Genomic DNA, 121896 nt, shown 5'->3' on the forward strand with positions numbered 1-121896 from the left:
CCTAAAACAGTAATCACACAATATAAAAGCAGTAAAAACATTTTTAAAAATAAAAATCAATACAAACAATAATTAGCACTTAGCAAAGAGGGGAGAGAAGAATAAAACTTACTACTTAAAATAAAATGTTAAAGCTTATCCTACATCTTAGCTTATTTATACTTATCTATAGGGAATAGCGAGGGAGAGAAAAACTCAGAAATGGTTGGGGAAGGGGAGGGAATGCATTTTAAAATAAATTTTAAAAAGAAAAACTGGGAGTTTTGCTACAGTGTTAGACAGCTTGTCTGCTTCCAAGGCTGTGTCCTCTTTAGTCTTAGTTGGGGAGTGGCAGGGAAGGAAAAATACCTGGCAGTGGTAGCCAGCATCTGTCAGTGGAGTTGTTTATTTTGTGCAATACAGGCCCTTTGCTTTCAAACTGTATACTTAGTGCCAGATGCAAAGCCCTTAAAAGGTACATTTGTTGTCTCCCTAACTAGAACTGGTGAAACAACCCAACAGTTGAGGGCTTGTCTACCTGGGGAAATAGACTGGCATAGGAGTTGCTGAATAAACATTCTGGAATAATTACTCTGCTTTCAAAGTGGTGTAGAATATGTCACTTTTAGCCTGGGATAAAGTAGTCTAGAATAGAGTTCACATGGGTAGTTAGTCTGAGGTGTTCATTCTGTTGCAGTTGTGCTAGTTAATGTTCCCCAACTATGCAAGCTACACTCATTTTGGAGAGCTGGCAAGGAATGTCACAAGTCAATCAAATCAGCAGGATTTGGTTCATTGTTTCAGAGAAGTGGCTGTCTTTTCATGGTATGGATGTAGTGTCTTGCAAAATAGGTCACTGAGCCACAGGGATCCACATGGATGGTAGGTACTGTCACTAATAATGCACCCACGTTTCCATATGCCTCCAACTTCTCAATAAATTATTTGGATCTACACTGTCAGGCCTCTTCTGCAGCAACACAGGGTAGTAAGCAATAGGGCTGTGCAAATTCAGTGGGCAAATCTCCAAATCTGAATTGAATCAGAGGACTCTTTAATTTCTTCGAATTGAATCGGAACCCTCCGAAGCGATTCGGAGAGATTCAGAAAGATTCGGAGATTTGGACATAGACACAGCTTTAAATGTTTTTTCTACATACCTCTAGGTAGCAGGTGGCTCATGAATGCTGCAATGCTGGGGCACATGGAGCATCCCACAGAAGTGCAGGGGGCTCCCCAGCGTGCTCGGTAGCAGCCCCGGAAGTAGACCAGAAGCACTTCCAGTCCAATTCTGGGTCTGCCGGGGAGCACATAGGGGGACCCTCCTGTGCCTCCCCAGCTCAGTGACTGGTGCCTCCTGGGTCTGGGAGGAGCACCCGGGGTCCCCCCATGGCTGATCGTCGAGCTGAGGTGGCAGGGGTGCCCCCAACATGCTCTCTGGCAGACCCGGAAGTGGACCAGAAGTACTTCTAGTCCACTTCTGAGTTCACCGCCAAGCATGTGGAGGGACCCCCACACTCCTGTGGGACACTCCATGCGCCCTAGCACTGCAGCATTCACAAGCCACACCTGGTGCCTCAAGGTATATAGAAAAAACATTTAAAGCTGTGTCTATGTCCGAATCACTGTTTCTCTGAATCAGCATCGAATCTTCAGATTCAGATTCGGCCAAATCTAATCAGGGACAGCTATCCAAATCAACTAATCGAATCACTGTCCCCAATTCAGGCCAAATCCAAATCCAAATTGAATAGAGCCTGCTTCGCACACCCCTAGTAAGCAACCCAATTGGCCCTTTTTTTCAGCCATGCCCAAAGTATAGTCATTCAATATCCTCCCCACAATCAAATTGACAGGTAGGGGGCAGAGAGGGCAAAGGACTAGATACTCCAGTCTTGTAACTGAATGGGCATACATGGGTATGAGTGAACCATTCAATAGAAAGGAGGGCAGAAATGTACTTTGTTGGAGGAGCCAGGGAGATGGAGGAGAGAATCATTATAATTAGCTCTCTGGTCAGCCCCTTACGCCAGAAAATGAAATTACAATCTAGCCCTTAAGGTCTTTAGTCAGTGTGTGGGTTTCCTTCTGTGCACCCCCTGCAGCACCAACTACAACCCTGTAATACATGCCAACTTCAGCTTTATCTTCATCTGTTAAAGCAGCTTGAATCACCAGCTCAGGCCCTCCAGATTTATGGTTAAAATTAAGGTTTTGGCAAGTCTCCGGTAGCGAGTCACCCATTACTGTGAAACAATATAATGTAATTAATGTTTTTATGTTTAAGGAAGAGAAGGCACATATGTTCTTCAGCTGCTGATGAACAGATTTATAGGTAACACATCTGAGTCAGTGCCCATGTTTATATGTTACCCTGACAGATCACTAATCATTTTCTATAAGGATGTGCACGACTGCACTGCTTCCCTAGATTTGCAAGCAGGAGAGCACTGCAATACCATAGTGTGATGATAGATTTCAGGTGACACAAGGGGAGGAAGCAAAACATCAGTAAATGTTTCAGCATATCTGTCTCTTCATAAGCAGATGTTCTTACTTACCACGTTCCATTAAGCCACAGTATACTGTGCATTTTCTTAAAGGGAAACCCACTAGCTCAGAGTGGGCATTTTCAAAAGTATGATTTCCCAGTAGAGTAGATTCCCCTGCATCTCTGTACTTGACCTAGGACTTTGAACTCCTTATTGAATTTGATATAAGCTTTTTGTCTGATTAAGGCATTTGGGGTCTGTACTTCTTGTACTTACTTTCTATGCCTCTTAAGAATGGGCATACTATGTATGTCTCAAGGAAACTATAGGTGGTGCAACATACTTAGAATGCTACATGCAGTGGTATGTGTGAATGGAATGCTGCTTTGCAGAAGCTTCATTCTCATCCCTGGTTGACGAATATGAACCCAGAGTACTGACTGGCTTCCCTGCCATTTTCTAATTTGACATTGTGCTAACAGGGATCAGCATCTGGCTCAGAACATGTCACCTTTCTCAAGTGGCTCAGATTGAGCAGAAACTCAAACAATTACATCACTAAAAGTACAATGTGATATAAAAGTACTGGGTAGGTTTGTGAGCAACTGCCTTTGTGGCAGGCCAGTAGGGGGTGCTTCTGCATTGAGGCACCCACCTCACTGCACCCAACCACCTCCCAGGCTCCGAGTGCCTCCCTGGGGGTGCCTCACATCCGGCCGACCTCCTTCCTGGAGTACACCCGCAAGCCTGAAGGTAATGCCACCACCACCCAGGGTCTGGACTGATCTTGGCCCTGTGCCCCCTGGGAAACACAGGCATAATAATCCTTAAGGGTAATTGACCCATTGCAAGAACTTGGGGTGCTTCCCTCAGTCTGAAGCACAACTAGTGGTCTCCCTTAGTCAGCTAAACCAAGGGGACCCCAAGACATAATCTAGGCCCTCTCCCAATAAGTCTCCCATGCTAAGTACAAAGGAGAACTTTATTGGTTACAAGGAATATGTTTGGAATAGGGTACAGGGTAAAGCAATATCAGAGAAATCCCTTAGAGCAAACAGTGGCATGGTAGCCTTTGATTACGCATCTGCGTTACTGAAAGCTATATATCTAGTTAGATCTCAAGTAGCTTACTCACAAGTATCATCCAGAGGCAGGTGGAGATTTCCTTTGCAGGCAGGCAGTTCATTGACAATGAGTTTCAAGAGAGAGAGTGAGTTTCAGATGATCCAACTTCTCTGAGAGTTCTCATCATGGCTGCTGCTCTGCCTCCTGGGCAGTCCTTAACTTATATAGCCCTTATGACCTCATTTACCTGATCCAATGAAGGCCAGCAACTGTTGGCTGCCTGCCAACCAACTTAAAATGCATCACTGGTTGCTGGGTAGACTGACAGGGTCTCTAGCCCCCTCACAGTCATGATGATATTGCTTAGAACAATAAGGATTTTAAGCCCCCACCCAGGTATGTGGGGCGAGTCACGTAGGCAGAAGGAGCAGGTTTCCCCCTCCCTCAAGAATGTATCCTGCTCAGGTTACAACTCAGGGTTACCTGAAGCCGATGGGGCCAGGGGTGCCTGCTCTCTGCAGTGACCATGGTAGCCAAATTGTAGATTGGTCACCCACCTGATAGCAGAGGTTGGGGAGAGACAAAGATAGTATTCTGCCACAGTCTTCACACCTGCTCTTGCTTTTAGAAGCTTGTATTTAGTGACTGGCTTATTAGAAATAAACTGGGTATTTGTTAAAGTGCTCACAAACTAAAAATCTAAATAATCTTTTTTCTTTAAATGCAATCAGTCTCTCTAAGAAAACTAACCTTCTCACTAAGACAGAGAATCCAGAATTTCTTCTCTGATTCCTATGGAGGTCAGTATTTCACCTTGGTGTGCGTTTGTGAACATGCGAAAAACATACATGAGGAGGCACTTAGGCACGAAGTCCTTCAAATGGCCATAGCTAGGAATATACTTATGTACTTGGCTGAATCAAGGCCATGACAGCAAAGTTGGATCCTCATTCAAAGTCCAGTATGGTCAGTCAGTTGACCATGAGCTTTTCTACACAGGTGCACTCAATAAAAATTAATCCAAATGAACTAAAAGGGTTCAGTAAATCTCTATGTAACAAGAGCTAAAGGTATTTAATCTAAATCAGTGTCTACACAGGGATTTCATGATATTTAGCTAATTAAAGGTGCACTTTTCATTCATTTGAATTGACTTTCCTGCATGTCTGTGTGGGTAAGACCTAAAATAATCTTTGCATCAGACACTAAATTGGAGTTGCTGCTAAACCCCCGTGCACTGCTTTGACTACTGTGTCCAGTTTCCATCTGGAGCAAGTTTTAATAGTGTCATAAATCCCTGACAATAGAATGATAAAGCAGTGAAGAATTGTGGTAAAAACCCTTCCACCGTTGTCATGTATAAAGACAATCATCTTATTGTATTCTACGAGGAACATTAGACTGCATGTTAATTGCTCTAAATTATTAATATAAAATGTCATTACGTCAATCAGCCCTGGGGAGAATGCAACATTTACTTGCTTCAAAGAAGGCATTAGGTATTTTTCACTTATTTTCTGTGTTTACCTGCACAGAATTTGAACCAATTTGTAGAGCCTAGAAGTTCTGAAACCAGGTTGCAAAATGTAGTATCCCAGCGTCCAGAGGGGTGCCTGAGCCCTTGACTTTAACTTTTTTTGTGGTTGGCTGGTTTAATTAATTTAGGAAAGCACTAATCTGTATGTGGAGGAAGATGTTCATTATAGGAAGGCTAAGAAGTTAGGCTGAATGAGGTTGGACTTTGCAGTCTTGGGTCACATCCAGACAAGCACGCACGTGCCTGTTGTGGCATCTCAAAGCAGTCTGAGATGCCACAATAGGTACACAGGGAGTGGAAAAATGTTCCCTGTGCTGCATATTTGCAGCACAGGCTCTAAATTTGATACCTGGAAATCCAGGTATCCAAAAAAACCTGCAGGAAAAAAACCGACACAGAGCGTGCTCCCAAAGCATGCCCTGAAGCAACTAGAGGATGGATCCTCCAGAGAGATGCTCTGGCACCCTGCACTGCTTCAGTGTGCTGGGGCAAATATGAGTGGGTCAAGGCTGCAGCGGTGAACCACACCCAGGCTATGTCCCAAGTAAGTAGGGACATGGGGATAGGGGACACTGGGGATGTGATGGGACTGTGAGTGGAGGGACTGTGGGGATGGGGGGGTGTGGGTGTGGGTGTGGGGGGGAACTGTGGGTACAAGGGGACTGCTCAGGAGGGGTGGGTCCCCTGCCTGCCCCCCCCCCCGGCTCAACCTACAGCTCCCCCACTTGGTGCACACCCTGCTCCCCCCCGGGGCAGCAGCAGCAGCCATTGGGGCAGTCAGGGCCCATTAGTGACTGGCAGAGCCCCCCGGCAGTGCAGCATGGCCCCGGCTGCCTGGGGCTGGATTGGCACTTCACACAGGGACCACGCACCCTCGGGCCTGGCCGGGTCCTGCCTGCATGGTGCGCAGGGTACATGGCGACAAGACCCAGGCAGGCCCAAGGGTGTGCAGCCCCTGTGTGCGATGCCAATACAATTCTGTGTGTGTGTGCGTGTGTGTGCGCGCACGCACGCACGCACATGCATGCGTGCATGTGTGAGACAGAGAGAGAGATGGGGGTCAGGGGTGGGGGAGTGCTTCTGGTAAGAGAGGCCCCCCAAAGCCAGGCTCAGTACCCCTGCCCCCCTCTCTAAAGCAGCTTGTGCAGGGGGAGGCTGGCCTGGGAGGGAAGGGGCTTGCCCAGCCCAGTCCCTGAGCCCTAGTTGAGGGCTTCCCAGGAACAGCAGGGGGATCGCTGGGGCCTGGGCACAGGCGCAGGGAACAGAACTGCAAAGGCTGGCACTGCTCAGAGCCACAAAGCAGCAGGTGAGACAGATGCAGCTGGACTTATGTCCTGGTGCTGGGACAGGCTGTGGCCAAGACGGAGCTAGTGCGGGGCAGGCAGGGGGTGTGGGTCATGAGTGAGGGGAAGTCAGAGGAGCAGTGAGTTGAGAGTGAGGGCAAGGACAGGGCACTGGCACATCAGTACTGCTCAGTGACCAACATCCTGGTAAGCGAAGTGGGCAGGCGCAGCTCTGATTTTTCTATGACAGAAAACCAAAAGCAAATGCCAAAGTGTATAGATACTTAGAATTCATTTTATTATGATGATAGAGGTAATGATAGGCTTCCAAATTGCTTTAAAATTGTAAATATATCAATAACACATTGCCCAACTGATCTTTCTAAAATGAAATACCACTATATATAATTGAAGAACACCACAGATTTGGGGTATTTTAATGAGAGAATTTGGGTTTCTTATGAGAGAATTTGCACTTTTTACACAGGGAACACCAAGATCTCCGCTGGTGAGGCAAGTGGTGAGACCCAGACAGAGGAGCCTGCCCAGGGCCAGCACCAGGAACCCAACTTGAGGGCAGATGAGATGGCTTACCTGACCATTTGGGGCCAGAAGGACATGCTTCAACAGTTCAAAGTGGACCACTGCAAGTAGCACATCCTCTGGGTGACAGCTGCCCAGATAGCAGAGGGGAAGCACCAGAAGACATGACAGCAATGCCACCCAAAGGCTAACTGTGCAGCCACAGCCCACTGGCAGCTGGCCCAGAGATGTAGGCAGCTCTGCTGCAGTGCCTGTACCACAGCCAAGGGAGGTGCGTGGCCATGGGGCTGCAGATCCAGGGGGCAAATGCTGTCACAGTTGTGCAGCAGGTCACAGCCAGGCAGCAGCCCCCACTGCTAGATTGCTGCAGTGGGTAAAGGGTTCAGGGGCCACTTTAGGTTAGGGCTGCTTCAGCAGTCCAGCTGGGACAGGGAGCTGTTGTCCCCAGATACCAACTGGCTGGGCCTCAGAAGCTCCCAGGCACGTGCTGAGGCACAAGTCTCCGGTACAAATTTGTGCTGCTGCTATTTCAGCTGCTGCAAGTGCACGTGCCTGCATGTGTTAAGCACTTCACTGTGAAAAATGTTTGTATTTTTTCTAACCAAACTCCAGTATGCTGGAGCACTTAGATACAGGGTCTTTGGTACCTACTTTTGGTCCACTTAACTGTCAAACCCGCCACCACTCAGTTATTTCCTTTGAAAAATATAGTGCAGTATAGGAGGAACCAAATACATACCTGCATCTGTTATCAGCTGTTTGCCTAAGTGCATCTGTGAAGTAAAAGGGAATCATGAGGGGTGGCATGGGTTCAGATGAATAGCAAATCAAACCAAGAAGAAATGACTGCTTGAAATGTTGACCAAATGGACTTCCATGTTTCCAAAAGGCTATGAGTGAGGCACACTGGAAATGAGACCAAGTGATGCTCTGTTTGAGACTAAATGAAGTTTTTTGTTGAGTAAAGAAAATCTAGCTTTGTATACAATACTATTTATTTCCTACATAAAACTCTTCCCATGGGTCCTACAAGGCATGCCCCAGAGTAGTGCAACACATAATTATCAATATTAGAAGACAACATAAGATGTAGTTAGCGGTGAACATTGTACAGATATTAACTTTAAATTTTAATAATTTTAAATGCATTCCCCAGAAAATTGAGATGAGACAGCCCCTGCAGCAAACTGCACACACAGTAACACAGGAGAGTTTTGCTGCTAGAGTTGGAATAACATTTCAAATAAATAGTTTATTTGCCAACAGTTTTGGTTAAAAAAAAAAGAAAAGATGAAAAAAAAATGTTGGTGGTAGGAGGCAGTTATAATAAAAAGTTCCAACTCTGGTTTTGAGACCAATTTTGCTATTTTTTAAAGGGCAGAAGAAATTGAAAATGAAATGTTTTGCTCAACCCCGAAATATTTTTTCTAGTTTTTCAGTTGAGCCACTGAACTGGAAAATCAGTGTCTCCAGCTCAAGGACCTATTTATTTCTCATTTCCCTTTGCCAGCATGAGAAGAGCCTGTTGGATGCCTTTGTGAGAAGGACATTGCACTAGCAACATGAAAGGATGGTAGGCTGCATCCTTAGCTGGTCTAGGTCAGTATAGCTCTATGGGAGCAGTGGAATTGTAGGAACTTAGGTCATCTGAAGATCTCATCTTGGGTGTCATGTGCTGTGCTGAAACATTTGAAGGCAGATTCAACTTGCCCAGCCTGTGAGTGTGAATCCCTGTATGCTAGCCTGGGGGCAGAGGCTGCCTGGTCCTCAGGCCCATGTGTGCTGGAGAAGGCACTAACAAGAGATCTCAGGAGATCTGGGAGCATCTCCTGGCTGCCTGACAGCAAGCCAAATTAGTGAGGGGGCAAGCAGCCCACTCTCATGCTCAGGAGATCTGAAATTGAGCAAGGAAGAGGCATCCCCCTGTCCCTAGCAGCCCTTCCCACCCTTTGAGCTGCTACAATGAGGAAGGCAGCAAAGCCCCCTTGCAACCTCTCCAGTTGCCAAATAGTGTTTTGGAGGCATCCAGCCTTATTCTCCACATTGTCGGGGGGAGGGGAAGGGAAAGGGGGGCACTCTTCCCCTTCATAGGCAGCTCTACCAAGTGGTCAGAGGAGATTCACAGAGGCCCAGTGTCTCTTCTGTCTGTGGGCCTGCTCACAGCAGGTCAGCAGCCCCTGCCCCACACATATACAGTACAAGATCAGTCTGAAATCTGAAGTAAGATGGGCTGTCCAGTCCTACTGCTTTTGCCAGGGGACACAAAACAATGTGACAAAGCCACTACCTGGCATAACTAGCACAGAGTCAACAACATCTAGTCTTTACAGGCAGGGGAAACCACCAGGACTGAGTCATCTAATGAAGTAAACAGAGGAATCATTTGCAGTTGGATTTGAAATTAGCAACAGGCCAGCACAGGAGGAAGAAGGGAGTATATGTTGTGTATCTACCTTACATAATGTACTGAGATTGTAGAACTGTTCCTGAAGAACCTCAGTTCGCAGAACTGACAGACCAAAGATCACGCACATACTTAAAGTGAAGCATTAAGCAGGGTCCTGTCTGTTGACTGGCATGTCTGTTAAACCTTCTAAAGTAACACAATCAACTACTGTCAGGACATTCAGATTCATATTTGTGTCAACATTTGTGCTGTCCGGTGTCAGCTGAGATATCCTCTTCTGTGCTTGTCTCTTGAAATGATTAGTAGGCCTTAGGAAAGTAAATGCTGTTTTTGTGAACAGCTGGCTCTGATATTGTAAAAATGAATCCTCTGCATCCTTCTGAAATCTGGTGACATTCAGTGTTTTAATAAAAAATATTTGTCATTTTATGCAAAAAGAAAAATGACTTCTACTAAAGTGTTATATTTTTCAAGGGGAATTTCACCTTGGCTCTAGTAGACCCACAAGAAAACAATCAGAAGACCATTTACAAAATTCAGGCAACACTGCCTCTGGGCTTGTTCTCTAACTTGCACCTAGTCTTTTGTATGTTGTTGCATTTAGCTGTAGTCTTTAATAAGGGACATTGTGAAACTGAATCCCTGTTGAAGGAGGCCTGGAGGCATGCAAATATATATACAAAACTGAAGAACTAGATTTTTTTGAGACAAACTGAAAATCTAGCACAAAATATTCAACTTGGTCTGTGTGGCATACGGCTGTCTTACTGAACCTCCATTATCTATAAAAGAAGCAGGCTAAAAAGACACCCAGAGACAGATAGGACCTGATCCCAATAAGGTTCCTTTATACAGTGAGAATGGTGTTAAAGCCTCCTTTGACCCTGGAGCTGGAGGTTAAATCTGAATCAAGCCTGTAGAGGTGAGTGCTTCTCTGAACAAGATACTGAATCACATGTCAGTCATACACTTCATTATAATTGTTGTAGGAGAGCATTTTATTGAATGCTAAGACTTCCTACTTCAGTGAAAATAATACAGCCTTACCATTAAAGTTTAATAAATGTATTAAACAGATTTCTTTAAAATATACATGAAAGAATAAAATATGACTTAATCTAAACCCTCTTGCATTAAAAAAAAAGTGAAAAGCACGCTCACTTTGGAGGACTGATGCAGTGCTGTGTACTTTGTTCTGTACATTAAGGCTTACTAAAATCTGTTATGGTTGGACCTTTTATTTTTAAAGGAAAAGCAGATAATACATGAGAACAAATAGTAAATGGTTCATATTTTTTAAACACAGAAATCAATTTCCCCCTGAAGCATTTTCCACATGTAAGAAGAACTTTCCTTGAGTCTACAAATTACCCTTAAAAATCCAAAAGTGAAAAAGGAAAGTGTGCTGTGATGGCTTAACTTTATTATCCTGGCTGAGACTAGAAATGTTGCCTCAGCCCTTTCTACTTAAAAACATAAAGAAAAAATCTTGTTCCCAGCTTTCCACAGGTTACTTAAATACTGATTCCCAGTCATACAAGGCATCTAGCCTGTGCAAGAATGAACCAGTCACAATTACACTTTGGTCTTATATTAGCACCTAGATCTTCCAGCCAAAATCAGGGCCATGGTCTGCTAGGTACTCTAGCAAGAGAGCAAGAGCAAGAGTGAGTGTGCATCTCAAAGCATTTGCAGTCTGAATAGATAAGGTGCACAAAGGACAGAGGGAAAGCAGAGGCACCCAGAGGCTTTCAAGGAAAGGTATGTGCTCTGATGGATGTTAATTAGACCACATCAGAGCAGACTCGATTTTACTGGAGCGTTCTAATTAGAATGCTCTAGCATGCTGCAGTGTCACATGTTTCTGAGAGCCACTCTAATTAACTTGCTGCTGCATCTCCTGTATCAGTGTCCCCACACTTAAAAATGGCGGTGGAGGTACTTGAGCTAAAGCTCGTTTGATGACTTTAGTTCAGGCGCCCCCCAGCACCATTTTTAAGCACAAGGATGCTGATACACGAGACACAAGAATCTGCTGGAGCATGGCAATTACCACTCTCCAGGGCTAGGGACAGACATTACACAAACTGGTTTAAGTGATCAGAAACTGATTTAAACCTGTAACAGAACAGATGTTCAGGGCACGTAAACCAGTTTGAGAATGGTTGAAACCAGTTTGCGATAAACCTGGTTGAATGAAGTATCCAACTGAACTGATTTGGGTCAAACCGGTTTATGCAATGTCTGTCCCAGACTCCTTCCTGGTTTAAGTTAAACCAGACTCCCCCAGCATCCCGGCATGTCCTCTGGGCTGGGCAGGGCTCTCTGCTCCAGCCACAGGGCTGACCCCACCCCTCTGTTCTCTAGCCCAAGCAGGGACTGGCCCTAGTGGACACAACAGCCGGCATGGCCCCATTAAGGCAAAGTGGGTGGTGGGGGAGTATTAATTCTTCCCTTCTTCCCCCACTGCAACGAGGGTCAGTCTGTCTGCTGGGGAGTAGAGGGGAAGGGGCTACTGTGGTGGCCCCTGGAACTGGCAGACCCTGGCTGCAGGGAAGAGATGCATGGAGGAATTAACCCTTCTCCCTGCCCCCTTCACCTTAATGAGGCCATGCTGTTTTGGTTGTCCTGCAGAGTGGGGAGGAGGGCTCTGTTCTATGTTGGGGGGGTGGGAACTCTTCCCCCTCTTCCTCCTCCTTCCCGGGTGGGGAGGGGGACTCTGTGTGGTACTGGATGGGGACTCTTCCTCCTCCTCCCCTTCCCCCCCACTGCCACGGGGCTTGGAGCAGGGACTCCATGTGATGATGCCCAGCACCAGAGCATCGGGGGCAGAGGGGAAGGCTCTGTTCCATGCTTGGGGGAACTCTTCCCTCTTCTCCTTCTCCTCCCTGCAGAGGGGCAGCAGGAGCATGGTGCTCAGCTGGGCAGAGTGTGGGTGTGAGGGTAGGGGGTGTAGGGACCCACACACACTCCCCCCATGGCATGCAGCCCCCAGGGATACAAGTGGCCGGGCAGGCTGCACTGAACTGTGCTCCTTGTCCCCAGCACAGCACTGATTGTCTCTATCACAGGGGCTCCACACAGCACACCTGCAGCTCCACGCTCAGTGGGGAAGCTCCATGCTGGACTCCATGGGGGGGGGGGCAGGGCTCCCTCCACTACCAACAGAGTGCAGGGACCTGCACAGCAGGGAGGCAGCAAGCTCCAGTGCAGGGCTTCCCTCACTGTGAGTGCTGAAGCTGCAGACATGGGGAGCGGAGCCCTGGCAATAGAGCAGGCTCCGCTCACACACACACCCACACCCTGCCCAGCTGAGCTCTGCACTCCTGCTGCCCCTCTGGGGGCAGGAGGAGAGGAAAGAGTTCCCCCCAGCATGGAACAGAGCCTCCTCCTGTCCTGGGTGGAGGAAGAATGGGGGGTGAAGAGTCCCCCTCTGGAGCTGGGCAACACCCCGTAGAGTCCCCCCACCCCACCCCACAGTGATGGGGGAGAAGCAGGGAGAAAAGTCCCCCACTGGGGCCAGGCAGCCTCACAGAGTGCCCCCTCCCCACCCCATAGTAGTGTGGAGGAGGGCAGGGGGAGGAGAAGGAGGAAGAGTCTCCCCTAGCACTGAACAGGGTCCCCCTCCTGACTGTGGTGGAGGGGAGAGAGAGGAGGGGAAAGAGTTCCCCTCTGGGGCTGGGCAGCCCTGTGTGCCCAGATTGCTCCCAGCTGTCAGGGTGCCATTGGGGTAGGCCTGCTGGGGCTGGCACCCCTCCTCCTCAGTTCAGCTTCTCTCTAGAAGGGAGGGCTGCTCTAGTGCTCCCAGGCTTCTGGCTTGAGCCACTGTAGGCATGTGCCTGCATTTCCTGAATAGAAAGGGAATGTCTATCCATTTGGAAACTGATTCACTCTCTGTAGGTTAGACTAACCTGGAAAGATTGAATCAATTGAGGCTCAGGCTTTTTGAATGTCTATCCCTAGTCCAGCAGACTCAGTTAATTGAGTCTGCTCTGACGTGCTGGAATTCCAGCATGCTGGAGGAACTCCTACTCTCATGTATAGGCACCCTAAGTCTTCTGAGCCCATTGATAGCACAGTGCTCTCAACCATGATGCCTTTCCTGAGCAGAGCCTGGGGGATGGTATAAACATGACTCTAGGTGTCTACCAGAGTCTAGAGGGATTTTCAAAAGCCACATGGCCCCTAACTGCCATAAGCACATTTGAAAATCTCACTACTTCCCATTTGGACCTTCAGGCATTTGAACACCTTGAAAAAGCCAGCCCTAGATCTCCTGATGACACGAGAATAGCCAGGTGGTCACAGTGAAGTAAATGACCAAGTCAAACAGAAGGAATCATTTTTATGATGATCTTCCATGCATCTTTTGACTTCTGGATCTTTTGTTACTATCTTCATTACTGTTGCTCATTGGCGATGCATAGGGGATGCAAGCGGGTGCACGTCCACCCCCTGAGCATGGTGGTGCACCCCCTGTGAAAAGTGTTGGCGGCACCTGTCGGCAGTCGCCACTCACCACCCACCGCCAGCAGCATCTGCGGGCGGTCCGCAATCAGCACTGGCCACTGCCAACACTGTCGGCAGTGTCTGCGGGTGGTCGTTGACCACTGGTTGGCTCTCATTATCAAGGGCCTAGGAGTCCAGAAACTTGAATTGTTTCCTGCCTCTGGCTTGTTATGTAGCCTTAGCCATACCACTGAAACTTCTTTGTAATTAATTTATAACATTGTTAAAACATGAATAATGTTTAGAATCTCAGGGTTTGAAAGGACCTTAGGTGTCACCCAATCCAATGCACTGCACAAATGCAGTATACACTGTCTCGTGAACCATTCCAGATAAATGCCTATCCAGCCTATTCCAGAAATCCTCCAAAATTATGATTCCATGATTTCCCTCAGCAAGCTTATCCTACCAATGTTGATCTTTTTGAGAAGTACAAATTAAAAGTGCCATATGGAAATGCTTCATGCAGCTTATAAGGCTCTGTAATCTACTTACTGACTTAAATGGCACAATTCAATGCATGTGTTATTCTTGTGGGAGTAAGGTTTACAGGCCTTATTCTTGTGAATGTTCAATAAATAAAATATATTAACTAGAGGATACTCAGTTAAATGATCAGCAGTGAAATAGTTAACACCGATGACATTTACATCAGGTTTGTTAGGTTTCTAAGTAAACCTTATAATAAGATACTGGTTGTCATTGACATTCATAGATTCATAGATTCATAGATGTTAGGGTCGGAAGGGACCTCAATAGATCAGCGAGTCCGACCCCCTGCATAAGCAGGAAAGAGTGCTGGGTCTCGATGACCCCAGCTAGATGCCTATCTAACCTCCTCTTGAAGACCCCCAGGCTAGGGGAGAGCACCACCTCCCTTGGGAGCCCGTTCCAGACCTTGGCCACTCGAACTGTGAAGAAGTTCTTCCTAATGTCCAATCTAAATCTGCTCTCTGCTAGCTTGTGGCCATTGTTTCTTGTAAACCCCAGGGGCGCCTTGGTGAATAAATACTCACCAATTCCCTTCTGTGCCCCCGTGATGAACTTGTAGGCAGCCACAAGGTCGCCTCTCAACCTTCTCTTGCAGAGGCTGAAAAGGTCCAGTTTCTCTAGTCTCTCCTCGTAGGGCTTGGTCTGCAGGCCCTTGACCATACGAGTTGCCCTTCTCTGGACCCTCTCCAGGTTATCCGCATCCTTTTTGAAGTGTGGCGCCCAGAATTGCACGCAGTACTCCAACTGCGGTCTGACCAGCGCCCGATAGAGGGGAAGTATCACCTCCTTGGACCTATTCGTCATGCATCTGCTGATGCACGATAAAGTGCCATTGGCTTTTCTGATGGCTTCATCACACTGCCGGCTCATGTTCATCTTGGAGTCCACTAGGACTCCAAGATCCCTTTCCACCTCTGTGCCACCCAGCAGGTCATTCCCTAGGCTGTAGGTGTGCTGGACATTTTTCCTCCCTAGGTGCAGCCCTTTGCATTTCTCCTTGTTGAACTGCATCCTGTTGTTTTCTGCCCACTTGTCCAACCTATCCAGGTCTGCCTGCAGCTGTTCCCTGCCCTCCGGCGTGTCCACTTCTCCCCAAAGCTTTGTGTCATCTGCAAACTTGGACAGAGTACATTTGACTCCCTCGTCCAAGTCGCTGATGAAGACATTAAAGAGTATTGGTCCAAGGACCGGGCCTGCGGGACCCCACTGCCCACACCCTTCCAGGTCGAGACCGACCCATCTACCACGACTCTTTGGGTGCGACCCTCTAGCCAATTCGCCACCCATTTCTCAGAGATCTACATATTTATACTCAGTGCAGATCTGTTAGCAGCACATGGTCACAGCTGGAATGTTTTAAAATCTTAAGAGATCTAGGAAGGTTTTTTTTTTTGTTTCAGATGGGTTTTTTTTAAGGAACCTGTAGATAAGCCCTAAATCCAAGTTCTGTCCTGTAATTTCTGGGCACCTGCTTCCATAAGCTGTTGGCTACAATTTTCTAAAGCACCTTAGGTGGCTTAGGTTCCTAAGTCTTATTTTAATATGGGATTTAGATACGTAGGAGTCTGAATCTCATTGGAAGTCTGTCAGGCTTTTTTTTTTTAATTTTGCCCTTAGCCCCAAGGAGCTTAAATTTATAATGAGAACATTGGTGGTGATGTTGGAATTTATGGCAGTGAGAAGATTATAGTTAAAGGAAGGATGAAGACAATAGGACTTAGGATGACATGGATGCCTGAGTAAAAACTAGAGGAATTTAGCAACAGCATTCAAATGCTCCCTTACTATTACTGACTTAAAAGAGCAGAGATGACCTGGCTGTTGGTGTGGATGCTCAGTCTGCAAACAGTTGAGTATGTGTGCTCTGGCTTGCTGCTATACTTCAGCTGGAAAAGGTGCTTTCTGACTTAACAATGGCATTGTTGGCTAAAAATGGGTATGCTGTTTGTATCTAGAAGAAATCTGGTATTTAGTGATTATAATGGCAGCATATTCAGACTCTTTCATCTGTTTCTAGCTGAAATAACACTTTCCCAGTTGCAACAATTGGGGCAAACCTCCTTGCCACAACCAAATTAAGTAGTGCCCATGTCACAAACAAGTAATAACCATTTAAAACAGTTTTTTCTGCACTAGGTTAACTAAGGGTTAACAATAATGATAGTAACCGCTTTTTTTCTGCGCATGTCAAAAAGAAATTTATTGCTGCGCCACTAACAGAGATAAAAACTTTTGCCTTCTTTGCTTTATATAAATCATTATAATTGGTCAAAGAAAACAGGGAGTAACCCTATGATAACACCCTAGCGAAGACCGCTAGATAATTGGCGATTCTAATTAGATTTATGACGTGGTGAAAAACAATTGGCTATCATACAAACAAAACCCGCTTACATTTTTCGCAAAGTCGAAGACAACTCTGCCCACACCTTGGAGTAAATCTGACAATTTGATCAGTTGTCAGCGTCTTCCCGCCGCGACCTCCCTGGCGTACCCTTGCCCCGCATGCCCGATAAGCCGACCGCCGGCCCGTATATATATATCTGCAGAATAACTGAACGACGATCTCTAAGCTGTAACTAACTAAGTATCTCTGACCTCCGTCTTACACCACCTTAACGTGAGTAAACAATCTTGCTTTGCAACCGATAAGCGTCTGCCTAACTAATTCCACTCCACGCATCACAAGTACCCGCCTGACGGCCTTCTAAGGCCCCGGACCCATATCTGCCCGGGTGGGAGTCAGGGAGAGCTGCTGGCCAGCTGCCCTGGGTCCCGACACTCCTCAGCAGAAAATTTAGTAGCTCTAGCACAGGGGTGTCCAACCTTTTTGAATGTGGGGCCAGATCACAAACTTTTTATCACCCAGTGGGCCAGTGAGCCATATTCAAAGACCTCACAGGAAGTGGTATCACATCAGGAAGGGATGTCACATGACCTTTGACATCAATAAAGTTGCAGGAAGTGACAATGAAATGGGTCTGGAAATGTGGTTTAAAATCCAAAATAAAACAATATAAAAGCAACAATGAAATAATACTGTGTCCGCCTGGCCTCGAACATTTTGTTCCATGCCTCTTTGGTTTGGGTGCCTACCGGAATCCACCCTGCCATTGCAGGTGATCTCTTGAGGAGGTATTTACCCACAATGCAGTCCACCTCTTTCTCGCCTGCCACGGTTTTGAATCTTCTTCAGTGGGGGGGGCTCAGTACTGCGTGATCTCCCTCGCTGGCCACGCATTCCTCCGGCAGTCTTCTGCGAGGCTCTACCTCCCTTCTACCTCACCCTATACCCAGCCTGGCGGGTCACTGTTGGTCCTGCGGCCAATCTTGTGCACTACTGGTGTCTTTCAATCCATAAGCGCACCGCTCCTGTCTCGGTTCTCCTCACTCCCCTCTACCTCAACCCCTCCAGACCCGGAGAAACAGAAAATACTCTACAGAAAAAAGAAAAACACAAGGAACTCACCACCAACACCGTGCGCTCTGAGTGTGCCCAAGGTACAACTCCGTGCTCCTATCTGGCCACTAGGGCCCCTTCCTGTTCACCCAGCCTCCGGCTTGGCCCCTTCAGTCCAGAATATCGTTGCTCTCTCTCTGGGCCTTCACAATGGCATGGTCCTCTCTCTGGGCCTTCACACCGGCATCGCCCTCTCTCTGGGTCTTCACAGTGGTGTGGCCCTCTCTCTGAGGCTCCTCAAAAATGCTACCCCCTTCCCCGGGGCTTCTCAGTAATACTGCCCTCTCTCTGGGGCTTCTCAATAATGCTGCCCTCTCTCTGGGCCTTTCAACATGGTCCCTGCCCTCAGGGTGTATCCTTGGGTCCCCCGGGTCCCTCCACAGTCGCACATGTTTGAATGGTGTAGGGAGGGCCAGTGCCTCCCTCTTCCCTGCGGAGTGTCCTAGGCTCAGGATTTCTCCAGCCTTGGTCTTCCGTCCCCGCCTTTTCCCGCACTGGGGCTTCTGCCCTGAGTGTGGGTTTACCTTCACCACCATTGGCGGCTTCTCCCTCGCTGCATGAGGCATCGGATCCACCTCTGCTGGTGATCACTGTCTCTCGCTCTGCCCCGAGCTTCTGGCTGACCCCTCTGGCTGGGAATCCTCTCGGCGTCTCCTCCCCTGCCTCTTTGTGGGCCGTCCTTTTTATCCCTGCCGGCCGGTAATCACTGCTGACATCACCGGCCAGTCGCAGCCATATGAAAGCACGGCTAATGGCTCGCACAGGTTCTTTCTGGTGTTCCTGCTTTCCCGCTGGTGTTGCTGCAAGTAAGTGTTCTTTTTTTTACTTTTGCTTTTTCTGTACTTCCCTTGTTTTCTGATCCCAGGGTTCCCCTCTTAGACTTTAGGGTCCCCCCCATTTGTCTCTCCCTGTGACAAATACCAAACACTTGACTAAAATAAACAGTTTTGCTTCTACTCACTTCCCCATGAATGAAAGAAGCATAATGCAGGCTTGCCCTGGGACACCTGGACGTACAGCACCAGGTAGAGGAAGCTATGGAGGAGCAGCTTGCTGTTGGCCTCCAGCAGCAGCAGTGAGGAGTAGGAGGAGGAGGAGAAGAAGCAGTGCCTCAGGACGCTACCCAGCTCCATCGGGGAAGAGGAGCCCAGTCTTCACACACAGCCATGCGCACGCAGCCCGCCTCCCTCCTCACCCCTGGCTCCCATGAAGGAGGAAGGAGGAGGATGAGGAGGAGAAGGAAGGTGCAAGTGTGACCTTGTGCTTCCTCCTCACGAGTGCACTCATGCGTATGGCACCCCTGCACGGGCTCCTCAGCATCCCGCCCGGGGACACAGCCCTACTGATAGCCAGGCAGCCATGTTTCATGTTTGCGTGCTCATCCCCACACTGCACTGCACTACACCGCACCACACCACGCTGCCCCGCCCCTTCCCCACCAATGCAGTGTGGACCACCCCCAGCGCAGGGCTTAAAGGAGCCAGCCCGGAGCCAGCAAAAAAAAAAAAAAAAAGGGGGCTTCCTCTATCGGGGAGGGAAGAGGAGGAGGCGGAGGAAGTGGAGGTGGCTCAACAAGCCTGGGCTGGCACCGTGCGCTCACACGAGGACCTGCGAGCCAGGCACAGGGCAGCGCCCAGGCAGCCCCTGGCTGCAACTTCTCTTCCCACTGCCAGGAAGATGAACCACGCAGGTCAGCGTGGAGTGGGGCAGGCACGGGGGCGCTGGGATGATGCCTCCTTCTCCGCAGCCGCAGCCCCGAGGGGCAGAGCCAGGTGCAAGCTGCGATTTAGCACAGGGGAAGTTGACCAGGGAGGGTCTGGGGGGATTTCATCCCTGCTCCCCTCACCCCATGTGTGCCTAGCTGGGCTCTGCTTGCTGCCCATGATGCTGGCCAGTGCAAGCTCTGCCCAGAACCACCCCGCGCCACACAGATGACCCGTGCTTTCGCTACTGGCTATTCCTCTTCCCACATGCACCACGTCGGCAACGTCAAGCTGACGCGGTGCATGTGGGAACCTTGTCCCTTCCCCAGGTCTTCAGCAGCCATTAGGAAGCTGCTGAGGGGCTGGGAGAGGGACAAGGGGTGGGAACAAAAGTAAACAGCATTTACTTTCGTTTCCCCTTCGCAGCACCACGGGTCACAGAAAATGGCTTGGCAGGCCGCATGGCAGCCCACAGGCCGTATGTTGGAGAAGCCTGCTCTAGCAAATCCAGAGACAAGAGAATAGGGCAGAACTACTGCTACCATTCTGGGTGATGTTGCATAAGCCCTCTAAGACATGAATTTCAGAGTATCCAGGGCTCCTGCTGAAATCAGGATCCCACAGGGGCTCAACACATCTGAATTGTCTTCAGATTTCATCCTGACCACTTTCTGGAGTCAATGAGATGTCTTCCATTGACTTCAGGGAAAGCTAGATGAGGCCATAACAGGATAGTGCCTTATCACAAGGATTTTGTGAGAAATAATTATTGTTTGGAACATGCTTTGAGAGCCCTGAAGGAGTAATGCTACAAGGGTTAAAATCCTTATCAGTTGCAGAAAACATTCAGACTACTGAGCTCTGCCCCTTGGCAGGCAAAAAATCTTTTCATATCCCTTCTATCGTTCCTTGGACATGGGATGTGTTAAAATGTGGTGTGCAGGGACATTTCTTATTCATTAACAACCTTATTGCATGATGAAAGGAAAGACAAACTCCGTAACCATTCTGCTGATGTTAAGAATTTCATACACATGATAAATTATACGTGAATGTTGTTGCCATGCATCCATTTCAGAATTCAGCCCCTCAGGGACTCAATCATCCCATTCTCCTGTAGCTAGGAATATCAATGCACCAAAACAATGAAGTAAATCTACCTGTATTTTATCAGTGGATATTATGAAGATAACATAAAAGGAAAGTGAAGGAATGTGGACATAGTGCTTTTCCTGATCGGGAAAAAGGTTATTGACCCGGTCATCTAATGTAATAAAACATCATCTAGTTAGAAGATATCGCAAAGCCCTGAGCAATATGAAACTTGGGAATGAGATACAGCACAGTATGTGCAACCCTCATAAAGATTTCTGTGTGGGTAGTTTTTGTTAAGAAGAAAGGAAGAGGCTGCATGCCCATCTGTGAAATCTATGGGCCCAGGGCTCAGAGCCTTTTATCAAAGCTCCCTCTTGCGTTGGCAGGTGGAATACTCTGTGCCACTGTAAAGGAAGTGCGCTGTGAGGATGCCATCTCATTCAGCCACATTGTAACTTGCTGGAAGAACTAATTTAAATTAAATAAGACAGCTAGTACATATTAATTAAATATCAATTGATTCTTAAAAGCGTACTTATTGACAGTTCTCAAGTTGGGAAAGTATAAATCTGGCTGTCATGTAATTAATTCAGAATGAAACAGGCAACAAATGCATATTACCTTTTTTTCCTTAGTATATTAACTTGTAAGAAATGTTTACATATCCAATTAACATTTAGTAAGATAACATTATAGTGTATTAATTACCTATCTACTAATTAAAACTGTACCTAAATTAATACAGACATTGTGTAATGTAGTGGTACTACTGCCAAGATGGGGAGGAGAAATCAACACTGAGCAAATTTCAGCAGAGCTTTGAGGGACAAGCCCCGTACGCAAAGTTTAAGGGAACACCAGATTAATTATGCCTCAGCTGGTAAGTCTGCCTGAGATCCAGCAGTCAGCTGTAGTGACAAATGCGTGACAAGACTTTTTTTATCCTTTTATATATGACTAATGAATGACCACAACCATGTCCAGCCTGTTTATCTCTTCCAGTATTGCTGGTGTCAGTACATTAGAAGCCTTTGAAATTAGTTCGGATGATTTCTTTTGTGTTTGCAGCTAAGGGAAGTGAACTGATAAAAATTGGGGGGGTTGAGAGCCGTTGTTATTAAATTTAACACAATGATCTTTTAAATACAGGTATGTCACAAACATCCGACCCACCCATGAATACAAGAGAACTTCACTACTGGCTCTGTTAATGACTGTGCTCAGTGTGCAGTGATAGGAAAATGGGTGCCTGTCCTTGTTTTCCAAAGGAGAGAAACTGTTCTTGCCCATTAAGATGAGACATTAAAGAATACTTGTGTTCCCCTCCGTTTCATTGGTTTTAGGATTTAAACACCTGCCTTAGCAATTAAGGAGAGTTATATACCACGGCAGGGAATGTAAGAGTAGCAAGGCTGGTGTTTAAGGCTATATACTTTGCTTTTTATCTATTCCCTTTTCCAGTAATTGCAACTAATTTGAAATTCCAGCACTTCATAGGCACTAAAATGGGCAACAAAACTATTTTAAAAGATTGTAAATCGTTCAGGCCTTGCCCTCTTCTTAGACCAGACATGTCTTAAAAGAAAAGGAAAACCAGAAGAAGTCTCTCAAAGGCCAGCCTTCTCTCTGCTTGCACAAAATGGAGTACGTTTGTCGTTTATGTGCCTCCACTTTAGAAGATGTGTGCATTCAGGCAACATGTTTATAACACCCACTGATTTAATCGTTTCCGCTGTTGTGTCTGCTGCTTTTATATATAGACACACATATGAATCTTTTAAATTTAATTACTCTACCAACTCAAAACACTGGAACTGTTTAAAGTACTTTAAGACACAGTTGATCTCTTTAATATTATTGTCAACTCATTCACACTCAAACATTACGATACTCATTTTTCATCATCTGCAATCATAATATGTATGTAACTTAATCTATTTTATAGGATTTTTAAGATTCATGCAATAAAAAAATAAAACAAAAATAAATCCAGCAAGCGAAATAGAAAACACAGCCAGATTAAAAAAAGAAATCTGGCGCAAGGAAAAACAACAAGCAGTCAAGTAAAGCATGCAGAATAGGACAAGAGAGGTGAGGAAAGGGACAAAAAAGATGTGGGGAACAGGCTAGAAAGTAGAAGTCGTGTGCAAAATATACGGGAAAGAGCTAGCAGAGAACAAAAGGTGGTTCTGCTGTGTCCAAAAGAAATAAGAGACAGGGAGAAAATGCGCTGAAAATATAAATATCATATTACCAATGTGGGAGTGACTTGGCTAACACCTATGTTAAATCTCTGAGCCTGTCCACTGCAAATGTGATGCTTTTAGCAAAGGCAAAATGAGCAGGGTTTGCACCCTGGGCAAACCCTGTTAATTAATGGAGGGGAGGGTGCCCCGAGACCAGGAGAGAGGGCTGCAGGAGACATACCTATTCCAGGGACTCAAAAATGGTCTATAGCTGCTGCCACTGCAGTGTGGTCTGCACAGTCCGGCTGTTGCTGCTACAGCAGCAGTGAAATATCCAAGCATCCAGCTGCTTCTGCAGGTGATAGGGATGCCATTCTGGTGCCTCAACTTAGTTGGCGGCCGGAGTTAGTGCCCAGCTCACTGTCTCTCTCCCCGCCCCCCCAGCATAAGTTACACTACTGGTTTTCAGAAGCCTGAGTAGTATTCGACTGAACTGAGTGAGTGCCTGCCATGTGCAATATGGGCTAACAGTTGATATAGGCTCCAGCTGGGTCCTACAGTGATGGGGGCTCCTTCCATCTACTCAGTGTCTGGGCAGACCAGTGCAGCCATGGTTATTTCTTTCTTAACCCCCACAACATCAGCAGAAAATTCCAAACTCTTTTCCTGGCTCCTGTGTTCCTGGCTGCACAGCTCTGAACCTGGAGGGGAAACAGCTTCTCACAGGGCTTTGCTGGCTCTCCCGCATCCTGATGTTCTCCAGGCAAATTTTGACAGTCTCCCATGGTTTGGGTTGAGTCTCCCTTCCATCTCCGGGCCTGGGGTCCATTCCTTCTCTCCTGCACTGAGCTTTCCCTCCCTCAGCTTTTATGACTCAGTAGCAGCTAATTTTTGCAATGCGGGCTCTAGTCACAATTTAAATTATGCCAATAAGAAGCATGCATTGTGCGCTGCACACCCTCCTGTCTGACAGGGCTTGCAAACACTCTGTAAAGTTTTTCTGCCCCATAACAGCATCTCTACAGTCTTATGTTATGTAGTGTCACAATACTCAAATACCTTAATCAGCTGTTCTAATTCTGACTAGCCACTTGCCCATCAAGAATGACCCAGGGTGGGGGGGGGGGGGGGGGGGGGCAGCCAGGGACAGAGGACTGCATCTGGCCCTGCCCCCACACTTTCAGGGCCAGGCCTACTCTGCCTCCTCCATGGAGTGGGGGGCGCTCCCCTTTTCCCCCACTCCACCGTGTACCTCATGGGGTGTACAGATATTGGTACCTCATGGGGTGATATCAATAAATGAGGCTACCAAAGACAAAGTCATAGTGCTGGTGGTTAATACGGCTACTAAAGATGGGTGTGTGAAACCAGGGCAGCAAATTTCAGAGATCATTGGAGCCAATGTGGTATTGCCCCCTTTGAATTCCAACAATACTTATGACTTAGATCTCATTTGGTGACTCTCCCACACCACCAGAGTGGGGAAAACAGCTACAAATGAAGCTGAGCCAGCGGCCTAAAGTATTCTCAACCCATGAGTGGGATGTGTGGCTCGCCACTGGAGTAGAGCACCAGATACAGATAAAGGACGATAGACCGTTTAGGGAGCAGTCTAGGCATATAGCCCTTACAGAAGTGAAGGATGTTAGGAAACACCTTTAGGACTTGGTACAATAAGGAATTATTAAGGAATCCCAAAATCCCTATGTGTCACCCATCTTAGTCATGAGAAAGAAAAATGGGAAAGCACAGATGTGTATTGATTACTGGACTTTGAACAATAAGACCACTGCAGATCAATACATGGTACCCTGGTGTGAGAGGGGCAAACTTTCACACCTGGTGCAAGCACCGACCCGCTTCCTGTCTACGGGCTAGCCACCCACCTCACCCACCTGCCACACCTTGGTGTAATAGTATTGAGATGTTAATTAGGTGGGAGGCTTCCCATTTTGAACCCTGATACTTAGGGGTATATCTACAGCTCCGTTCCATCCCTACACTGTGGCCCAAGCCGTGCAAGTGGCATCCCAGGCAGCTAGACGCAGCCATACCCTTCACCCATTAGCTGTGGTCCCCTCTCTGGGACCTTTGGCTCCCCCTTAGGCCCTGGCCCCGTCTCAGCTCTGCTCTGCTCAGACTCTCTGCTCTGGGATCCTTCGTAGTGGGCCATCTTGGCCCTTTGACCCTGCTTTGGGTCCTGGCCCCAGCATGGGCCAGTTGAGGGTCCCTCAGACCAAATCTAAGCTGCTTGCCTGCTCACAGGGTTGGGGGTCCCCCATTTCCAGCTCAGGTGTTTCTCAAAGTGTGCCTGGCCCCTCAGGATCACTCACCCCAGCAGGCCCAGGTGCTTCCAGAAGCTTACCTGGACTTCCCTGCATTATATAACTCCCCCAAAGGTGGGGAGTGAGGTTAAAGCACCCCAACCCACCTTCCACTGGGGAGGTGATCACTCCTGGCATTTACATAGGGACTCGTGCCACCAGCAGCCCCACCATGCCTTCCTTCCCCAGCAGGGTGCAGTTTTAGGTCATAACCAAGACCAATGAGGCCTCCAAGCCATCCCCATAGCCTCACCCTTACCTCCAAGGTATTCCTAGCAGAGCTCAGCAGAGAGGTGTTTCTCCTCTGCTGGCTGATCACAAAGTGCCCTCAGTTCAGGGAGCTGGGCCTTAAAATAGCTGTCCTCATCAGGCACCTGCCCCTCCCTGGCCCAGTCCTTAAAGTGGCAGGCACTACCACTGCCCTGCCACACCTGGGTTCAGGATGCTCTAGACAGCCTGGTAGGCAGCAGATGGTTTTTGGTGTTAGACCTTCATAGTGGTTATTATCAGATATTGTTGAAGTAGGAGCACAAGGAGAAGACAGCCTTCATATGTCCCCTTGTGTTGTTTCACTTTGAGAGAATGCCACAAGGGATCTCTGGAGTTCCCACCACTTTTCAGCTTTTGATGGAAAGCGTGGTTGGTGACATGAATATGACACAAGTTTTAGTTTATCTAGATGACATTATCGTATTTGGGAAAACACTGGAAGAACATGAGGAATGACTAATGAAAGTCCTGGGTTGTCTGGAGGCTGCTGGACTCAAGTTGGTGCTCGACAAGTGTCATTTTTCCCAGATGACTGTGAAGTACATGGGGCATATTGTGTCAGCCAACAGTGTCAGCATGGACCCTGACAAATTAAGGCAGTCCTATTCTGCTATTACCTAGTACAGTACCTGAAACAAGATTAGCACAGTAAGTTGAGTATTATACATGACAGGAAGAGTGTGTGATTAAAAGGGAAATGAAGGAACACCTGAAAACAAAATGGAGAGGCACCATGGAAGGATTAAAGCAGAGAAATGCTGGATTTCCAGACCTACAACATGGCCACGACCTAACCACTACTGGGATCTAAAGTGATGCCTTGCTTTTACACGGTACTATAGATGCTTTGTGCAGGACTGTTCAGTAATTGTGAAACCCTTAACTGAATTGACTCAAGGATATCAGCTGGGAAAACACAAATGAGGGAAAAGCAATATAGGGCCCAGAAATGCAAAGAGGCCCTTTCAAGATGTGGTCTGAAACTCGGTAGAGCATTTTGGACACAGATGGACACAGGACTGTAAGAAGGTTTTTAAAAATATAAACTGATATATAACACCGAGATGTTCTCAATGCAAAAGGGGAAAAGGTCCCTGTGGGCTCTGTCCAATATTCTAGCAGGCTAGAACAGGCAATTTGCAGCCTGTGGAATCATTTGATCTGGACCACAGATTGGGAGATTCAGCTAAAGGCTACTCTTCCTATGCTGCCACAGAGACAAGCAGCAGTGGTGGCTGGGGGCTAGCGCTCACCTCTGACTCAGGGTGGATCATTCCAGCCCACAGCAGGAAAAGGTTGTCTATCCCAGCTTGGAAACCATCACTGAACCTCTATACTAAAGTGAGTAGTACCGTGAAAACAGGTTCCTGCATTTGCCCAAACTATTGAATAGAGCATTAAAAAGAACTCAGTCGGTGCTACTGGCAGCATGGCATGAGCTATGTGGGTCACAAGTGTTCACTGTTTGTGATTTTATGCTTTTCTGATAACAACAAGGAAAAATAGAGCAATGGCTCCCTATCAGTGAACCACTAAATCCTAGTAATTACTGCAGCCTTGTAAGTGCTCCATCCATTACATTAGAGCCAATCAACTTGATGATACGGAGAATGCACATCAGTTGCAGTCCCAGTTCAGTGAAGGTTGTGACTGCCATTTTGTCAAGCTAAAAATAGTAGCTGTCACTCCTATGACTGAGTGACCTTTGTTCTCCACTAGGACTTCACATGATTTTTAGTTTTCCATATCTGGCTTCACAGTTCCAGTCTGTAACAAGAGACTAACATCCTGGAAAAGGAGTGGAGGAAATAGTTTAGCTGCATTCCTTGTGCTTCACACAAAATCCCTGCAATGTCCTCTATGTTAATATTAATCTATGCCAACTCATTTACAAAACCGAGTCTTTTGTCTGTGCCCCCCCCCCCCCAATTGACCCTCACCAGCTGGGGAATGGGGGTGCCAAGTGAAGTGCTAGCTGGTGCCCTCCAAACATTGGCTCCGGCCGGCACTGAGAAGCACCAGCAGCACTGAGAGAAGTGCTGGTGGCACCTCTGTTTTTGCTGCCAGCTCTGCAACCAGCCACTGGGGGACCACCCCCCCTAGTTGGAGATTGGCCACTGGTGCCCCCCCAGACTCTGGAGGCACCAGTCACCCATGTTAGCAGTATATGACATTTTGAGCAGTTGAATTATGACCTAAGCTGATCAATGCCAGAATCTTCAGCAGGTACCAATTTCATGCATATAGTTTTTTAAGGGGCTGATTGTAAGCCAACTGAAATCAATTAAATTTATCCCATCTATTAGTCTGTATAATGTCTAAATTCTATCAGTCTGATGGTGTCTTAAACATCTGTTTGGGATGTATCAGTGGAATCCCGGGTATCAGGGCTCCTGAGTTCTACTCTTAGCTCAGAAACGCACACTGGCTAGAGCAGTGGTTGGCAACAAGACAGTTAAAGGATTACATTTTGAATATTCATTCAATTTCCTATGTGCTTATCATTGTAATAACACATAGACTAATGATGGTTGAACCACAGAAGCAGAGAGTTAAGGGCTGGTCCAGACATTTATATTAATGTTTTTCAAGCTATAATTTAACCTCTTAGGTCCATAAAATCTGGATAGAAATATTAAGGTTTCTTGTGACAGTAATTGTGTTTCTTGCTTCTCTATGACCCAGAATTAGCATGCTTGTTCCCAGTTCTAGTAGGAAATGCAAATATATAGGAAATTGAAAGGGAGTGGGAAGCACAAAGATCATAACCAAATATTTTAGGACTTCTCAGAAAATTTGATTTGAGTCTGGTTTCACATTCAAAGGTCCTGACAGTGGAAGGCAAGCCCTGATTTTTCTATAAACCAGCTCTTTCATGTTTCCCAAAGACTTTCTTTGGATGATCTTTCTCGTCACTACCTAATCAATTCCAATTGCTCATTCCCTATTGGATAAAAATTCAACCCACCAAGAATGTAGGCCACTGCTGGAGAAGTTGCTGCATGCTTCATACTGGTGGTTGTTATGTTAGGACCAGCAAAACCCTGTGTAGTCCCATTTCTCCAAAACCCAACCCTTTTTTTACCTTCCAGACCAGGCTGTAGAAGGTCCTCTTCTGTGGCTCTCCAGTTGTGAAGAAGTTCTACTGTATAAGAGTTCTGGCTACTTCTCTGGGATAGTGCTGTTGCCTGCTTGTGGACCCCCAGCAACATGGGTCAGTGTCCAAGCCATTGCCCTGCCCTTCCCTGCCCCCTCTGGGGACGCTACCACCCAGAGACAGCACAGAGGGGACTTACCCAATCGTGGAAGCTGCATTTCTCTCTGACCCTTCTGCAGTGTTGAGAAAGGAGCATTGTATTTCCTCCACAATCACAGGCCTCATATGCTTTTGGTGATGAATTATTTTTGAGCTTATTTAAATCATTTAGAGGAGATGCTTGACATATAGTGGAATGGGCTTTTACTGGTAAAGCAGTGTACATTGGTAGGCTGATGCACAGGAAGGCTTTGGTGCCATTGACTTGCTTTGCCATGAGCAAATTTTTCAGTCTCTTCTCTGTTTTTAGTTTCCCCATCTGCCCAATGGGGATAGCAACAATTTCCTTAAAGGTGAACTGCAAGGGTGAAATATTTCGTATTTGTAATATGGTTTCAGGACAGTAGGTCTTTGCACTTTTTAGCATGGCATGTGGTTTCTAATGTGATGAGTATATTTGCTATTACAGTGTGTGTGTGTGTGTGTGTGTGTGTGTGTGTGTTTGCCTAGAAAACATAATAAATGTTTGGTCTCTTACACCTCTACAAGCAGGACTACTCCTATTTGGAGGCATGATAGCTATAGTCCCACAGGAGACAATAGTTATTTGCTATTTATTGTTACAGACGGCTGCATTACCAGAGGGATTTAAGGACATTTAGCACAACACATGCACTCTATCACTGAGTGAACATGCCCTTTTGCAAATACATCTTTCCCTCTCAGTGCCGCCTGCAGCAGTGGAACTCTCAGGCATTCCCTTTATCTGAAATTGCTGACACCTGTTATATGGGAACAAATAATTCTAGAGTTCCTGTCATTTTCTTCTCAGGCTGCCATCTCACCTCCTGGTTTCCTAAGGGCCCTGTCACCCTTAATCACAGTTTTCTGTGATGGAAACCAGAGGTGGAGAACCAGACAGGTTCCAGATTTACCACAGCCAAATTGTCTTAACCTTATTCCTTAAGGAAGAGGAGGGAGGGCGGGGGAGCAAGGTGAGGGTGGAAAACACAGATGTACTAAAATAGACAACTACACCTAAAGCAAACAGGCATGAGTAAATCTGCTGTCATGACTTCTCTTTTGTGAACTCTTCTTCTCCGTGGAGGTCAGCTATTCTGCCACTCCAGGCAAGGAAGGGGGGTGTTTGAATGTCTGAGCTGAAATGCCATTTGTAGAGCATTTGTCTTTCTAGGATTGAGATGGAGCTTTCCATTGAAATATTTGCAAACTTGAGAGATGGGGGTGATGTCCTAGTTTCAGTCTCACTCATTTCACACAGTCCAGGATCTATCCAAGGTTTTAAGAAAACCCAAAGCCAGATTTTCAAGTGTTCAGCAGGAACAAAACCTGGAGCCAGATTTTTCAAAACATCCCCTCTCCCATTTAGGGTGAGTTTGTTCCAATCAGCTAAAGCACCAGGCAGTGTCATAGAGAAATGCTGCACTCAACCCACACATGACCCCCTAAACTGGTAGCAATGCAGCTGCTTTATTGTGGCGCTGAGCTTACGCCAGTAAGGTTTCCCTCTTGACAGCACTAAATTGGCTACACAGCTTCCAGTTCAGGAGATTGCATGGCATGTTTCACTATGGCACTGCCTGATGCTGAAACCAAGCAATATAAACATGCCAATAGGCACTTAATTAGGGACAGATTTTCAGGGAAATACAAAAAAAAACCATTATCCATTGTGACAGTATAGCTCAGATTTTCTAAAGATCTCAAGTTTGAGCTCTTTAAAAATGTAGGTTGGAGTGTGAGTCGTAAGCCTCTTGAATAATCTGGTCTCTAACAATAACATTTGCATATATAATACACTTACTATCTAAAGGTTTTGTGTCATTTTACAACAGTCCCAACACCCTTAAAAGAAGCAGCTAAGACCTAGGGAAATTAAAGCCAGTGTTTTTCTTGATTTTGTCACAGACTTTCTGGAAATAGAAAAGAATTCTTCCAATCTTCCCTTCTTTTGAATGCTAGTGTACAGGATTTATATAGGCAATTTTAGATTTACTTTAATAGTATCACAATCCACCAGTTTTGTTTTAATGAATCTGACACTGAAAGCAAGACTCAGGTGAAAAGTACCATGGTTTGCCTGATTACTACCCAAAGTGTATTTGCTTAAACTTTAGGCTTCCATCATCCTTGCCCAAGCTTTGGGTTTGTAATGGAAATCTGGTACCTTTCTGATAACAAGTTCCCCTGTTGCAAAACTGTGCTACTAGGGTGAAACAATAGGGCTGTGCGAAGCTTTGGGTGCTGATTTGATTCAGAGGAGATTCAGCCTGATTTGGTGGCTGAATCTCTGAATCTGAATGGAATCAGGAGACCAATAAAAAGGTCTGAATTGATTCAAAGCTCTCCAAATCAATTCGGAAAAGATTTGGAGCACTTTGGAGACATTCAGAGATTCAGACAGTTCCCGCTTACCACTTCAGGAAACTGGACCTGGACTCTGTGCCAATAAGTAGTGGGTGGGGGGGGGGGCTGGAGGAGGGGGGAGGGGACTATGGGGGGACCCCCACCAGGCCCCATCCCCTGCTTCTTCTCCCAGCCCCCCTGAGCACCCCCCAACACCCACCCGCTCTCTCAGCCCCTCAATGGTTGCTCTACCCGGCCCTAGCATCCCAGCTCTTAAAAAAAAAAGCCCCACACTCACCGGCTGCTGTACCGGCCACTGGGGCTTCTGGGGGCTCATGGCAGAGCCCCCGCCCATGCAGTGTGGGCCAGTGGGAGACAGCAAGGATTACCCCTCACCCCCCCCCCCCGGCAACAACCAGTGAATGTGGAGTTTTTTTTAAGTGTCAGAATGCTGGGGCCAGGCAGGGCAGCCATTGACTGGGCTGGGAGAGTGGGTCAGGTATGGGGCCTGTTTGATTCAGAGATTTGGACAATTCAGCAGTGGCTGAATCTCCAAATCAGATTCAGCCGAATCGCATCAGGACAAAGATTCAAATCACCGAATTGAATCACTGTCTCCCAAATCAGCCAAATCCTAATCCAAAGCGAATACTAGCCGCTTCGCACAGGCCTATGAAACAGCAATGTTTCTATTTTTAACTATTCACAACATCTTTAGCTTTCCATTGTTACTGTTACTTAGCTGCATTTGTAACTAAAGGTGTGTCTTCCAATGGTGTATTCCTAGTTTCACAAAAGCTACAGGAAACTGCACAGGTCACCCTAATGCAGGATCTCAGGGTAACTGAAACTACATCATGCTGGTTTAAAGCTTCATCCAAAGCTCACTTAAGTCAATGGAAAGACTCACAGTACCCATAGTGGATTTTGGAACTGACTCTAAGATTAGGTGGCATAAGGAAAAACGGATTTGGAGAAAAGTTTGGCCTCCCTATACCAATATTGTCTCTTCATACCGATTTTTATAACAGTTAACATGAGTGGTTTACAATATTAAAAGTTCCCAAATATGCTGCATTTTGCCTCCCATCTCCTAGTGCATAGGTAGGTATTTTTGGCACTATCTTTTTTTATTATTATTGACATATAACGTTTTCAACATAGAATGTGTATTGACGAAGCCATCAAGACAGCAAACACATTAAACCTAAACCAACAAGCCAGAGGCCTAAATAATACAAAGCTAGATCTGCAGTCTCTGTGTGCTGAGGAGTTTTCAATAGCCTAGTCTGCAAATAGACCTTCCAGCTTCCCTTTGGCCTCATTTATCAAACAAACAGGGAGCAAATTTGCCAACAAATTAAGAGCAGACAAGCAGAAGATAAAGGTTCTCGTCTTTGGTTCAAGCCCCTCTGCAAGAGGCTTGACTCTGGCCACATCTGCTTTACTAAATAAAGAGGAACTTTCAACTACTATAAAACTGGCAGAACTGGATCCTTTAGCAACTCTCTCACCTGACTGCAGCACAAGGGCTTGCTATGAGTGAGCGAGAATACGTCCCGAGTCTGCCAATTCCCTGCTGATCAGCATAATTTTGAGCAACCACTGAGCCACTCTATCTTTGAGGCTAGTACAGCTTGAGAATCAAAAAGCCGTAATTCCTGATTCCCCACAAACCGCCCAAGACAGTGCTAGCTCAGAGCATATTTGGCACATTATTCTTGTCTGATTCCTTCAAGTACCCTTCCATTATTTATAGCTCTTACAGCGGGCTTTAAACTAGCTTCACCGGGGGAAGGGACCACTTTGAGTGGAGAGGATGCTTCACCAGCACACAGGGTGACAAGAAGAAGGGAAGCGCAGCTAAGTATCAAAGTCCAAGGAGCGAGGGCCACAACTGTCCTGGGAGTGGGAGGAAGGCACGAGCCCCATCAGGAGGCCTCAGGTGTCTCTACACTAATGCTTGTAGTATGGGGTGTAAGTAGGAGGAACTATGCCTCCTGATTGCAAGTAAGAACCCAGACTTAGTAGGGCTCACAGAAACCTGGTGGGACCCTATCTACAACTGGGCGGTGGGCATTTGGGGGTACACCCTATATAGAAGAGACAGGACAGAGAGGAAAGGTGGGGGGGTTGCACTCTATGTCAAAGAGCACCTCACATCATCAAGGATTAGCTTCGGGTTAGAGGAGGGTCGGGCAGAGACACTATGGGTCAAACTACAAGGGAGGCATGGTGAAAGGGACCTTACGGTGGGTGTCTACTACAGACCACCCAACCAGGGGGAAGAGCTAGACCAGGACTTCTCCAGTCAGCTTATGCAGGCGGTTAGGTCAAGGGATGTTATTGTCATGGGTGACCTAAACTACCCAGACATTTGCTAGGAGGAGCAGACAGCCAGGTCTGACCGCTCATGTAGGTTCCTGGCTGTATTATAGGACCTTCACCTTATCCAGGAAGTGCACAGCCCCACTAGGGGTAACGCCTTGCTGGACCTGGTCCTGCCCATGGGAGATGACCTGGTGAGGGGACTGCAGGTCCTTGACCACCTGGGCAATAGCGATCATCACCTGCTGGATTTCACTATCCAACGCAGGGCGTCTAGGGCTCACACCAAGGCTAAAGCCCTTGACTTCAGAAGGGCCAACTTCAATGATCTTAGGAGACTAGTGGGGGAGGCACTAAGGGCCCAGAAGGTAGAGAAGATGGGAGCCCACGAGGGATGGTCATACCTTACAGGGGCGATCCTCCAGGCCCAAAGAATAACAGCCCCTGAGAGAAGCAAGGTGGGTAAGAGTGCTCAGAAACCCCCTTGGCTCAGCAAGGGCATTCAGGAATACCTGAGGACTAAAAGGGGGGCGTACAACCAGTGGAAGGGAGGAGCTATCACCAAGGAGGAGTACTCCTCCTCAGCCCGGGAGTGTAGGAGGGCTATTAGGAAGTCCAAGGTAGAGCTGGAACTCAGGCTAGCGTCCAGGATTAAGGACAAAAAGTCCTTTTTCAAGTACATTGGGAGCAAGAAGAGGGCACCAGGCAATGTAGGGCCCCTGCAAGACACAAACGGTAATCTGGTGGCCACGCCAGACAAGAAAGCTGATATTTTTAACAGTTTCTTTGCCTCTGTTTTCTTGAACAGGGACCAGGATATCCCACCTACCAGAGGTAGGGACAATCTTGGGGATAGCTCTATCAAGCCTTCAGTCAGTGCAGATGTAGTTCGGGATCTTCTGGAAGAGCTAAACATTTTTAAATCTTCAGGTCCAGATGCCCTCCACCCAAGGGTGTTGAAGGAGCTGGCAAGGGTCATCGCGGAGCCCAGCTGTATGAGCATTCGTGGTCATCTGGCCAGGTGCCGGGGGATTGGAAACTGGCTAATGTGGTCCCTATTTTTAAGAAGGGGAGGAAGGAGGACCCAAGTAATTACAGGCCTGTAAGCCTCACCTCGCTGCTCAGGAAGCTCTTGGAGAGTATCATCAAGGAGCATATCTGTGGGGGGCCTGCAGGAGAGATCATGCTCAGGGGCAATCAGCATGGCTTCACCAAAGGCAGGTCCTGCCAGACCAACCTGATTGCCTTTTATGACCAAGTAACTGAATCCTTGGATGATGGTGTCGCCGTGGACATAGTCTTTCTAGACTTTAAGAAGACCTTTGACACTGTCTTTCACCCCATCCTCATCAATAAATTAAGTGACTGCAGTATTGATGCCTGCACAGTTAGATGGGTAAAAAATTGGCTGAGGGGCACACCCAGAGAGTAGTGGTGGACCAGTTGTACTCAACCTGGCAAAACATAAGCAGTGGGGTACCCCAGGGCTCTGTTGTCGGGCCCTCACTGTTTAACATCTTCATCAGCGACTTGGACGAGGGGGTGGAAAGCACGCTGTCCAAGTTTGCTGCTGATGCTAAGATGTGGGGCGAGGTGGACACACTTGAAGGGAGAGAGAGGCTGCAACTAGATTTAGACAGACTACAAAAGTGGGCAGATAAGAATAGGATAGGGTTCAGCATAGACAAATGCAGGGTGCTGCACCTTGGGAGAAGGAATCCACAGCATACATACAGGCTGGGGAGTTCCCTTCTTGAAAGCACAGAGATGGAAAGGGATCTTGGAGTCATTATTGACTCCAAGATGAACATGAGCCACCAATGCCAGACCGCAGCCAGCAAGGCCAGCCATACCTTGTCATGCATCCAAAGGTGCATCTCAAGCCAGTCCAGAGAGGTGATACTCCCCCACTATGCGACTTTGGTCAGGCCGTAGTTGGAGTACTGCGTCCAGTACTGAGCTCCGCACTTCAAAAGGGATGTGGCCAGCCTGGAGAGGGTTCAGAGGAGGGCCACCCACTTGGTGAGAGGGCAGCAGGACAGGCCCTACAAGGAGAGACTGAAGGACCTGAACCTGTTCAGCCTCAGCAAGAGGAGGCTGAGGGGGGACCTGGTGCCTGCCTACAAGCTCATCAGGGGAGATCAACAGCAAATAGGCAGAGCTCTTTTCTCCCCAGCACCACCTGGGGTGACAAGGAACAATGGTCATAAGCTGATGGAGAATAGGTTTAGGTTGGAGATCAGAATGCAATATTTTACAGTTAGGGTGGCCAAAATCTGGAACCAACTTCCCAGGGAAGTGGTCCTCGCCCCTACCTTGGGCAAATTCAAGAGGAGGTTGGATGATCACCTGTCTGGGGTCTTGTGAACCCAGCATCATTCCTGCCTGTGGCAGGGGGTCAGGCTAGATGATCTGTTCAGGTCCCTCCTGATCCTAGCTCCTATGAAACTATGAAACTACTATAGGGGAGGGGAACAGCTGCAGATTAAGGGTAGATGAACAGTGGAAAAGCAGTGCAATAACTTGACCAATACCTGCTATTGCATGGCAGGGACCCAAACACCTGAAATTAAATCTCCCTTGACAAAGCAGGAACAATATGCAAATAGTAGAGCCTGAGCTGGAGCAAGAGGTAATGTTGCTCTCACAAAGACTGAGGCCTGACATTCTTACTCCCCTGTCTTGGAATCTAGACTTTGATTCACCTTCAGATTGCTTTCCCTTAGCTCAGTTTAGCAATCTTCAGGCAACTGCTTTGACTGCAAAGCTGTGTGTGTTTTCGCTTTATAAATAAACTTCATCTCAGTGGGATACAGCATTACAGCCCAGTCATTTGCTTCAGGAAAGGTTTTCCTTCCCTCTGGCAGTGAGATCTCTTTTTCTCTCTCATATTTTTGGAACTTGGCTTATATAACAAACATCAGTTTAGTGCGTTCAGAAACAAAATCTCCTTGTTCCTCAGCTGCACGGAGAATTCTGGCCTGATGCGAGGAATCCCAAAGGGCTGAGATCACTGTTAAAGGCTGCAGCAGAATTCCTGTTTGGCATTCTCTAACATTTTACAACATTAAACCAGATCTCCCGCAGCACTGATGTACAGGTGTAACCTCCCCTCCAATCCGAAGAGACACAGGATTTTCTGTGCCTATGCCAGCATGCTTAACATGCTTAATACTGGCATCAGGCTTTCAAAGGAGTCTGAGGGGCTCAGGTACCCAATATTCCCATTGCCTTTAGGGCTTGTATTTCTAAGGCTCAGTCTACACTGCAGTGGAGAGATGCGACTGCAGCGCAGGCAGACTTATCTGTGCTAATTTTAATTATGCTAACTCAGGTAAAAATACTTCCATGGGCTTCAGCATAGACTGAATTTGCCCACTGGGGACTCGATGAGTTGTAGACTTAGCCCTGCCATTCCATCTATTAAAACTAAAGCTAGCTCAGGTATGTCTGTATGTGCTGCAGTCTTGATTCCTTTGCAGTGCAGATCAGCCCAAAGGTCCCAGATACTGCTTTAGAAACTCAGTCTCTTGAGGTGCTGACTGCCTTCCAAAGGCCCCCAAGTAAAGCAGGTCTTCCAAGACAGACCACATCTGTTGCTGTTGGCAGACCCTCCCATGTTCTCATGTCTTTGTTTTTCTTGTTACTTTTTATACTTCTGTGTCTTCCCTCCTACTAGCTGGACAAGTCACCTTTGCTGACAGCTTCCTCTTACAAATACTTTGTTTAACAAAATCTCAGGCATTGAGCTTTTCTATGGCACTTCAGACAAGGTTGTGAGTTGCCAGAAGTCCTGGGATACAGTCTGGTGTGATTTGAAGAATGTGGAGTTTTTTATTTATTCCTTAGGTCATATATTTAAAGTGATTATCACCTGGTAGAGAGATCTGGAGGGAGAGTCTTAGCAGTAGTGCCCAAGTCACCAGGACTTAGAAAACACTGAAAAGACACAAATCTCTTTTCTTATGGGGTCTTCAGTATAGCGGATCCTAATCATGTGACCACATTAGCATGCACTGTTAGGTACCTGTCATAGGCTGTAGTTGAAACACCTGACTCAGTCTAGGGAACCAGAGAAAGAAACTTTTCTAGCAACATCCAGCCCTTCAGACTGGTTCTGGATTCCATTGTAGGCTTTAGAAAGCATGCCAAATTCATAAGCACCAAACTGGTGTTTCTAAACCAGGGTAAAGTACTTCTGTTGCATATGGCTCATGAAGAGCCAGATTGGGAAGCGAATGGAGCAGAAGCCAGTGGTTCTGCCTGCATCAAGTTTAGCCAGTAAACTAAGCTAGTGCAGGCAAGAGAGATGGCTCCTGCCACAGACCTTCTTGGTCCAGCCCCACATGCTCCTTCTGGAAGCAGAGGTGCGCAGGGCAGTTCCACCTGGTTGATTTCTCACCAGGCAGCTATGCCTCAACCTCCAGGTGGAACTGCCCAGTGTGCCTCAGGGCGCAGACAGAAGTGCAGCTCCCCACTGTAACTGGCAAGACCACTGGCTCCTGCTCTAGCTGCTCCCTGTTCTGGCTTCACCCAAGACACATAGGGCACTTTCACCTGATTACAGCAGTGGTGGCAAAACCCCACTTGAGGACCGCTGAGGTAAACTAAGGCAGCACAACAGCGGTTCTTAAACAGGGCTCAACTAAATTGAAAAAATTGATGGAAGGTGCCCTGAATCTTAAAAGGTTGATAACCACTGCCCTAAACTAACAACTTGCCCCAAGGTTTTCTTTACTTAAGCGGCTTCACTAAAGATTGAAAAGGGAAGAGCCGAACTGAGCGGAGCAACAGAGTTACTATGTGATCCAAGATCACACAGAAAGTCTCTGGCAGAGCAGGGAATGGCGCTGGGGTCTGCTGTATCCCAGGCAAGTGCCCAAACCCCTGAACCATTTTTCCTTTCACACCATTCAGGGAAAGAAGAAACAGGGAAGAAAGGACTTAGGGCTTAAAAGAGATGGACCACTAGATATGTGTTTTCCTTCAGATACAAGGATACAGCTCCAGATTTGAAGTATGTACCTTGAGTTGCTAGCAGTGTCAATGCACATTTCCTTCAAACATGCTAAAGAACAAAGGAAATCTTCCTGCCTGTTCACATAAATGACCATTCTTTTGACTGTACTCTGTGAAACAACAGTGACATACAGTGGCTTGTTGGGTGAATCACAGGTGTATGTGTATTGTGCTTGGGGATGGATCAGAAGGTGTCACAAGAATCATGTTATCCAGCAATCCCCACTGTATAGCCAAACAAGGAATATCAGGGAGAGCGTACCCCATTAAAGAGTGGGAGACCACTCAGGAAAAGTCTGGTGAGAAGGCTGCCTAGCAAAAGATAATGTAAAGAAAAGACAGAGCAGATTGGGTTATTGTGGCTGGGCTGGGCTGGAACAGTACCCTGTATTGTGTGTGCTGCACTCATGCTGCCACTACTGCCAGTAAGGGCTGGGAAATGACCCCAAGAGAAAGGATAAAAAATGTTTGTGCAAGAGAGCAGACCCAAAAGGGAAAGGCTGTGCTCAGAGAGGGTCTTGGATGCAAAACTGGATTTTGCATTTTTATTTGTATTATTTATTAGCTCTGAATATAACTTTAGCCAGATGGCTAAGTCACCTCAGCAGCCCAATCAGAATTCCCATTGGAAGGAGGCCAGCAAGACCTTGAGGAGAAAAGGAGGTACAGGCCTACTAAGTCTCTGCTAGAGCGTTGTAGTCCTTTTTTGTGTCTCAGGGTCTGATGTGCAATAAAATGTACAAAAATGGTAAAGAATACACCAGTGAATGAGATCAGGCTGTGCCATCCATTGAATCCAGTCCACAAATTGATGCCATTAATATCTGGCAGGCTGTCTGGTCAGCCTGGTCAAGCTGACCAGGATCCTTGCAATGGTCTAATCCTTTCACATCTGTGTAAATGGGGTTAGATCAGCTCCCCAGTAAATTCAGTGTAAGTCTTTCCACTGAGTTTAATGAGAGGTAGGTCAGGCCTTAGATCAGGGGTCAGCAACCCCCGGCATGTGTGCCAAGCACGGCACGTGGGGCCATTTTGTTCAGCACGTCACTGCCAGCCTGGGCTCTAGGCAGCTGCTGCCAGCCACTAAGCCCAGGCTACTCCGAGCAGGCGGCTGGGCAGCTGCTAGCAAATCAGGCTCCATGGTTGGCAGCAGCTACCCAGAGCCTGGGCTAGTTGCAGCCAGGAGGCCGCAAACATCTGCTCCGGGCTCTACCATTGGCTCCATACCAGTGGGTGCACGTGCGACTCAGAGCAGACAATCGAGGGGGGGGGCATGAGGCAGTGCAACCCTGGCCTCTCCCCCGCTGCTGGCACAGAGCTGATGACTGGGCTCTGGAGCCTGGCGCAGCTGTTTATAGCCAGCCTGGGCTCTGGGCAACTGCAGCAGGCAGCAAGCAGGCTACAAACACCTGTGCCAGGCTTCACAGCCCTGGCATCAGCTCCATGCTGGCAGCAACTGCATGTGGACCTCAGAGCGGATAGCAAGAGGGCTAAGCTGCCTCAGGCCCTATCCCCACTGTCCGCTCCAAGGCACACATGTCTCCGCCAGTATGGAGCCGATGCCAGAGCCCACACCAGATGTTTGCAGCCTTCTGGCTGCAACTGGCCCAGGCTCTGGGTAGCTGCTGCCAACCACAGAGCCTGGTCTGCTTGCAGCAGGGCTTGCAGCCGCCCAGCCACCTGCTGGGAGCAGCCCGGGCATTGTGGCTGACAGCAGCTGAGCCTGCTTGCTCCCACTCTGAACCCAGCATCTGGTTCTGTGTGTTTGTCTGCCTCTGTCTGGTTCTGTGCATCTGTGTACGCACACGTGTGTCTGGTTGCAGATGTTTATGTTCAGGTGTCTGTTCTGGGTGTGTTCTGGTTCTCTGTATTTGTGCATGTGGTTCTCTGTGTGCATGTGCGTGTGCCTGGTTCTCTCTCTGCTCTCCTTTTCCTTTTTCTATCTCTTTCGCTCTCTCTTTCCTCTTTCTCTTGTTTGTCTCTTTTTTCTCTCTCATTGCAACATGCTCAACAAAAAAGGAATACAGAACAACAAAGGCAACATTTATGATTATTAAACATACTAATATGCAGTGCGTCTGCCATGTACCAACCCCCGCCAAAAAAACATTGCCTACCCCTGCCTTAGATGCGACTATGTGATGAGGTCAGTTCATCCTTCACTGGGGTATCACAGAGGGTTTGAATGATTAATCTGGTGGGTGTTTGTTTAAATTGCATCTCATTCTGCAGAATGCGACACAGTAATAACAGCCTTTCTTGGCAGCTGGGTGTGTGCATGGGTTCCTTAGCATCCTCAGAGCAGCTCACGAGATGAAGAACAGAGCAAGAAGCCACTGTGCAAGTGACTAAAGCTTGGATTCTTGGGATAAGGTCTGGATCTAAAGGAGATGCTTGCAAATGTCCCGCGTTCCACTGGCAGACTGTGGGTTGTATGGAAATGGTCCTGTTCTCTGTTCTTAATTGGTTACCTTTTTGATTCATTGGACATAGGTTTGCTGTTGTATTAGGAGATAGGAGAGCCTGACTCACCTTCCCTATGCCATTTGTTATCTTAGGCACATCTCTGGTGCCCTCCCTTATTTGCCTCCTCTCTAATGTAGAGTCCCAATCTGTTCAGTTTCTCTACAAAGGGGGGGGGGGGGAAGAGAGAGGGGGCGGCTTTCCTGTGCTCTTATGAGATCCCAGACCAAATCCTGATCTTGTTAAAGACAGTGGGAATGTTTTTTGTGACAGGAAGAAAATTAGGCTCATAGACTCTCTGGACAAATCTTGTGGCAGGAGCTGTAGGCATGTCTGCTTCATCTGTTAGGTTTCTAAAGAAAGGCATCTACCTAGAACCTCAAAAGTTTTGCCTGCAAGGTTCATAGCTTCTGAAGTTCTGTGCTTGACAAATTATGAAATTATTTATATGTATTATTTCATAGTTGAATGTCATATTTGTATAATACTAGTCAAATAAAAGTTGCAATCAAAGTATTGCAATAAAAGTTGCAACGCCAAAGGTTTTTCAGTGCTGAGACAGCCAATTCCAAAATGCTACAGAAATGAAGCCGCTCCACAGCATGGTACTGTTCACTCTCTGTGCATGTTGGAAGTGACGCAGAGAATATTGCTTTGTAAATATTTGAGGAGGCCAGGTTGGATGCAAGAGCAAGTTACCTGCCCAGCAGCCGGATGTGTCATCCAAAAGCAGAAGCCATTAGCAAAAAATTGTTTGGCCAGCAGCAGTTAAATGCCTTCCATCATCTAGAGTTCATTATTTTGGGAGAATCCCAATGCTACATGACAATTGTTTGCCTCATCTTTGGGCAAAAGAGAAAATAATGCAATAAGTAAGGATTAAATTTCTCCAGGGAACAGACACACTTTCCTAAAACCTCAACTGAAAGTTTTTCCACCTTAAATTTAAGTCTCTTTATTCCACCTTTCCTTGGCACTTCAGCATGTGTATCTTGCTTTTGCAAATAATGCACAACTGAAAGGCTCATATCAGGTCCAGCAATTTATGTCTATTAAATGACTTCCTCAGGGGCTGGGTGTTGCCTCTCCATGCTAGCTAAACCCTGCTGTAGCTGCAGTGAGATGGCACATTGTCAGACCTCTTCACTGCACCCTCCCAACTGGCTCCCAATGCTGCTATGGACTGCTGACCAGCTGCTATTTTCTACCGCAGAGGGGCCTGCATTTCAGGGATGATGAGGAGATTCCTGAAATGTTATTTGTGTAGTATATTAATTTAAGGCTTTAGTCCTCTGAAGCCCTTGGGATAGCTTGCAAACTGAAAATTAAGCACCCGTGTAAGTCTCTGCAGCCTATTTTTACACAGTGCTTTTGGTAGACAACAAAACACACAGCAGCCTGGTGCTTCATCAGAAATGGATACTGTTGACATATGAGCATACAGGCATGTTGCACCTCCCCTCTGACTTGTGCCTGAGGAAGGCTACTTCTTTCTTATGCTTCGCCAGCACTTGTTTAACTAAAGTCCCATTGACCTACAGTACCCTTGTAGTCTTACTGAGAGCAGAACTTCCTAAATTAGTCAGAGGACATTGATGACCATTGAAGGGCATGTTAAAGCACGGAGACCAGTAAAATATACCATGTCCTGAAAAAGTCCTGCTGCAATCGGTTGGACAAATCCCAACATATGTCCTGTGCAATCACTTGATTCTTCCTAAGTCAAACTCAGGAATTAGTTCTGTGACTTAAAACTAGATTGGTTTTGTTTAAACACTTGCATCTTAGATATATTCCAATTTGGTAAGCATTGTGATTGCTGATACCAGAAATATAATGTTGATGTGAGAATTCAAGCATTTACATACAATAAATACAGTCAGAGCTATCAAATCTTGCCTGTCCATGTGATTCCGAAGGCACCCATCTGCAGAGCAATGAACATTAAAAGGTTTTAAAGAGGTCCTAACTGACGAGATCTCCCTTATTTGAGGTCTTAAATCAAGATGCAATGCCTTTCTAGCTGATTCAGTAAACTACTGTTCTGGATGGAGCACTCACTGAGGAAAATTCAGTGGCCTGCATTTTCACTAATCAGGACTGAATGATTACATTGGTCAAACACTGAAAAATGATGGGCTTTGTGTCAGTGAAATGCAGCAAGCTTCTTTTCAGCTGTAGTCAGTTGGTTAATGTTGCCACCAGATGTCAGCAGAGACCATTCTTTAGTCTGTAGGAAAGCAGCTGGAATTCAAGCTAGATATCTACATACTCAGGTATAAAACAACTCTAAAAAGTGGAAGAAAACCACTCCAATTTTTTAAAAAATCAATTAGAAGAGCATGTTTTGTTACTTAAATAAAATGCAGCTTTATTATAATCAAAGAACACTAATCTAGAACAAATCTATTCACGTAGTAGACAGGGCAGGGTGGCATCTTAAAACTAACTGGTTCTGAGAATCATGAGCTTTCACAGACAACAACTTACTTCATTAGACGCTATAGGAAGCAGGTTGTTGCCTACGAAGGCTCACGCTTCTCTGAACTGGTTAGTGTCCAAGGTGCTATCCTTCCTTACCTTATAGATTCATAGATTCATAGATGTTAGGGTCAGAAGGGACTTCAATAGATCATCGAGTCCGAACCCCTGCATAGGCAGGAAAGAGTGCTGGGTTTAGATGACGCCAGCTAGATGCCTATCCAACCTCCTCTTGAAGACCCCCAGGGTAGGGGAGAGCACCACCTCCCTTGGGAGCCCATTCCAGACCTTGGCCACTCTAACTATGAAGAAGTTCTTCCTAATGTCAAGTCTAAATCTGCTCTCTGCTAGCTTGTGGCCATTATTTCTTGTAACCCCCAGGGGCGCCTTGGTGAGTAAAGCCTCACCATTTCCCTTCTGTGTCCCTGTGATGAACTTATAGGCAGCCACAAGGTCGCCTCTCAACCTTCTCTTGCGGAGGCTGAAGAGGTCAAGGTACCCCAGTCTCTCCTCATAGGGCTTGGCCTGCAAGCCCTTAATCATACGAGTGGCCCTTCTCTGGACCCTCTCCAGGTTATCCACATCCCTCTTGTTGCACAAACTGCTAGTTTCATGGCCCTGGAGGCTTGTCCAATTTACCTCAAGGAGAGAGTCACACACTCAGGCTAGGTCCAACTTGAGTTTATTGTTTGCGCAAACAGATCGACAAAGGAGCTGAGTCGCTCAAAGCAGAGTCGACCTCGAGCCGTGCCCGAGGTTCCATTTTTATAGCTAACATAACAAAGGATTCCAACGTGTCGTGTGATTATTGGCAGCCTTAATATTTCCTTATTGTTACGTCTTGCATAGCAGGTCTAGCCCAATTTGTAATTGGTTACTTTTTCTGCGAAGTTTAGTACATGCGCAGCCCGAAAGCAGAACTGCGGCAAAAAGGCCTGTCACATGCGCAGCTGCAAAGGGGAACTGCAGCAAAATTAATGCTTTTTAGTAACCTTGTATCTTGGTGTAACTCTAGGGCACTGAACAAGTATGGTTGCAAAACTTAGGTACAAAGCAAGCATTAATCTATATGCAGAAGCAATTGCGAAAACATGTTGAGTGCAGAAGCGATTGCAAAAGCATGGTGGCCAGATTATAACGTATTTTTACCACAATTCCCCCCTCAAGATGCTTTCTAACTCTAATTTTAATAGCTGTCAGCGATGGCTAGCTTTTGATAATGCACAAGCATCTCGCGGTTGATGACTGACTGAACTGTTCGTCTCAGAAGAGCCAGGATGCAGGGTATAATACAGGGGAGCAAACAAAGTATCAGCATCAGCAGACAAAAGACCACGAAAGCTCCCCTTAACCATCCAAAATTAGGGAGCCAGGATGTAAACCAATCAAAATTCCACCCGTTCCATGTTTGGACTGGGACATGTGCTACCTCTTCTATTTCATCTTCCAAGGCCTTTATCAATTCACCATTATCATCGATTTCAACACAACAATTTGATAAATTTAATTTCCTGCACACCCCTCCCTCACTGGCAAGTAAATAGTCAAGAGCTAAGTGGTTTTGTAGTACTGTGGTACGTAGCTGAGTGAGCTGGTTGCCAATCAGACGCAGGGCTGCGGCAGTTTTGTTGGTAACAATTTCTACTATGGCTTGGAGCCTAATAATTCGATTTGTCAAATATGTGGGTTCTCTCCCAACCACGTTTGGTTCCCAAGTTGCTGGACCATAGCACTGAATGATTCTCTCTGCTGGCCATTCATCAGTTCTCCACCTTTGGCCCCCTCCTGCCACTATTTTCTCAAAGGAGATATCAGTGCTGCGTTTGGTGCGATGAGTGTTGGGTTGTGTTGTCCAAACACCAGGAGTTGTGGGCTGTGTTATCCGAACACCAGGAATCAAAGCTCCTAAATAACAAGTCCCAGTCCAATGGGGGGGAAGTTGTCTATATGCCCATCGCCCACAAATCCACCATAGCCCACAGGCTTCATTTGTGATGGTGGAACGAGAGTTCATTAAAGTTAGAGTTAGTGAGCTTCTTTGTGTTGAACTCTCACTCACCGTGGTACCATTTGGATAGTGAGTGCAATTAATGCCCCAAACTGAAATCCACTCCTTACCCAATAGGCAGCTACAATGGTCAAACTTGTTATATGAGACATTTGCACATGTCCATGCACCCTCCCGGGGGGGGGCGATCTCTTTAGAAATCCATGTCTCCTTACACCTTGACTGTCCCACTCTAAACTCACCTCTGTGTTGGGAAATGCAAATAGATCCACTAATTTTTGCCACCATAAGTCTCCCAGAACCATTATATCGTGAAGAGAAATTGAAATTGCGATTAAAGCCCCAATCTGAAACTATACCTGTCCTATTGAGGGGGATAGGCAAGAAAGGGACTCCCTCATCACTAGAAACAGGAGTAAGCACACACAAAAGGCAACTGTGGTTAGTTAAAGCCCAGGCTGAGTCTTTGAGAAGGGCTACCCAGGAATTTCCCACCCATGGGTCCGGAGGTGTGGAGGGTGGGAGAGCTGAAGGCCAATCTTTAAGGATTATGGACCAGAGTTCTGGGTACAGCTTCATACAGCTTGTTGTTACACCAGTACTGACATTTTGTTCTAGTGAAATTTCCCGACGATAGCAGCATGAGGAAACGGGATGCAGGTGGACCTTGACTATAGTAGACTTTGAAGCTGCGTAGTTACTATTACTGAAGGTCCCACCATAAGTTTTTTCGGTACACTTACAACAAGTAGTATCACGTTTGGGGTTTGTTATAACTAAAAGGGGCAAAAGTCCCAACGAATAGATTAGGGTCCACATCTTTGCAAGCGTAACTTTAAACCCCCTATGGGTTTACTTGTCCACTGGCTGGCTTCTTGTTCCCGGGTATTATCAGCTTCTGGAGTGACCACACCCTGGGAGTTGGTGTCCTCCTGATGAAAAGGCTTCACCCTTGAGCAGTGGGTCCACTTGTCGTTGTTTGCTAAGCGAACAGCCGTGTGTGTAGTCAACAGCACCTGGTAGGGTCCCTCCCACCTCTCCGCTAGGGGATTCTTTCTCCACTTCTGCACCAAGACTTGGTCACCCGGTTTAAAGTTGTGGATCAGTGCATCAAGCGGGAGGCTCTGCAAGGGTGCAGCAAACCTGTGTAGGAAAGACAAAACAGACTGCAAGGCAATAACATGTTCCCAAATTTCGGATTTTCCCAACTCTACGGTAACCTGTTCCCTCCATCCCACTGGCAAGACTCTGGGAGGCATGCCGAACATTAATTCAAAAGGTGACAATTTAGTCCCTCTACGTGGTGTGCTATGAATACGAGTTAAAGCCAGTGGGATTGCCTGCGGCCACTTCAAATGAGTCTCAATACAGATTTTTGTTAACATAGCCTTCAGTGTCCTATTCATGAGCTCCACCTGGCCTGAACTCTGGGGTCTCCAGGGAGCATGGAGTTTCCATTTGATGTTTAAAGCTTTGGACACTTCCTGTACTATTTTCCTCACAAAATGGCTGCCTTGATCTGACTCAATAGACTCAGGCAACAGAAACCTGGGTATTATCTCCTGGAGTAGCACTCGTGTCGCCATGGATGCGGTAGCCGTTCTTGTGGGGTATGCTTCCACCCATCCAGTTAGTTGGTCGACCAACACCAGCAGATAACGGTAATGACCGGACTTCAGGAGTTCAGCGAAGTCAATCTGCCAAGCTTGTCCGGGATAATGGGCCCACAATCTTCCTCCCATGGGGGCTGGTGGTCTTGCGGATTTTGGGTTTACTTTCTGACATGTCGGGCACTGAGAGACCGCTCTCTGGGCGTCTGAATAAAGTCCTGGAGCCACCATTTGACGAGTTAGCAAGTCTCCCATTGCAGTGCCTCCCATGTGAGTGGAGTAATGTAACCGGTGGAGTATATCTCCCAATAAGCATCGAGGTACTAATACTTTTCCTCCGGGTACGATCCACCATCCCTGAGGGTTTTTAATGGCCTTAAGCTCTGCGGCTAGCTTAGCTGATCCTGGGCCATACTTTACTTTACAATCTTCTAGGTAAAAGGGGCCGTGGGCCGAGCCCTGAAACACTGCCTCTCCTCCCATCTGTGCTGCCTCTTTGGCTGCTACATCAGCCTTTGCATTTCCTCTTTTCTGGCGCTTGTCTGCAGCCTTGCCGTGGGCTTTTATGTGTACCACAGCTACCTCTTTCGGTAGCTGGAGGGCTTCCAACAGCATTACAATTCGTGGCCCATTTGCAATCTTTTGTCCAGAGGCCGTGATGAACCCACGCTCTTTCCACAACAACCCATGGGCATGAACAGTGGCAAAAGCACATCGTGAATCCGTAAAAATGTTCACCCTTTTGTCTTTTCCTAATACCAGTGCACGGGTCAGGGCAGTGAGCTCCGCTGCCTGCGCTGACCAGTTTGCAGGGAGTTTTTCTTTCCACACAGTCTCAGTCAAAGTTACCACAGCACACCCCGTATGTCGCACGCCATGTATCACACTACTTGAACCATCTATGAAGAACTCCTCCTCTGGGTCCTCAAGTGGGTCATCTGCCAAGTCAGGACGAATTAATACTGTCTGTGTCAATACCTCTAAGCAATCATGGCACGGAGGTCCCGGTTCTGGCAGTAGGGTCGCTGGATTTAAAGCAGTGGTGTGCTTGAAGGTAAGGCCTGGATTAGATAGGAGAAAGATTTCATATCTGGACTGTCTGGAGGGGTTTAAGAATTTCCCTCCCTCTCCTCCGAGGATCTGGGGAACCCCATGTGGTGTATGTATTTCCATATCAGCTCCCATAACAATCTTTTGGGCCTCCTCCACAAGAGTAGCTGTGGCGGCGACAGCCCTCAGACATGCAGGCCACCCCTTCGCCACGAGGTCTAGGACCTTGGAGTAGTAGCCCACAGGCTTCCAAGTGGGGCTTATTGGTTGAGTTAAGACCCCTGAGGCCACCCCCTTATTCTCATGTATATACAGTCTATAGGGCTTGCGCTTATTTGGAATTAACAACACTGGGGGTCGCAAGAGGGCAGCTTTTAATAACTCAAATGTATGTTGGTTTTCCTTAGTCTATTTGTAATTTGTGAGGCCCTCCTTTGTGAGGGACTCATATAGGGGTTTGGCTTTTCCCCCATAATCAGGAATCCACAGTCTACAAAACCCAGGTAGGCCCAAAAATGCTCGCAGCTCTTTGGGGTTTTTGGGGGCAGGCATATCCTGTATTGCTTGAATTGGATCTCTACTCAAAGTTCGAGCCCCCTTTTCAATCTCATACCCCAAAAAGGTGACTTTTGGTTGACAAATTTGAGCCTTTTCCCATGACACTTTATACCCTTTCCTTCCCAGGGTATTCAGCAAGGATTCTGTCGCTCTCTTTCCCGTCTGCACATCAGGACTTGCTACCAATAAATCATCAACATACTGCAGCAGAGCCACCTCAGGGTGTCTCTCTTTCCAATGCTCCAGGTCTTTTTGCAACGCTGTCCCAAAGATATGGGGGGATGAGACAAATCCCTGGGGCAACACTGTCCAAAACAGTTGAGTCTTATGAAACATGTCTGGGTCTTCCCATTCAAAAGCAAACAATTTCTGACTATCTTCGTGTAGCGGGATAGAGAAGAAAGCATCTTTTGAATCTAGCACAGAAAACACCTTGGCATCTGCTGGAACTTGAGTTAAAATGGTGTGAGGATTTGGAACCATAGGATGATCCACTAAAATCTTTTTGTTTACAGCTGTCAAGTCTTGCACTAACCTGAAGGAGGCGCCATCTGCTTTGGGCACACCCAGGATCGGAGTGTTAAAGGGGGATGATCCCTCTATTAACCACCCATACCGCTTGAATTTTTCAATCAGCGGCTTCAAGCCCACGCGAGTGGTTTTCTTCAGAGGATACTGTTTCACACACACAGGACCCTCTCCCTCCTTCAGGGAAATCTTGACTGGATTTATGTATTTTACCCGGGCAGGGGTCCCATCCGCCCACACACATGAATCAACCTTCTCTAAAATCTCAATTCCTTTGGCCTCTGACACGGTCTCGGCTGTCCGGACGGCCATTTGGTACTTTGAGCCCTGTTTCACTGGCAGCCGCACTACAATTTGATCCTCACAGAAGAAGATCTCAGCTTGCAATTTTGTTAGTAAATCTCGCCCCAGGAGGGCTACTGGGCAGGCAGGGGAAACTACAAAGGCATGCTCCAACATGTTACTCCCAATTTTCGTGAGGAGGGGCTTACACACAGGCAATCTGGTTCATCTTCCCTCAATACCTTCTACAGTCACATGCTTTCCACTTTGTTTAGCTAGAGGGGGCTTTACGGGGATCATAGCAAAGGTGGCTCCGGTATCTACCAGAGCCTCATAGTCTCTGCCACCGACCCTTATTGTCACCATGGGATCCTTCCAAGCGCTCGCCCGCAGGGTGGTGGCCTTAGATCCCGGTCCCCTTCAGCTAGAATCTTCCCCTGAGGATTCCGCCCGCATCTGGCAGACCCCCGATTGGGTTTCCTTCTTTTTGTCCTTCAGCTTAGGACAATCCCTTCTCCAATGTCCCTTCTCTCGACAATATGCACATTCGTCAGGCTTAAGCCGGCCTTTTCCTTTCTTCTGCCCCCCCTCAGGTTTTTCCTTCCATCCCTCACCGGTGTTTGTACTCTTGCCCAAGGCAGCTGCCAGCATTGCCTTTTGCTTTTGTCCATGCTTTTCCTCCTTCCTCTCTGCCACCTGATCACGATTCCCATAAACTTTATACGCAATTTCTACAAGTTCTGAAAGGGGTTTTCCTGGTCCCCCTTCAGTCTTTTGCAACTTCTTCCTTATGTCTGGGGCCGCCTGCCCTATAAACATCAGATTCACCATGCACTGATTTTCTGGGGCCTCAGGGTTCAAGTTACTAAATTTCTTAAAGGCATCGAACAAATGCTCCAGAAAAACCGAGGGAGATTCATCCTTCCCCTGGCGGACTTCGTACAATTTAGAGAGATTAGTCACCTGTGGCACTGCCTTGCCCAGGGCTTCCACTATAAGTCCTAAATAAGTATGGTTACGCTCTCTTCCGTCCACCGAATTATTATCCCAATCGGGACTCTCAATGGGGCACATGTCCCGTATATTTCCTCCCCCTCCTAGGCGCTCCTCAGCTATTCGATCCGCCATTCCCTGTACCAAGCGCCTTTCCTCTGAGGTCAGAAGGGTATGTAAAATCATTTGAACATCAGCCCAGGTGGGGCGGTGAGTCTGCCCTACTGATTGGAATAAGTTTTGCATTTTCTCGGGGTCCTCTCTGAAAGAAGGGTTCTGATTTTTCCAATTGAACAAATCTGACGTATGGAAGGGCACATAAACAAAGGTGGTGTCCCTCTCCCCTGTCAGTACCTCTCTCATTGGAAACTGATATTGGGGGGCCTGATTACGGGTTTTACGAGGGGGTCTAGCTGATGCCCATCCATCCCAGAACGTTGGGGACCATGGTAGCCAGGGCCAAGCCGGGTCGGTCTCTTGCGGGGGTGAGTCACCTTTTCCCTCACGTTCATAAGGGGGGGCTGATCCTAGGGGATTCCCTGAGCCTTCCCCTTCCGGAGCACTGGGGCCAGGGTTTTGTGACGGTGGTGGGTCGTGATCTCCGGCGCTTGGACTGGCCAGTGCTGGGGCTTCATTCCTGTGCCTTAGTCCCTGAGCCAGATCTCCCTCACTACCAGAATCAAAAAGGACTTGGGGCTTTCTCCCAGCGTCTTTTGCCAATAACATCTTGTACATTTTTCCTTTACACTTTTGGACCCATGGGGAAATAGGATTCATCACAGCGCTTATCCAGCAATCTATATACGGGTATTGATCCCAATGACTGTCCCTTGTTACCACATTCAACACTGCATTAGCCAATTTTACATCAAAAGAACCGAACTCCGGCCACCCTACTCCAAATGTTGGCCACTATGATTGACAGAAAAGAGTCAACCCGTCCTTTGACATTTCTATTCCGTAATCTCCCTTAAATTTACTAAAGTTTCTTAGCGTGCATCCTAATGGGGTTGCAGCATTTTCTTCCCGGGAGCTACCCGAACCCACTGTGTCAACCAATACACAAAATCATTCAAACACCTGTCCACTGGATCACGAGGTTCCAGCTGAGCCCCCTTGTGTTTGACACTACCTTGTCAGGCAGAATCAGGGCGGCTAGACTCAGCCTTAGTCCCAGACCTGGTCAGTGGCTCATGTTTCTAATGAACAAAGTCCCCGGGGATAATGCTCAGACCTATATGCTGAACGCTAAAACCAATGTCCGGACTTCCAAAACTCCCTGACAGACTACTCAAGTGACACAAGAAAAGCGAATACTTACTCTGCCAACGCCCTGGCGCCTTCTCTTCGGACCCACTCAGCCTGGGTGACTCATTCAATGGAGAGCCTTTAACCCCCCGGGTGTCCCGACTCATGTTCCCGGTGACGGTGGCAGACTCCAAAAGCGGTCTGGTGGCCACTCCACGGACACCTTTGCTGGTCTTGTCGTCCAACCCCGGGGTGATCCAAGGGTTCCTCCTGGCTGGCTCACCAAATTGTTGCACAAACTGCTAGTTTCGTGCCCCTGGAGGCTTGTCCAATTTACCTCAAGGAGAGAGTCACACACTCAGGCTAGGTCCAACTTGAGTTTATTGTTTGCGCAAACAGATCGACAAAGGAGCTGAGTCGCTCAAAGCAGAGTCGACCTCGAGCCATGCCCGAGGTTCCATTTTTATAGCTAACATAACAAAGGATTCCAATGTGTCGTGTGATTATTGGCAGCCTTAATATTTCCTTATTGTTACGTCTTGCATCGCAGGTCTAGCCCAATTTGTAATTGGTTACTTTTTCTGCGAAGTTTAGTACATGCGTAGCCCTAAAGCAGAACTGCGGCAAAAAGGCCTGTCGCATGCGCAGCTGAAAAGGGGAACTGCGGCAAAATTAATGCTTTTTAGTAACCTTGTATCTTGGTGTAACTCTAGGGCACTGAACAAGTATGGTTACAAAACTTAGGTACAAAGCAAGCATTAATTTATATGCAGAAACAATTGCGAAAACATGTTGAGTGCAGAAGCGATTGCAAAAGCATGGTGGCCAGATTATAACGTATTTTTACCACACCCTTGAAGTGTGGCGCCCAGAACTGCACGCAGTATTCCAACTGCAGTCTGACCAGCACCCGATAGAGGGGAATTATCACCTCCTTGGTTCTGTTTGTCATGCGTCTGCTGAGGCATGATAAAATGCCATTAGCTTTTCTGATGATTTCATCACACTGATGACTCATGTTCATCTTGGAGTCCACTAGGACTCCAAGATCCCTTTCCGCTTCCGTTCCACCAAGCAGGTCATTCCCTAGGCAGTAGGTATGCTGGACATTTTTCCTCCCTAAGTGCAGCACTTTGCACTTCTCCTTGTTGAATTGCATGCTGTTGTTTTCCGCCCATATGTCCAACCTGTTCAGGTCTGCTTGTAGTTGTTCCCTGCCCTCCGGAGTGTCCATTTCTCCCCACAGTTTTGTGTCATCCGCAAACTTGGACAGAGTACACTTCACTCCCTCGTCCAAGTCACTGATGAAGACATTGAAGAGTATCGGTCCAGGGATCGAGCCTTGCAGGACCCCATTGCCCACACCCTTCCAGGTCAATACCGACCCATCCACTACGACTCTCTGGGTGCAACCCTCTAGCCAATTCGCCACCCACCGGAATGTGTAGTCATCCAAGTCACAGCCTCTTAACTTGTTCACCAGTATGGGGTGGGATACCGTATGCCTGACTGCAGACTAATACAGCTAACCACTGCTGAAGCCATTCATGGTATAGTTAAGGTCATATTCTCCTTCTAGCCTTCCATCTTCAGTAACGTTAAGAGTACATTCTCATGGAGTTCAAACATTCTGGGCCTGGGCTCAGACTGACTGTTAGCTACATTTTTTTAATGAAAGAGATTGGAGAAAAATGGAATCTACCTAATGGGTAGATCTCTGGCAAAGACTTGGGAGACCTGAGCTTAATTCTGTTGGAGGCTTCCTGTGAAATCTGGGGCAAGTCACATAACCTAACCTACGCATCAGGCTTGTCTAACTGTGAGATATAATTCCTAACCACATAGGCTGTTGTGAGGCTGAATCTATGAATAATTGTGCAGTGCTTAGGTACTATTTTGTAAAATGCCTCACAGCTTCCTAGCTGGAAAGCACTTCCCTGGTTGGAGCTGGTATGTTCAGCTCATTTAACAGCACTCTGTATATTCCCAGTTGCACTGTGTGGCTTCGCATGATTAATCACTCAGGACAGAATTGTGACTAATTATATGCCTGTGCAAGGCAGTAGAGACAGATTAAGGGCCTTGTTACACAGTAATTTTGGGCAGCTTCTGGAGCTCTTAACCCCTGTATTGTCCTCACGTTAACAGTTAGAAGTTGTTTTAAGCACTCACTATGCGACTCAAAGTACACCACTCCAGAGCAGGATTATCTGATCTGCACTGCCCAGCTCCTGTTCCATTATGGTGTGGCCACTCCCCACATATGTGCTGCCCAAGTTGAAGTCCTCCAGTATCCCAGGATCTCTCACACTCCCACCCAAACAACAGGGATTGAAGCCTGTCCCGGCTCACCAGCCCTCTAGTAGCAACTCAAAGCTACAGCTCCTAGTCCTGCCTCTGCTCACGGGGCCTCCAGTAGCAAGTCCCATCTAAGCAGGTGGGCAGTTGGAGAACGTTTCTAGTCTAAGTGTGTGACTGCTCCAAACTCCAAGCTAGTGCTAACACCCAGCAACATTTGTGTGGCTCACAGTGTAAGGTGTCACAAGGCCCTCAAGTGTTCACACTTTATCTGAGGCTAATGGCAACAGTCAGTCTCCCAATCTCTAGAGGTGCACCAATACGTCGGTCATCAGGTCGGTACTGGTATAAAGAAAACTGTCTGTATCAGATATCGGCCCGATGGGGCTGGTAATTTAGCCAATAAATCCCCATGCTGCATGCAGCCACAGAGCAGCACTCAGGCAGCAAGCAGCACAGCCAGCAGCATGGAGAGCTATCTTCAGCTGGTAAGTCTGGTATGGTGGAAGGGGAGGGGAGAGGGAAGAGGCATGGGGGGGGAGATCAATGCCCCCCAGAGTGAGGGAGGGAACAGGGGCAGGCTCTGCCCAGGTGGGACAAGGGGAAGCCGGAGTGGCAGCTCATGGTGGGGGCAGCTCCTGCAACTGCTTGCACCCTGGGAGGAAATGGTGGGGCGTGTGCCCCCCTGGATCTGCGTGGGGTGGGGCAGGCTCCAGCAGGGGCTGGGCTCAGAGCAGGCACTGGTGGCGCTTAGGAGGATGCTGCATCCACCCCAAATTTTGCCGCTGCTCCACTGCCAGCACTGCTGCTGCCAGCCACCTGGCACCGCCCCGGCTCAATGCCCCGCCTCCACCCATGCACCAAAAAGAGTTAGGGCTGCGCCAGGCAGCGGGAAATGGTGGTGCTGGGAGCAGAGTGGCAGCAAAATTTGGGGTGGATGCAGCATCCTCCCAGCACCACCTGTGCCTGCTCCAAGCCCAGCCCCCACCAAGAAGAGCTCTGTGCATCCCTGACTGCAGCTCGCCCCACCCCGTGCAGAATCAGGAGGCACATGCCCCCCCCCCCGTGCCATCCCGGGGTGCAAGCAGTGGCAGGAACTGCCTCTCACCCCCACAAGCCATGCCTCTGCCCGCCCCCCTGCCCTCCCTGGGCAGCGCCTGCCCCTGCCCCCTCCCTCACTGCAGGGGGACTTGATCTGCCCCCCATGCCCCTCCCTCCCCCATCCCCCTCCAGCACACCAGACTTACCAGCTGGAGGCAGCTGTATCAGAAATAGGATTGGTATCAGCCAATGTGCCTCCTTAAATATCAGCTATCGGTATTGGCCCCAAAAATCTCTATCGGTGTACCCTTACCAATCTCTATAATGTATTGTGGGGAAGTACAGCAAACTACTGGCTACTAAACTGCCATTCATTTTGCTGGCAGAAAAATGTTATTGAGGTCTGCTTTCAATGAATTCCTTCTGGAATTATTATCTCTTTCTGGGACAATCTTGTAAAGTGTAGAAAGCCCTTAACTCTTACAGGGTGCTGCACCTTCTCTCCTCCTCCTGTTTCTTAAAATGCTGCACAGAAGAAACTATTTCAGGAAACTTTAGGAGCTTTACATGAACTTGAAAATAGGAGCGATTCTATGCCATCATTTGCCTGATGTGAGGTATCCCAGGTATCACATGAAGTTAGAAATCAGGGAGAAGATATTCAAAAGCACTTGGGAGACTTAGGAACAGAAGTTCATTTTTACTTACTTTATTTATAAGTAAAATGCTTTTGCAGCTACAATGTATACTATATTTTACATAGGAACTTTGAAAACATGTTAACTATATACCTCCATGGGACACTGCAAGTTTCCCTGTAAAAAACATGCTGTTTTTCTTATGCACATAGTTCTTGCACCCTTCTGTGAACAGTGCAAAAACCTGGGTGAGAGGAGAGAGGAGTGGGCAGTAAAAGAAAACAAAAACGACCAAAAAAGATGAAGGACAGAGACACTAGAACACAAGTAGAAGAACAGATTTTACAGAAAAATCCACCCACTATCTGATCTTACAGTTATTCTGCTCAAAGATATTCTACCTAACATCTTTACAAGATGAGCTTCAGAAATTCCTTACCCAATAGGCTAATGACACTAAGTATTGCGGACTTGACAAAAAGAAATACAAAACTCTAAAACTCTTGGTTCAGATTAGATCAACTGAAAAACAGCAAAAAAAAATGTCTTGATAATGACTTCATGGTCCACTGTAATCAAATCTACCTGATACTCACTAACCTCTGCACTTCACAGGTGATAACAGCCTTCCTGAACAATCCTGTTCCTCCTCATCAGGTTTTTACTGCATCTCTCCTGCTTATTGATAATTTCTTGTATATTCTGTTTTTATTGACATATGCAGTTTTATACAAGCTTTTGTTTCATCTGCTATTTAGCTCTGCTAAGTCTGTTTCTCTCACAGAAGTCGGAGAAGGGTACTATGATACCCAAAAACTTATTGATATCTAGCCCAACCATAAAATTGGTACAATAAAAGATGTCATCCACAAAAATTCATACCCCTCACACATTTCCTAGAGCATCACAGCAACTCCATCACCTCAAAACTACCAATTTTGAAATGTCATTTTAGTTACTTTAGATTTCATAGATTTCATAGACATTAGGGCTGGAAGGGACCTCGGAAGATCATCAAGTCCAGCCCCCGGCCTGAAGGCAGGAAGTCAGCTGGGGTCATAGGATCTCAGCAAGATAAGCATTCAATTTTCTCTTGAAGGTGTTCAATGTAGGTGCTTGAACCACCTCTGATGGCAGGCTATTCCAGACCTTGGGGGCTCAGACAGTAAAGAAAAATTCTTCCTTATGTCCAGCCTGAAATGGTCTTGCAGTAGTTTATAACTGTTCGACCTCGTCATCCCTTGGGGCACTCTGGTGAACAATCATTCCCCCAGATACTGGTGGTCACTCCTGATAAACTTATAGGTGGCCATCAGATCACCCGAGCCTGCGCTTTTTCAGGCTAAAGAGCCCCAGGGCTCTCAGCCTGTCGTCATAAGGTTTGTTTTCCTGACCTCTGATCATGTGCGTGGCTCTTCTCTGGACTCTCTCAAGCTTCTCCACATCCTTTTTGAATTGTGGAGCCCAAAACTGGACACAGTACTCCAGCTGTGGCCTCACCAAGGCCGAGTACAATGGGAGAGTGACGTCCCGGGATTTGCTTGAGAAGCATCTATGGATGCAAGCCAGCATTTTGCTCACTTTACTAGCCGCAGCATCATATTGAAGGCACATGTTCATCTTGTGGTCAATGATGACCCCCAAGTCTCTTTCTTCCATAGTGCTAACCAGCCTAGCACTGCCGAGCCTATAACATGCTGCAGGTTTTTCCTCCCAAGGTGGAGAACCTTGCATTTTTCAGTGTTAAAAACCATCAGGTTCTCATCCGCCCATTTGCTAAGCCTGTCCAGGTCAGCCTGGATCACCACCCCCCCGTCTTCAGGTGTGGATGTTTTGCCCCAAAGTTTGGCGTCATCGGCGAACTTGGCCAGTCCGCTTCTGACTCCAAAGTCCACATCATTAATAAAGATGCTGAACAACATGGGTCCAAGGACAGAGCCTTGGGGACCCCACTGGTCACAGGACACCATGATGATTGATTTCCATCAATTACCACCTCTGGGTCTGACCACGGAGCCAATTTCCCAGCCAGCGGATCGTGGTAGACCCAAGGCCACAATTGACCAGTTTCGCCAAGAGGTAATCGTGGGATACCAGATTGAAGGTTTTTTTGAAGTCAAGATATATGACATCAATCACTTCTCCCTTGTCCAGGTGATAGGTCACCTGGTCGTAAAAGGAAATGAGATTGGTCAAGCAAGACCTACCCACAACAAACCCGTGCTGGCTATCCCTCAGGATGCTGGCATCTGCTAGTCCATTAAGGATGTCCTCTTTAATAAACTTTTCTAAGACCTTCCCCAGGATAGAGGTCAGGCTGATGGGCCTACAGTTTGCCGGATCCACTTTCCTCCCTTTCTTGAAGATAGGCATCACATTGGCCTTCTTCCAGTCTTTGGGCACTACACCAGAGCGCCAGGAGTTCTCAAAAATCTGTGCCAGAGGCTGGGCTATGATGCTCACCAGCTCTTTGAGTACCCTGGGGTGTAGATTGTCAGGGCCGGCTGACTTGAAGGTATCCAGCCTCTCAAGGTGTTCCTTCACCTTCCTCACTTGAATCTAAGATGACCCTGAATTTAAGATGATTCCACAATAATAAGATCGAATCCATGGAAATGTATAAATTTTATAATTTTCCATGTATAGAATCTAATTACTGGAGGGATATCTTTAATTCATCCCTCCCACCACTGCAGTGGGAGGCATTGGGGTGGCACGTGGTTTAGGAAAGTCAAACTGCTAGTGCCTGCTCCCCTGCCACCTCCACTCCCTCTGTCTCCTGCCTGCCCACCCCCTGCAACCTCAGCACCCCCCTTCCCCTTCCATCTCTACTATCCCTTCTCACCTCCAGCCTCTGCTCCCCCATTCCCTCTCAGCCTCTCCTCCAAGCTGGCAGGCTTTGTCCATTCTAGCATGGGGCACTAAGCATGGCCCCAGTCCAGCTGCCACGTGTACCACTGCTGCAGGGCCAGGCTAAGGGTGTGCTCAATGCCCCAGGCCGCAGCGTGCACAGAGCCAGGTGGCACAGAGCAAGGGTAAGGGGTAGGTGGGGGGATCTGGGGCTGTGTTGAGGGAAGCGGAAATGGGAGAAGAAACTGCAGGGTAGAGATAGTGGAGTGCAGAGGCAGCCGGGGAAATGAGGGGGAGACAGGAAGCAACTGTGGCTGTGGCCCCAACCCTGGGTAAGGGCTGGAGCTAAAGCCAGAGCAGCCACCTGTCCCCACCCCCTATGCCATTCTAATATGAGGGCTTTCCCCCCATTTTAAATAGAGGGGGGAACCTCATCTTAGAGTCAAGTAAATATCATAATTTCATCACAACTCAGGTCTACTGTAATAGTAATAAATGTTCAGATATTGGTCATGTGGTAAGATGCATTTACTGTTCACAGTATATTTAAATATAATAGAAATTAAAAGTACATAATACAAATTTGGCACAGCATTAAACAGTTTCACATGTACACATATGTGGATATTGTTATGTTTTACACAACATTTAAAGTACTTCACTCAAGCATCTGTAATTTTTGCAACACTGAACTTCTCCCCACTGCCACAGTAAAGCTGCCACTGTTTGTTTCATTTGTAAAGTGATTGCATACTGCTAGCTCATTTGTTATAATGTATCCTGTAGGCCTGTGCGAATAGGGAAGTATTCAATTTGGATTTGGCCAATTCAGAGGACAGTGATTCGATTTGGAAATTCGGTCAAATTGGCTTCGGAAGATTTGGTGCTGATTCAGAGAGATTCAGTAATTCAGTCATAGACTATAATGGAGAATCGCTGAAATACCTATAACTTTGTCGTTTTTTGTCAGATTTGGATGAAAACAGCAGGGATGGTAGCCCCTTCTGAGGGCATGAAGCCTGCCAAGTTTCAAGGAGATAGGTGCAGGGGTTTCTGGGAAACTATACCTCAAACTGTTCAAAGCAAAACTCATGACGTGTGACTTTGGGTGTGTGTTAAGGTGCAGTGGGATGAAAACAGCAGGCTTGGTAGCCCCTTCTGAGGCCATGAATCCTGCCACATTTCAAGGAGATAGGTGCAGGGATTTCTGGGAAACTGCACCTCAAGCTTCTGAAAGCAAAACTCACAACATGTGTGACTTTGTGTGTGAGTTAAGGTGCAGCGGGGAGAAAACAGCATGGATGGTAGCCTGTAACAGGGGGCCTTTCCAGTGCTCAGCAGAAATAGCTCACACAAGGGACAAAAAGGCTGCAGACAGAGGCTTATGCGCTGTTTTTATGTCCTTCCCCCAGAGTACTGTGATTGGAAGGGAACTCAGGTAAAGATCACAGTCACTGGCCAGCTACAGATGTCAGTCTTTCCCCTCCCCTCCCTGCTCCCTCTCCCTTTTCTCAGTTTGTTTCCTTGCAAGACTGCCTTCTGAATTGCCAAATCTCCAAATCTATTTCCAAATCTTTTCCGAATCAATTTGGAAGCTCCAAATCAATTCAGAGGGGGTTTTTTGTCTCCCGATTCGATTCAGATTCGGTGATTCAGCCTCCAAATTGGGCCAAATCTTCTCTGTATTGAATCAGCAACCAAAGCTTCACACACCCCTAGCATCCTGTCCTGTTCAGCTTGTGGGTGACATGTTGCAGATGCATGAAAACACTAACATTGAAAGGACAGAATTTAGAGTAGGACCAAAGGGCACCTATACATGTGTAGGATGTCTGCTCTAATGCATGCTAATTAGGATTAATCTAGTCTGCTGCAGCATGTTAATTAATGTGCTCCAGCAGCCTCCACATCACATCTATTCAGTGTCCACAACCTTCAAAATGGCAGCAGGGGTGCTTTAACTAAAGCTCATTGAACAAGTTTTCGTTCAAACACCCCTGCCACTATTTTGAAGTGTGGGACACTGAATACATTTGACACTGCAGATGTTTTAATTAGAGCAGCTCTCTTCACTAATAAATAACAGTTCCAAGAGGTAGGGGGGCTTGCCTGAAATAATAGCGTGTCTGATGGCATAGCAGAAAATAGAAGACAGGTTCTCAACTCTCGGTCCTGAGGTGAATCACACTGCTGTTTTATTTCCAAATGGTTTTCCATGGATCTTTTGCATCAAGATAACAACACTGAAGCCATAGACAAACAGCCCTGATAGCCCTGGCAGAGCTGTTTACTCACTACTGTGTAGAATTAAAGTCAATAGGTGTCAATGGCAGCTTTTCCACTGACTTCAGTGGCAATGAGGCAGACCCTCTCAGGCATCATTAGCCAGAATAAAGAAAAAAAGAGCACTTCAAGATAAATTTGAGCTGAGTTGTGCACCTAGTATTGCCCTGCTGTTTTCTGGCACAAGTTAAGCATCATAAATAATTGTATTTCTTTAACGATAAAGAAAATTCACTGAAATTGCAAATGTAGTAGGTGAGGAGCCCTGGAGAATACAGTGAATGACAGTATAATACCATATGCCTTCAGGATGCAGGAAGCCTCTTGGGGGTAAATACTGGCTCCCAAGTAGCCTGAGCAGCCCATCGTAGGTAGTTAAACCATCTGAACTACTGCTTATTCCTGAAGAACATCTCTCCATAACCCCTTAGTTCAAGGTGGTCAACCTGTAGCATGAATGTCACAAGTGGCATGGATAGTCCTTCTGTGTTACATGCAGCAGGCTGGGAAGTAGACAGGCAGCACAGTGGCAGATAGGCCAGGGAAGAGAAAGCAGAACAGCAGATCAGGCAAAGAACACAATGCAGGAAGCAGAAAGCAGAAGAATAGATCAGGGAGGGAGCACAGGGCAGGGAGTAGCAAGGAGAGCTGCTGACTGGGCAGGGGAAGATCAGAGTAGCATTCAGAATGTGTAGGGCTAATTTGTGGCATGCCTGCCCAAAAGGTTGGCCCCCAGTTTTAGCTAAAGCACATCAATAATGCTTTGTCACCTAAACCAACACAATGGATTCTGCTTTTATTATCTGTAGTATAAAGAAACCTCTATTCCTTCATGGTGGCTATAATCCTTTACTACAGCAAACAAATATTTATTTTTAAATCATCACATTACTTGTTTTGTTTTGTTTTGTTTTGTTTTGTTCCAGGCAATAATGACAGCTTCTGCCTCTTGCCTTTCTTACATTTTGAGGAAGCTCCTTCACCATAACAGATCCCTGACCAGACTTATACAGCATTTATACATGTGCTCCAGCAGTGGGGGGAAAGGGGCCGGGGGGGGGGGGGGGAGTGCTTTAATTTGAGCGGCTCTGAGAGCTGCTCTAATTAAAGCATCTAGAGCATCATGTGTATTACCATCCCTGCACTGAAAAATGGTGGCAAGAGCCCTGTAACTAAAGCTCATTGAACAAGCTTTAGTTAAAGTGCCCCTGCCACCATTTTTCTGTGAGGGGACACTGATACATGTGACACTGGAGGCTGCTGGAGTGCAGATTCCAGTACATTGGAGCAGCCTCGCTGCATGTGTATAAGTGCCCATAGGTTATTTGGGCCTTTTCATTTCAAATACTGGGATTTTTTTAGTGTATTTGTCATTAGACAATGAAACAAATGATTATAATCTAAAAGATGAAGGCTTCCTGCTTTTAATGTGAAACATAAGAGAAAAGAAAAAACATGCAGTTAGCGAAGGTGGATGACCCCAAGTTGCTTTGTATTAACATCACTAACACTCAATGATTCACACTTCAGACCAAGTCCTTCCATACCTCAAAGCATCACAGTAGTACCCAGGAAGACTGAGTACTTAAGATCGTCACACAGGCGCTTTGGATTTAACTTCAGATATTTTGAACTCTGCTATTTTTGATCCCTAATTGGAACCTTGTTTTATATGCTGAAATTGTTTTAAAATACACACTGGTTAGGAACTATTTTATTTTTCACACTCTTCCTTCCTCTACACTGGGTGATATGAATCTCATATAAGAGGAAAGCAAGAATGGACCTGAAGGCCATGCTGCCTGATGGCCATTTAGTGGACTGTGCCAGATAAATTCCAGGTTCAGTTCAGTTCTTAATGGACAGAGGCATCCAGCACAACTGGCACAAACTGGTCTTCAGAATGGGCATCTTGACCGAAAAGCCAAAGATTAAATGAGCTATAAATACTGGACTCCAGGGTGTCAGGAGGCATTTTGGCAGTGGCACCATGGAAGGAAAGAAAGGAGGAGAAGGCTGACTCCTACTACTAAGTAGAAACAATATATTTTCATTTAAAGGCCACCTTATTGATGCTTTTCAAAAATGCAGTGTTGCCACTATGCAATCTTTCCATTTCTTAGCTGTCAATGAGGAAAAGAGTTAGCTCAGATGTGTGATACACTCAACAGTAGTCTTGTCATTATTATAATCCATACTGAACCTCTGATCCACCTTGCTAAACCCCCATGATGGTGATGCAGCTGGGTTGGCACTTGGTACTTCACATCACCTGCTCCCGCCTCCGTTTCAGGCCCACTGCTCTCGCGGCAAGGAAGAAGGCTGCCCCGGTGACTACCTCTGCAATGAAGGAGATCCACACAAGCACCAAAGACCAACCAAACCTGATGTCAAGTTCCAGTAAGAGATTCTTCGTCCCCAGAAGGCAGATGGCTTCCTTGAAGGCAGCAGCTGAGTATGCAATGTAGATGCTGATCCCAGTAAGTGTCACAAGGGCTAGAGGGAACATAAGTATTTATGCAGGTTGAGCCCACTATATCTTAATCAAAACTGCTTGGTAATGGGTCTCCTGGATCAACTTTGCCATCTCTCCCTACTAACGTACACAGGATTCTCACTCTGCCCTATGGTTCAAGTCTCTAGTTTTGTTTTTTTCCTAGTATTACTTAGTATATTATGATCTACTTCCTAAGGAGTGAATCAAAATAAGTAATGGCAAGCTTTCTGCAATGAATACCTGATAATCTACTTTCTGGATAACAGAGGGACATATATTACATTTTCCAATCTTGTATTATATAACACCGTGATTTTCAAAATGAGGTGCTCACACCCCCAGGGGTATGCTGCACTTTGCCAAGGATATGTTTCTAAATTTAATAATGGTAGTGGGGCTTCTGATAAATCAATGCATTGTTAGTAATGGCACTGCTGCACGTTAATGTCTATGTTGACAGACTTCCTAAAGAATGAATGTCAGGTGTAGGGGATATAAATATCCAGCTCTATTTTGCAGATAAAGATGTACATTTGACATTACACCTAAGAAAGCACTTGTAGCAAATTCCCTGGAAATAATGTTAAGAAAGAAGAGGGGGTTAGGAGATGTAATAAGATCTGGTCTCAGGATCATAATGGAGGTTATTAAAAGAACTGAGAGATTTATTTTGTCAATTTTGCTAGACGTGTTTGATAGTCAGACTCAACAATGAGCAACGCCATAAAGACGAGTTGGAAATAGATCTGCATACAATGATCAGCATGTTAGAACTCATATAAGGTGTGTCAGACAATCGTGCATTGTCCATCTAACTTTCTCCCACTCAGGGTCTTAAATTGATCGGTTCATTTTAAGTTCTGGTTTTCTGGCCTTTGCATAGTAATGCAGGTGTTATGTTTATTTGTTCTGATGTAAAGTAAGAGGACCCTGAGCAGAGACAGAAATACTCCTGCTAACTCACTGTGCTAGCCAGATTGTAGTGACCTATTTGCTTAATCCTTTTAGCACAAATGTGGACCCCTTCCTGTTTTACACCCTCCTTTCTACATGTGTGAGCATGGGAGCTTGATCAAAGGGCAGGAACTCCACATATGACCATGAGACTTCTTCTGTTTATCACTATGTCAGTCATGAAAGCACAAGTTCCTTTTGGCAGAATTCACCTGTGCTGTTGGGCAAAACTGAGATCCATTGTGAGTGAGTCCAGAATATGCCCCTTTTTGTGGTGGTCTCAGCTTCTGGTAAGAGAGGCTTTAAGCATTTAAGACATGATGTGGTGGCAATGAACTTAATGAGATTTCATTCAAGCACTTACAGAAAATCAGGCACTTGCAGTGCAAGTAGCTTCTTAAGACCTTTAATTCTGGACATACTGATATCATGGTGGCTGAGCAAAGGCAGTTTGTGCATCATTGGTGGCAGGGATAGAGCTATATGTACGTGAGCGCTATGTTGCAGTGCAAGGAGCTCAGAAACTTAAGGTATTTGTTATTCACACTGGTCAAGGCTGTGACACCTTCAGTCACATAGGGGAGGAGTCAATGAGAGTAAATTTGTTACAACCTGGACCACTAATTTTGGGATCCACCCCCACTCACTGTTTATAATAAGAGAGGCTACGCTTGCAAATACAATGCCAGGAATCACCATGTTCATACTTCTGGGTAAGAACTGTCTGTCTTGATTGCTAAGTGGGAATCATCAAGACTTGAGCCTGTTGTTGTGAATGAGTCACTTATGTTGGGTGTTAAGCAGGGAGTGGAAAATACCTGGCACTTCACAATTTAGGGTGGCAATGGTGCAGTTCAAAACACAGTAAAAGTTAAAAAAAAAAGAAAAGCAAGAAAGACCCTGTATCAGCCTTTCTTAGGAATGTGATACAAAGTTGATGGGAGTCTTCATGCTGCTTCTGCTGGATTTAGTATCTAACTTTACTTCAGTATAATACAAACCATATAACTCTACACTTCCCACATTGCAAAGCTGCTCCTCTGTTTCTATAAAACTTAAAGAGCATCTGTAGAGGGGAAGCATTGGACAACCTTTGATTAAAGGGTATTTAACCTTTCAATTGATGAAGATAGTGTGTTCAAGAGCTCTTTAAATCCACAAGGAGACATAATTGTGTGTAATTGTCTGCTTTCCCTTGTAAATGTCAGCTGTCTTCCCCAGAGTCCCAGTTTACTAGCTCTTCAGTCTGCAAAGAGCCAAATGGGCATGAAGTGAATAAATACTGATATTTTGTCAGAAAGCAAACACTTGCCAGGGTCTTTGTTCTCATTGTCCCTTCCTCTGTGTGTATGTGTATAGATGTCTGTGTCTGTGTCTCTGGGTAAAGAGTGCCGCTTTCTCTAACATAAAACTCTTAAATCTTTTTTAACAAATAGTAGGATTTTGGTACCATACCTCCGAACAGAAAAAGCAACCCCGTCATTAGAAGTAGCAGGTAGGCCCTGGCAAGTATACTGATAAATCCAGTCATTCCTCCAAAAATCATCAGTATCAGGCTGAGAGGCAACAGGATTACAAATGTCCCATGCATGTCTGGAGAGAAATGAAGATTGCCAGTGTTTTATTATAATGTCATAATAAAACTGTTCATCACAGTTCATCACATAACTGTTCATCACAGTAGTCCAGAAATCACTGCCAGGATCAGGGCTCCACTGTAGTGGGTGCTGTCTACAATCTAATAGACAGGACAGTCCAAGAGAGAATGGAAAGAGAGATAACATACCAGATTCTTAATTCAGGTTGAGTAGTACTTGACCCAGTGAACATACAGTACAGGAGTGAGCAAAATATGGCCCAATTGATTTTATCCAGCCTTTGGGCAGGCAGTAGCATTGTGCAGCAGGCCCTGGGCAAGCTGCACTTGGGCCCTGGCCTCTGCTGGCAGGCAGTAAGGGTGGCACCTCCTGCTCTGGCCTCTGCTGGTGCCACATGGGACACAGATGGAAGCAGCCCTACCCAACCACCACTGTGTGACAGCCTGGGAGATGCAGTCTGGCTTGGCCAGGGCCTGTGGGGCCAGACTGCATCTCCCAGGCACTGCAGGGGACACTAGGCAGAAGCAGCCCCACCTGTCCACCAAGCACTACGTGGCAACCCTGGTCAAGCAGCACTCAGGCCCAATGGCTCCAGCTCTGGCTCCAGCTGCTGCACAGTGCCAAACAGGCAGGCAGGGCTGCTTCCATCTAGCAACCCCCTGCAATGCCAGCAGAAGCCAGTCTCTGCCAGTGGGGATGGAGATTGGCCACAGGCCTCCACGCTGTCTTGTCCCACCCCGCCATCAGGTCTTCTGGGAGACATGGGGTTGGCGGGTGGAGGGTGTACACCAGAAGCCTTGATGACGGGCTGGGACAGCACAAAGGCCCACAACCAGGCTCCATCCCCACCACCCCAGTTGCAGACGTGGCCAGGAGGTGCCAGCTCTGGGCGGGACAGGGGCAGGCCAGGGTGTGCTACAGCCCCAGGCAAATTTATGCTCCCACTCCCACCATTACTCTTGTGCCAGCCAGGCCCACCAGCCCTGGGCCGGCTGCAGGAGAGAGAGAGAGAGAGAGAGAGAGAGAGAGAGAGAGAGAGAGAGAGAGAGTGTGTGTGTGTGTAGGTGCAACAGTTCAACAAAACTAATTAAGTGGCCCTCTAGCCCAAATAATTGCCCACCCCTGATATAGCACATGACTCAGTGACTGTTCTCATAGCAGAGCCTGTCATACAGATCAACGATAATGGGTTGCAAACATGCTGTTGTTTGCTCTGTTACCTGCTGTGGGGAATTATATGGGCTGCTGAGAATTGCATGATGGTCCACGATCACAAGAGGTTATGCAAGCTAAGGGACAGCCCTGAGTAAGGCAGAGGACATCTGAAGCATGTATGTGCTGGTAGGACAATTGTTGGAGTTCTCTCTAACAGTTTTATTTTACATGAAAAGTCTACACGAGAAGAAAACATCAACTCCTGTCATTCAAATGAATTTGAGTTTAGATTGGAGCTTAACTGACTAGTATGAAATCTTGGTTTTACCTACCCTGCCTTCTGCTAGAGGCAAATATAGTAGTGGAAGTGGACAGATTCCTTTCCTTCAAACCAGAGGCAGAGTACAGGGCATTTACAGATCCCAGGCCCCCAGACTCTAGTATCAGCCCCCACCTGCACTACCCTACATGTCACTTCTGCCCCTCATGGGCGTGTCCACACATGCAAGCATGTGCACTTGCAGCAGCTCAAATAGACATGGTGCAAAGTTGAGCCGGGGCTTTTTGCCTCAGTGCACGTGCTCAGACGTGCACTTTGTTATGGAGCAAATTGTGCCACTTGGGGCAAAATAACCCTGCCTGGCTCCTCCCGGATCTGCAGCCAGGGGGAGCTAGAGCCCAGGGCCAGCACCTGTGCTGTCCCCAGCAGTATAAAAAGCTGCCCTGGCAAGCAGTTCAGAGCTACTCGCTCTCCGGAGCTTCTGGGGCTCGGCAAGTACCTGGGGGACACTACCCCTTGTGCCAGCTGAACTGCTGCAGCACCATCCCAAATCCATTTTTAAAAATACCCCCAAATCCATGTTTTTCCACAATTAACACAAAAAACCACTCTACACACACACACACACACACACACACACTCATATAGATATATATATGGAGAGAGAGAGAGAGAGCAATCAGTTGGGAAATGCTTTATTGGTATATTTACAATGTTAAAGCAATGTGGAAGCCTAACAGTGTCTCTATCATCATGATAAAATAAATTCTAAACACCTATATGTGTCGATGTGTGCTTTTGGTTTTCTTCGCACATGATGGGTATGCAATGGAGTGATGTGGTGTTTGCAGGAAGGGGATGGGAAGGGTTGTGGGGGAAGGCGGGTGTGCGTGTGTGGAGGGATGTGGGTTGGTGTGTGGGTAGATGTGGGGCAATTGCTGGGGGGACTGTGGGTGTGGGGGACCTTCTGGGGGGGCTTCTCAGGAAGGGTGGGTCCCCTGGCCCCCACAGGGTAGCCCCCCCACACAGCACATGGAATGCCCCCCCCACAGCTCCCCCCTGGAGGCCCACAGCCCCTATCCCCCACAGGGCCCCAGCCCCCCACCCAGGGTCCCAAGCACCCTGGAGTACCACAGCCCCTCCCGCCCTGGGTCCCAGCTCACCCTGGAGAGCCACAGCCCACCTGCCCAGGGTCCCAGGCACCCTGGATAGCCCCAGCCCCCCCACCCAGGGCCCATAACTTACCTTTAGCAGCAGCAGCGGGAGTGGGGTGCTCCAAGTCATGGCGCCAAGACCCGGTGCAGCACAAGGGGACCGTGCGCTGGGCCCAGCTGGGTCCTGCTGGCCTTGGGGTCCCTCTGCCGCCCAGCTGGGCCAGGCCCTTGGTGACAGGACCTGGCACAGCACACAGGGACTGCATGCTGGGTCCAGACGGGTCCTGCCAGCCCTGGGGCTGCTCCTGCTGCCTGGCCGGGTGGCAGGAGCAGCCCCAGGGCTGGCAGGACCCAGCAGGCATGGCACATGGTCCCTACTTGCCATGCTGGGTCCTGCTGCCCTGGCCAGGCAGCATAGGGGCACTGAGGGTGGCAGGGCCCGGCTGGGCATGGTCCGTGCCCTGCCCCACTTTTTTTTGTTTCATTTTTTTTTAGACTCCTGGATATCCAGGGGTCCAATTTTCGCCCTGCACTGCAAACTTGCAGCACGGGGAACATTTTTTTGTTCCCACACCTGCCTCTTGCCCCACCTCATAGGGGTTTGAGGCAGGGCAAGGGGCACATGCGTGCTCGTCTGGATGCGTCCCTTGTGGCCAGGCCGAAACCACTATGTTCTCATTGAGCAAAGGGTGGCAAAGATATAAGCAAATGGAAATGGGATGTTATAAGTGGAAGTACCTTGACTATGAGAGCAACTGAGACTAGCTCCATTTGTTTTCTTAGAAGGGATATAGCTAGCGCCTTAAATATTTATGGCATTTTCTTTTTAGCATCATAGTATCATAGTACTTAGGATTGGAAGGGACTGAAACAGATCATCAGGTCCAACCCCCTGCCCTGGGCAGGAACGAGTGCCAGGATCATATCACCCCAGCCAAATATCTGTCCAGCCTCCTCTTGAAGACCCCCAAGGTAGGAGAGAGCACTACCTCCCTTGGGAGCCCATTCCAGAGCCTGGCAGCCCTAACTGTAAAGAAATGTCTCCTGCTGTCCAGCCTGAACCTTCTCTCTAACAATTTGTGGCCATTTTTCCTAGTAACCCCGGGTGGTGTCTGTGGGAACAGAGCCTCCCCCAATTCCCACTGGTCCCCTCTGGTGAGCTTGTAAATGGTCACCAGGTCCCCACTCAGCCTTCTCTTGTGGAGGCTAAATAGGCCACAAGAGAAGCCTCTCTTCATAGGGCCTGCCCCGTTGCCCCTTGACCATGCGAGTGGCCCTCTTCTGGACCCTCTCAATGCTAGCCACATCCTCTTGAAGTGCAACACCCAGAACTGGATGCAGTACTCCAACTGCGACCTGATCAACGCCACATAGAGGGAAGGATCACCTCCCTGGACCTGCTTGTGATGCATCTGTAGTTGCATGACAAGGTGCAGTTAGCTTTCCTGACTGCTTCCTCGCATTGGCAGCTCGTGTTCATCCTGGAGTCAACAATTACTCCAAAATCCCTTTCTGCCACCATGTTGACAAGAAGGGTGTTCCCCAACCTATAGGTGTGTTGCTGGTTCCTTCTCGCTAGATGCAGTACATTGCAATTGTCTGCATTGAACTCCATGCTATTCTCATCCGCCCACCTCTGTAACCTGTCTAGATCTAGCTGGATTCTGTCCCTCCCCTCCAGCGTGCCCACCTCACCCTACAATTTTGTACCTTGTATTTTGTCCTCCTACTAAATTGACTTAACATCTCATTTCCATTTTGCTTACTTCAGCCAAGCACTTAGGTAATAGTTGATGTAAAACTTTTCATAATGCCTGGCTCTCTCTGGCAATCAGTGTGATGACTGATAATGTCATTTACTTCATATGCCTTATCTTGGGTCCTTCCTCCCACAATAAGTTACACTGGACTTTTGACTGTTACCCAAGCCATTTTCATGGTACAGTTTAACAGCTTTGTAAATAGCAGGTGGTGCTTTGCTTTCTCATTTCCATTGCTTTCCTTCATAAGCCAATTTTGTCTGTGCTCATCAAGCCTTCTCCCATGGTTTGAGAAGTGGTGACACACAATGACCTACCTAAGACATCCAAAGACTACACTCACTCATGCCAGCTGCTCTACTTCACCTGCATCATGCTATAGATGATAGAGCTGGCTGGAAAAGGGAATTTTGATGTCCTGGGAAATTCCGAGATGCAAGTGTTTTCTTTTATTCCATGTAGGTATGAACATTGACATCATGTAGTTTCCAGTGAAATGGCAGCCTATTTTAGCACTGGCTAGGTTATGAGTGGTAGACCAGAGTTTAAATGTAATGGGCCAGATCATCATTTGTTGTAAAGCAACATTTCCCCTCACTGAAATTAATAGCACTACATGTTTACAGGAGCTGAGGCTAAGACTCATCAAAACCACTGCCAGTGATGAAGCGACCTATGTTGTCTCGTGCTCCTTTAACTAAATTAGTTAAGTTCAGTCTGGTCCTTTAGAACTACAGCTTGTGAAGCTTCTGCATTATTCAGAATAGGAGACTTTGTTAAAGATATTTAATTAAAGATCATATCTGTAGTATTTTCCATATGAGAAGAAAATCTTTAAATTTGCCTGTAGATCAGGGGTGGACAAAATGGCAGATCCGGCCTGCAGCCAGATGCCATTTTCCAGCAGCCCCTGCCCACGTGGCTGGGGCCAGTTTTCATGGAGACCCCAGTAGCAGCCACACTGTGATAGTGCAAAGCTGGGGTTTCCCTGGAAACCAGCTCCAGCAGTGCTGGCAGGGCATGCGGCAGGGTACAGAGCTGCTCTGTAGCCCAGCTTGGATTTTGCAGCAGTGACAGTGTGGTCCAGAGCTGGGGCAGAGCTGCGATCTGTAGCCTGTACACCCCTGCCTCGAGCATGCAGGCTACAGATCCCAGCTCTGCCCTGGTGCTGGACCATGCTGTCACCGCCACAAGACCCAATGAGCTCCAGGACAGCTCTGTACCCTGCCACATGGCCTGACAACAGGGACGGTGCCGGGGGGGAGGGGCGGGGGAGGGAATTGGGGGGCGCTATACCCACTCCAAAATTCCCCATAGCCCCCCATAGCTACCCCTCCCAGCAGTGCCACCACTGCTGCCCACCCCACACAGGTGGCTGCAGCTGAGCCCACCCTGCTCCTGCCTGCAGCACAGCCCCCCTCACCCCGCCACCAGGAAGAGGCTCACACCACTGCTGCCTGCCAGCACTGCTGGGGCTGGTCTCCATGGAAACCCCGGCCCCACCCTGTTACAGTGAGGCTTCTTCCAGGGTCTCCATGGAAACCAGCCCCAGCCATGCAGGCAGGCGCTGCTGGGAAATGGAGTCCACTGCCGGCTGGATCCAGTCCACGGGCCGGATTTTGCCTGCACCTCCAATAGTTTGATTTTTTCCCTAAGAAAGTCACTTGCTAGTGGGCCTACATCTTCTCTGCTCCTAACAACTAGTATAAAGACACTGAAATAAGTTGAATTACGCTTGTGTAAATGAAGGGAGAATCCAGTTCAGTGGCTTTTTCTTTAGAAAAAAATTTAAAAAGCACTATATCCCAGTATAATTCCAGAAGAACACTGCAATTGGAGTAATCTAGGAGACTGTGCTGCTCTTGCATCTCAAGGGATTAGTTATTCATCTCTTCAATGGATCCCCAGAATATTTAATGAATAATTTGAAACCAAATAATTTGTAACAAACCCCTGAGAGGAAATGCAATGTTTTAGTGCAACCTCTGCAGGCAAGGTATTTGGTGACAATAATTTCATGTATTGATGCTGCTTATTAAATAACCTTTATACACGACAAAGTACCACTGTATCTTTGTTAATTATTTGCTACAACTTGGAGAATACAACATAAAAATGAAAGAGAAAGAGGCTCAGGGGGAAAAGAGAGAAAGAAAAAATGGAAATTGCTCTGACAAAGATGTACCATGATCTATTCAGGAAAAGAAAAGACAGTAAAGTGAGGTTAGAAAGGGAATGTTGTAAGGTAGTAGAGGCCAACCTCTTGGCAGGAGTTTTGCAAATTAACTTCCCTGATTACCACTCTTATCACTTTCCCCTTCCTGATCTGCTGCTTTGCTTTGCTTTATGCTCCCTGCCTACTGTGCTGCTATTCATCCTGTCCTGTCCTATCTGCCATAGTGCTGTCTGTCCCCTCACCAATCTGCCATGGGCCACATACACAGGCTGCTCATGCCACTTGTGGCACCAGTGCCGCAGGCTGACCTCATTGTAAGGAATCCTAACAGACTGGTAGTATTTCCTTGAGATGTGCTACCAAGTGCTAATCCTGCTGGGCAATGATGGCTTGGTTCTGCTCATTTGTTGTTGTAAGTAGCTTTTTAGAGATGCTTGCGGAGGGCTGGCGGTAGAAACTTGTAAGCAATCAAAGCTAGGAAGAAGCCTAAGCCTGAATGTTGTTGGTCCATCTGCTAGAAAAAGCATGACCTCTACGGAAAGGGGTTAGTTCTCTCTATGCAGTAACTGGACTTTGTTTTAGGGCAGTTTCATGGCATGCCCTAGGGCCTATAGCATGCCCTGAAGTCAGCTAATTGGACCAGGGTATGTTTTTTTAAGACTTAGAACTCAGTTGTTTGTTGTACTCAGGAAAGTCTCTGTTTTCTGAAGCCAAAACAAAAAAACAATGAAACAACCAAGTTGCTCTGGAACATCACAAGAAAAAATATAATAAAGGATGGAGATGAGCTGGCAGCAGCCTCTGCATTTGCTTTGTCTTGCATTGAAAAGTTCTGCCTAATTTAAACCAGTCTCAGGTCCAACCTGGATTGCTGTTGGTGAAGGAGGGTTGGGGCTTCTGAAGGTTAAATGAGTTGAGGCGTGTCTTGATTATTATCAGCCCAAGGATAGGAAAGCATTGATGCAGTCTTCAGCTGTAGGCAGATGGTCTCCCCTTAGGATCACTGATCACTAGGATGCTGTGTGAAGCTGCCCTCAATTGCAAATTAATGTAGGCTTTTGATTAGCCCTTTGTTCTGTTGTCAGAGAAACCCCACAAATCACTTTGTAGCCAAGGCTGCCTAGCATCATCAAATGTTAAGGGTCAAAGTGATCATGAAATCATGTAGATAAAAGGCCGTGATTCAAAACATCTCCTAGTGCTGAGAGAACCCTCTGTTTGGTATTCAGCATGCATCATAGACCTTAATATGTCAGTGGCAGTGGGAAACAGTATATTATAAATGCAGAGCAGGCTCCAGGTAGGGAAAATGAGCAATGCTGACAGAGAGATGGTAGGGGAAATGAGCATTCTTAGGGAACATGCTTCTTCAGGCACGGGGCCTTATTCTGATTTCTCACTGGTATGATCTCATGCCAATGACTATGTTACTTACACCTGTATGTCACTGATCCTTTGGAGGACAAAGCTAATGCCTCCATGCAAGCGTATTAAAGGAATAAAAAATAATCTTTTCTGCTCTCAGAGCTGACTTTATTTGGAATGGCACCACAGAAACAAGAGCGTCCTTGGTCCTAAACTGCTGCAGAATGAGGCCACTGGTAGAAAAGCTAATAACCTTCCTGCATGATGTTAACTGTCTCTCAGCTTCATGGAATGCTGCCCCTTGCCATTTACCTAAAATTCTCTCAAATAAACTGAAAATAACAGGGCAGGTAAAACTCATTTACCAAAAAATTAAAATATCTTGTTTGAAATTGGCGTAAAACAAATTTGTTTTGGTGATTTAAAAAAAGAAAAAACATGTCAGGTCAATCCCATTTCAATCTCAAGCATTCTTGAGGAAGCACGGGAACTGGAAGGGCTAAGGTCTATCTGCTTAGTTGCCATTCAGGATATGCTTGCAGTACTTCCTCTCCTTCTGGCCTAGGCCTACTGACTGTAAACCAAGCTGTAAGAAACATAGCCCACTCCAAATCAGATTTAGAGCAGGGATTTGGAGCTTCCCTCCTGGTTGGAGAAGCCCCTTACCACTGGACTGTGGTGTGCTCTAGGTAAGTCATACTCAGTTTCTTCAATTAGAGAAGTTCCACTGTTTATAAGTGATGAAATATTCCTCAGGTGACTGCCTAGCTTGGTGCTTAGAGCACTCACCAGGGAGGGGAACATGTAAGTTCCATTTCTTGCTCCATTTCCTCCTACATTTTGTCCCCCTGTAAACCTACCCCCCAAAGTTCAAAATGCTTCATTGTAGAAATGCTAGGATAAACCATTTGACATTCCCCCAAATTTTCTTTTTTTAGTTGGTTGAAACTGTTTGCTGACTTGGACCCAAATTTCGAAAAGCCTTCAGGTGTCCTAAAACTGCATTTTTGTAACAAAGTAATGAGTGGCTGTTATGGTAGTAGAATCCTTGTCTGCCACGTGGAAGACCCAAGTTTTATTCTTAGATGCACATATAACTACAGCCACTGAGGCACCGAGTGGCCAGACTTAGTCTGGTCTTTGGATCGTGTCTAAAGGGGATGGAAAGTCCTCCATACTCCTGCCTAGGTGTACACATCAAAGGCCTTGGTGACCTGTCATACATACACCATGATCCACAAGGATCAACAGTTGCTTTCTAAAGATTTCCTGAAAAACAGTTGTGTACATCTCAGTGTCTTGTTAGGGGGGTTTATTTAAATGGATAGCTGAAGTTCTGATCCTTTATCTCTTACTCAGTTCTCTGCTTAATTGTGTGACTGTGAAATGCTAGGGTTGAACTTGGAAATCTTACTTCAGCTATATCTGCACAAATTATGGGAGTGAATATTCATTCTAAATCCACAAGGTAGATGTAATGCATCCCCATAAAAGAGTTAATGAAGGTCCTGATTATTGCCCTGAGCTGGATCCAAATCACTGCTATAAAACTGACAATCCAGGCAAAACAGAGGCAGCACATGGAGACTGGGGGCTGCTCTGAAGATGCTTCAAGGATACTGGCTGAGAGAAGCAGTGGAAGGCGTGATGTGGATAGAGGCTGGTGATCAGGTGAGGTAGTAAGCAGCCCACAGGAGCAGTGTGGGACAGGACATATATCCTCTGTAGCTTTCCAAAGGGTTCCTGAGTTAGGAGCCAAGGGCCAAGGTAGGCCCTTTCTTCCTCTCCCATGTGGAATGGGAAATAATGGCCCTGGAGGCAAAGGGCCAAGGACTAGTTAGCCCAGACTGAGAGATGCCATACTTGTCCTCCAGACTCTGTGGAGTGTATCTGAACTTGGCTAACCTGAGTTAGTCCTTCCACAGGGGGTTGGGGTCCAGGCATACATTGTAACCGGTTTCTGATCAGAAATGAGGTATTTTTGAGGACTTCTAGTTCCTGGAGTGAGAGGTACCATATAGCTCTGAGTTCAAGGCATTCTGGGAAATGAGGCAGGGATATTAATAAGCTCATTTACTTCATAAAGAGAACAGGACCATTCTTGGGACTCTTCAATGGAATGGGGAGATATTGCAGCTCTGGAAGATATGCAGTTACAGGGCTGTGGCAAGTCTCCTGTGACTGATGGTGCTGTTCTGCCTGGAGAGTGACCACAGCCCAGTCCTAGAGAAAGGAGTTCAGGAATTGCTCTGGAGAAAGAGACCAAGAGCTAAAGAAACTGTTTAAGATGGCCTAGCAGGAGAGGGGGGAGGATTAGACTGTCTGTACACTTTACGTGCACTTCAGCAAGGGTGATAAAGATCTTAGCTGAAGAAGGAAGTGGAGGCAGTTGCTACAGTATTAAGTAGGCAGTAAGCTTCTGCTGCAGAGATTCATTAACTCCTGCAGGAGACATAACCTCCCCTGCAGCCTTATAGTTCTATGCAGGTTGGTATTAAAAAATACCTAGAGAAAATGGATAGTTTATGACAAAATAATTTCAGAAGCTCATGCACAGCCAGCTACTTGCACCATCCTGGGGATTATGAAGAAAGCCTTGTCTCCCAGCTTTGTGTAGGAGGAAAGTGTGGCCATTAACCCCTCATCGCAAGGAGGCTCAGGCATATATGAGAATGCCAAGAAATGAGCTATAACAGGGAATCAGCCCTGAACCATGAGACGAAAGTTGTTTATATGAACAGGTGGTCAACAAGGATTTAATCATGGTACCTAATGTATCTGTTAGATATGGGGACAAATCAGACTTTCAGCCATTAAACATAATAGCATTTTCTAAACTACTTCCTTTTCCTCCTATCTTTTCAGAACACTCATGCCAGTCCTGCAGTCAGATGCATGTGGGTGGGCCCTTGCCAGATATGGTTGCAGAATACAGCTCAAAAAATATCTGGTATGTTTTTGTATGTTGGGCTATTAGAGCTTTTCCCTGTGGATCTGTTCCATTGCCCGTTGGACAGGACCCCTCCACTGACATTGAGGGTATCATATGATCTAAAATGGCCTTTCCTACTTTGTTCAAAAAGCAAACATTAGGGAAGGTTCTTTTCATCTGCCCCTGTAAATAGGGGTACTAAAACAAGACCCTGCCTCTGGAGGTCCTTTCCAGCCCGACTTCTCTAGGACTCTAAGATTGTGATGAATCAGCATGCACCTGTGCTTTGGAAAGAGAAGTCTAACCAGGATGTTCAGAGGTCTGCAAACCACATTACATTCATCTCAGAATAATATAGGAAGGAGAGAATCATTGTTTCTCATTATTAATATGTATATAATAACATGCACAAAGCCTAGACAGGACCAGGGATCCAAGGGGTACAGTGATGTACATACAGAGGAGCACCTTTTCTCTATCTCAAACAGATGCTAGTTGACAAACTTGATCTGTGGTTTCTTTGTAAATCACACTCCCCTGACCTTCAGGAACAGCTCTTATACAGCACAAGATGTGTGTGTAGCTAACTGCTTACTGCAGCTGGGTTAACCAGCTAATGCATAACATAGCAGGAAGGCTGAGCACTGTACAGCCTCATAATTATATGAGAGGATTTGCCCAGGGACAAGTTTTTTGCTCCCAGAAAATTGAAACTCACAAGTTTGGCAACCTTTCTGTCAGATAACACTAGCGTATACAGTAGCAGGGTGTTTACTGACATGCTTCTGCTGCAGGTCTGATTTGTTATGACCTTGAAAGTGCAGTTGAAGAATCAGAACCATTGCTGACTAGAGCTAGATTTAGAAAGACAGTCACATATTTGCATTTAAAGAAATCATTACTGATGTTACATATCAAAAGTCTTGGATTTTGGTAAATAAATGTATTTTAAAGGTCACAGAAAACTTCTAAAAGTGGATGACCTCACTTTTAGATTAAACCATTTTTGGATGGCAGAACTGTTTATTAGTAAAATTGAACCAGCTTTAATTCTGAGTGTACATACTTCTCACCCTCTGCATTTACGTCTTATCACGGAAGTACCTGACACTTCTCTTAGTGACTGTAACCAGGCTCAGGCCACGGTGACTGTGATGCCCCCCTGGTGGCCATGCAACCCTTACCCATCTCCAGCTCTAGAGTGCCTTCGCCATCTCACTCACCTGCCATGCCTTGATGTAACTGTTTGATTGGAAGGGAGGCTGCCTAATGGGTCCTAGAGTGAGCTTCAGTTCCTTTATATGCCAGCTAGTTCTCCCAGGGCACCTAGCCTTAAGGGCTTATCACAGCCTCTGGCCTCCCCTACAGCTGTGCCCATGTCTTGCAGGTGTTACCAATTAATTATTTTGGTGAGCGCTTGGCCCACACCTGATAGCAGGCCACCTCAGGCCTCTACACCCTTGTCAGGGTCTCATCCTTCCCAGCCTCAGCCCCCTTTTTTCTCACTGGTTCCCTTTGCCTAAGCTGACTGTGCCTGACACAGCTTCTGGGTTCCAGTCCTTGACTGCCTAATCCAGCTTGGTCCTTGCCCCATCCTGGGCAATACACTTGCTGAGCCTGGCTAAGCTCCTGGGTCCCCCTTGGCCCTCATCTCTGTTCTCTTCATGCACAGGATGCCTTGGCCCAGGCTCCATCCTTCCTGGGCACTGGGCCTCCTGGCCCTTGTCCAGCTCTTGCCCAAACTCAGCTTCAGTCTTTGTCTCTTCCTCTCTCTGGGCTTTCAACTCCCCCTTGGGCCGAAGCCTATGGCAAGCCCTGAATCAAGGCCCGTGGCTGGGTTCTAAACACTGGCATGTCCCTGGCACCTCACTGTGGGCTAAACCACCTTGCATCCTTCAGGCACCCCACCGTGGCCTCCACTCATTCCTCTTTCAGCCACTCCCAAACCATTAGTTGACACTATAACCAAAGAGTAAGACTTCTGGCAAACACAAACTAAACCCCTTCTGAGTCCAGACATAAACAATGGCTGCCTGCCTGCAGAAAAAGCTTCCCCTTACCCCAGGTACTATTCCCCCGTGGGGCATCAACACTCAGTTCACCTTCCTTCAAGACAGCCCTAGTGCTAGCTAGGAGAGCTCCTGCATTCCCCTTGCTCTGGAGCTCTTGCCTCCAGCCCGCATGGCCAGGAAGACCATCCTAGCTCAGGGCCTGTGTTTATATACCTCCCCGCCCCAGCTGGTCATGTGCTTCCCTGGCAGGTGTTTCCTGATTCAGTTTGCTGGCTCTGCCTCAGGGTGATTTACTGCTGCTAGTCTCTTCTGTGCTCCTATCTTGTCTCCCATGCAAGGCTCCAGACCACAGTGGTACTGCAGCATAGCTAGTTCTGCAGTAAGTGCTTACATCAGGTAACTCCCCCAATACCTGTTCCCTGGCAGCTCATAATAAGCAGCTTTCCCTGCCTGAGGGTCTCTCTGCTGCTCTTTCACCCTTAAAGTAACAGGAGCCTTCAGCTCTGTGTTACAGTGACAAATGGCAGAGCTACTCATAAGTCTTGATCCAACTCCACTTAAAGTCAAGGAAGTGGATTTTTTGATTAGCCCTCTCCATTACATCTATGTTGGGTCCACGAGGAAAGCAATTCCTCTCTCTGCTAACTTCCCAAACCATGCATAGAAAAGTATATGGCAGGATATGCTGCTGAGGCTTTGGGTGGTTTCTACTGAAAATTGATACATTTAAATGCCACTCTGGGTTAAACAGAATTTGCCACCAGAGACAATCAAAGGGCTCTATCTGGATTATGATAAACACGTCTTGCTTTCCAAATCTTATCCTTCTGGAAGAATGTAGCAGTGTCCTGGTGCTAGGGATCAGAGGGGTTGTTCACTAATGGGTCCTGTTCCTTCAGTGCTTCAGCATGACATTCTAGCAATGAACTGCCTTTCTGATCAGATTTAAAACTAGGTTGTTGAGTGTTAAGGGAACTAGAAATCCCATGGCAGACTTTGGTAGTAAGACAAGGAATCTATCCAGTTTGCACTTACATAATCATATCAAGGCCATTGCACCTGAATTTCCCTCAGCAATTCCACTTGATTTCAATACTTTTTTTCCCTTAATTTTGGCCAAATTGCTCACCAGGAAACAGTTGTATTAGGCAAATCAAGCAATCCCTATATAGGCTGCTCTCTTTGAGGAGGTAAAATCCAATATAAATGCAAGTTGTTATACTAAATGCAAGTATATTTCAGACCCTTCAGAAAGATGCAAATACTCCTGCCTCTGATAGCCTAGTCTAGTGGCAGAACATGCATTCATGGGTATACCTCCATCCACTGAATACAACTGGCCATCCATATGAAGGTAACAGGCTTTTGTTGCACACAAAGGTAACAGAGCAACTGTAGGAAAGGAAGTAGTGGCTATTTTATGGCAGTAAAGTAGGAAAGTATTTATCTGGAGGAAAGCCAAAATTGAGATTTTCTTGCCAATCACCAAAATACTTCGTGAAGGCTAATTTGCAAATGAGAAGAATTTTGGAAACATATAGATTGCTAGAGAGAAACAATTTATGGGGTCACCTAGCAATACCCTGCTTCAGCACAATGCCTATGCTTTAGAAGGGTGTATAAACCTTCCATAAAATAATTATGTGTAGAACAGTATGCTGTGCTTTTTGGGGATGGACAGAAAATTGTTTCATCTTCTGCTTAGGTGAGGAGAAAGAAAGAAGAAATAGAAGCCTAAAGTCAAGGATGATGTGTGCATTAGTCTCGTCCATTAGAGAAATTGTTCAAGAGCAGTTTATTCCTGTGAAAATGCATCACGTTATTAAGGTTAGTGGGATCTAGGATGATCTCTGGAATAATGATGTTGGTAGCATAGAGGGTAACCTGTTTTTTTTCAGGATATCTGTCTAAAGCAGGTAATCAGCAGAGGCACTTCCTAAAGGAAACTGATGGGGGTGGATACATGAAATAACCAAATTCAGGGGGAAAGAAAAATAAGGTTTCTGATAGATATCACACTTATGATGTGATTAACAGGTCAATTATGTCTTAAATAGTGTCCTGGCCACTTATTCAATCACTTAATGGTGACATGATAAAATGAGAAAAAAAGCCACAAAGTTATTACACATATTTTTGTACAAAGAGAGCTTGGGATCATGATTAATCATAATTATATATTTTGTGTACAGGCAGTCCTCAGACTTACAACACAATTGGTTCCTAGAAACCGCATCTTAAGTCAAAACGTCGTAACTCAGAACTGATTTTCACATAGGAACAATGTTATAAATGGGGGATTGATTCCTGAACCAAGGCCTGATAACCTATTTTCACCAAAAATAACCCAGAATTTTGTACTCAATCAATTATAGATGAGTAATATAGCTACATTAATGTATGTATATTGTAAATATCAATCATATTGATTTGAAACGACCTCTTTGAGGTGACTTTGCTAGCCTTTTTGAAGGGCTCTTGGCTGGAGTCTTCTCAGGAGAATTAGCTGCAGGTTTTTCTCAAGTCTTATCTGCTTTCTTAAAAACAGTGTCCCAGGAAGTTTGGACAGATGTTCTCCAGGGAGATGAGCAATGCAGTGAACTAGTTTGCTGGCATGGCATCACGTTGCATCAGATCAAGCATCATAAAGTCAAAACTGACATCAGGAAGTCAAAACTGGGTGTCAATTTATAAATATCCAAATACCAGAGGCGATGTATAGGGGGTGCACCCCCTGCAAAAAGGCACCACTGACACTGTCACCACCTGCGGGTGGTCGCCGCTCACCACCCAACCATCTGCGGGCAATCCATGATCGCCCCTGGCCGCTGCTGATGGTGCCTGCAGGTAGTCGCCAACCCATGGTCGGCACTCACCCCCCCATCCTCCCATGCCAACAGTGCCAGCAGCATCTGTGGGAGCTCCCCGCTCACCACTGCTGGGCTCTTGCCGACACACTTCTGCCAGCGCCAGCGCAGCCCTGCTCCCCCAGCCACCAGGGGCACATGCTGTTCATGGTAAGTGCCGTTCATTGTAACTCGAAACATCTTAAGTCGAGGACTGCCTGTAATAACTTTGTGGCTGGTCCCTGTTATACGTTAATTAAACATGTGACCAATGCTCCCAGTCCCAAAAGGATACCAGAGCCCTTCAAGACTCCCATGTGTTCCAGAGGCTGGGAGCGCTGGTCAGCGGACTGGGGGCTCCTGGCTGGAGGAGTGGTGCCCATGCACTCCCACAGCTGGGAGCCTTGTCAGATGACAGGCCTTCACCTGTCAGCTGATTCTGGCTCCATGTATTCCCCTGGCTAGGGGTTCCAATCAGCTGACCATGTGCATGGTACACTCCCCAGGGGGGACCTAGTAAGCTGACTGGGACTCCCAGCTTGGGGAAGGTAGGGGGGCAAGCTTGCCATTTGCCTGTGCATGGAGAGCCCAGGATCATGACTGCTCATGGCTGATCATGATCCTGGTCTCCCCCTCCACCGCATGCATGACACGATGGGATCTCATGCTTGACCCCACAGTCGTGCCTCTTGCCATACACATATAGCATGACAGGAAGTGTGATAGTTGAGATCACACCTCAGATCCCATTGAGTATTTAATTTAATGTCTGTCAGCAGCCAAGGACTCTTCACCTGCTAACAAAAGTATTGCTTGCATGAACATCAGCACTTCTGCTCCCATTTATGCCTTTTTGGCCCTTCAGGCTCCAGAAGGGCAAGAAAAGTATCTGATCCCCAAGAACATCAGTGTGTTGAGCTAACACCTATGTTCACTGGATACCAGCTTACACTGTGAGAAGTGTGCATGCTGGCTGGCTAGAACTCCTGTGTAGTAGAGAACTCGAGAAGGTAGATTCCACAGAGTGAGACGTGCTCTGTTTTTCTTCTCATGGAGAGTTTATGTTCATTCTTTTCTCCAAGCAAAAAACATAAAACTCTCAAGAGTGACAGAACTCAGCTGCCATGGTGAGATTCAGGACACAGTGCCCCTAAAGGTCACACACAAGTGTTTGTATCTGGTCCACCTTTGTTTTAAGGTACTTCCATTAGAGCAAGGGTCATGGTTCAAGGGTATTTTTATCTTTTCTCAGCTTTTGCTGCAATGGTGTAACTGGAAGTGGGGTGGATAATAGGGGCAACTGCCCTGGATGCTGACTCAAAAGGAGAAATGGGGTCACAAAATAAAGCAACTGCTGCTGGCAGCCACATTTTGATGTTCACAGACAAAAAGTTACTGCTTCTGCTTCTGCTCCTGGCCATGTCCCTATACTTCTGCTTTGCTGTCTCTGGGCCTGGCTCAGTGTTTGGAGCTGCTTTCTGACACCTCTCACCTTGTGGTGAGATTTATATGGGAAAGGAGCTCTGAGGGGCAGGAATTGAACGATTCCTGTTCAGTCTTCTTGTGGTAACCATGAATCATGATGACAGTAATTTAAATGTCAGTGCTGATAAATATTTCTCAGCACACAACAGAAGATGATGATGTTGGCCCAACTCCAAAACCTAAAGAAATAAAATGGAATGCCAAGGTCAATTGTCAATGGGTTTCTAAGTGCATTATTAAGAAAATCTTCAACTATGACAAGATAGTCAACGGTGCTTGGCATCTAGTTTTTGAGGAAGTTTCTCAGTGGAGCTTTGGAAAGTAATGCTACCTCATTTGTATTTGCCAAACCCCTAGCATAGACAGAAGTTTTCCTTGCCTCCCCTTTAAATAGTCTTAGTGCCAAAAGCACTGAAAGGGAGTGTATTAAATTAATATGCTCTCTTTCTGAACTGCTCCAGGAGCTATCACTTGTTAGCTGACATCTGCAGTGAGCAAAGCAATGCTTATCATGCTGCATTCTCAGAAAAAGGAAACCTATTCAGTGAGGGATCCTTAAATACCAAGTCCCAGCCCTTGAGGAAGAATTATTGTTTGTATCTGTCACTGGATTAATGTGCACCCTCAGCCTTGTTTTTATTTGCAGTTGAGGCATATGTGCTTGCTAAACTCTAGCTGTGTGCACAGAAGTACCTGTTTTGATGTGTAGATGCAGAGTTTTGCTCAAAAAAGAGATTACCCTGCACAACTGGTGGGAGGCACTTGGTATTCTAGCTTTTAAGCATATATATGAGATTGGAAGATGTCAACATTAGTGACCTGTGAGATTATATATATCTGTATTCATTAAAAACATAAGAAGCAGGGGCCAGCTATTCAAGTTATGTGCATTGCTAGAGTTCTGGTTTATATCAACTGAGAGTCTAGAGTTTATTGCTCTCATTTCTTTCGTTGGGACTGTGGCAGAAAGGCCACCGTCTGTGTCCCTCTCCAGAAGTCTGTCTCTGCCAGTGTGAGAGGCTGGTGTTGAATTCCTCAGGGCGGGGGATCTTCCTCCCTGCCTACATGACAAAAGCCTGGTGCCTCGGAGGCGGATGCTCTGGTCACCTGGGGAGGGGGAGGGAACAGCCCCGCTCACCGGCCCAGGTAGCCAGTGATGCTTTTTTAGATTGGTTAGCGAGTGGCCAGCACTGGCAGCTTCGATTTAGACCGGGCTGCTGAGGTCAGAGAGGTTATTTAAAGGCCCGAGCCAGGAAGAAGGAAGCCATTAGCCATGCAGTCATCCAGGTGAATCTGAAACTGGCTCTCTCCTCATAACCACATGCTCAGAGTGACCTGCCTCCAGAGGAAAACTCCAACCACCTCTGGACGATGCGTGTGAGTAAGCTACTCGAGATCAGACTAGATATTTACCTTACAGTAACTCAGATGCGTGTTTAAACAGCTACCTCAGCCATTCTAGTTTGCTCTATGAGATTCCTTTAATATTGCTCTACCTTTTACCCTGTTTCTGCCCTACCCCCTGTAATCAATAAAGTTCTCCTTTGTGACCGGCGTGGGAGACTTATTGAGGGGTGGGTCTAAATTATGCCAAGGAGGCCCCTTAGGTCTGTGGACTAAGGGAGACTTTTTCTAATAGCCCCTGACTTGGGGAAGTGCCCCAAGTGCCTGTATTGGGTCTAGTACCCATTGGATGATCAGGCCTGCATTTTCCAAGGTGCGCAGAGCCAGAATTGGGTCCAGAGCCTTGGATGATGGCAGTGGGAACCCCAGGCTAGCGGGTGTGCTCCAGGGAAGGGGTCAGCCAGTCGTGAGGCACCCCAGGGAGGGCACTCAGAGCCTGGAAGGTGGTCGGGCGCAGTGAGGTGGGCGGCTCAACACAGGAGCACCTCCTACTGGCCCGCCACAGGGACCACTCATCTCTAGTTGAGAAATCGCACATTTTGCATATACAGCCAAAATTAGGGCATCGCTCTAATGAAAAAATTAATGCACTACTTAGCTACAAGAATAGGAAGTTAGACTGTTTTGAACAAGTACAGAGATTGAAAGGAATGAACTTAAATCAGGGGTGGGCAATTATTTTGGCTGCAGGGCCATTTAACAAGTTTTAGGGAGGTGCTGAGGGCCGTGCACACCAAATCTTTCAGAAGATATAATTTTAACAATTATAGATAAAAACAAATCATATACTAAAAATCAAGCATCTACTATAACATTTTAATTTTATTTCAAAAAATAGTTTTCACCTGATTTATGGTTTTTTGAGTAGTGCATATAGAGGCAATACCATAACAGCTCAAAATAAAGTCTTTTTCTTGTATATTGTGTGGGGGGGGGCGAGGGGAGTGGGTGTGTGTGAGGGGGGAGTGTGGTGGCAGAGTAAGGGGATGGGTGTAAGCGTGTGTGTGGGGTGGGGGAGCTTCCTGTGCACTGGGTCTTGGGAGCTAGCTGGGGGTAGGAAGCAGAGGGGAAGGCAAGGGGCACATGCAGCACAGCCTGCCCGGGTACTGCAGGTGCAGTTCACCACCCACATCCAGCCTGCAGCTGCCCCCACAGCACTCCACATGGGGCTGAGCCCTGCCCACTCCCACCCAGGGCAGCCTGCACTGCATTCCTGCCCACACCTGCCCATGGCTCTGGCCCTGGCCAGCGTACACAGCTTCCCAGTGGAGCTGCTCCTAGTGCAGCTGCAGCTGCCCAGGTACTGCTTGGCTCCCTGCACTTCCAGCCGCTCATCCTCCTCTTGCCCCTGCTGCACTACTCTGGGCAACAGGTAGTGCAGGAAAGGACAGAGGTGGGTGATGAGCGGCCACCTACAGGTAGCCAAGTGGGTGGGAGGTAGCCAAGAGCTGGAGCCCCGCATGCTAGGGCAGGAGCTGCCCAGCTACAGCTTCCTCCCACGTGGCTGGGCACATGGTGCTTGGTGCATACCCATTGCCACTGCTCTTCCCTTCATTTAATATCTTAAATATTTAAACTTGTAATATTCATTTATTTATTTCAGATTAAATATTTAAGCTTCAGAGTATTTAAACTAAACCTAAGTAATTCAAGCTAAATTAAAATTCAATAGATACATTTTCTGTCTAGAACAGCAGCACCTAAAGCATGAAAAACATCATGGTATGAAAGTGCCATCCAGTGGCGCTATGAGGTACACTATACACATGAAGGAATAACGCACACTGGCTCTGTAGGGGAAGCATCTAAAGCTGGTGTATCTAAATCAGAAGCAGTTGAATCCACATTTAGATAAATCAGTTGCATGTGCATCAAGGCCTTAAGTGGCTCATCAGCATCTTTTCAGATGGCAGTTCTAAGGCTCCTGATACTAGACTTGCACAGTTGATGGGGGCTGATGACTATATATATGTTTCATAATTTTTAGGGGCTGGAAGGGACCTTACAGATCATCAGGTCCAGCCCCCCTGCACTTGGGCAGGAAAGACCACGGGGATTAGATGACTCCAGCAAGATGGGTGTCAGGACAACTCTTGAAGGTCGCCAGCATGGGTGACTATCATCTGGTGACTGACCATTTTAGGTCAAAAGATGTGGTCATCATGGGTGACCTGAACTTTCCAGACATCTGCTAGGAAGAGCAGTCAGCCAGGTCTGACCGCTCACGTATGTTCCTAGCTGAGATACAGGACCTCCATCTAACTCAGGAGGTGAATAGCCCCACCAGGGGAGATGCCTTGTTGGATCTGGTGCTGGCCACAGGTGACGACCTCGTGAGGGGGCAGCGGGTGCTCGACCACCTGGGCGACAAAGATCATCGCCTGCTGAAATTCACCATGCAGCGCAAGGTGGCAAAAGCCTGCAGCAAGACAGCAGCCCTGGACTTCAGGAGGGTGGATTTCAATGAGGTAAGAAGATTAACTGGGGAGGTACTGGTGTCCCGGAGGGGAGGGGAGTCAGGTGTCCAAGAAGAGTGGTCGTTCCTTAAGGAGACAATCCTCCAAACCCAAAGGGAGGTAATCCCAACAAGGATCAAAGGGGGCAAGAGGGCACAGAAGCCCCCATGGCTCACCAAAAGCATACGGGAACATCTCCTAGCTAAAAGGGAGGCGTACACCCAATGGAAGGGAGGGGCCACCACCAGGGAGGACTATACCTCGGTTGCTTGGGGCTGCAGGGGGCAGTCAGAAAGGCCAAGGTGGAGATGGAACTGGGACTAGCTACCCAGATCAAGGACAAGAAGAAGTCCTTTTTTAAATACATAGGGGGCAAAAAGAAGGTACCAGATAATGTGGGACCTCTGCAAGACACGCTGGGAAATCTGATTGTTGCGCCAGACAACAAGGCTAACCTGTTTAACGATTTCTTTGCCTCCATTTTTCTGAGCAGGGACCAGATCAGCCCGTCCGCCAGGACCCCCTCAGGCCCCGGGGGAGGTGCACCCAGGCCTAGGGTCAGTAAGGATCTAGTCAGGGAACTTCTGGAGGGACTGGACGCATTTAAATCAGCTGGTCCTGATGATTTCCACCCCAGAGTGCTGAGGGAATTAGCAGAGGTCATTGCGGGACCCCTGGCACGACTTTACGAGTGCTCATGGTGCTCTGGTGTGGTGCCAGAGCACTGGAAAAGGGCCAATGTGGTTCCCATTTTCAAAAAAGGGAGGAAGGAGGACCCAGGGAACTATAGGCCAGTTAGTCTTGCCTCGATCCTGGGTAAGCTTTTTGAGAGAATTATCCTGGCGCATGTCCACGAGGGGCCAGCAGGGGGGGTTATGCTTAGGTGCAACCAACATGGGTTCATTAGAGGCAGGTCCTGTCAGATCAACCTGGTGACCTTCTATGACCAGGTCACAAAATCCTTAGATGCAGGGGTAGCAGTGGACGTAGTCTTTCTGGACTTCAGGAAGGCCTTCGACACCATCTCTCACCCCATTCTCATTAAAAAACTAGGGGACTGTGGCGTCGACACCTACACAGTCAAATGAGTCACTAGTTGGCTGGAGGGCTGCACCCAGAGTGGTGGTGGATGGGTCATTTTTGACCTAGAGGGATGTGGGCAGTGGGGTCCCCCAGGGCTCGGTCCTCGGACCCGCGCTGTTCAACATCTTCATCAGTGACTTGGACGAGGGGGTAAAAAGCAACCTGTTCAAATTTGCTGATGACACTAAGATGTGGGGAGAAGTGGGCACGCTAGAAGGGAGGAATAGGCTGCAATTGGACCTAGACAGGTTACGGGGTGGGCAGATGAAAACAGGATGGGTTTCAACACTGACAAGTGCAAGGTGCTGCACCTGGAAAGGAAGAACCAGCAGCATACCTACAGGCTGGGGAACTCCCTTCTTGTCAGTGCAGAAGCAGAAAAGGATCTTGGAATCATTATTGACACCAAAATGAACATGGGTCGACAGTGTGGGGACGCGGTCAGGAAGGCCAACCACACCTTGTCATGCATCCACAGATGCATGTCAAGCAGGTCCAAGGAAGTGATTCTCCCCCTCTATGCGGCACTGGTCAGGCCGCAGTTGGAGTACTGCATCCAGTTCTGGGCGCCGCACTTCAGGAGGGATGTGGACAGCATTGACAGGGTCCAGAGGAGGGCCACCCGCATGATCAGGGGGCAGCAGGGCAGGCCCTACAAGGAGAGGCTAAGGGACCTGAAACTGTTCAGTCTCCACAAGAGAAGGCTGAGAGGGGATCTAGTGGCCATTTACAAACTAGTCAGATGGGACCAGCAGGTATTGGAGGAGTCCCTGTTCCCCCAAGCACTACCAGGAGTGACTAGAAATAACAGTCACAAGCTGGCAGAGGGTAGATTTAGACTAGATATCAGGAGGCGCTACTTCACAGTCAGGGCGGCTAGGACCTGGAACCAACTTCCAAGTGAAATGGTGCTGGCTCCTACCCTGGGGATCTTTAAGAGGAGGCTAGACGAACCTTGCTGGGGTCGTTTGACCCCAGTACTTTTTCCTGCCATGGCAGGGGGTTGGACTTGATGATCTGCTCAGGTCTCTTCCGACCCTACCAAACATGAAACTATCTCTGTGAGAAGCCTGTTCCAAACCCTTGGCTCTTGACTTGTAAAGAAGCCTTTCCTTATGTTAAGCCCAAAGCAATCTTCAATCAGCTTGTGCCCATTATTTCTTGTCCTTCCCAGGGAAGTCTTGGTGAATGGATCCTCCCCCAAGCCCTGATGTACACCCCAGATATACTTGTAGGCTGCCACCAGATCCCCCCCACCAAGTCTTTCAGCCTCTCCTCATATGACCTGGTCTCTAGGCCTCTAATCATGTGCGTGACCCTCCGCTGGACTCTCTCGAGCTTCTCCATATCCTTCTTGAAGCATGGTGGCCAGAACTGGACACAGTACTCCAGTTGCAGTCTCACCAAGACGGAGTAGAGCAGGAGGATGACATCTTTTGCCCTGTTCAAGATGCCTTGGCAGATGCATGCCAGTGTTTGATTAGCTCTGCCAGCTACAGCATCTCATTGTATACATATATGTATATACATGTGTGCACACACATACATGTATGTATGTATGTATGTATGTATGCATGTATAAAGTAAATCTTCTGTAAAGAATAGTATTTATTTGCTTGCTATTCTAGGCCCCGATTTCTTGGGGGGGGGGGGAAGAAGAGTTGAGGGTTTTAGCACTGGGGTTGGGGGGGACCTATCAGCAGCCAGGTAGAACACAGTTATGGTGTGCGACGAAAATATGGGGCTACAATAAAGCATTTTTTCCAGGCAACGAAACAAGGCAGCTATATGACAGTGCAGTGTACTCAAAAGCCATGGGAAGGTACTCTGAATCAAAGAAGTATTTGTTCCAGAACCCTCTATTTGGAGGCTCTATATTTACAGACGTTACAATGATTTAAGGCAGAGAACAGGCCTTTTCTGTACATGTCACAGGCACCAGGCCTCTGAGAAAAGACAATCAATCAGACATCCAATTGCTAGTTCACTGAGTTGTTTGTTGGCTGTTGCACCTCTGTCTTTAGCATGCTAATTTCCTTTTTAGCACCTCTTTAAGAGAGATTGTTCATTGTGCTTTTGCCCCTGTGCACCTTGTATGCTACCCCTTCCCTTACTGTAAAAGCTGCTACAGTCTGTAAAGACACATATAAGCCAAGGGAGGTAGGAATTGCAGTTAAACATCTTTCTGGAGCCTAAGTCAGAAGCAACTCAGAAGACAGTAGATGGGGCACAGTACAGTGGATAAGAAATCCGGTGGATCTCTCAAGTCTACAAGAATATAGTGAGATAGATTTGTACTGGACTATTGCCTTCTCTTTCACTGTATGATCAGGCACTATATGATCAGACCCATTTTACAAGGCCTGGTGTGTGGAAATTGCTAAAAATCTCATTTTGACTATTTCTGTCACATTATAGTAATCATCTCCTGGACTGCATTCATTAAGCTATTTTCTATAGCTTCGTCTTAGAGGAAGGAAGAAAAATTATTTTAAATGATATCAAAAGACACTAAAAGTGCTTCTGGTGACTGCAAAATAGAAAGAACTGCTCATCTCTTCACCCCTGCACATAAAAGATAGCTGTGGCAGCTTCAAAAGCAGAATCTCCTAAGGAGATGCAGCCCCAGCACTTGTAAAATAATTCTGTGGCACAATTCCAGATATCCAAACTTCTGTCTTAAAGGGAGTTGGTATCTCTGGGTATACCAGTATATGTATTCTATATCTGGTCCCCAGCAGTGGCTTGTGGAGAAATGAAATGCTAAAGTCAAAGTGTACCCTCATGTCAATAGGCAAAACCCTCAGGCAATATGTAATCTTTGCTCCAGGAAAACTTCCATTGATGTTGGAGGAACTGGCTCTCCTCTGCCTTGTGCTGTATGTAGTCAGCTACCTCTGCAAAATGACTAATCTGAGTGGTAGCCTTTTATTGGTGCTCTGCCCAGCTAAAGCTCACAAACAGATTGTTGTTTTTCTATTTTTTTTTAAATCTTAACAAGCTCTCTCTCTCTAAAAATAAACCAATTTGAAATGGAATCTTAATAGAATAGTGAATCTCAGAAGACCTAAACATGATGATAATCTCTTAAAACATGTAAGTAAAAAAAATAAATATAATGAATACATGAGCCTCTACCCAAAACTGAGTTATAGGCTTGCTTTTCTGTGCAAAGAAAGACCCAGGAAAAACATCTAACTTGTATATGTTGCTTTGTTTCTATAATTAAATTCCTGCTTTCATCCTAATGCAACTGCTCTGTCACGAGCAAAAAGGTAAGTATCTAGCAAGTAAGCAATGCAGCAGCCACCATTTCCTGTGATGCTCTAAAGGTAAAATTAAGAAAACCTGGAAATATTGAGAAATCTAAGTCCCTTGCTAAATATGCATATTTATAAGGTACCACCTACCTAACAAAAAGACATACCAAATCTAGAGTTAAAGCTCTATGTAGTTGAAAATCTACCTAGTTTACACTTATATCAACCTATAAGAATGCAGTTTGTTTTTTAGAAAAATAACTGAAACACAAATGGAAAAGTTGATTAAAAGCAATTACTTAACTTGAGACTTTTCAGTAGGAGGGTAAATGAGAGTGCCTTCATCACTACACTACATGTAAGCCAAAGCCAGACTAGAAACCACACACCTGATCTGAAAGCACCTTTGGGGTAAATTGCAAAGCCCAAATATGGATAATTATAACTTTGTCTAGTTATACTTCTGGCCCTACAGGCCAAATGAGTGGTGTATGGCCAGTCAACAGGACAAAGTGGTGGGAATTGAAGGTACTCAGCATCTTCTATGATTAGGCCCAGAGAGAGAATAAACAGGCTGCCTGGCCATCTGACCCTACAGACTACCTGAGATTCACTGCAAAAGCCCATCAGTGTTTTTCTGTGGGACACTAAAGGAGAGCTGTGGCATTTATGGGCAAGCACATTGGTGCTACACAATTGTCTACCTCTGTCATAGCACCACACTTGTGCTGCAGCCATGCTGCCAGGTGTTGCATTCTCAACATGTCTTGCAGAACTGCAGTGTGAAGTTGTGACGGGGGCAAGCCCGGAGCCAAGTCTCAAAATCAGCCTGCCCACTTGTCTATGAGGCAGTCTGCCCAGTCTCGCCTCCCACGACTTTGCTCTTCCCTTAACTGGTGGTATAATGTGGGAGGCTGCCCATTACTTACCCCTATACCAGGGGGCACTATCCACAGCTCCGAACCTTTCCTACACTGAGGCCCATGTCTCGTAGATGGCATCCAGGATCTTATGACACTTATGATCCAAAAGCCAGACCAAACTTAGTCCTCTTATCTGGCCTCTTACACACGTACATCTATACCGCCCCCTCTCACTGGGGCCGCTTGCACTCCACCCCTTCTCACAGGGTCTCTTGCTCACCACACCATACTGTGCCCCCTCCACTCTGCCCTGTTCCCTCTTGGAGCTACCCTGTATACCTTGGGGCTTATCCGATTCACTCCTTGGGTAGCAGACATACAGGCTTTTAGGCCTCCCCTGCAACCCTCACTTGATTCACAGATTCATAGATGTTAGGATTGGAAGGGACCTCAATAGATCATCGAGTCCAACCCCCTGCATAGGTAGGAAAGAGTGCTGGGTTTAGATGACCCCAGCGGGATGCCTATCTAACCTCCTCTTGAAGACCCTCAGGGTAGGGGAGAGCACCACCTCCCTTGGGAGCCCATCCCAGACCTTGGCCACTCTAACTGTGAAGAAGTTCTTCCTAAAGTCTAGTCTAAATATGCTGTCTGCTAGCTTGTGGACATTATTTCTTGTAACCCCTGGGGGCGCCTTGGTGAATAAAACCTCACCAATTCCCTTCTGTGCCACCATGATGAACTTATAGGCAGCCACAAGGTCGCCTCTCAACCTTCTCTTGCGGAGGCTGAAGAGGTCCAGGTGCCCTAGTCTCTCCTCATAGGGCTTGGCCTGCAAGCCCTTAACCATACGTGTGGCCCTTCTCTGGACCCTCTCCAGGTTATCCACATCTCTCTTGAAGTGCGGTGCCCAGAATTGCATGCAGTACTCCAACTGTGGTCTGACCAGTGCCCGATAGAGGGGAAGTATCACCTCCTTGGATCTATTCGTCATGCATCTGCTGATGCACGATAAAGTGCCATTAGCTTTTCTGATGGCTTCGTCACACTGACGACTCATGTTCATCTTGGAGTCCACTAGGACTCCAAGATCCCTTTCCACTTCCGTTCCACCAAGTAGGTCATTCCCTAGGCAGTAGGTATGCTAGACATTTGTCCTCCGTAGGTGCAGCACTTTGCATTTCTCCTTGTTGAATTGCATTCTGTTGTTTTGTGCCCATATGTCCAACCTATCCAGGTCTGCTTGTAGCTGTTCCCTGCCCTCCGGCGTGTCCACTTCTCCCCACAGTTTTGTGTCATCTGCAAACTTAGACAGAGTACACTTCACTCCCTCATCCAAGTCGCTGATGAAGACATTGAAGACATCGGTCCAAGGATTGAGCCCTGCGGGACCCCACTGCCCACACCCTTCCAGGTCGAAACCGACCCATCCACTACGACTCTCTTGGTGCGACCCTCTAGTCAATTCGCCACCCACTGGACTGTGTAGTCGTCCAAGTCACAGCCTCTTAACTTGTTCACCAGTATGGGGTGGGATGCCGTATCGAAGGCCTTCCTGAAGTCTAAGTATACGACATCCACCCCTACTCCTGCGTCCAGGCGTTTTGTAACCTGGTCATAAAAAGAGACTAGATTAGTCAGGCACGATCTGCCTGCTACAAACCCATGCTGGTTTCCCCTCAGCATAATTTGTCCTGCCAGGCTCTCGCAAATGTGAGCCTTGATAATTTTTTCAAAGACTTTGCCAAGGATGGAGGTGAGACTGACTGGCCTATAGTTGCCCAGGTCCTCCTTCCTCCCCTTCTTGAAAATGGGAACCACATTGGCCCTTTTCCAGTCCTCCGGGACTTGGCCCATGCGCCACAAGTGTTCGAATATTCCCGCCAGTGGCTGTGCAATGACGTCAGCCAGTGCCTTCAGTACCCTCGGATGGAGCTCATCCGGGCCTGCCGACTTAAAGGCATCCAGTTCCTCCAAATGACTCTGCACCATCTCAGGGTCTACGCATGGTAATCTGGCGCTTTGCTGCTGCCTCTCTACAACCCCAGTGAGAGACTTGTCTTGCCCCTCACTTAGGAACACTGAGGCAAAGAACTCATTGAGGAGTTCAGCCTTGTCCCCCCTGTCCGTCAACAATTGCTTCTGCCCATTTAGCAGGGGTCCTATTCCTCCCTCGGCCTTCCTTTTACTCCCTATATATCTAAAAAACAATTTTTTGTTATCCTTTACTTGGGATGCCATCCTCAGCTCCATGGTAGCTTTGGCCCATCTAACTGCCTCCCTACAAGTGCGAGCAGAGGAGGTATACTCCTCTTCGGTAATCTCTCCCTGTTTCCACTTTTTATGTGCCCCCCTTTTGGCCCGTAGGCTGCCCTGGATTTCTCTGGTCAGCCAAGGAAGCCTCCTGGCCCCTTTCCCTCTTTTTCCTCGCATCAGGATCATCTCCCTCTGTGCCCAAAGGATCGTTTCCTTAAGGCACAGCCACCCTTCCTGGGCTCCCATCTCTTCAAAACTCCTACTCTGCAGTGCGTCCTTGACTAATCGCCTGAGTTCATTGAAATCAGCTTTCCTAAAGTCTAGCACTTTCACCCTACTAGTTACCTTACCCACTTGATGTCTTATGAAGAATTCTATTATTAGGTGATCACTGTCCCCCAGATGACCACCGATCTGTAGGTCCCCTACCATATCATCCCCCGTTGCCAATACCAGGTCCAGTAAGACATTCCCCCTAGTGGGACCGTGTACCTCCTGCATTAGGTGGAGGTCCTGTACACAGGATAGGAACCTGCGTGAACAGTGGGACTTCGCTGTCTGCGTCTCCCAGCAAATGTCTGGGTAGTTTAGGTCCCCCATGACTACCGCCTCCTTAGTTTTTATGGTCTCCGAGAACTGCCTCAGGAGCCCCGAATCTAGTTCCTCCCCTTGGTGTGGGGGTCTGTAGCAGACCCCTACTACCAAATCCCTTGAGTAGTGTCCAGCCAATAACCTGACCTGGGCTAAGTTTGCCCTGGCCCTTCCTGGGGCAACTCTATACACTTCCTACTCGATCTTATAGGGGTTGGCCTATGTGTTGTCCCTCAGGCCTACTCAGTTTCAACCTTACTCAACTCCTGCCTGGGGCTGCCCTTCAGACCATCCCACAACCCTACTCAACCCCGAGTTATGCCCAATCCTTCAGACAGTAAAAACGTACACTACTCTGGGCAGGCCCCACTACTGCCCCCTCTCTGAAGCCACCCCACTGCCCTCTCCCCCTCTAGGGCCACGTAATTGCCCCCCCTCTGGGACCACTCAACTATCCTCTCCCTGGGGCCTCCGGGGTCTTATCCCCTGTGGGGCTCAGGTGGCCACAGCTGTGCCTGGGCCCCTTGCCTCTGCTTGGGTCTTACATCCCCTAGGGCTCAGGTTGCCATAGCTGTGCCTGATCCTTATACCTACAGTGTTGTGGGGGTTATCAAGGCACCCTGACCCACCTTTCACCAGGGAGGTGAATGGTGCTGGTATTTGAGTAGGGCTGCCATGCCACTAGAAGTCCCACCAGGCCTCCCTTCCCTGGCAGGTTGCAGTTTTAGGTCATGCCCAGGACCAGGAGCCTCCAAGCCATCCCTCTAGATCCTGCCCTTACCTCCAGGATGCTGTGAGCCTCAGCTCAGCTGGGTGATGTTGCTCCCTCAGCTGCAAGCAACACACTGCTAGCTCTGCCTGGCTGACCTTAGTTTTAAAATGGACACCCTAATCATGCACCTGGTGGCTGCCTGCTCCAGCCCTTAAAGTGGCAAGCACCCAAAGGTGCACTCCTTCAGAAGTATAGCAATGCACCTTTGGTACCTGCCACTTTAAGGGCTGGGAGCAGGCAGCCACCAGGTGCAGGCCAGCCCTGATGAGGTGGCCATTTTAGATTCAAGCCCCCTTGGGCTGGTGCAGCAGTTTGCTGCTAGCAGCTGAGGAGGAAACATCTGGCTGAGTTGCTGCTTGGGACATCTTGGAGGTAAGGGCAGGAGCTATGGGGATAGCAGAAAGTTCCTGGCCCAGGGTAAGACTGAAAACTGCACCCTGCTGAGGAAGGGTGGTCTGGTGGGGCTGTTTGTGGTGGAACAGTCTCCCAGAAATGCTAGGCCAGTTACCTTCCCAGTGAAAGGCAAGTAGGGGCACCTTATAACCCTAGCCCCCACTCCTCAGTGGGTAACATGAGTATCAGGGGCCAGGCCCACCTGTACAGGCACCCGAACCTCATGAGTGGGAATGTATGACCCCAGAGGCCCCAGAGAAGGGGCCATGAATCTGATAGCTTGCACACAGTAGGGTGCACAGCCTGAAGACAGGTGCAGTATGGGTACTGAGTAGGGCTGAAGTGACTGCCTGAAGAGCAGCACATGGGCCAACCCCCATAACAGTGTGTGTGTGTGTGTGTGTGTGTGTGTGTGTGTGTGTGTGTATGGCTGCAATCCAGATAAGGGTCATGGAGGGCCCAAGAGGCTGCTCGCTGGCCAGCCAAGGAGTGAAGAGACAAAGCTGATGGCCTACAGGAGGCACACAAGGGAGCAGGGCAGGGTGGATGTGGTCCAGTGACGGCCAGTGTGCAAGAGGCCTGGTGAGAGAGGGCAAAGTAGTAGAGGCCCCAGTGAGAGCGGGGCAGTATGAGTGTGACCCCGAATGGGGTAGTATGTGGGAAGCCCAACAGTGGACTGAGTTTAGCCCAGCCTCAAGCTAGAGCTGTAATAATAAACTAGATGCCTTCTGCAAGTCATGAGCCATGGAGTAGGGGAGGTACTGAGCTATGGACAGCACCCCCGGGCATAAGGGCAGTATAATGGGCAGCCTCTTGCTTATTATATCAAACAGTACATCAAGTCGTGGCAGGAAAGATGGGGCTTTCTTCCCTAGACAGGTGGGTGGACCAGTGTGAGACCTGGCCCTTGGCTGCCCCCTGTCCAGCATTCCCTCTAAGCTGTGCAGTGTGTGCAGCCGCACAGGCGTGCCTGGCAGTGCAGCATGAGTGCACCTTCGCAGCTGTGCACACCACACAGCTTAGAGGGAATGCTGCCCCTGTCATGTGAAGGAACAGCAACTGGAGAGGCATGCTGACCTGATCAGCCTTATTTTGCATTGCCATGTCAGTTAGGGCTGGGGAGACAAGCAGTCTCAGGAACAATACTGTCTATGCAGCCCCTCTGCCTACAACTCTGTAGCAAACTGACTCTCAGTTGTACCCGCAGAGTCTCGGGTGGAATATCAGTGGATGGGGAAATGTAATGGGGAGCTACAACTCCTTCTCTCTCTCTCAGCCTCCCTAAGCTCCTTTTAGTGTGAGGATTTGCTCTCAGCTGATTGTGTAAGTTGTTTATACATAAATAGAGATGCATGCAACTAGCATGGCATTTTGGCTTACAGTCCATCAGGAAAACATCTGCACTTTGCAACATGACATTTTCTGAAGGAAATGTGAAAAATAATCTATGGGAAACTCAGCATTCCCTGGTCAAACCCAAGCTGCAACTGTGGCTCTTCTTAAGAACAAGCAAATGTTTAAAAAGCAGAGAGATGATTTTCAGATCATAATGTTAATTATTTCACATGAGTTTCTCAAGGGCTCATACAGATCTACAGGCTAGGCAGATATTAATGGAAAAATAATTAGATGCACTTGATCATTTTGGGTTAAAAATAAAATCTCTCCACCCCACTTACATCTTTCCAGGCCACTCACTCAAGAGAAACAAAAAGACTCTTGAAATCCATTTTGTAGCTACTAAATTCCCTCTGCCATCACAACTGAGACCCTTTTACCTTGCTCTCCCCTCTCAGGCCAGCTGATGTCTGATTCTGTCAGTATTTACACTTTCAGTCACATGTTTGCAGTCACAGGGTGAATGAACTGCCAAGCTGTGGAGAGCCTTGCAGGTCCCATTACCTGAATGAGAGTTGAGAGTCTCTTTTTATGAGTTGTTTTCCAAAGCCCTTTAGATATTGGGCCTTTCTGCCTTTAAGTGACTGTAATGAAGCACTTTGCTTGCTTGCTTTCTCCCAAGCTAATCACAAATCCTTGGAATTGTCTTGATCTGCTGTACAAGTAAACATAAAATGTGTCTGTGGCATGTTGTGTTCTTGACCACTCTCTTACATATTAATACTGCCTTGAAGAAGATTAATACTTTCTGGGTGCATCTACACAAGAAACTATGTCACCATAGTGACGAGCTACAGCAACATAGCTCATTGCTACAGTGACATCGCATCAGAGGGCACAAACAGTGATGCCGGCACTACTGTACAGCAGCTCAACAGCGGATACTGCAGTCATTTAATACACCTAAAGCAAGTATTGCACAGTAACAACTGCAGTTGGGCACACATGTAGACATGCCCTCTGTTGCCTGATAGAATGCTTTTAAAACCAGATTTCCTCTGATGACTGATTTGACTGACAAATTTAGTCTGAGTTCATTGGCCAGATGTCTCCTCAGAGTCTGGGTTATGGGGAGCAGCAGCCATCAGCATCTACTATTGACTCCTTATTGCTTAGCTCTTACCATTTAGTAATTATATAATGTGTTCCAGTCTAACTGTTGTAGTTACCAAAATAACTTTGGGGGGGGGGGGAATTCCTATAGGGGAAACCAAGGCATAATACTGTAATTTACCTTAGGTGAAGGTTTAAAAAAAAAATCTGAATGTTAATCCAAGTGTATTCGCACCAAGTGAAGAGTCTCAAACTGAAAAGGCTATGCATTTACTGGGAACGGACAAAATTCACAAGACAGGAACAGCCTGCACTAAGCTTTTTGCACCTCAGTAAAGGAAGTTACAGTATTTCCTATACAGCTTTCTGACTCTAAGAGCAGTCCAGAACTTGAGAGGACATAATTCATTCCAGACTGCTTTAAAAGCCTTGAAAGTGACAGGTGCTACTCAGTTTCACCTACTGTGCCTTTAGAGGAAGCATAGTTACCCGTATGTTACAAAGTAGACAGCAGGCCAAGAGGTCCTAGGCACTTACCCAGTGCATTTACTCTGCATAACTGATACACACATAACAGACATGCATCAAAACAAGCAATAGGTAACAGATTGGGACTGTGGTGTTTTTTTTAGTGAAGTTAAGTGTAATATGCATACATCCTGCATGCCTCTTAAGTGGAGTACACTGTCCTATAAGCATCACTAATAAATAAAGTTTAGAGCTGCTTAAGTCATTTATGTATTGCCCAGACCCCATTATTATAGCATTAACTAGCAACCTACTCTCCCTAAAGAAAGATTGTGAGATAACCAAAAATCTACAGTCTTTTCCAACATAGCTCATCGCTACGGTGACATAGCATCAGGGGCACAAACTGTGATGCCGGCACTACTGTGCAGTAGCTCATTGCTACTGTGCAGTAGGGTAAGAAATGACCCGTGTACCACTGGAACTGCACAGTAATGATGGTTTCCCAGTACTCTGGGCCTACATTTATGATATTACAAACTCTTGTGGGAGATAAGGCACATTTCAGAATCCTTATTCTGTGTTGGAGAAGCAATTAAAGTCCGAGAGAAAAGGCAGCACAGAGGACAAATAAACCTGTTTCCAGGACGCTGATCAGTACAGTTAGGGGGTTGGGAGATTTCAGATCTGCCTTTCTCTGGTATAACATAAATTTATGTGAAAGCATTATTTCCCTTGTGGACATTCTTCAGGCATAGACCTGCATGTTTGTAAATGGAGACTAAATAACAGAAGTAAATAGTAGTCTGCATGGTCTGGTATGTATCTTTAATTATATTGGTGTCTATAATAATCCTCATAATTTTCTCACCTGTTTCTCTAATTATGAAGTTTGTGTTCCTGATTACACTGGAGCAACCTTAGGGGCTGATGTAGAAAAGTATTCCTGCTGAGGAATTATGTGTCTATGTAGCTTTAAAAATGGATGTAAGCATGCCAGCATTTGCTTCCTAGGACTGAGGCCTTCAGTTCCATTCTATGAGATCTAGCCTCTGAATCTGATGCTCCAGCCAGTTTTCTATCCACCTTACAGTCCATTCATCCAGCCCACACTTCCTTAGCTTGCCTGGGAGAATGTTGTGGGAGACCGTATCAAAAGCCTTGCTAAAAACAAGGTATAGCACATCCTCTGGTCTTCTTGCATCCACAGAGCCAGTCATAGAAGACAATCAGGTTGGTCAGTCATGACTTGCCCTTGGTGAATCTGTGATGACTGCTCCTAATCACCTTCTTCTCCTCCAAGTGCTTAAAAATGGATTCACTGAGGATCTGCTCTATGATTTTTCCAGGGACTGAAGGGAGGCTGACTGGTCTGTAGTTTGTCGATTCTCCTTTTGCCCTTTCTTAAACATGGGCACTATGTTTGCCCTTTTCCAATCGTCCGGGACCTCTCCTGATAACCATGAGTTTTCAAGATGACAGGCAGTGGCTCTGCAGTCACATTGGCCAACTCTCTCAGCACCCTCAAGTGCATCCCTTTCAGCCCCATGGACTTGTATAGGTCCAGCTTTTCTAAATCGTCCCTAACCTGTTCTTTCTGCTGGCCGCTCACCTTCTCCCCAAACTGTGCTGCCCAGTGCACTAGTCTGGGAGCTGACCTTGCCTATGAAGACTGAGGTGAAAAAGGCATTGAGTACTTCGGCATTTTTTGCATCTTCTGTCACAAGGTTGCCTCCCCCATTCAATAAGGGACCCACGCTTTCCCTGATCCTCCTCTTGCTATCGACATACTGTACTTGCAGAAGCCTTTCTTGTTATTCGTCACACCCCTTGCTACCTGCAACTCCAATTGCAATTTAGCCTTCCTGACTTCATCCCTGCATGCCCAAGCAATGATCATATACTCCTAAGGGTATAGAACCACGGGTCTACACGGTCTGTCCCAGGAAAAGGACCTGCATTTGTTCCCCAATGACATGACTGGGCAAGTGGTGGAGAAGGGATGAAGGTACAGAAATGATATACAATTTACTCACGGAGAAGCTGTTTGTGTGAGGCTGTGAGGTTTGCGTTCTCATGCCAGAAGGGATTTGTCAAAGGGAAACATTTGCTCCTAACTGAGAGAGAAGAAAGAAAGAGTTTTAAATAGGTTAATTTACTAATGAAAACAACTACTTCCAAAAGCCTTCTCCCCTCAGCCTTCACATACTGCTCCTCCTGCCTTCTCCCCTTGCTCTGAGGAGTTGTGAGTGGAGAAGCATTTGTCCCACTGCTTGGTCACCGGCTTCTCTCTGCTGGCTCAATGCCACCAGTCAGCAGGGGCAGGATTAGACCGGACAGCACAGTTTGGGGCAAATTTGAGAATCCCACACGCAGGCTACTTCACAAAAGGGGCAATGTCTGTCTTTGCCCTGTCCGGACTGGGACCGGCCACTGCTTCTGACTGGGAAATCTTAGCTGGAATTAATGCCGGGGGCCGTTCCCAGGCATGAGATGAAAAGGGGGACAGCACAGGGGCTGCGCCTAGTGCAGCCTCTTCCCAGGGGCTGGGAGTCTCTGTGCCTTGGGCTGGTTGGAGGCTGAGCGCAAGGTTTTCCTCCCGATCTGTGTAACGTGAAGCCGGTCGGGTCGCGCCGGTGCCTGTCCCGCGCTCACAGCCGCTTACTCCAGGGAAGTAACTTGTGCGGCGCCCGAGGTGGGACCCGCCACAGACGCGGCGTCCCCAGAGCCTGGAGGGGCCGGGGCAGGGGCGGGGGCAGCCCGGAGCCGGGCCGTACTCACAGCTGCAGGTGCGCCAGAGCCCCGAGTGCGAGCTGAGCGCCTCCGAGGAGTTGCGGGCCCGCTCCAGCCGGGAGGCGTCGATCACGTACCAGAAGTCGGTGCCGATGGCCACCACCAGCAGCACGAAGCTGAGCACGCCCGCCAGGGCCGCCAGCAGCGCCAGCGCGCTCAGCCTCAGCCGCATGCTGCCGCGCGCCGCCCCGCCGCCGCCTCCCGCGGCCGGACCGCGCCGCTCAGCGCCCGGCTCCACGTGCTGCTGCGGGCTCCCCGCTCCCCTCGGCGGAGCCGCCTGGAGGCTGCAGCTCAGCTCCGGGGCCGGGCGCGCAGCTGGGCGGGGCGGGCGGGTCTCCCCGGCCCGGGCCCCCGGGGCTCTTGCCGCTGAGTCCGTCTCCGCCCAGTTCCCGGAGGCAGCGGCGCGGGGTAGAGCGGCAGCAGGTGCCCGGGGGTGCCAGCCCTGCAGGATTGCCCTGGAGTCTCCAGGAATTGGACCTAAATCTCCAGCAGACGGCTGAGAGTCACCGGGGAGATGAATGACAGGGCATCTATCCAAATAAATATTAAATGTAAAATCCAATTTATACAGTAGAGCAGTGGGTTGTTAAAATGTAAACGTGCCCTTGCTGTCGTGACGTAAAGTCTGCTGAGGACAGTAGACTAGTCACTAATGTCATTAGGGCATGAGATGAAACCTGGAATGAGAGAGTTGGCAACCCTACACGCTGTGCCTGGCGCAGGCCCCTCAGCAGGACCATACCTAGACCCCTGGTGGCCCTGGGCAAATTTTTAGTATCGGGGCCCCCTTCACCAGAGATAATAATAATACTTTTTAAATTACTATTTTCAGGCCCCCTTTGTGTTTGGGCCAGGGCGGCCACCTGGTTTGCCCATGCCTGTGTCTGGCCCTGCCCCTCAGCCCCAATGCCAGCGTGGAGCTGAGCTCCATGCTGTGCAGAGCTGTTCCCAGGGCGCCTCCACCTAGTCTGGGCCTCGTGGGAGCCTGTGCTGCGGGAGCGGGTGCATTCGGGTACAAGCAGAAGCCCAGGAGCTGCCCTTGTCAGGTTCTGCCCGGGCTTTCTCTGCTGTGCATCAAATCAGTCTCCTCCATTTCCAGCAGGAAACTTTCACAGCGGACTGCATGCTGCAACAGCTGAGTTTGTGGAGAGAGCAGATGCTGTATGTGTGGCCACAATGTGCTGATTTCTGACACACGAGCATTGCCCCCTTCCCCGAGGGCATCTAGTAGTATCCATTATTTGTAAGGGTCTGGGATGTAGGCTATCTATCCTAATGGTTAGGCCACCAAGGGAAAGCAGGGCCTGGGGGTGGGTCAAAGGGCAGGAGCCATGTATCAAAGCCAGAGGGAGATCTAGAAGCCAAGTCTGCAACACAGTCCAGGGTCAGGAACTGGGAGTCAGATGCCAAGTGCCAGTTCTAAGGGTCAGTCTACAGGGAGAAGTCCAAAAGCAGAGCCAGACTAGGGCCAGGAGCCAGGAAACAGAACCACAGAACCAAAGTCCAGAAATAAGCCCAAAACCAGAGTCAGGACCCAGGAGGCTTGTCACAGCAGATCTGCTGCCTGGCCTGCAGACCCAGGACCCCAGCTCCTTCTGAATGGAACAGTGGTGCTCCCAGCACACAACCAGGATGCTGGCTGCTCCTAAACTGGGGCAGAGTTCATTAGCTGGGGTCCTAAGTGCAGGTATAGCTGCTGTCCTACGTGCTCAGGCTGGCCTGATCGGTGTCCCTGACAGCACTGGGCCCAGGGCTGGCCTGCCTGATTACCATCCCTGACATTATTACAGTCTAGATCATGTTCAGTAATGAAAAGTGTAAAAAAAATTAAAAATCAATTGTAGATGTAACCTCAAGAATGAAGCACCAGTTAGAGGCATGCTTATGCACAGCCATGTATATCAATTAAATACTGAACACATTTGGGTAGCAATTCTATCCAAATGATCCCTGCCAGTAGACCAAAAGGTGCAGGGACAAGCCCAGTAAGACTCAGTGAGCATCGCCGGCCTTGTCTGCAGGCTGGTTCCATGAATCATTGTTGCACTGTATCCTGCTTAGTCTTTATACCTAATGAGGGGGGGGGGGGGTGAAAAGATCTGTTCTCAGAAGTGAGAGAGATAGGGATGCGTTGCTGTGTATCCTCTGGACTTCTGCAAAGGGGCGACACATAGAGGGTGCACACGGGTGCACATGCACCCCCTGAGTGTGGTGGTGCACCCCCTTCAAAAAGCCACTGCCGACATTGTGGGCGGCGCCTGTGGGCGGTCACTGCTCGCCACCCTGCTGCCAACACCGCCAGTGGCGTCTGCAGGTGCTCAGAAATCCCCACGGGCTGCTGCCACCACCGCTGGCAGTGCCTGAAGGTGGTCGCCGACCCCTGGTCAGCGCTTGTCACCCCTCCCCCCTCACCACCGACAGTGCTGGTGGTATCTGTGGGAGCTCCCCAGTCACAGCCACTGGGCTCCCACTGCCACTGCCATGCTCCCACCGCCACCATGCCCCACCCAGCCACTGGGGGCACGCACCGTTCATGCTTCTGAAGACCAAACACATCAATCCACGCAACACAGATGCATGCTTTTTGTGACCACACATAAGCCAGGCTTCTGCCACCTCCTCCCCCCACAATTTATGGGTCAGATTCAAAACCCAGTGAAGAGAGCCAGACAGCACTAGATATCAAAGTGAAGTGAGTCCAGGCAAGTTCATTCTTAAACCAGTGTAGAGCATCTCCACTGGAGGTTTCCTATGGGGTAACTTAACTGTTGAAAAATATGCAGTATGTTTTCTTGCTGCATGGAATTAATTGCAAATGTTCAAAGTAGGTAGTGGGGAGTTGCAGGTAGTGCATTGGTCATTAAATCAGAATGCTTATTTGCATAATGTGTCAAACCTGCATTCGACATGCTCCTGTTGTGCAGACACAGGGCAGAATTTGTGACATTGTTATTTATTCCATGGCAACAGACTATCATAAATCTGAGATATGGACTGTGAAGCAGGATAAACAAGGAGAACACTGCTTTTCAGAAGGGAGAGTTCTTACTTATATATAATGACCTTCAACATCCACAAACACTGTCACCCCATAGCACACCAAGGTATTTATGGATATATTCTATTGGGTTCTCAGCATTCCTCCTAAATTACCATGTAAAATATATAGTAAAAAGCAGAAAAGTTATCAGCTCTCTCGTTTGTGCCTGCATACTAGAGATGCACAAACCGCTTTATACTCTCAAATGTGTCCCTGTTCATAAACACCTGCATTCTTTTCCCAGTGAAAAAATGGGAAGTAAAGGAGGCCAAAGTAAAAAAAAATGGCTGGAGTATCTCATTCAAGCTTTAGCTGCTCTAATTTTTACTGGTTTTTGCTTAGCTGTTTTAGCTTTTCTATCTGGCTTTCTCCTTTTCATCACAGAAAGGGTTAAAAATAGGAAAGCATGCATTTTTGTTTTGTGAAAAAAAAATCCATTATTTTATTTAGTTTCCTTCCAGTGTTTCATAAAAAGTCATTGTTCCAGCCCTAAAGCAAGTTTCTCCAACTTGTGAAATAGGTAGTTGCATTTCTTCCCTGTTTTCACAGTGGGGTAAGGAGGACTCAGGTCCAGTCTTGGAATAGTGTGCCTTGGCAGGGATGGTTAGGTAAGTGGCTTTCAAAGTACACCTTCAAGCTGATTTAGAGTTTGTTTTTTTCAGACTAACTCCAGATTGGGAGCTTTGTGCTATACAGGAGCTCCACTTTGTGCTATTTGGGCCCATGCAGCACACAGTATTTAAATACGCAGTCAAAGACCCCAGGCCTACAAAGATTTGTACATACACTTCACATTAGGTCAGAGGAATTATTTGTGTGCCTGACTAATAGCACATGTGTAAGTCTTTGCCAGCTTTGTGCCTAGGTAAATACCACAGTAATGAAGAGCTTGAGCCACAGACCTTTGGCTTATGTAGGACTGGGCCATAAATGGCATAAGTGAACATGTACAAGGAAAAGCAGATTTAAATTCAGCATCACCACCGTGTAATTAGATGTAAAATTTTTAGCTGAAAGAAGCTAAGGTCTGCAAGAAAATAAGAAAATCAAAAATACATAGTTGTCCAAGCAACAATTTTGCATCAAAACATCATTATAGAATCATTACAAAAGGTTAGTGGAGAAAATAGAAGAATCGCTAGCACAAATGTAAGACTTGAGACTTATCTCCTCCAGAGATCCATTTCTAACTGATTAACTTCTACTAAAAGTAGAACAATGTACCATGGGCTCTAGTGACGACTTCTAGAATCTTTGATTAGGGAAATGTCTGATCACTCATCAGGATTTGCTGTTGTGGACAGGGAAAGCAGCTGTCTCTTCTTAGACAGACCCACTCTTCCCCAGTGCATCAGCCTGAAATATAAAATCTGAGGAACTTTTCAGAGAAGGCTGCTCAAGCTGGCATCTTCAGGTTCCTGGTTTATAACAATGCCAAGGCAGCAGACTAAGGCAATTTAACTTTTCCTCCCAGTTTTGGGGAGATTGTTGCTGGCAAAATTAAATTCTACTCCACATCACCTTCTATTGAGAAGTGAGAAAGCATGAGCACTAAAGTGTGTGTCATCGGATTGTATGCTACTTTGGAAATCCCCATCTAACTCGGCTCGTCTACACGTGATGCTACATCACTGTAGTCCATGGACAAAAAACCATGATGCTGCCGCTACAGTGCCATAGCAATATGCTCCCTTGTTATAGCACATTGCTACAGCGACGTAGCAGCCAAAATAACCATGTGCCGCTGGCACAGGGCAGTATGGGCTGTTACTGTCGCAGGCTGTACTTCTAAAAGGAAGTACCAAATGATGGCACAGTAACAATGGCGCCATAGGGGCACATGTAGGTGTGCCCACTGACAGTTCCCTGGGGGCTATTACTAGCTGCAGAAGATGAATGATGACTCTAAATTATTTCTGGTCTAGAACTGGCACAGCTCCTTTTTCAGCTTTGCTGCTGGGGGAAGGGGAGGAGCAGGGGAAGGGTTGGGATGGTAGAGAATATGACACAATTCTTTTTTAACTATTGTTGCAAAATCTATTTGATGTCCTGGAGGTAAAGGTGTTAGAAAAGTGCTGTAGTCACTAATTCTATTATCCTTGGAGGATGGATGAGCAAAAGCCATAGAAATCAATGCTGACGATGGAGGTCATTCATTTTTAACTGCCAGATTGTTTACTGAATATGAATGTTAAAAGTCGGAAACAGCATGTAATCGATTTCATTACAGACACACTTACTATTGGCAAAATGTCACCATTTGCCTGGAGTTGAAAGAATAGTTCCTCCTTTTAGACTGTGTCAGCTTGCAAGGGAGGTAAAGCAAACATGAATTTGCTAATGACACTCAGTAACATCTTTTTCTTTAAAAAAATCTCCTAATCCAATGGTTTCTTTAATTCCTTCCACAGTTCATTTGGTTTTCCTCTGCCTTTGTTCTTAACAATTGACAAAAATGATAGCTTTACTGAAAGTAAGTGGCACACTGTATGAGACTCGCATAAGATTAACTCATCCCTACATTTTCATTATTACTTGTGACTTTCAGTCTTGCCTATGAGAACAGTATAGGACTGGGAGTGATTTAAAGATGCCTAAGGTGAAAATTATTGAAAAGACACCTGTAGATTTAAAAAGGGTTGAATTTGGCCGATTAAACTGAAGCTTCAGATGAATGTACAGTTTGGAATACGCATTTTAGCTGCCCATAACAAAATACACCCCAGAAACCACCACTACCACCACAATATCAACTAACTTTCTTAAAAATCTTTCCAGGAAATATCACTTCCTTCTGACCTTTTTTTATTGAATAAAGAATTAAATAGAAGACCATTTTTGTGCAGCACTCCATTAAAACCCAGAATTAAAAGTAATTGAATTCTAAATGTTGTCTCCTTTTTTTAATAATAGCTATTCCAAGGTTTCTTGCTTTCTTCCAATGCCTTCATCTAGTGAATCAAGAGAGCTGTACTGATATCCACAATATAATAATCAGGATCATATTATCAGTTTATTCTCCTTTGCTATTATGAGTTATTGACTGGATTGTCTGAAGTCTGGTGCTTCCTGTTCAGATGTAACTTACTTGGCATATAATTGTGTCTGAATAACTTCTTGGCAAATGTTATATTGGCAGCAGAGTGGATCCATTAAATAGGGATTTTTAGTAAAGACTTTTTTTTGTTTTGTTTTTTTAATGGAAAAATACAGGATATAAGTACCTGTGGCTAGGGAGAGGCTAGGAGTGACAGGACTGAAGCACCTAGTACAACCTATACTAGCCTGTGTATAATTTTCAGTCTAGATTGCTTTCTTAAAACTGTGTAGTTCAGCTAAGTTAAAGTACAAATAAGCACCTCTTTTTGGCCCTGACCCAGGAAAGGGATGCTCATTCTGAGATATTATGTATGTCTATAAGTAGCACTTAGTTTTGATCCCCCTTGGCCCCTTTAGATCTTGATGTGCACTTAGTTTCATGCAGTTGAGTAGTCCTATTGAAATCCAGTGGCTGAGATGTAAATGGAAATTGCTGCAAGAATGTACTTAATGCCATATGGAGGTCTTTCGCAGGCATAAACCACAAGTAACTTCACTGAAGATTGATGTAAAGTGACCAACTGTCTCAGATTTTCTGAGGCAGTCCTGAATTTCAGGGCTCTGTTGCAGTATCTCTGACAGCTCTCTGAAATGGGAATTTCACCCCAAATGAAAAACTGGTCCCAGACAGCAGTATCTCAGTGAGGCTGGTGTTCACAGCCTGAGGTTTCAAGCCTCCCAAAATGACTAGCCACTATCAATGACAGGGCTGTGTTAGAAATCCTAAAACTGCCTAGCAGCCATCAATTTCACAGCTGCTTTTAGTGGTTGTGAAGCTGACTAGCCACCACTAGTTTTACAGTTACTAATAGCTATCTGTGGGGCAGCCAGGATTGTGTCCCAGATGTGCGTTGCTTTGGTCCAATGTGTGAATAGATTCCAAGCCTTCTAATTCTGGACTCCTGTTCCAAACAGAAAAATGTGGAGGGCTAGGGAGGTGCCTGGGTATGTTTCATACTGTACTGTCATGTCACATTGCGTGGATTTTGTCAAATTTGTTATGTAAACAAAGGGATGCTTGGTTAGCCTGCGTCAGCCCGGGATAGTCCTCTGACTGGTAGCTTTCTGCAGGCCTCTGAGACTGTGAGTTGGTGATGATCTACTAGTGAAGGGCAATGCTATTGTGGGTATTGCCTGCCAGATTCTAACTCAAAGTCTGATTCCTGACCACTTGTGGCCCGAGAGGATCTCTTGATCTGCCTTAGGAGATGCATAGCACCAACCATTGGATTCCACGGCTTCAAAAGGGGAAGCCACAGCACTTTCCTGGAGTCCTGAAATGCCCACAGATAGTGAACCATATCTTTATGGTTTTCTGTATATTTAAACCTACAGTGTTTCAGGTGGTTGTTAGAGACACAAGGGCTTCTTCTTTTTACAGGTGAAGGCACATACCAAAAAGTAATCCTAAACAAATTTGCAAAAACTTGCTAATTATTCAGAAAACAGTGTTTCTGCAATGAAGGTCACTCGCACCGAATGCAGGGCTTGATGGCCTAATGCAGGGGCAGGCAACTATTTCAGATGGAGGGCCACTTACTGAGTTTTGGCAAGCTGTTGAGGGCCGCATGGGTAGCCCCACCCCTTAATCAGTGCCCCACTCCCTGATTGCCATCTTGTGGTCAGAAGTCCCAACCCCTAACCCCTGACCTTTGCCAACAGAAGTCCCTCCCCTTCCCCTTGAAGTACTTTCAGCAAGGGGAGTTGCCATCTCAGAACCAGAAAAATACCAAATTAACATCTACAGCATTCATTAAGTTGATGTCAAAAAAGATTTTTGTCCTGGTTTACATGTGTTTGTGTAGTGTACGCAGAGGTGATTGCACAATAGCTTAAAATGAAGTCTTACTCTTGTATACTGGGGGGGTATAGGTTTGTGGGGGGCTGTAGGTGTGTGGGGGAGGGTGCATATGTGGTTTGTGGGGGCCTGTGTGTGGGGGAGGGTGGCTGAGGTTTGTGAGGGGGTAGGGAGTCTGTATGTATAGAAGTGCAAGAGGGGGTGTGGGTGCATGTGTATGGTGGGGTGTGCACGTGGGACTCACCCTATGAACACACACACACTGCCCCTGCCTGCACACACACACACATATGCGCATGCGTATACTCTGCCCCTGCCTGAACATGCACACACTCTACCCCTGCCTTGGGGCAAAGCATTGGGGACCATGTATCTCAGAGCTTGGGGGTCATGCCCTTTCTCTCTCCAAAATACATCTACTCTGACACACACATACCAGGTGAACATTACCAGGTAGCATGACAGCCAGATGTAGTATCTACTCACTAGTGCAGCATTTTGTTCCATTAGGAACATTCTGCACTGGCCAAGTCATACTGAATCCATGTCTTATGCAACATATGAGCAGCACAAAAGAGCCAGAATAGAAACCAGAATCTTGCCTCAAATATTTAGCAAAATTGCTTGCAGGTAGGTAAGTTGCAAATGTGTATGTTCATTCTGAGACAGAGCAGGCTTTAGAAATTTAGAGGACTTGGTGGCCCATGCATAGTTACTGGCTACTGCAAGCAGTAAAATAGTAATGCAATCCACATTATGTTTCTCCTTCATGTGCTTGCCTACATGTGCATCCTCACCATGGATGTGCACATGCCTCATGTAGGCAAGCTTAGGACTTTCTGCCTTAGCAGGACCAGGTTAGCGTGCCCTAGCCCCACACCACCTCCCCTACAGGCTTTGTGCTGGGCATAAAGAATAGGGTGCACCTCCTTCTCCTCAGTTCCCTTTAACTGCCTAGGCTCATAACAGTACCTTCCTTGTTAGTTTGTTCTCTTGTGGTCTTCAAAGTCTTTGGGCTTTCTGAATAGCCATTGTTGTTGTGATAGTCCTATTCATTGTTTTTTTCCTTGTTGTTGCATTTCATTCATTCCTGTTTACATGTGTTCCTTTTTCCCCCTCCCCTTTGGGGTCTCATTACCTGATTTAGCTTCATCTTTCCCCCTTTATAGTTTCTCAGAGGTGCTAACATTACTGCTAGCCCTTTTATTTCTTTCGAATGGGGAAGAAGAAAGGGCTTTGACAATATTTTTCTTCTCCTCCTCTTTCTCCCTGCTTATCCATGAGCTGCTGTCACTGCTTCTCTGGGGTTCAAACTATGTACATTTTTTGCCAGTGCGCTACCTGTGCACACTAGGTGTGAACAAGCTTGCAGCTAGTTTGGATTAGAATCTATCCCCAGCTGTGGCTAATGACATACGAGCTGGGTGTTAGTTTCCACAGTTGTGACTGACCCAAGTGCTTGAAGGAGTAAGAAAATGTACTTGGCAGAAACTGGAGTTCCTTGAAATATATTGTCCATATGTGCATGCCACTCTCCATCACCTCTTTCTTGGCACACAGTACATTTTGGGACTGCAGCTGAGAGAAAACCAAGGTGTTAGAAACATGCATTACTATCTATGCCTTGAAATTAGAGTATATAGAAAGTTGGGGGCACAGCATGTAACACAAGTGCTGCTAAAGCAAAATAGATACCACTGAGTTCAAGTGTTTGGTGCACATGTGCACCCACAGTAAATGGGTGCAAATGGATAAGGCAGCTAGAAGTTACTCTTTTTTTCTGTAGAATCATGAGCATTCTAGTTTCACTGGAATGTATGAAGTAGCTTTTCCTTCAGTTCATACAAAACAATTAGTTAGGTTAGGAATGCCAAAAGTTTGGTTTGGAATTAAAACCTTTGTTTTTAGTGAAGGATCATCAAAAGAAACAACTCACTGGATGTGTTTACACGTGTACATTTAATGTGCATTAGCTCATCTAGATGTATGCACTCTTAATGCACTTTAAAAATGACAATTTTAGGCTATTCGAGCCTAAATTTGATACCTGCATGGTATCAAATTTATGCATGAATAGCTAAGTCACATTAGCGAATGCACAGATGAACTAATGTGCATTAACGTGATGTATGTCCATTGACTTGGGACTAATTTTAGTCCCTAGTTGGTCTGCATGCTTGCATTAATGCACCTTAGCACATGCCTTAGCAGAAACAATTGGTGACAGATAGGGGGGACAAGGCTGAACTCCTCAACGAGTTCTTTGCCTCAGTGTTCCTAAGTGAGGGGCACGACAAGTCTCTCACTGGGGTTGTAGAGAGGCAGCAGCAAGGTGCCAGACTTCCATACGTAGATCCTGAGGTGGTGCAGAATCATTTGGAAGAACTGGATGCCTTTAAATCGGCAGGCCCGGATGGGCTCCATCCGAGGGTGATGAAGGCACTGGCCGACATCATTGCAGAGCCACTGGCAGGAATATTTGAACGCTCGTGGCGCACGGGCCAAGTCCCAGAGGACTGGAAAAGGGCTAACGTGGTCCCCATTTTCAAAAAGGGGAGGAAGGAGGACCCGGGCAACTATAGGCCAGTCAGTCTCACCTCCATCCTTGGTAAAGTCTTTGAAAAAATTATCAAGGCTCACATTTGTGAGAGCCCGGCAGGGCAAATTATGCTGAGGGGAAACCAGCATGGGTTTGTGGCGGGCAGATCGTGCCTGACCAACCTAGTCTCTTTCTATGACCAGGTTATGAAATGCCTGGACACAGGAGGATGGGTGGATGTCGTATACTTAGACTTCAGGAAGGCCTTCGATACAGTATCCCACCCCATACTGGTGAACATGTTAAGAGGCTGTGGCGTGGATGACTACACAGTCCGGTGGGTGGCGAATTGGCTAGAGGGTCGCACCCAAAGAGTCGTAGTGGATGGGTCGGTCTCGACTTGGAAGGGTGTGGGCAGTGGGGTCCCGCAGGGCTCGGTCCTTGGACCGATACTCTTTAATGTCTTCATCAGCGACTTGGACGAGGGAGTCAAATGTACTCTGTCCAAGTTTGCAGATGACACAAAGCTATGGGGAGAAGTGGACACGCCGGAGGGCAGGGAACAGCTGCAGGCAGACCTGGATAGGTTGGATAAGTGGGCAGAAAACAACAGGATGCAGTTCAAAAAGGAGAAATGCAAAGTGCTGCACCTAGGGAGGAAAAATGTCCAGCACACCTACAGCCTAGGGAATGACCTGCTGGGTGGCACAGAGGTGGAAAGGGATCTTGGAGTCCTAGTGGACTCCAAGATGAACATGAGCCGGCAGTGTGACGAAGCCATCAGAAAAGCCAGTGGCACTTTTTCGTGCATCAGCAGATGCATGACGAACAGGTCCAAGGAGGTGATACTTCCCCTCTATCGGGCGCTGGTCAGACCGCAGTTGGAGTACTGCATGCAATTCTGGGCGCCACACTTCAAAAAGGATGCGGATAACCTGGAGAGGGTCCAGAGAAGGGCAACTCGTATGGTCAAGGGCCTGCAGACCAAGCCCTATGAGGAGAGACTAGAGAAACTGGACCTTTTCAGCCTCCGCAAGAGAAGGTTGAGAGGCGACCTTGTGGCTGCCTATAAGTTCATCACGGGGGCACAGAAGGGAATTGGTGAGTATTTATTCACCAAGGCGCCCCCGGGGGTTACAAGAAACAATGGCCACAAGCTAGCAGAGAGCAGATTTAGACTAGACATTAGGAAGAACTTCTTCACAGTTCGAGTGGCCAAGGTCTGGAATGGGCTCCCAAGGGAGGTGGTGCTCTCCCCTACCCTGGGGGTCTTCAAGAGGAGGTTAGATAGACATCTAGCAGGGTCATCTAGACCCAGCACTCTTTCCTGCTTATGCAGGGGGTCGGACTCGATGATCTATTGAGGTCCCTTCCGACCCTAACATCTATGAATCTATGCATATTGTGGCAGTGCACCTTTGGGTGCCTGCCACTTTAAGGGCTGGGTCAGGCAGGAAGTAGATGCCTGATGGCGGCAGCCATTTTGAGGACAAGGTATATGAAAGCTGCAGTTTGCTGCTGCCAGCCCAAGCAGAAATATCACCTGGCTGAGCTGCAGCAGGAACACTAGGAGGTAAGGGCAAGAGCTTATGGGGATAGCTAGGAGGCTCTTGGTCCTGGGCATGACCTAAAACTGCACCCTGCCAGGCATGGGTGGCCTGGTGGGGGTTCTAGTGGCATGGGAACCCCCAGGAAATGCCAGGCCAGTTACCACCGTGGTGAAAGGCGGGTCGGGGTGCCTTAATAACGCCAGCCCCCACAACTCAGTACAAGGCACGACTATGGCCACCTGAGCCCCAGGGGGTGTAAGACCCCAGTAGAGGAGTGGGGCCAGGCACAGCTGCGGCCACCTGAGCCCATAGGGGAGGAAGACCCCAGAGGCCTCTGGTTGGGGGATAGCTGTGTGGCCCTGTACAGAGTAGGGTCAAATGGGAGTAGGCCTGAAGGGCTGTGCATGGAGGTGGGAGGCTGAGTAGGGCTGAACAGAGAGTAGGCCTGAAGGGCAGTCCCAAGGGTGCATTGAGTAGGGCCGAACTGGAAGTAAACCTGAATGGCAGCGCAAGGGCCAGCCCCATGAGTAGTTGATTGTGGGGATAATGAGAAGACCCAAGGGTAGGGCATGGTGTAGAGGCCATAGAGTGAGCATAGGAGGATCCTCATGTGTGGGGAAGAGGCCAAGGCATGTTTGTGGATGCCTGAGGCTGTAGTTTGGGCCAGAGGCCAAGAGTGGGGGCTCAGCCAGAGAGTTAGGGGCGAGTCCTGACCCTGGTAAGTCATCCACTGCAAGGAGGCTGAGTTTGGGTCAAAAATTACAGCAAGGGAGAGCACAATGGCCTGGTGCTCCATGGAAGGAGGGAGAGTTCCTGTGAGACCCTGGTCATGCTGTGGGTTTTGAACATCATGTGGATGCCATCTATGAGGCCTGGGATGCAGTACAGGGGTGGCTGGAGCTGCATACATAGGCCCAGGAGAACAGAGCTGCCAAAGGGCAACCTCCCACCTAATTAAGACACCAATTATTGAACAACAAAGCGTGGCAGAAGAGAGAGGCAGGCAGTTAGCCCAGAAACAGGGGGGCAGGACAGCTTCTAACTGGCTCCGGGAAGGCCCTTTGTTACATATATATAGACACATGCCTAAATTGCCTTAATGTGCATTAGCCTAATGTGCATTAAGTTTAGCCACACGTGAAAGCACATGTAAACATGCCCACTGGAACACTGTAGAAATTGGCAAGGATAAACATAATTATCAACCCTTTGGTTTTGTAAAAGAAAATGCTACATATTGTTAAATGTGGTCTCTTTCAGGAGAAGTGCTCTGAGCGTTACAAACTGAGTGGCATAAATTCTGCAACCACCTACAACTGCTGGCATTTGATACACAGGGGGTGCGTCTACACGAGATGCTAACTGCACAGCACCCTAATTCTACTGTGCATTAGCGTGCATGATAAAAACCACGATAGTACACTACATTAGGCTACTGCGCAGTTAGCATAACTAAAAAGACATGCTAGCACTACTGTGCAGCGCATTGATTTAGTCCTTGGTTATACATGGCACATTAATAAACATGTTGACATGCCCAGGGAGCTCTAAGGAATGCCAGCTTGAATATGCATGCAGTCAACTTGAGTATAGCAAACTGTAACAAAGCCACTGTTAGCTCCTTTTTTTCTGGAAGTTCAGCTCCAATTACACCTTTAAGCCTGCAGCATCACTAGAGGATTCCTGATGTTGCATTCTTGAAATGTTTATGTTGGGGCAAAGTCTAATTTGAGACAACATCCAAAAAACAAATTATCTCAGATAAACTTCAGTCTTTTGTGCCAAACAACCTTCATTTTGCTGAAGATATATTGATCTAATAGCTGGAACTGCATAAAAGCTTAAGGAAATAACAGAAAGGCTGCATAAGGCTACAAAAAGATATGAAATGCAAATTAGTACAGAGAAGAACAAAGTAATGATAATGTCAGCCAGTAGCAATGATGATGCATCAGTAAAAATTGGTAATGATAAGCTAGAAATAGTAAAACACTTTAAATATCTTGGAGTGACCATCACAGAAGATGCTACATCAGAAAAAGAAGTAAAAACAAGAATAGCCATGGCCACTGAACAACTGGCGAAGCTAAAGAAAATCTGGACTAGCAATCACATCATAGTGAAAACAAAATTCTACCAACTATATGCTGCTATATGCTGTTGTAATTTCAACAACTCTATGGACGCTCACTAGGGCATTGGAAAAGCAAATTGAAACCTTTGAAATGTGGTGCTTTAGAGGACTTCTACACATACTCTACACTGCATACAGAACAAATGAATCTGTGAAAGTTCAAATCAGACAAGAAGTTGGCAAATACAAACTCTTACTTGAAATAATAATAAAAAGAAAGATGCAGTAGTTTGGACATGTAACAAGAAGGCCTGGCACTCTTACCAGTACCATCTTGCAGGGTGCTGTGGACAGACAAAAAAAAAAAGAGGAAGACCTAGGATAAGCTGGACCAGCAAAGACTGGATTAAATTAAAACTGACTGATTGTACAAGGATTGCAAAAGACCAGGAAGAATGGAGGAAAGTTATTGCTACATCAAAGAAGCCCCAGTGGTCAGTGAGGCCTTGGGACCAACTTGACTTCACTTTGTGCCAAAACGCCCTTGGTAAAGCAAAAATTAAGATGACCATTGCAAGCTGGTTGCTGCTATTGCTGAATTGATGGCAAAGCTTAAGTGTGCTACAAATGGTGTTTCAAATATTGGGTAGGAACCAAAAAATCTTCCTATTTGTTACTGTGGCCTTTAACTTACATCAGCAAAAATGGCTTTGTGTGGAAAATTCCCTAACGATCCCACATGCGGGGTGTGGGTAAAGTCCTGCAGCAGCCATGTGAGGTGCCACAATGGGCTGGAATACTGCACAGGATGTTTACACAAGACATTAGCCAGATAAGCACTGCTTTGAACAGCAGCATGATATGAAGCGATAGGCCAGTGTAGTCTGACTGCTGATTGTAGAGGAGGTTGCCCTCAAATGCTCCAATTGTGTAGGCTTTGTTACCATTATAGATAGCTTTATTAATTTTGTGTCCTAGTTACAAACAACCTGTCCCCTCCCCTGCAAACATTACCTTATGGGTTTTATTCTGTTCTCCATCTGCCCCAATATTTTTATTTTACAAGTGTCGTTCTTTTATGAGGAGAGATTATAAGAACAAGAGCTAGCACTTCACTCCTGGGGCATCTCAAAGTACTTGAAAACAGTAACTGAGCTCTCTCAGCACTCTGAAATCCAGTATGAAAAAGCCACCTTAGTTACCTGTGGCCTCATTTCTTGGTATCCACATGGCTTGGTGGGGCAGCTGCTATTAATATGCATTTTGTTCTAGAAAGAAACAGAACCAAAGAGGCTACTATTTACAATTTTCAAAAGATCCTTTTACAGGACAAACCAAGCACAGGGCTCAATGGAGTGGTGAGTCCTTGTTTATAGACTAATATTCTGGAAGTTGTGCCTAGCTTTTTAAGAAAAGAAGGGTATAGCTGTTAAACAGGCTAATTTAATCACTTTATCTCTCTGTCGTCTCTATAAAATACAGATGATCCTTCCTTACTTCATAGGCACACAGTGAGGGCTAGGTGATGTTTACTAGCAACTTGAACAAGTGCAGGGCTATCCTAGTTATGGCTAATACTGTATTAAATATTATGCAAGTCTTTTTAATTGTGTGAAATAGGAATTTCTTCTATCTCGTTTTCAGCTCCCTTGGCTTTGTGCACTTGTGCTCTCTCCCCTTCCCTTCCCTCCCCTCCCCACCATCTCAACACAATCCCAGTCTGACCACAGTCATTTCCCCTTGTTTTTGCTTTGTTCCTCCTTACCATTTTTCACATCTCACCCCTTTGTGTATTATCATTCCACTTACAGCTGCATCTTGCAAATTGCCAGTCCTCTGCTTTGGTATATGTGTGGAAAGTGGTGGACATGCTTGAAGCACTACCATAAAAATCAAAAGGAAATGAAGCAAGCTATTTTGCACCTCTCACCTTGCAGAAATACTGGGGAAGTACAGGCAGTCGGAGAAAACAGTGCTGAAAGTAATGAGCAGTAGCTTTTCCTGTCTTGTTTCTCCCGTTTAAATGTGTCATGGTCTTGAAATAAGTTTACAGGGAATGGTGCACACACACTTTCTCTGAACAGCAGGACCTGCTCCATTGATAGTTACAGGAAGAAATGTGGAATCAAAGTGAAAGGTATACATCAAATGCAGATGTATAGTCATGGAAGTATTTACCAAACACTTTATGGAAGAGATTTGCATCCTCTCAGTTATGTGTAGCATGGTGTATTTGTTGTAACTATGTTGTCCTTTGGGGATGAAGTTCTTAAGAATATGTCCAGAGACTGTGGCAAATAGAGCAAAAATAGTCTGTTTGCACTGGACATTTTGTCTCACTGTCTAGAGTGTGACTCCATACTCAATTCTTTGCTTAAATTTTGGGACAGCCGTGAGCTGCCAAGCTTTTAAACTCCAAATATTTGCTTACACTCCCTTGTAGCCTTGAGGGACCAATTGTATCTAGTGCTTGAGATTATTAATTTTCTCTGATTGTTGCTGAAGGATGAGAAACCTCTATCAGCAAGTACTACTGTTATATGAGCAATTACCTCTTGTGCTTTACTGATACAGTCTCCTGGAACTGAGAAAGGACATCCATTCACCTTTGTTTTGCAGGGTTTTTTCCTAGTTGAAAAATATCTTTGTACCGGTCAGTGTGCAAAACCTGTTGGCTACCTGCTATTGATAATATTGCCTGAATAATCTCAAGCCAGACTGGACAACACCACTAGAATATATCCTGTCAGGCCAACCAGGTAACAGGCCCAAGGTGTGTGAATGAGATCTCCAAAGTTGTTTTTTGCAGGCTTCCATTAAGAAGCAAATGTTTCATAGTTGGGAGAGTCGAAAGGGACCTGAGGAGATCATCTAGTCCGACCCCCTGCCGTGGCAGGAAAGAGTACTGGGGTCAAACGACCCCGGCCAGATGTTTGTCCAGCCTCCTTTTAAAGACCCCCAGGGTAGGAGCCAGCACCACTTCTTCTGGAAGTTGGTTCCAGGTCCTAGCCGCCCTGACAGTGAAATAGCGTTTTCTAATGTCTAGCCTGAAACTACCCTCCGCTAGCTTGTGTCCGTTGTTTCTTGTAACTCCCGGGATTGCTTGGGGGAACAGGGACTCTCCCAATGCCTGCTGGTCCCCCTTGACTAGTTTGTAGACTACCACTAGATCCCCTCTCAGCCTTCTCTTTTGGAGGCTGAACAGGTTCAGGTCCCTCAGCCTCTCCTCGTAGGGTCTGCCCTGCTGACCCCTGATCGTGCGGGTGGCCCTCCTTTGAACCCTCTCCATATTGGCCACATCCCTCCTGAAGTGCGGCGCCCAGAACTGGACGCAGTACTCCAGCTGCAACCTGACCAGTGTCGCGTAGAGGAGGATCACCTCCTTGGACCTGCTTGAGATGCATCTGTGGATGCATGACAAGGTATGGTTGGCCTTCCTGACCACGTCCCCACACTGTCGGCCCATGTTCATTGTGGCATCAATGATGACTCCAAGATCCTTTTCTGTCTCAACACTGGTGAGAAGGAAGTTCTCCAGCCTGTAGGTGTGCCGCTGGTTCTTCCTCCCCAGGTGCAGTACCTTGCACTTGTCAGTGTTGAACCCCATCCTGTTCTCTTCGGCCCACCCCTGTAACCTGTGTAGATCTGCTTGCAGTCTGTTCCTTCCTACGTACCCACTTCCCCCCACATCTTAGTGTCATCTGTGAACTTGAACAGGGTGCTTTCTACCCCCTCACCCAAGTCACTGATGAAGATGTTGAATAGTGCAGGCCCAAGGATCGAGCCCTGGGGAACCCCACTGCCCACATCCCTCCAGGTCGAATAAGACCTGTCCACCACCACCCTCTGGGTGCGGCCCTCCAGCCAGTTAGTGACCCATCTGACCATGTAGGCATCAGCACCACTGTCTCCTAGTTTCTTACTGAGAATGTAAAGCAAGTAAAGTAAACCCATGTGTTAGCAGACATAAAATATGTGACAAAGGAGAAAATACATTATAGATTTTCACCGTTTTAGATGGACTATAGCTTATTTCTCTTGTCAGTGATACACGGGCTGAATCTTGCCTTGGGCTCAGTAGGAGAAGATGAAGGAAAGAAACTAGCCAGGGCTGTCTGCCCTGAGGCTCAGAAAAGAAGGTGACTGCAGAAGATGCCATATTTGTCTGCTGGGTCATTTATAGGGTCTCCTCTGACCTGCTCTGTGAGCGTGTTTCAGAGGTACACTCCAGTCAGTTACCTGAGGAAGTGTGGACATCCAGAGCAGTAAGGAACAGGTTCAGTCTACTTCCCAAGTTGAAATTTGAAGTACGTGCATTTTCACTCTGATGGCCAGTATGAAATACTAGAGAATTGCCCATCAAGAACGACGGGGGGAAGGGGTGGGGATGCAGGGAGTGGGGGAGGAAGCTTGCTAACCTTAACCCTAAACCCCACCCCCATGCCACCACCACCACCTCCTAGGAGGAGGGCAGGAGCTTCTTGCCCCTCCATCCCCTCCGTCTCCCTTGGCCAGCACCCTGTACCACTGCTGCCTCCAAGGAGCAGGGCTGGCCTTGCCTCCCAGCTCATCCCCTCTATCCCTGCCATCATGGTGACACTGCTGCTGCACCACCTCCTGTCCATAATGCTCTTGGAGCACTCTGACTGGTAGTTTCAGTAACCAATCAGAGTGCTCCAAGATTATTACGAACAGAGAGACAGAAGGACTAAGCCATTTATTATATTAGAATGAAGAGGAATTGATCTCTTTTCAGCATTAAGTGAAAATACAGTTGCCAGTTGATTTGATGAGGTACATTTTGACATAAGTTTATTCTAACATTTTGAAGTCCCATTTTCAGTCCCAAAGACTTAATAATTTAAACTGCCGTTTCCACTACTGTATCACAGAGATTTTTTTTAACAGTCCTACTAGATGCTGGGACAAAAAAAAAGTCAAGCCTGGGTGTGAAATCTTGGCCCTTCTGAAGTCAGCGGGAGCTGAAGCACTGATTTTATGTAGTATCAAGATTTCATCACAGGAATTGGTGGTGAGACGTGTTGGTACAGTGATCCTAATAGGCCAAAACATGCACCTTACAGGTGTTTGTAGTTGTCAGTTTTAACTGGCCAGACCAGAAGGTCAGAATCCCCACTGAATTGAATGTGATGTAAAATTAAAGCTGTGAACCAGCTTTCTGTTGCTTGTTTCTCAACCATTAAAATATTACCAGGGTATAACTGTGGATACACCTCAGTTCACTTTTTCAGCCTGTCCTGGATAAAATAGAGATGCACACAACTCCAAATAAGGAGTGATGGTCATATGAGTCTCAGTTTACTATAGATTTTTCAAACATATTTTTGTTGTCAACTTCATCCTGCTTCTCCAAAAGCAAAGTGTCAGGATCTAAAGCTTTCTGTCTTTCAAGAAATGAAGTCTTGTGACAAGGTACCTGCTATGTGTATTGACTAGCTGAATGCCAGTGCCTATGGTGGTTGTGAGAGAGGATGGGGAGGGAAGACCTGGGACCACTGTTGGAACTTAATGGTAAATTATGCTCTAAGATGGAACACAGGTGGGGGGTGCTCTCTTTTGGCCTGAGCTTGGAAGGCCTGACTCTTGTGAGGTGGGAGCTTGGACTGGGACTGCGAAAGCCTAGTTCTGAGGTGGAAGTGCCTGGGCAGGTGGAATGGAATAACTAGGTGTAGTGATGAAAATGCCAGACACAAGGGTCAAACTTGAGCATTACTTCACTGGTGTCTGTCAGGCTTGTGAAAACAGCTGTGAGAAACTGCTGTTTCCTTTTCCACACAGGTTCTTCATCAGCAGCCTTGTAATCTGTCTTCTCATGCCTACAGCCTTCCTTGTGACCTCAGCATGCCTGGAACACAGCTATACATCTAGCTTGCGCATCTGGTCTGGCCTATTCCTTTCCTGACCGGATCAGCTGGGAAATCCTGGTGGGACTCTGCCCTAGCAAGCCATTCCTCTGCTACTGCTGTCATTCTTTCTGACAGAATCCATATTTCCTCCTTGCCTCTTCCCGTTTTTTTTTTTTTTGTTCACACATTTTACTCTGATCTTGGACTGTTATTGTACTAGATGTTGATCCTGGAAGGCAGTAAAAGCAATGAAGCACTTTGCCCCTAAATATGGGTTTT

The 121896-nt window shown here is 47.1% G+C and overlaps 1 protein-coding gene across 1 annotated transcript; it reads right to left on the minus strand.

Annotated features, from left to right (window-relative positions):
- Nucleotides 1-61538: 61538 nt before the first annotated feature.
- TMEM114 (transmembrane protein 114) lies at nucleotides 61539-101845 on the minus strand. The gene is made up of 4 exons (XM_019494640.2): nucleotides 101639-101845; nucleotides 100894-100974; nucleotides 65553-65690; nucleotides 61539-63142 (listed from the first exon to the last, which is right to left on the minus strand). The coding sequence occupies exons 1-4, from the start codon at nucleotides 101820-101822 to the stop codon at nucleotides 62910-62912; spliced, it is 636 nt and encodes a 211-aa protein (XP_019350185.1). The 5' UTR covers nucleotides 101823-101845; the 3' UTR covers nucleotides 61539-62909.
- Between the last annotated feature and the right edge of the window lie 20051 nt (nucleotides 101846-121896).

The sequence above is a fragment of the Alligator mississippiensis genome, chromosome 13 (assembly GCF_030867095.1).
Source record: "Alligator mississippiensis isolate rAllMis1 chromosome 13, rAllMis1, whole genome shotgun sequence".
NCBI lineage: Eukaryota > Metazoa > Chordata > Crocodylia > Alligatoridae > Alligator > Alligator mississippiensis.

Excerpts from the sequence above, each read along its gene's own strand:
- TMEM114 (XM_019494640.2), bottom strand. The coding sequence starts at position 101,822 with ATGCGGCTGAGGCTGAGCGCGCTGGCGCTGCTGGCGGCCCTGGCGGGC. Across the intron at positions 100,975-101,638 it reads GCTCTGGCGCACCTGCAGCT|TTAGGAGCAAATGTTTCCCT; the intron begins GTGAGTACGGCC and ends CTTCTCTCTCAG. Across the intron at positions 63,143-65,552 it reads GTTGCTTTTTCTGTTCGGAG|CCCTTGTGACACTTACTGGG; the intron begins GTATGGTACCAA and ends TGTTCCCTCTAG.